Raw genomic sequence first — 140,237 nt, 5'->3', positions numbered from 1 at the left:
GTGTGTCCAGTGGGTCAGTAACTCCGTACTCCGACTCCTCGAGTCTAAAGCATTCGCGCAGCCATGGCTTCGCTCCTCAGCGGTATCACCTCTTCTCCGATCATACTTCAAAATCCAATTTCACAGCCGCATTAGCGGTGGCTCTTTTGATTTCCGCTTTTTTTCACTCTTTTGCATTTGGTGCCATCATCTCAGCCACCCTAACCACTAGTCACACTTTATTACACTGGCGCGTAAAAGAATTGCATTTCCCCTCATTGACAGATGCCGTGCCGCACCCGCACGCGGCCCTGCGCGATCGCACCGAGCGCCCCGAGCTGGTTAGCGAGCCCACGAACCGCACCTCTCCCTCCTCCGGCCGTGCGTCATGCCGAGCAGCAATTTCACACTTAGAGCTGCCCCTGTTGGTTTGTCTGTTTTAAATGTCATTTGCTCACATTTGTAAATGTGGAATGAGCTTTACTTAAATTGGATTTCTTGGTTCCAAGCCACTTCTGATTTTCCTAATGACCAGAGAACCACGGAGCAGAACAGACGGAGAAGGGAAAGGAAGTCTCGGGCACATGCGGCGTCCGAGCAGCCGGGCTGGGCTACAGCCGCCTCGTTCGGCAGGAATGGCCAATAAAGGAAACGGCTCCCCCAAAGAGTTGCCGTGGCCTTTCATTGCCCTTTTTTCTCGTGGGTCTGAGACACGGGGCTGAACAGTATGCGGTCAGTTTCTCTGCCTGGTGTCTGGCTCACGGGCTGGGCTTTACTGCGCCCCGGGCCCTGGCGGACTTAGGAGGGACCCAGCAGGCTGCCTCGGGCACAGTTAACGAGGAAGCTCGATGGAGACCAGCCTCGGCGCCGTCGTGGGAACCAAGCTCGCGTGCAGGGGCCTGGCTGTTGCGCTGGGTCCAGCAGCGGGAAGAGGGGCGACAGGGAGAGGCTGACCCAGGGCCCCCTCCACCGTCATGGCCTCTGGGACAGTGGGCGTGGAGGGCATTCACTGTGGGCTTTTCTCAGAAGAGCAGAGCGCTGGGCAGCCCTTCTCGCCCGGAGCTCATGGAGTCTCCGGACCGACTTGTGGAAACGCTGTGACGGACGCGCTGTTGGGAAGGACTGGGAGCGGCTGGGGCTGCTGCAGGGGAAGGATTTTCTCTGGCTTCTCCCTGCCCTGGAGCTGAGAATCGCTGCATCAGAGCAGACATGGGTGCTGGGGTGCTGAGTGTGTCTAACTCGGATCGTTTTTTAGAGGAAATGCCCCCTTTTCTTCTTGACTGGCCCGGGGTGGGCCACCTGTCCCCCTCCCCCTCGGCCCATCCCCCGCCATGCATCGGGCAGAAACGTGCCAGCCTGCGGGCACCATGAGCCGTTTATTTCTCCATCTGCTCAGGGCCCGTGGGTTTGTGCAGTTACCCAGACTCCGGGCCCGTTGGGTTCCCATCTTCTCTTTGTGCCCGTGACTGGCACTGGCAGCTCCCTGGGGCGTGTCCCCCCGGAGGGGCGGGGGAGGAGCCCAAGCAAATGCCGCCACTCATGGAGAGCCTTTCAGGGCCTCAGGCCTGGGAGCCCCCAGTAGGCAGGACCCTATATGTCCTCTGTCCTCGGCGGCGGGAGGCATGGAAAGTCGCATGGAAAAGGAGGGGAGTGATGGTAATCCGACGGCCCACAACACCCACACAGCCAGGGGACAGGATCCGCAGGGAAGCTCTCAGCACGGGCCCGGCGTCCCATCGGTGTGCGATAAACGGCCGGCCGCCGCTATGGCTGTTTTTATTTTTGAACAAATTCTAGTGCTTATCTTCCATTGCAGGTCTACGCGGACATGTTCCTGCCGAACGCGTAGAATTAGCTGAGTAAATAGCATGAATATTGGGTTAAATAAAAGCCTCTGCAGACCACATTCTCAGAGCTGTGATTAATTCTGCGCCCTTCTTCTAAATTGCATGTGTGCTCCAGTGGATCAAGCAGAGAGGTGATTTCAAGCTTCTGTTTCTCCTTAAGACGTCGAGGTCACAATTAAACATCCTTTCTCCCCCCTCTTCTTTGGGGAAAAAAAAAAATCGAAGTCTCTTCCAACATATTGTTGTGAAAGGACACATAAATGTCTGAATCGACGATTGAATTTTCCCAAAGCGCCATCAGGACAAAGTGTTAAATGTTCTGATTAAGTCTGTGATCGGTTAAGCTAGAAATCCATAGAGTCGCGCGCCACACAATGTTGAATAAATGGCAAGCAGCGCGTCTTAATTGTACCCATCTGTCACTTCCCTCTCTTTCTAGATGCATAAAGTTATCCGAATCTGGAGACACAAACATTTTTATTTCCACTGGCTTGGTTGGGCTTTGTCCTCTTGCTGCATTGAGTCTGGTTTTGACTTAAATATTTGTCACACAACCTTCATGACTCACTTACATTTAAATAGTCACAGGCAATTTCTCTGCCAGGAAGGCTATTGGAGTCAAATTTTACACCAGATCTTTCTTTTTCTTTTTTTTTTTTTTTTTGGTAAGAGATGTCATTACTGATTATTTTGTACATCGAAGGACTGTTTCCCCTTCTCCTTTTTGTATTACAGGCAGCGCATGAGGTTTTCCTTTTCCATCGTGGGCGCTTATTATTGCTTCTGATGCTCATAGAATTGCTGTAATGTTAAAATTGCTGTAATGTTAAAAATTAACCAGCCGGCGTGGCTCAGTGGTTGAGCATCGACCTATGAACCAGGAGGTCCTGGTTTGATTCCCGGTCAGGGCACATGTCTGGGTTGTGGGCTCCGTCCCCAGTAGGGGGCATGGGAGGCAGCCCATCCATGATTCCCTCTCATCGCTGATGTTTCTCTCTCTCCCTCTCCCTTCCTCTCTGAAATCAATAAAAATATATTTTAAAATAATAATAAACAGGAAACTTTAAAAAAAAAGTTAGAAATGGACTTCTGAGAGGGCCACTGCCTTTGCTGCTACATTGTGTTGCAGGGGTCTGAAGTGCAAGGCCTGCTCCTGGCTCGTTCCATGTGGAGTGAGACCTACTTGTAGGACGGGGAGCGTATACCTCGAGGGCAGGTGAGGAAAGCAATCAGATTCCTAATTAGCGAGCTGAGGTGTGGCCTGCAGACGGCCCGATGCTGGGAAGATGAAGTGGAACTCGGTGTGAGTTGAAGATGATCTGGAGTCCGTCCCTGGAGCTGGGAAAACAAGCTTCGTCAACAGAGGGCCAGAGGCCAAAACTTCCCAGGCGTCCGCGTGGGTTCCACCTGCCACACCGCCTCACACGCCCAGGAATTCTCCGGCGCAGGCCTGGGAATCACAGGCAGGCGTCCCCGCTCGCACACGGCCGGCGGCGGCATCGCGCGGCTAGCCGTTGTTATTCTAGAATCTGTGGGAGGAAGAACCGCTCATTGTGTGCTGGGCTTTGGGCATGATGCTTCTCAGATTGGGTAAGAAAGCAAAGCCTTGTTCAAGCATAACTTAAACTTTACGGAGTGCTTACTCCGGAGGGCGTGGGAATCATCTCATTTCCTGTGAATCCTCCCAGAAGTCTCCACAGGCGGCCGTAATATGCCCATTTTCGAAAGACACACTGAGGCCCGAGGAGACGGGTGGGCAGCGTGCCCGGTGGTGAGGCTGGGAGTCCACCTCCTTCGAACCCGCGTCTGCCCTCTGGGACCACAGAGGTCCCTGCCCTCGGGCGTGTATGGAGCCGCCCCGTGTGCTGCGCTCTGTCCTAGGAGGAGGCGCTTCTGATTAAACTGACCCCGTGGGGTTCTTGGTGAAAGGATTTTACCCAAAAGGGCCCTGACCGAGGGGCACAGAGAGAGGTCCGGAGCCCGACTAGAGTTTGGTCAGGCAAGGCTCAGTCTGGGTGGGAAGACCTGGTGATGTAGGTGGGGAGTCCAAAGGGTCCCCGTGCCTCTGCTTAAGGGAGGACTCGCATGCCTAAGTGACCCTCGTGGGAGGTGGACCTGCCCTCAGAACCCCGTGGCGTGTACCACGGCGACTCTTCCACGGCAAGTGCTTCCTGCGAGTGTTCCCCGCAGTCTGAGAGCAGAGGCGCGGCTAGGCAGCTGTGTGGTTCCCAGCTCCAGGGCCTGCTGGCAGGTGAGGGATCCAGCCTGAGACGGGGGCACCTGGGACAAGCCACTTGCGGGGGGAGTGGGGCTCTCAGTCCCCTGGAAGCATTGCAAGTTCCCATCCTGACCAACAGCGCTTGGCGACCATTCATGGCCAGCCGGGGCGGCTCTAACCACAGGAGAGCGGCAGGCACTGGTGGAGGGGAGGCCGGGGAGAGGCGGAGGAGGGTGGGAGAATGTGAGGACGGAGCTGGCAGACCCGATGACAGATTTACAGGCAGGTGAGGGCGGAGGCGGGATGACGGAGGGGCTGGTGCTGGGAGCCGGCTCCAGGTGGGTGGCTGGAGGAGGCTATTGTTCCATCGTGGGACGCGGCTGGTCCCGGCGGCACTGGGAAGCCCGCAGTGTTGGTCGCCGGTAGCCCTCACCTCCCTGTCACTGGGCCCCATTGTGAAGCGCTCCTGCCCCGTGCGCGGCCCTCACAACAGCCTCCCTGTCTGGCGTGTCCAGACGGCAGGCCTCCCGCCTTTGTTTTCCCAGAAAAGGCTCTTTGGAGTCGTCTGTGTACCAGCCTGCCTTGTGATGATGACGGCTAGAAGCCCCGTGGGACTCCAGCCCCTGTAAATGAATCTGTGGTTTTGAATACACACACACATACACACGTTTATTTTTTTAATGTATTTTAGATTTACAGACAAGGTACAAAATAACCGAGAAGGTTCTGATGTCTCTACTTTACTTGCTCTGATCATAGGCAACATGGTCTATAACCGCAGCCCAGTTGGGAGGAACAAGCCTTTGAGGAGAGACTGTAGCACATCCTATATAATAAAACCCTAATATGCAAATCAGCCGAATGGTGGAATGACCAGTCACTATGATGCACTCCCTGGTGGTCAGTGCGTTCCCACAGGGGAGCGCTGCTCACCCAGAAGCCAGGCTCACGGCTGGTGAGCGCAGCAGCAGTGCTAAGGACTGCAAGGGGGTGCAGGCTGGGCTAAGGGACACCCCCCCCCCAGCCCAGTGCACGAATACTATGCACCAGGCCTCTAGTTGCGTGTGAGAGGAGAGATGACCAAGCCCAGCGGACATCTTCCCCAGAGCCATGGGCCATAGCCGGGCAGGAGAGGCCATGCGCTGGGGACGTGGCTGCCGCATGGACGGCTGTCCCCACAGCAGAGGGCACAGCCAGCATTCCAACTGTGGTCTCCGGACGATGTGTGTGGCATGGACCCTGCCCGGTGACCTAGGGGAGGGGGCGAGAGGCGTTCCTCTCCAGCTCAGTCTCTGAAGCAACGTCGGACCGTTCGCCGCAGCTGCCCGAAGCCCTCGCTGTCCGGGGGCTGTTGAGGTTCGGGACCCAGGCTGGCTGCCTGCGCCCGGCGACAGGGACCTTCTTCCTCCTGGGCCCGGAAGGCCGTGTGGCTCTGAGCAGCCAGGACCGAGGAGCTCGGGGCCCTGCGGCTCCTCCTCTGTGAAGCACTTTCATTTTTTTAGAAAACATATATACATTTATTTTTAAATTTTATTTTATTGTTGACAGTCTTACAGATGCCCCCCAATTTCCTCTCTCCTTCCCCCCTTCCCAGCCCCTGCCCCTGCCCCACCCCAGGCCTTCCCACACTATTGTCTGTGTCCATTGGTTCTTTTCGTCTTTGGCAGCACAGAGGACACTGTCCCAAGGCAGGGAGCCAGCTGGTCCAACAGCAGTGGGGACGTGGTGGGGACACGTGGGGCTCTTCCACGCAGAGTGCCAGCCAGGACACCAGACAGAAAGATACATGAAAAGGACTTTGCTGAATAGTGAGCACTTTTTCTTTTCTCCTCACCCAAGGATATGGTTTTATTGATTTTACAGAGAGGGGGAGGGAGAGGGAGAGAGAGAGAGAAACATGGATGTGAGAAACCTCAATTGGCCTCTCAGACGTGCCCCAATCAGGGATTGAACCCACAACCTAGGGATGTGCCCTGACCAGGAATCGAACCCGCCACCTTTTGGTGCAGAGGACGATGCTCCAACCCACCGAGCCGCCCGGCCAGGGCTAAACCGTGAGCACTTCTGATGTCGGGCGATTTCTCTGGTGCTCATGCTGGCAAGGTCTGGATTGCTCAGTTTACATTGAAAGCTGCCGAAACTTTTATTTAAGAGCAACACTGGTATTCCACACCATCGGTCAGCGGCAGACCCTCCTCCTCCTGCGGACTCCGGCCTGTGACGCTCAGGCCGAGGGAGTGACCCAGAAAGCCTGGACCTGCGGTCACGGCGGGGGACACCTTTGCCGGGTCCCAGGGGCCGCGGCCGACCGGTCAGGGGCTTCTGGCCTCTCAGCTCCCGGCGGCGGTCCGGGTGAGTCGTCAGCACAGGCCGAAAGGGCCCAAGACTTGTTCTACCTGTTGTTTTTGAAATGCAGCATCGAGATGCTTGGCATCATTTGCCGAGGGGGGCTGGCAGGGCACGTCAGAGGGAGGGGCCGACAGCGGGGAGGAGAGATGCATTTCCTATGAAGGATGGCCAGTTAGGACATGTGCGCGTTGCTTATGGATGTAAATGAGAATATTTGGAGGCTCCGTGGTATTATTCCCAAACCCCTTACTTATTATTCATGGCTTCATTATGGCCCCTTTATTCCCACACACATCCAGGGCGGCGGAGGGGAGGAGCAGGTGCTGGGAGAGCCTTCGAAAGCGCACACATAAAACTCGCCATATATTTTCCTTATAGGTGCCTGCATTTTTCCTCCCATCAAATCTCGTTTCTCCATTTCAGCCACATAAATGGTTGTCATAGTGACATTTGCTCCCAGGCGCCGTCGCTTTGGCGTGAGGCTCCGTAGGACGCAATGACCATAAATCCAGCTCCACTGTCCCAGCTCCGCCACCAGTCAGAACCCAGGCCCGCCCGTCGCCACCGCCCGCTCCTGCGGCTGCAGAGCAAGTGACGATGACGCTGAAAGTGGGCCACGCCGGGCCCCGGGTCCGAGCTCCTCCAAACGCTGCTGTGCGTTTCCGGGGGAAAGTTTGCCAGTTCAGCTTTGAAAAGGTCATGTAGCCAGTCAGAGTCAGGAGTTCTGTGATTCCGCAGCCAAGTAGGAAGCTTAATTCCTTGTAGGAATGAATCCTTGCCAATCTGGAGTCTGGAGCAAGCATGTCAAACTCGCAGCCGGCGGGCCGCGGGCCTCGTTTATTAAACGGGCCGCTCCGAGGTGGAAAATGACAGCCCCTTCGTCTAGTCCCGAAGAAAGGGGAGGACGGGCCATTCCTTGAGGGAAGAGTTTTCTGGAATGAATGGGAAGTTATTCCTGGACGGAGGTGTTTATTTTCCCTCCCGCTGTCAAACGCCTCAGCGCTGCTGAGCACGGAGGGCACAGGTTCCCAGCGCCGCGTTCCTGCTGCCACCGCTCCTCACCTGCCATCGCCGAACACGCGCGGCTTTAGGAAGCTGACAGGACCCCTGCCTTTGGAGGAGCCATCTTCCATTTGAAAGTCCTTTATGGGAACTTAAAATGCGCACATTTACTTGTGACCTTTGGGCACAGGTAACCCCTACCTTCTGGGGCAGAAGCCAGACGACTGGCTGTTGCCTCTCACAGGATGTAAAGCACGCAGTAGACATCTTAGCAACTTAGCAGTTTCATGTTCAGGGCGGCTGTGAGCCGGGTCTGGAGCCGCCAGGCCGGCCTGTCGAGCGGGGAAGGTGCCAACTCGGGAAGCCTCCGGGCCCCTCTCGGCCGTGGCCTTGGAGGGCCATCCCGGGACTGTCGGTCGGTATTTATGTCGATGTTGAAACTCTTTTTGATTGAGCGGAACTGGATCTTTTGTCCATCACCAGAAGCATGTGGGCACTTAATAAGAGCCAATCAATACCTTCCCTGGTATTGGAAAGTAGCCAGGCTTCCCAGAGGGCTCCAGGGAGAGACACTCCACAGCTGTGCTTCACTCTACGGAACCAGGAGCACAGACCTCGTGGCCCACAGACCCTGGACGCTGCTGCGCCGTGGATGAAGCCGTTCTGGAATGTTGGGCCAAGTCAGTCTGTGTTCACCGAGGATCATTCCTTCCCGAGGAATCTGGTGTGTGTTGGCGGAGGGGACACCCTGCAGTTAGTACAGTTTTGTTTTGGTTTGGGTTTTTCCAGTTTTCCTATGTGTAGCCATTTCTGGGTGAACATGATCAGCCAGGATTCCTGTCAGCCACAAGTCTGCTCCGTCCGAGGTGGCTTGGCTTCTGGGTTTCCTAGCAAAGGAATTCTCCCAATTTCTGCAGAGCGTTACCAGGCGATGAATCAAAAAGGAAATGTCACAAATCCGTTCTTGAGACCCCCACTCACGGGCATTCTGCCCCTGGAGGTGGCGGCGGCGGCTGAACGGCCTGCTCTTCCCGACAGAGACTCTGTGTCTAGGGAGGAAGAGGAGACTGAGCGGTGGGAGGAAGCTGACGTTGGAATCCCTCCAGGTGGAGTCAGGACGTGGAGCTGGAAAAGCCAGAACCGGCCGTGAAAACGCGGATGTCTGGTTGAATGGTCTCATCCTGCAGCACAGTCCCCGCTGGCCTTTGTGGGGTGCTCAGCAGGCATCGATCGAGCCTCCTCTCGGCTTGAGAAAGACAACCTGCCTCATTTAGTGAAAGTCAGTCATGCAGGGGCACTGGCCGGGCTGCGGTTCAAGCCTCAGCTCCCCTCCTGACAGGGCCGGGGCCAGGTCTCTGAGTTGAGAGGTTCCTCGGTGGGCGCCCGTCACCGGCTCCCGGGTGCACCTGAGAGAGTCTCAACTGAGGTGTGTTCTGTGATAATGAAATGGAAACACGTGGAGACAGCCCACCTGCAGACGCCTGAAGGCCCTGCAGAGCCGCCTTGCGTGCAGGCTTCCTGTGCAGGGGCAGTGACCTGCGTCCCCGCGGGCCGCTCAGAGCAGGACCCACCGGCTCTGTCTGAGCCTAATGGGTTCCCGAAACGGCTTCTAGCGAGTCATCCGCAAGCACGAATGCGCCCCGCGTGGCCGCTGTGAGGCTGTATCCCCCAGGAGAGGCCGAGGCCAGCTGCCCACGTGGCCCAGAGCTCGCGGGCATTCTTCTGGCTGCCCCAGCGGCCTCCCCCGCTGCCTGGGCCTGCGAGCGGGGCGTCTGGAGAAAGCAAACGCCAGACACCGAGCCGGGCTCAGGTCCCTGTACGCTTCGCGTCCTTCGTGATGGTTAAAGTTTTTCTTGTTTTGTTTTTAAATATATTTTATTGATATTTTTACAGAGAGGAAGGGAGAGGGATAGAGAGTTAGAAACATCAATGAGAGAGAAACATCGATCAGCTGCCTCCTGCACGCCCCCTACTGGGGATGTGCCTGCAACCAAGGTACATGCCCTTGACTGGAATCAAACCTGCGACCCTTCAGTCCGCAGGCCGACGCTCTATCTACTGAGCCAAACCAGTCAGGGCTGGTTGAAGTTTTTGACACTGAACTTGGCAGTATTAGAATAGCATGTAGCAGCCCGTGATCTCGAGAGCTGGTTGGGGGTGGGGAGGACAGCACCAAAGGACACTGTGTGGGGAATGGACCTGACAGGGTTACGTGCAAAGGTGAGGACCGTAAACTACCCACTCTCCTGCAGGAAAGTTCGCTGAGACGCCCCTGGAAACATTCACATGCGGAGAAGACTTGCTAGCAAGACCAAGTGTCATCTCTCGCGGTCTTGGACGTGAAGGCAGGCATGAGACTGAAGGCAGCCAGGTCCTCCTGTTCAAAGAATTACACAATAATAAGGGACGCCGGCTTCCCAGGCACTCCGCTCGGGCCTTAGTAATTACTTTCATCCCGAAAGCATCCCAGGAAGGCTGATTTTATTGCTTGCGAAGAAGTGCCCTCCAGTTATCTGAGCAAAGCCCGTCACAGGCACGTTTATCATGGTATTGACCTTCAGACAATAAAGCGAGTGGTCCAGGCTCCGGGAAGGCATATTAGGTTTGTGCAGAGGCTGTCACTGGGGAGCAAGGGGAGGAGGAACACTGAAACCCAGAAAACAATTCACATGCATTTGGGTTCTTTTATTTTGTTCCAACTCAGAGAGGCCCGTCATCGTTACAGCACATAGGTAGCCATGCGCCCAGTGCTCATGTGGCTCTCTTTGCGGGGGGCAGAAGGAAAATAAGGGGATCCTATATAATAAAAGGCTAATATGCAAGTTGTCCCCTCGGAAGTTTGACCGCTCGCTATGATGTGCTCTGACCAGCACCAGGGGTCAGTGCGGAACAAAGAAAGACCCTGGTTGGCAACCAGAAGGCCCCGACCACCACCCAGGCCTAGGGACCCTCCCATGCATGGATTTCGTGCACCGGGCCTCTAGTTTTACATAAAATGACAAGGTACGTGCTGAAATCTTAGCTATCCAGAGGAGGCTTAGGTAATCAGAGCCTTTAAATGGAGCTCCAGCCCTTGGCCCTAAATCACAGGCTGGCTGGCAGGAAGCACTCTGACAAGGAAAGACTCCTTCCTTCTCTGAAATACATTTTGTGAAAGTCAAGCCAGCTCTGGTCCGACGTGGAGACGTGAGCCTGGGGCGTGGGATTTGGAGAGGCGAGTGGTTTCTATCTCTCTCTCCCTCTCCTTTCCTATCTGAAATCAATAAAAATACATTTTAAAAAATAACAATAAATCAAATCAAATTTCCCTGAGTTTACGGTGCAAATACACTTAGAATAGAGGAACCGCCCACCTTGCCTTTCCCACCCTCTCCGAAGGGCCCAGCAGGAGGTTAATGACTGGACCCCTGGACCTGGGATGGCCAGCTGCTGGCCCACAGCTGGCAGACAAGGGGGCAGGTGCCATCTCCCAAAGGAGGGTTAATTTTTCCTCATGTTTTAATCTGACAGAATCTGGCCACGTCGTTGGGTATTCCTTGGAGGTGGGTAGGTTGTGCTTGGTCGACATAAGGAGGGAAGGTGGAGTGTACTTTGGGGTTATTTGAACGATAAAGCAGCAAGCTGGAATTTGTAGAAAGCCTGCCTTTCTGGTGACCAGAGTAACAGTCACACAGAGAAAGAGCATTGGGCAGAGAAACAGCGATGAGGAAGGAAGGAGGGCGGCATCGTGTTTCTGGAAGATTCCGTGTGTGGTGGTCTCCGCGCGGAGTACAGAGCCGCACGCACGCGTGCTGGCGTGTGCTTCTGCCCCAGCGACTCCGCGTTTCAGACACGGCTCCCGCTGGTGTGGGGTGGCTCCTCCTGTGACAGGAACAGACCCTTCCATCCTTAACTGAAGACCAACTGTTTTCACTGAAAAAAATCGCACAAAAAATAATAGGAACTTACTGTAAGCATTAAAATAAGTGGATCAAATGGACCATTTTTTCCCCTACCTTGAATCCCGACCATAGGTTTTCCGATGTACGCGCTGTTAAGCTGCTTGGATAGGTCTTGGATTTGGGGGAAGGAGGCACCCAGTGTGTGTGTACATATTCACGGATTGTGGAGGGCCCTTAAGTTAAATTGGTACCGGGCAGACCCACCAGAGCGAGCGCCTGCTGGGGACCCGCCTGCCGGCACAGTGGGCCTCTCGCTAACACAACGCGCGCCTCATCCTTGCCCTGTTCACTGTGAACCTGAATGGACAGGGATCACCTGGCGGGGGCGGGGGGTCCTCCATGGACTCCGGAGGAAAAGCATCTCTCTCCCAGGCAAAGCAGCAGCCGCCCCAATTGCAAGCATCCCCTGGAGCAGTGGTCGGCAAACTGCGGCTCGCGAGCCACACGCGGCTCTTTGGCTCCTTGAGTGTGGCTCTTCCACAAAATACTGGCTCTTCCACAAAATACCGACTTCTGCGCATGGGCCACAAAGTTTCAATCACACTGTACGTGCGCGCCCGCATGTGGTGTTTTGTGGAAGAGCCACACTCAAGGGGCCAAAGAGCCGCATGTGGCTCGCGAGCCGCGGTTGGCCGACCACGGCCCTGGAGCACCTCTCCGTGGGATTCTGAGGCTGCCACGCTAGCCCAGGTGCTCAGCTCCCTCACCAGAGAGGTGCTTTAGGCCTCCGGTGCGTCCTGTGAGGGTGGGGTGCTGGGGAGAGGGGGGCTGTTGGCAGGGAGGGGGTGGGGCGATGCCGGGAGACACTGCACATTCAGGCAAAGCCCCACTGTTGGCGATGAGCCTTTCCCGTCTTGGTACAGGCAGGGCTTCAGAATCTCCCCAACTCCCAGGCGTGAAAGCTCAGGCGACTTCGCCGCCGCTTCCTGTAAGTTGCGTGACCGACTCCTTTGATACACGTGAGGCTGCTCTCATAGTGGACCTCACAGGCCTCCCGGACCAGAGGCAGCGATTGGCTTCCCCTCCCAGCCCCCGGGGCGCCCTCCGGGCTTGTTTCCCTGGCCTTTGCTTGTTTACCATGGCATGAAATCCCGGGCTCTGTTTACGTCTGACAAGCTGTTTATCGGGCTAATCACTTCCAATTATGAAGCACTGAGCGGGGCCTTTGAAATGGAAGCCAAGGCTTATTAAAGACTCACTCGTGGGTCTTTATGTCCTCTACACAACCTGTGATCTCTCTCTCTCTCTCTCTCTCTCTCTCTCTCTCTCTCTCTCTCTCTCTCTTCTCTCTTTCTCTCTCAGTCCCTCTTAAGCAAAGTAAGTTTGGTTCTAAATTTCAGTAAGGTCATGGAGGGAGGAGAGACGGTGGCGGGGCGGGGGGGTAATCTATGCCAACTGTACAGAAAAGGGTGTGTGTCCCTGTCCGTGCGAGCAGGGAGAAGGCTCCTTGTTACATACATGTGTGTTCATTTAACCGTGTAGAGGCCTCCTTAGTATGTCCGTCTGAAATCCCGTTGTCTTCCCAGGGACGCCCTGGCCAGGTGAGGCTCGCAAGCCAGGCTTGTCCTGCGGGTGGCCAGCTCCCTGGGAGTTCGGTGCGGGGATCTGCCTGGTTGTGTCTCTCAGTAGGATCTAGGGCCCCCCAATCCCAGCCCCAGGGGTCCCTGAGACCCATCTCTCAACGAAATCAAGAAAAAGGCCCTGAGCGAGAACACGCTCAGGTCTGCCTAAGGGCCGGAGGGTGCGGCAGAAGAAACCGGAACCGTGCGCATGGCACCCAGCTGCCCGCCGTCCTTCATCAACATGTTACCATAACATGGGTGAGAAACCAAATGGGAGGTTTTGTTCAGTTTCCTTTTCCTCTTTGGCCTGCTGTCTCCAGAAGTTTCCATCGCCCGTTTGCTGAGTCATGCCAGTTACCCCTGGGACCCTTCTCTATACTTGGCAGCTGTAGAAAAAACCAAACGGCCCTTTATCTTCATCCCATACAAAGGCTCACAGGTACCAGAGGCGTCGGGTCGGACATAAATCCCATCTTCCTAAAATGACTGCGAGCAGGGCTGGCCGCCTCGGGGGGCTAGTTCAGTAGCTCAGATTTCACTCTCCGAGATTACTTTGAGCTTCCTGATATCTGGAACGTGCTATGGGGCCTTTTCTCTTATTTTCTTTTAAAGCAAAGCGTTCAGAAGCGCTCAGTGACAGGAGAGGAGGTCCCTCGGGAAGCATGGAGGGGACCGGCATTTCAGGGGAGTTCGCACGCAGCGCCCACTCACCCGGGCCCTCTGGCCTGAAGGACTGTGTTCAGCCGAGAGGGTCTGGGGTGCTCACCCCCAAAGGGGATCAGCACAGTGCATTCGTGGCGTCATTCCCTTTCAAAGTAGGGCAGTTTTCCTTCTCGGGTGTAAGCGAAAGCATCTCTCACAAGGATTCCTTCGCCCCATCATGGTTGTCTGCACCTCCCGCGAGAGTGGAAGTGATGGGGCCCTAATCATTAAAGTGTGGAAGCTGCCCGAGTGTAAGTCATGCTCAAAAGGAAACGAATGGTTTCAAGGTCATGTCTGTCGTCGCATCCTTCTCACCTGAATCCTGGGGGTGCTCTGGAGGGGGGCCGGAAGGGGAAGTTAATTCACTGAAACGTAGGCGCAGGCTCCTGTCAGTCATGCGTGGAGCATCGTGCATGCGACCTGCCCCCCTGAAGACGGGGCTCCTGCTCCATCCTCACCTCCTGCTCCATCCTCACCTCCTGCTCCTTCCTCACCTCCTGCTCCGTCCTCACCTCCTGCTCCGTCCTCACCTCCTGCTCCATCCTCACCTCCTGCTCCGTCCTCACCTCCTGGCCCATCCTCACCTCCTGCTCCGTCCTCACCTCCTGCTCCGTCCTCACCTCCTGCTCCATCCTTACCTCCTGCTCCGTCCTCACCTCCTGCTCCATCCTCACCTCCTGCTCCGTCCTCACCTCTGGCCAAGCCCCTCCTGGGAGGGGCTCCCGGCACTGCTGGCACTTGCATCTGCGTAAGCCACACGTCTGAAAGCACAGTGCTGTTTTTACAGGCATGTTAGGTATATCGATTTCTTTTTTTAATTTTGGTAAAATACACATAAAATTGATCATGTTAGCCCTAGCTGCTTTGGCACAGTGGGTAGAGCGTCGGCCTACAGACCAAAGGGTCCGGGGTTCGATTCCAGTCAAGGGCACATACCTTGGTTGCAGGCTCCTCTCCGACCCAGGCCCTGGTCGGGGCTCGTGCAGGAGGCAACCAATTGATGTGTTTCTCTCACATCGTTGTTTCTCTCTGTCTCTTCCTCTCTCTTCCACTCTCCCTAAAAACCAATGGGAAAATATCCTCGGGTGAGGATGAATAACAACAACAAAATAAATAAATAAAATAAAGCATCATCTTTAAATAAATAAAAACTAATCATTTTAAGCATTTTGACTGCACGGTTCAGTGACATTACGTCCATTTAATGTTGCCGAAACACCTTGTTCTTAAACTGGTTTACAGTGGGTTTCTATTTTTATTTTTTATTTTACTTAACAGCATGTCTTAGAGGGTTTTTTAATGTTTTTTAGCATTTTTGTAGCTTTGCCTCATCCTCTTAACCTGGGCTTGGCATCTCGCGGTAAGCAGGTCTTCGAATCCTTTCCGTAGGTGCAGCCACGAATTCACTTCCAAGTTTTCGTTTTGCATGGAAACCGTCTCACCACATCTGCTGTCTGTCCTGCTCGGTATGAAGCACGGTCCAGAGCCCTGGTGGGTAACAGAGCCGCTTCCCCCTTTCCCTGTTGCTGGAGGCCGTGGCGCACCCGCTCAGGGTGACCCTGTGCGGCAGAGGTCATCCTCCGTGCCATCTACATGCTAAGAGATCGAGCATCAGGACGCACTTGCATCCCGTGGGCCGGTGTGCGCACCGCTGGTGCGTGCCTTCCCCTGGTCACACCGGGCGCTGGGGCCCACCAGCTCCTGCTCCAGCCCCGCCCCACCCAGCATCCCTGGGTGACAGCATCACAGCAGGCACCATGGTCACCTGTGCAGCAGGTGAGCTGTGGTCCCTGCCTCAGGCTGGCCAGCACGTGATCCTCGAGAGCCGGCTCCCAGGCTCTGCGGTGTCCCAGTCCCACCCTGGCTGAGTGAGGCAGCCTCAGTAATGCCCTCATGTACGCGGGAAGGAAGGAGATTCAGTTCCAAACCGCTGAGCTAGCGCGGGTCAGCGGGGTGCCTGCTGTCCCCGGGCGAGCGGATGGACAGACACAGAGGACTGGAGCCCTCGCCGGCGGCGGGGCCTCTCTGTCAGGTCAGGCAGGTGGGGCTCGGCCCGTCCCTCTGCCTTTGAGGGCGCTGTTTGGGGAGTGATGTCAGTGTGCCCGCTGGAGGAAATATAGGCGGTGCGTCTTGAAAGCTCTGGTGCTCACGTGCCCTCATAATAATGTTCTGAATCGTCTTCTCAGGCACTTTATGAAATCTATTTAGGCCCAGGAGTCCATGCTATTGATTTTAATGTTGCTCCCGGAGATTGTTTTATGGTGTTTGGGTTTAGAGATTGTGTAATTGCAGTTTCTAATCAAATCCAGCCTCGGATTCTACCCTCCCCTCGGCCTGAGCGCTGCCCTCCCCGGGGGGCGATGACGACAGGGGATGCAAGGCTTTGTAATCGAACACTCCGAGGTCAGTCACTGGGAAAAACGAGCCAGCATTCGCCTCAAAGGTCCCGGATGATGAGTTCGGGGTTTAAAAAAAAAATCTTGTATTTCAAATGCAGCCAGAATCAGCCTAATCGTCTGAGCTGTGGGCACCCAATGGGCATCAGCAGACTGGCAATCGGCCCAGGCCCGCCTCTGCTGTGGGCTCAGTCCCCGGCCCCAGTCGGGGCAGGTGCGGGAAGCAGCCAATCAAGGTGTCTGTCTCACATCAATGTTTCTCTCTCTCTCTCTCTCTCTCTCTCTCTCTCTCTCTCTCTCTCTCTCCCCTCCCTCCCTCCCTCCCTCTACCCCTCCCTCCCTTCCACTCTCTCTAAAATTCAATGGAAAAAAATATCCTTGGGTGAGGATTAACAAAAAGAACAGAAACACAGACACAGCACCTGATGCTTCAAAATAACATGTGAGGCCTCCAGAGACCCGTCTGTCGCTGGAAAGGTGCTGCCCTGCCCCTGAGAGGACGGACGGGGAGAAAGGACAAGAAGGGACAGAGGCCTCGCCAGCATCGCACTTCCCGCCCCGCATCACCACACATGCCTGTAACCAGCCCGCGGGTGAGAAAACAGCGCCCCCGAAGCTACTGCGGGCGCAGGGCCCGGGTCCCAGACCTCCGATCCGGCCGTCCTCGCTCTCGGCGCTCTGTTCACGGCCTCTGTGACGTGGCCCTGGTTCCCATTGTTTGGGGCAGGTGGCCTTACAAAGGAATATATTTTTTTTTATGATTAGCATATCCTGCCGTCCTGTCATGCTCAGAAAGCAGCAAACGCATGGAGGACGGAGACACCCTGGTGGTCTTGTCGCGGAGCCCGCTGTCGGTGTTAGAGGAAAACAATCCACGCTGGATTTAGAGTGAATTACCTCCCAATGGCCCCGCTTCGCGGCACCCCACTGCAATCTGGGATGTTGCGAGCTGCTTAACGCGTCGGGTGATGACACGGGGGGCCATTAGGCGGCTCTCCCTCATTGAATGCGCTGGGCGCAACCCCAGCCATAAAGCTGCCAGCAACAGAACAGCACATCTCCATGCCAGACCGGACCTCCCGCCCTGCCTCCGACACCAGGGTCGCCCGCGGGTAGTAAATTAAGATGCAGCATAGAAGGCGCCTGCGGGGGCTGACTCACGGGACCATGCCAGGACCGGAGACTGCTCTGTCGTTACCGACGCCGCTGTCTGTTGTCAGAGCTGCGTGAGCACAAACCGCAGTCACTGTGTGTGTCAGGAGAGGTGCCCTCTGTCCCTCGGACGCTCTGGCATTTTTTTGGGTGTGAAGTGTAGTCACATCCTTTCCCCAAACAGCAAGATCTCTGGTGCCAAGATCTGGGTGTGAAATAAACCGAGGAGAGCAGACAGGCGTGGACGGCCTGTCACACTAACACGTCTCCGGGTGACAAGGAATCACACATATGCTTTCATGGCATTAGCTTCCCAGGAGTGTTTACCGAACGCCTGCTCAGGTGTCGTGGAGGCACCACGTGCGCGAGGATGACAGATGATTCCACTGAGAAAGGATCGAGCGGTCAGTGCACGGAACAGAAGCCTCCGGGGGGTTTGAAGCAGGTGGGGACGAAAGGTTGGAAATCCAGGGCCGAGAACCCCCAGGAAGCCTGGAAGTGCCCAGAGCCTGGGCTCCGGATGGCCCTCTGAGCCCCTCTGAGCCTCCGTCCATCACCAGGGAGGAGGAGGAGGAGGAGGAGCCAGGAACCCCTGTCACCAGCACGACCACCTCAGCCGTCTCTCGACAGGGACGGTGGGGAACACCGTGGCCCGGCCCTGGGTGACACGGAGCAGCCATGTGGGCAGGACGGTGCCGGGGGTTCCATTTCATTGTCTTGTGATTGTCAACATCCTCAATCGGGCATTCCTACCCGCGAGGCCCCTTCAGGCCGCAGGGAATACAGCGGCCCGTGCCTCCTCGGTGCTGTTGGTGCAAGGACAGCGTGAGGCCGCGGGAACAATCGCCAGGTCCCCCGAGGCCGGGCCATCGCGGACAATGCGGCTGGGGTTCTGGGGTCTGATCAGGGCTCCCGGGAAGATCATCATGCGAAGCCGTCATCACCGAAGCCACCCACAGTTCTCGGGAGCTGATTACACGGCAGGCCCCGTGCTAAGAGCTCTACCTCCATTACCACTTTTTATTTGTTTCCTTTTCAAATTTCATCTGTGAGTGGGTAATAGAGTCACAATTCCGGAGAGCGCAGATAAATATCCCTGTCCCCTGGCCATCAGTGCCGGTAATGATGTGTGTGTGTGCCTGGGCAGAGTTATTCCACGCATAATAAGCAAATATCTCCATGTGCTATGTGCTCCTATCTTGTTTTCGTTCTTTTAACACACAAATGAGGACATGCGTGCCCCGTTCCACACTCGGCATTTCCGCTTAACCGTGTGCTGTCGTGTGCGGTTCTCTCCAGGTCAGAACAGAAAAGCACCCATTTATTTTCGTTTATTTCGGGAAAGACAGCATTATGCCCCATGCATGGCTCGGATTAACATTATTTGTTTAGCCTTCTGTTAAAAGCCATTGAAATTCGTTTCCATTTGTCGGTGAAGACAAATAGCACTGCAGGGAGAAACCTCGCGTACGGGTCATGTTCCACTGTGGGTGTACACGCCTGGGAGAGGGATGGCACGTCCGGGGCGTGTGCCCTGAGATCTGGGCGGCCGTGCCATGGCCCCCGCTCCCCCGGTCACACCTGCCCACAGGGCCGGCCGCCAGGCTCCGCTCCCAGCACGGCAGGTCACCCAACTTCTGCACTGCTGCCGGTGAGCCTGGTGAAAGCGGGCATCCTTGTACAGTCACCTCGGACATCGTCTCCTTGCAAATGAGCGTCTTTCTGTGCGTTTGGTCATTTGCACTTGCGTTTATGTTTTCTTCTATTTTGGGTCACCTCTCTGATTTCAATTTCTAAAAGTTCTTATTTCTAAAAGAGAAAGGTTGACCTTTTGTCTGCGCTGTAAGCAGCTGATATCCCCACCCCCCATAGACGTGTCTTTGCCATGCTGATTTTGAGAACTGGGTGCCACTGAGTTTTTTATCAGCCTTTTGAGTTTGGGGGCGTGTCAGAGGGTGTCTCCCATTGCGGTGCAATGAAAACGGCCCCCGTGTTTCCCCAGCACGGCTGTGGCCCTGCTGGCATGTTTCCATCTCGGGTCCATTGCTGGCGGTTCTGGTACAAGATGCAGGTCTGTGTGCTTTGTCCATTGCTGATGGCTACCCTGTTCCCCCAACACCATCTGACAGGGGCAGAAATGGAATGTTGGGGGCCAGTTAGCGTTGTAAGAAGTGTTAATCCTGCTCTGTAACAGGGATTGGGCTGTTCTGATTACAGAAGGCACATTCTAACCTGGCTGGGGGGTGTAGGTGGGACCTGGGAGCTCACCTGGAAATGCAGCCCATCCTCCCCCTCAGGGAGCTGCCTATGGCCATGGAAAGATTAACAACCTGTTAAAGAAACCAGAGCCGCCAGCCCTTTGGAGGCCCTCAGCCTTTGCAGACCCACAGGCCTGTGCAAATCTCCAGCCCCCATTCCCTGTAAACTGCCCATTCGGCCTCCCCTTTGCCTCCTTCCCCATGAAACCTCTGTCCTTCTACCCAACGTGAGCAGCCGGCGTATGGTGGGGGACAGAGCAGATTCTGTGGGTGACCTGCTGCTCGTCCAGGCTGCCGGCAGCATTGGAATAAACGCTCCTATGATCCAACCCTGTCTCTGCTGAACCGGCTCCAGGAGTGGCAGGCAGCCCGCACCCACTGACTGTCCCGCTCCACGTCCACGGAAAACCCATCCTTTCTCACTGGGTTGAGATGCTTCGTTTCTTATACACCGTGATCTCACCTACGTCTCATGACCATCCTCGAGGGCAGTGTTTGTCTCCTACCACACAGGCGAGGCTCCGAGGGGCTACACGACTCGCGTCACACAGGCAGGCGTGCGGCGGCCCAGGCCTGCGTCCAGCCTGCTCCAGCGGCCGCCGGGCTGGGCTGTCTCTCTCGGCGGCAGCCCTAGAAGTTGCTTTGTAAGGAGCTGAGCCCCCACCCGACCCAGGGCCTTCATGTCACTGTGGCTCGGCTCAGCTCCGTCTGTCTCTGTGGCTACTGCCCCCACCACCACCTACTGACATCCACTCTCCGCAGCTCCTGAGCTCTAAGGCTTTAAAAGGGAGGCTGCGGGGTCTGCCTGCAGCCGCCCAGAGGTCCTCTCAGGCAGGACTGCCTCCTGGCGACGGCCAGCGGGTGGTTGTAATCCAGGGCCCGGGCCCCTGGGAGCCACGGTCGCGGCAGCAGGTCCGGGCTGTGTGGCATCAGCCACCCACGGACGAGCATCCGCTCTGAGGCTCCGCAGAGGGGCCCTGATCGCTGCCTCGGGTGGTGATGGGAAATGCTGTCACTCCATTCGAGTCACGTCTGTGACTTCTGTGTCGATCAGGACTCTGGGCTGTGACAGAAGGTCAACTTGAACTTCAGCAAAGAAGTCCATCTTGTCTTCTCCTCGAACCAGAGGAAGCTGGGGTCAGCTTGCCCCGGGGGTGCCAGGACTCGGGAAATCAACGCCATCAAGTCTGTCTGTCCACTGGGTGATAGGGGAGGCTAGGGGACTGTCTAGGGCGGGGGGATAAAATGGATACATATGTAATACCCTTTGTAATACTTTAAGCAATAAAAAAAAATAAAAATAAAAAAAAAATAAAAATAAAAAAAAAGAAAACAGAAAAAAAAAAAAAAGTCTGTCTGTCTTCTTGGCTCTTGTCCCCCCTTCTCTTTCCATGACCCCTTCATTCTGAGGAGGCAGCCAGGAGGAGCTTAAACAGCACAGCTCACACCACCATCTCAGGGAGAGGTTCCGCGTGACCAGAGCTGTGTCCAGGGAAGGGAGGCACGCGGCTTATCACCGCCCAGCCTGGCCAGGTGACCGGCACCGCTGAGCCCAAACTGGGTGCCAAGCAGAGCGGGGGCGGGTCTGCTGTGGCCTGGAGGCGGGGGTGGATTTTGGGTTGTCAGGAGTGGGCAGGGGTTTCTCCTTGTAAAGCCACCCGTGAACCAGAAAACAGCAACAAGATAAATCCCCTGGCCCTTTGCTCCCCGGGAAAATGTCCAGTGTCCCCGACTTCAAAGTCCCCGAGTCATGTGGGCGGGTGATTGAATCGGGAGGAGCTCATCTCGTCAGCAAAGCCTGACAGCTGGGAGGTCGGGCAGTGGGGTGTCCTAGGGTTTGGGGGGCCTGCAGAGGAACTGTGCAGCGAGGGGAAGGGGCGGTGTGTGAGTGTGTGTATGAGCGTGTGAGTGTGCAAGTGTGTGTGTCTGTGAATATGTGTGCATGCATGTGTGAGTGTGTGTGTGTGTCTTTGAGGATATATGTGTGCATGTGAGTGTGTGTGTGTGTCTTTGAGGATATGTGTGTGCATGTGAGTGTGTGTGTGCATGTGAGTGTGTGTGGGTGTGTGAGTGTGTGTGGGTGTGTGAGTGTGTAAAACCAAACTCTATGCTGCTTTAGTGGAAACTGAAATAAGGCTCAGGGTCAGGAAGTGTATGTACTTTTTAACTCAATATTGCAAAGCAGCTGTTCAGCATGTTTTTTCAAGTCCAATCAGTTAAATGTCTTCTCGCTTTCTCTCCCTTCCTGGGTAAATGATGAGGTTTTAATGTTCTTGAGAATCATTTCATGATAAAGACATGGCTCCAGCCCATTTAAACTCCCTCCGACGGGCTAGAGCTGATGTTATGATTTTTTTTTTCTCCAAAAAGGAGAATTTTGTTTCATCTTATACTCGATGTAAATTCTTACCGTCAGAGCGCACACATCCGCGTCTAACCCTTACGGAAGTCCTTTGATAAATGACACCATAAACGCAGGCAATTCTCTACATCTTCTTCACAAGCTTGAAATGTATAAGGTTTCCTTTTAATACAATTGTCTACCCAGCTAACAGGCCATTTTGCAGTCCACCTGTATTTATCATTTGGATAAAAAAACACCATCACCTTAGATTCCTTATTTGCACAGGAACATAAATATCCAAGTAACTGGCAATACCTCGCCCACAATTTGATTTGGTGGCTCGGGGGGAAATAGCTCCGATTTGATAACTGCTCACCCCCTTTCCACCACATGCCTGTGACCTTTGAAAGCCTGGGCGATCCCCACATGTGTGCTGTGGATCCGACGAACGTGCACCATGGTGCTGAAATGCACTTTTGAATCAGTCATGCCATTATCGGATTTCCTCTCTGCCTTCGTCACACCTTCACTTAGGCTGCCCTGGGGGAGGGGCCGAGAAAGGTGTCAGCGTGGCTGGACTTTCCAGGTTCCGCCTGAGATCGTCACAGATCATAAATGTATAGAATTGTTGGAAACTGAGTCACTTTTCTATTATGTTGGTGCAGTCAAAAAGCCTGTTATCTTGCCCTAGCTGGTTTGGCTCACTGGATTGAGCGTCGGCCTATGGACTGAAGGGTCCCAGGTTCGATTCCGGTTGGGGGCATGTACCTTGGTTGCGGGCACATCCCCAGTGCAGGGGTGTGCAGGAGGCAGCTGATCAATCTTCTTCTCTCGTCGATGTTTCTAACTCTCTATCCCTCTCCCTTCCTCTCTGTAAAAAATCAATAAAATATATTTTTTTTAAAAAAGCCTGTTATCTTATCCTATATAATAAAAGGATAATATGCAAATTGACCCTAATGGCGGAATGACCAGGAACGACCGGTCGCTATGACGCGCACTGACCACCAGGGGGCAGATGCTCAGCACAGGAGCTGCCTCATGGGGAGTGGGCCTACGCCATCAGCCTGACATCCCCCAAGGGCTCCCAGACTGCGAGAGGGCACAGACCCAGCTGAGGGGCTGAGGGACCCCCCTGAGTGCACGAATTTTTGTGCACCAGGCCTCTAGTTAAGACAATAAGAGCGAATCCATTTTTCCCAAAAATGCTTAAATTAATCCATTTTTATAGTTTTTAGTAGTTATTTTTCAAAATAGATTTCAGCCCCTAACTGTTACAAACGTGCTATAAAACATAACAAAATAAATGCATGCATATCAGGAGATATGTCATATCTTAGGTATGTAGCAATTATATCTTTCTTCCTTTGCTACTATTTATTGCCCATGGCTCACAAGCCACTTTCCCGGGGCTGTTCAGCTGTATACTACTACAACAAGTAAAAAGAAAATTTAAGCACGATTACGTTAACTTCTCTTTCCCAGAAACTCATCAGGTGCCAGGAAGTCCTCGGGACCCCGATTGCTCCCAGCCATTTCTCCTCGTTCCTTAGAATGGGCCCCTGACTCATGGTCCAGAACAGTTGCCAGGGTGCCGGGCATCACAGCCAGGTTCCAGGCGGCAGGACAGAGGAAGGAGAGAAGTCTTAAAGGGTCCCGGGTATGCACTGCCATGCCCCTTGCAGGCGTACAGCACAGTGATTGCCATGTGCGTGCCTCTCTTTGCACTCCTTTAAGGACACTTGGTAGTAACGTCACGCATTTCTGTTTATGTCTTATCAGCCAACACCTAACTACATCGTCACATCTCCCTGCGTGGGGTGGGGGCAGCTGTGATCTTTGAGTTGGTCAGCAATGGGCGAAAGTCGGACAACACGGCCACACCCTCATTTTACGAGGGGTGAGGGGAGAGAGGGACCTGCCAGGGAGAGGTAACCGGCCCTTCCTGTTTAAAACAGCGACTTCCAGGTTAACCATCTTCTGAGCAAAGGCTGCCTCTCTCCCTCCTCCTCCTCTCCCTGTGCGTGTGGTTAAGGAGAAGGTTCGCACTTCACGGGACAGCCAGGGGCAGGGGGGCCTCTGTGCACGGACCCCCTGCACGGGCCCTGGTGGCCCCACATCAGGCCGGGACGCTGCCTGTGCCGGTGGTTGCGTCTGGGGGTTGCACCGCTGCTGCTGCTGCTGCTGCGGACGGCAGGCTGGCTGCCACCTGCTGGTCAGGGGTCTCCCAGGCCTCCCCTGACCACCTGTCCGCTCAGAACTTCCACTCGTGGGGCCCGGGGGCTTCTCGCCTGAGTGCAGGCAGAGGGCAGCCCGGGGCGGGACCTCCGGCCCGTCCTCCTCCTTGTCTTCTTCCCCCCAGACTCTGGGGGGGGGGGGTGAGGGCTCCCAGGTCTTCTAGGGGACACAGGTGCCAGCCTCGCCTTTCTGCCACCTCCTCCCTCAAGGTCCAACCTGGGGAGGAGGAGGCGTCAGGGGCGCGGGGGTCTTAGGTCTCTGTCCTGCTTTCCTCTCTCCTTTGGCGCTTTGATTTCTGAATTCACACTCCGGTGCCCAGGGCTCGGCGTCCCGTTCACCAGCACCCCTGCCCCGCCCTCCTGCTCGGCCGGCCCCCTCGGCCCATTTCTGTGCGCTGGGCCCCACGGTGAGGGCGGGGTGTTCTGCCCCCTTACCTGGTGACACGGAGGAAGGGAGACGGTCCCCGCGCTGAGGGCGAGCCACTGTTTCTCACAAGAAACTTTCTCTCTCCCGTTTTCTTCTCTCGTGTTGGTGTGAAGTTCCCCGACATCGAGAGCGGTGAAAAGGACAATGCAATTCTCCGGCGACACGTGGGGCTTCGGGCCCCCGGCATTTATTGGCTTAGATATTTATTTATTTATTACTTAGAGTGTTTTTTCTGTCCAGGTCTATCTAATAAGTCTGCTGGAGAGACCCGGCAGCCCCTTTCTTACAAGGTGACCAGATATTAATCTGAAGATGAATTCGGGTCCCGCCGCCTCCCGGGGCCGGACTAGGCGCTGTGACTGTGGGTTGGACGTGGCGTTCTTTCCCGTTGAGAGAGAAAAGGCCTGGGGATCCCAGCGCTTTATGGCAGGTGAGCGGGCGTCTGCGGCTCTGTAATTTCCTGTCTGGGAGAAGCGGCGAACTCTGCTGGGGGCTCTGTTTGTGGCAAATATTTGCGCTGCTCCCCCCGGGGGCCCCTGGAATGATTCCTCGGGGTCGGCGTGGCTCCTCTGAGGAATGTAAACCTGTCCGATCCCCCAAGTCCCCAACCTCATCCTAAAGCAAAAGCTAACGAGACATGAGCAAGGTTTTCTCAGCAGATGTGGCACAGAGGAGGGAAAGCCACCCCCGCCCCTGAAAACTAAGCGAAGTATTTATGTCTATGCTTATTTTTTTTCCTATGGCCAAAGTAGTTCAGAAATATATATAAACCAAATAAAACAGGTATATAAAACAGCAGACAGCGCAAGTCTCCGGGTAAACTGCCTGGAGAAGTCAGTGTGTCTTGGTGCAGATTGAATCGTGCGATTTTAAAAGACGTGCAAAGTTTGGGGAACCACAGGGTGGGGAATAGCGCAAAGCAGAGGACGTGGGGTCATTATGGAGGCGAGAGATGCCCAGTCGCACCCACTGCCCAACAGATGTTACCAAAGTCTGGTGAGATGCAAAAATAAGAAGCACATGAGTTCTGTCCTGACTGTTGTGGCATTAAAACCGCATCATCATTGCAATGGTCATGGGCGTTCGTTGGTATTATTTCCTTAGCCCTTTCTCGGAGTCGTAGATGCAGTTTTTGCTCAATGTATTTTGGGCCCCTCCTTAGAGGAGCAATATGTCCCCTCCCACTCAGGCCCCCAGGACACCAGGCTGGCCACGCACGTGGCTTTGGCTATTTCGCTGACCAAGCGTATCATTTCCCACCAGAATCTTTAAGAGACAGGGTATGATTCTCTCCATCGTCTCTTTTCCTCCCCCTGCCTGGGCCTCAGAGAGAAGGCGGTGGGCTAGAATCCTCCGGGCATGTGGCATGAGGAGGGAGCAGGACCTGGTGGCTGGGAGGCCCTGGGCCCTGCGGCTGCTGGGTATGGACACGTGCTCACGGGCAAAACTAAGTCACCCCTCCAGGGCCTCATCAAGTCTTTAACAGTTTATGTGTCTATGAAACGCAAGCATCCGGGACTCATTGCCGTATTTAAGAACACAGCGCCCTGGCCGGTTTGTCTCAGTGGATAGAGCGTCGGCCTGGGGACTGATTCTGGGTTTGATTCCGGTCAAGGGCACATGCCTGGTTGTGGGCTCGATTGCCAGCAGGGGGCGTGCAGGAGGCAGCCGGGCAATGATTCTCTCTCATCATTGGTGTTTCTATCTCTCCCTCTCCCTTCATCTCTGAAATCAATGAAAAGATCTTTTTTAAAAAAATAATAATGAAAAATAAAAATTACAATGGTAGGCAGTAGTTTGGGTCAAAACTCTCGGTCCACGTGGTCTGGTAAGTAGCCACTGGGCACCTGTGGCTATTGTGCGCCTGAAATGTGGTGAGACAGAGTAAGATGTGACGTGCAGCCCAGCCTTCCGAGACCTCGTACAAAGAATGGGAACTATTGACCTTGTTCAAATGATCGTGTTCTGGTTCGACTGGGTTACAAACAAGTATAACAGAAGCATTACTTTTGTCTCTTGTGTTTTTAATGTGGCTACTAGTTTTTTGTGGGGTTTTTTTGTTTGTTTTGTTTTTATTGATTTCAGAGAGGAAGGGAGAGGTAGAGAAAGATAGAAACATCAATGATGAGAGAGAATCATGGATCGGCTGCCTTCTGCACGCCCCACACTGGGGATCGAGCCTACAACCTGGGCATGTGCCCTGACCAGGAATCAAACCGTGACCTCATGGTTCATAGGTCAATGCTCAGCCACCATAGCCAGGCACTACTAGTTTTTAAAATTACACACATGGGTCATGTTGGACTCATCGGTCAGCCCTGCTCTAAGCTGTGGGGTCCAACAGACCGTGGTTTCCACCTTAGCTGGGCCAGCGTTCCCCCATGAGCGTGCAGAAGTTGCTGGTAACCCGAGTCACTACGCATCAAGATCATGGACATAGTGAGGCAGCTCACAGCAAATGCTTTCTCTCTCTGCTCTTCTCAATAATGTGATTTTTTTTGTGTGGGGGGGGGGGTGGTTCTTTTTGCTTTACAATTGCTCATATTTTCTGCCCAGGAGTGGAAGGCGGGGAGAGTTGATTCCATAACTTTCAATGGCCCCTGGAATTTGGCTCCCTGGCGTCCCCGGTGAGATGGGCTGGTTGGGCCAACGTTTGGCTCTGATCATGAGCAAGGCTTTCTCGCGCTGCCTGTGCCTGCCCTCTCCGGAGGGTGCGGTGTGGTCTCGCGTCACTGTTCGCCCTGATTCCTTACTCTCCGCTCTAGAAAATGCAGAAGGCCCTGCACCCTAATGGATTGTGTTGGGATGTTCATCTTGAAATCATTCATCTTTATTGATTCTTTTGACATACACGTTTGGGGCCCATGAAAAGCAAATTCCCCGTGGACCACAAATTAATTTCCTTCATAAATCCACTCCAAGATGCCAGGATAGTTTATTGTCCCTGGGGGTTGATCCATGAGGCAGATTGAGTCATTTGGAAAATGTGTGTCTTACCAGTTGAAAACATTTTTATGTAAAAACTTCCCTCTATTTTAGTTAGGTATTCAAATTAGTTATATATATATATATATTTCATTTACAATTTTTTGGACTCCTCTTGAGAGTCCTTTGCATGTATGTATAGTCGTCTGCAAAGATTTAAAGCGCCATTAATATCACAAACCTATTGATCTAAGAGCCTCAAACTGTGGTGGGTTGCTTGGAGTTCACAGCAGATTATGCAGCTATAAGCTTTATGCTCCATCACCGAGTGCCAGACACGGTGTCCGTGGCCCTCGTGCTACCTTCCCCAAAGGGGTTCCCCGCATGTCCCTCAGCGAGGCCTGAGAGGGCTCAAGCCCTCTCTACGTGGGAAGCGTAGGAAAGACCAGGCTTGACCACCGTGGCTGTGGCTCCCTGTTTCCCGGGCTCAGGAAGGAGCACCAGGCACCAGGCTGAGCCCTTCCCGGAGCTGCCCTCGCCCCCGACGCCTGTCAGCCTGTCTCATTCGCTCGGGACACCTTGTCCTCCAAAACACCCCCTAGGATTCTGGGCCCCTTCACCAACTTTATGAACTGAGTTCCGGTTCAGCTACAAAGGAAGGAGGACCCAAAATCACAGCGACCTACATTAGACTGGACTTTCTTCCTTTCCCAGGTGAAAGGAGACCTGAGGCGGGCACCCCGGCTGCTCGTGCGGCCTCCCAGGTCTGGGGGCTCAGCTCCCTTTTGTCCTCCACGGACTCCCGCCATCAGCTCCGCGGGCCAGCGCGCAGGGAAGAAGGTGAGGTGGGGTCTGCCATGGCTGTGACGATGGCTTCCTGGAGTCTCACAGAGCACTTCTGCTGTATGAGACAGCCAGCTCAGTCCCTGGGCTGCACTCCGGTGCCAGGGAGACTGGGGGATCCTGTCTTGGTTCTGAGAAGCCACACTTTTGCTGAAAGTCAGACTTTATATTAACAAAGAAGGGGAAAGAGGATACTGAGGTCAAGAACTAGTCTCTTCTGGTCTTAGCCAGTTTGGCTCAGTGGATAGAGCGTCATTGGCCCACAGACTGAAGAGTTCCATGTTCGATTCCGGTCAAGGGCACACAGGTACCTTGGTTGTGGGTTCCCCGGCCCTGGTCTGGGTGCATGGGGAAGGAAGCCAATCGATGTGTCTCTCTCTCATCGATGTTTCTCTCTGTCTCTCCCTCTCCCTTCCACTCTCTCTAAAAATCAATGGAAAAAATATCCTCGGGTGATGATTAATAAACAAACAAAACCACAACAAATAATAGTCATTGTCTGAATGGCTTCATAAAATCCACTCGGCGGATTTTAAGGAGGACTTCTGTGTGCCAGGCACGGCGTCAGGCTCCGGTGTGTCCAGATGGAGCAAGGCTGAGGATGGTCCCTGCCACCTTGGACCCTGTGTTAAGAGAGACACACCAACCAGCACATAATTTCCCCAACATGACGTTGCCGAGGGTCCCGCCAACCGAGGGTCTTCCGGGGGAAGCAACGCTTAACCTGCACTGGAAGGATCAGGGGGACTCGAGCCGGATGACGGGGTGACTGGGGGAGGCGGGGGTGCAAACTTAACCAGTATCTGGAGACTTTCCTCACCAGCTGGTTTCCATACCCCAGGAGACCTGATACACACAGTAGTGGACATACTATGGGGGCTCCAGCCTCACCGCATAGTAGGGATTTGGGGGCAACAAGGAAGATTGCTTTGAAGCAGTGTTTGCAGAAGTTTGTACGTAGATCTTATTCTATTTTCAGTGGAGAATTAGTTGAGGGGAAAGATCACTCTTGACCACGCGTCAGTGCCGCAGCCGTGGGTGCTTGCCTGCAGCCATGCCATGCGGGGGCCTGAGGCACAGGAAAAGGGACCTCACAGAATCGCACTCCATTGTTGGCGTCTCTCTCCTTTGATCGCTGGCACTTCCCAGCTCTCGTCCTCCTGCGAACGCATTCCTTCCCGACCTCCTCCAGCTGTGCCCGGGGCCGTACTGACCCCACTGAGCAGTTCAAGAAATTAGAAAAGAGCTCTTCGCCGTCTTGTAGAAAGTCGACAGCGAAGTGGCTGTGGTCTCATCGGTCTGAAATCCTTCCCGGGGTTGCACACGCCCACGTGCCAGGCCTCGATCGCTTTGTGAGCTCTTTGAGTACATCATCCTACTCAGTCCCGCCATCGGCTACTGGGTCTGTTCCTTTTCCTCATTTTCCAATGAGGAAACTGAGGCTGAGCCGGGCTCCGTGAGTTCCTGCGGTACCACAGCTGAGGCGGGCAGGACTGCTCTCTCTGCGCTCCGACCGCCTCCTGGAGTTACCCGGTTTGGAGACTGAGGCAGGGAGCGGGAGTGACAGGGCGGTAACGGGTTTCTCAAGCTGCAATGTGCGTGCGAAGGGCGGCCGGCCCCACACAGCCCCGCCCGGGGCTCTTCCACGCCCAGCGTGACCTTAGCCAGTGAGCCTCCTTCCCGCGCCTCTCACACGGCGTGGGGCCGGCTTCCCCACCCAGACGGACACGAGAGACTTGGGTGCTGGTCGCAGAGGCAGGTCCCCAGGCTCCCACCCCGCGTCTGCGTGGCCGCACCTGCGTCCGCAGAGCCTCGCGCGGGCCGTCTGGCCGCTGAGCAGCGCCGTCCCGTCCCGGGAGCCTGTTAAAGGGCATCCCGGGCACAGGGCACTGGGGCAGGGAGAGCCCGCTCTGCCACCCAGGCCGCCGGGAAGGGGGGGGGGGGGAGACTATGGTCACGGCTCCCGAGGCGCCACTTGCAGTGACCGTGGGGAGCCCTTCACCCGCGACCTGCCTCCCGCAAGAAAGGAGCAGGAACCGGAAGAGTAGCTGGTGGGCGTGTGGCCTTCCAGGGGCCAGCGGACACCCAGGGCCCTGGGCAGCGCCTGCAGGGGAAGCCAGAGCATCAGGGTCGTCCCAGGCCGAGGGGCCCGGGGAAGAGGTGTGTCTGCGCCACGTGTCCTTGGTCCGCGTGTCCCAGACGGGGTCTCTGTGATCCCCGCCAGCCCAGGGCAGCGGCCACTCTACGCCTGGTGTGCGGGGACGTGCTCTTAGCACGATATTTATCTTGCCGCGTAGACCAGTCTCACTGGCTAGGAAAACACGGCTTGCTGCCTCCGTGGGTCGTGCACTCAGCTGGCTGGGCTGCTGCAAAGCCATCTGTGTCTGACGGTGGAAATCACTCATCGGCACGAAGGCTGGGGAATGGATGGAGAAAGCTCCGTGTGCGCCGAGAGCGGGGGGGGCGGGCATTTAGAACCGGGAAAGAGGAGACAGAACACGGGGGGGGGGGCGGGGGGGGCAGAGCCTGCAGAGCCCACACCTGGTGTCACACCCCAGCCGCTGTGCCTCACCTGCTGTGTGTCCTGGGCCAGGTTACTTGGCTTTTCCGTGCCTCAGTGTCCACGCCAAGCAGGGAACCCCGTGGCAAATACACGCACTAACATGCCTGGAACACGCCTGCAACAGGGAGGAGCTCCGTCGTGTTCGTCATGTCAGGTTCCAACACGAGAGGGCGATGGGGGCCTTGGGGTGTGTCTCTGCAAGGCCAGGGGTGGGAGGAGGGCTCCCGTGGGGAACAGAAGTTAAGGGGGACCCCAAAGTTCAAGATAAATGCTTCGAAAACATCAAAGTCCATGGTGAACAAAACATCAAACATGTGACTAAAGCCCGGGTGCCACCGTGCAGGGTCCCCCGGCCTCGCTCGCCTTGCCCTACCCCCGCCTGTTCGGCCAGGGCACCTGCATTTACTCTGACAGCAGCCAGCACAGGGGCCGTAGGCTGCTCTGATGTTCAAACAGGATTTAAGTATTTATTCTTGCCCCAGCCGGTTTGGCTCAGTGGATAGAGCGCCGGCCGGGGGACTGAAGGGTCTCAGGTTTGACTGTGGTCAAGGGCACATGTGGGCTCAATCCCCAGTGCGGGGCGTGAGGAGGCAGCCGGTCAATGATTCTCTCTCGTCATTGATGTTTCTTTCTCTCTCTCCCGTCCTCTCTGAACCCAATAAATATATTTTTAAAGCATTTACCCTCAATCCTGGCCCTCCTGGCACCCTCTCCGGTGTGCTCCTCGCCCGCCTCGCCCGCGCCCGCCTCGGCTGCTTTCCTTCTCAGGTTCGCAGAGAAAGTCTAAGCGGTCCGCGGACTCAGAGCTCCCAGGGGCCGAGGACAGGAAGGTCATCAGTTCCCTGCGTGTGGCCCGTTGGGGCCGCGAGGCTGCAGGGCCGCTCCCAGCCAGAGAGAAAAGCAACCCACTTGGATACATTCTCTTTACCCAGAAAGCGTATTTTTGAAACTAAACTGAAGGCCGGTGAAGGGAGGGGCCAGGGTGGGCAGGGCTGGGCCAACAATCCCGGCCCAGCTGCTGCCTCCCCGGCCCCCCACCCCACCCCCCACCCCCCACCCCCGCCCTTGCTCTCACCTGCGGGGCCCTCAGGGGGGCTCTCAGGGGAGGAATCTTGGGGCCTCCGCAGCCTTAGCGCCTCTGTGTTTATGGCTCTGGATTTAATGGGAAGGACATAAACAGACACTTTCCATCCATTTCACTGCTCCTCGCTCAGGCTCAGGCTCAGGCTCAGCGCGGACAGCAGCTCCGATCACAAGCCTGCGGGCAGAGCCCCCCACACACACACAGACACCCCATTAACGCGTGCCAGTCCCTGCGGCAGCCCCACCCCCTTGGTGTGGATGGATCCCTTGTTTCAAGGCTGAAAGTCACCCGGCCTGTACCTGTCCCCTGGCGGGTTGGTCGCTAGGATGTTGGAAGCAGTAAAACGTGTAAACGCGGGCTGTGAACCGACCTCCTGGGGGCAAACGCGAGGCTGGAAATGGCTCCCAGCCCTTCCCGGGCAGAGGCACTGCCTCCTGCCTCTCAGCCCGAGCACAGCCCACTCCAGGGAGCTGGGGAGGAGGTGTGGTCCACCTGCTGGCAGGGCCACTTAACCCGCCTGGGCCCAGGGCCGGAGCGGGGTGCCAGGTCAAAGGTCACGTCCAGGCCTGAAAGGCGGGAAGTCTGGGTGACGGACGCAGTACCGGCCAGGGCAGCGGTGGGACTCCCGGGTCCCCGATCAGGAGCCTGGGGGTTGTGGCTGCAGATGTTTCAGCTTTGCAGACATATAGCAACAGAAAGTTAAAATACACACACACACACACACACGTGCACACACATGTGCACACACTAATACACACAGTCTTACACATTCACACACGCATGCACACATGCACACACTAATACACATACACTCACACAGCCTTACACTACCACACACTCACACACACAAACACGCACACACGCTCACACACACTACCACAGCCATCCAGGCATGAGGAGGACGGGCTGACTAGCAGAGTGAGGTGTGCGCTCTGGGTGCCCAGCGCCTGCCTCTGACTTGGAGTTTGATTCTTTGTGTTAATCTGAGTCTGTTACGCCCTGGAGGGCATAAAAATATTCAGTCGTTTTTTGAATAGCATTCAATTTACTGAAATTACCCTCTAGTTTTTCCTCAAACTTTCATTCAACTTTAAAATCTTATTATTTGATTCATAAATGGCACATGTAGGCAATCTCATTAGAGGAGATTTTGTTCACTATTTGAGCTCATTGTTAAACTTAGTAAATGAAGCCTTTTCAAACACATAAAACTTAATGTATTAGTTGACTATATTTAATTTCCTTTTTAAGAAATTTCGTTTATGTCAATTGTATGTTTTCAAAACTTTCCAAAAGCAATCAAGCAATCGTTGTAACTTAAAAGAATTGTAAATATGTTGAGGCGTAAGATTTCTTACTTGTTGCAATGTTTTAAATAGGTTGGAGCAGCCCTAGCTGGTTTGGCTCAGTGGATAGAGCGTCAGCCTGAGGACTGAAGGGTCCCAGGTTCAATTCCGATCAAGAGCACATGCCCGGGTTGTGGGCTCGATCCCCAGTGTGGGGCCTGCAAGAGGCAGCCAATCAATGATTCTGTCTCATCATTGATGTTTTTATCTCTCTCTCCCTCCCTCTTCCTCTCTGAAGTCAATAAAAATATATTTTTTTAAATAAATAAGTAAGTAGGTTGGAACTTAAGTATAGCGAGCCTGTTACTCACGTACACATTTCAGACGGGGGTTTGTGAGGGTGATGATTAAGTCCAGGCTAATTTTTCTTAAAAATAAAAGCATGTAAGAAAAGGAGTGAGTGTAGATTCTCTAATGGAAAATATTATATGGTTAGAGCGTCAGCCTATGGACCAAAGGGTCACGGGTTCGATTCCTAGTCAAGGGCATGTACCTTGGTTGCAGGCTCGATCCCCAACCCCGTTGGGGTGTGAACGGGAGGCAGCCAATCGATGTGTCTCTCTCTTACCCCCCATCCTCTGTCCCCTCCATCCTCTCTAAAAAAAACAATGGAAAAAATATCCTGGGGTGAGGATTTACAAAAAGAATGATGCTGCAGATCCTACTCTTTGACCTGGGCAATCTTTCTGAGGGAAAGAGGGCTACAGAAATCAGGATCCTGGGTTTGAGCCTCAACGGACAAGTGTGTACAGCTCCTGGCGACGCAGTGCCCCTCTGAGTGTTTTCTTGTGCAGGGAGCTCTGGTGCTTGCTCCCACGCAGGCACAAGCAGGACTGCCCGGGAAGGGGTCAGTGGTCAGTCGCCGAGACGTGAGGACTGAGGCTGGTGACCTCATGCCCTTGGTTTTATGACTGTCCTCCTATGAATGCTCACTTGTCCATTTAAATAGGTGCCCACAATTTCTGAGTCCTCAGCAGGCCGCCATGGGAGCGCCGGCTTTGGGGCCCTGAGGGCGCACCCAGCCCTGCCCGTCACTGGGTCACTACGTGTCTGACTTTGCAGGTCGCAGCCTTGCAGAAGCTCAGCATCCTCCCCTGCACCGATGAACGTGCTGCAGAGGGCTGTCGAAGCGCCCGCTGAGAGTGAGGCGCTCAGTTCAACACCTGGCAGGTGTTAGGTGCTCAATGAATGTGGAGAAGCTGTGCCTGCTCCCTCTGCATCTGCTTCTCCCTCTCACCTACCTGCTCCCTCTGCACCTGCTGCTCTCTCTCATCTACCTGCTCCCTCTCACCCACCTGCTCCCTCTCACCCACCTGCTCCCTCTCACCCACCTGCTCCCAGCACCTGACAGGTTCTCCTCGGCTTTTCTCAACTTGTACAGACCTCAGTGCAGAGACAAGAGCAAGAGGCCTGGCGTTTCTGCTCCTGCTTTTCCATGAACCCCTGGCTGAGCTTGGGCGCCACTTAGCCCCACTGAGCAAAGTTTCTTTCGTTTTAAAGCAGGAAAGGTGGAGCGAGACACTTCCATCGCTGTAATTCTAAGGCGGCTTGGCCTACAGACCCCATGAGCCTACTTGACTATCTGGTTGAGACCTGCGGGCAGAGCGGCCGTTATCTGTGTGCCCTGGGCTGGCAGGGACCTTTACGGGCTAATGACAAAGACTTCCGTTCTGTCTGCGTCTTGATGCCATTACACCAGCCGATAGGCCCGCATTCGGCTGTTACAGAAATGTAATGTCACCACGGTGTCTGCTCTTATCAGCAAAGCTAATCACATTGGAAGCTTTTGGAGTTTTCTGCGTCTCATGACCACTTGCTTTTACTGCCTAACGTATCTTTAAGTGATAGTTTAGCTCTCTGGTGTGTGTGTGGGGGGGGGGGGGACATTCTGCAGGCTCCAGCGACTCTGCCAGGTAGGGCCTTGCCGGGAGAAGGTGACGCTGACAAACTGTCCCCGGTGCCTCGCAGTGTCAGTGCGTAGTAGGTGCCCTGCAGGTACTTGCAGGGTGAGGGCGGGCAGGTGGGCAGATGCGAGGGAAGGCGTGGTCCAGCTGTCCTGCCCAGCTGTGCCCTTCCTTGGTGAGACTCCCGTTTCCATGAGGCCCCTGGCGGGGGGACAGGCAGAACCTGGGTCGGCCTCTATCCCAGGGAGAACCTCACGTATTCAGCCCAGTTACTGCAGTGCAAACACGGCCGGATGCCCCAAAAGTGTGCGATGATGGGGCGGGGGCGCTGTGTCACGGTGGGTGTCCCGTGGGTGGGATGGGGGTGGGAGGGAGAGTGTTGTAGTCCGGGGCCTGCGGCTCTCCTTCAAGCCAACACGAGTTCCCAGAACATGGCCGCGAGGTGCTTCCGGAGAGCGGCCTCATGCCTCCGTGGGTGAGATGAGAGTTAAGACGGACACTCCGACGCCATCTCCCCGGGAGGGCACCGAGGCCAGCCCGCAGGGCGCCCTGCGCAGGATGGCACTCCTGCGGGCAGCGTGTCTTGGTCACTCACACCCTGGCATCGCTCATGGTTTCCTAAAGTGCATTTTGGGCGCCAGCTGGCTTGGCTCAGTGGATAGAGCAGCGGCCTGCGGATTGAAGGGTCCTGGGTTCGATTCCAATCCAGGGCACATGCCCAGGTTGTGGGCTCCATCCCCAGTAGGGAGCGTGCAGAAGGCAGCTGATCAATGATCCTCTCTTCGTTGATGTTTCTATCTCTCTCTCCCTCTCCCTTCCTCTCTGAAATCTATAAAATGATGATTCCTCCAAGAGATACGCACTTCTCTAGTGGATGGTCCCGAAACAGTAGGGACGTATTTCTTACGGTTCTGAGAGCTGGAAGCCTGAGGTCAGCATGCAGCCGGGTCGGGCTCTGGGAGGGCCCTCTGGGCTGCAGAGGCGTCTACTGTTTCCTCATCAGGCAGAGGTGGGGCGGGGAGAGGGCTTGGGCACCTATGCATGGAACAAGGATGCACAAGGACTGCTGCTGAAACAGAGCGAGCAGGGTTCAACCCACAGCTGCAAGGACTATGGGATTAACCCAGGATACTGCGTGTGCTCGCTCTTCCGGCCTTGCCTCTGGACTTGGAACTGTGTTAGAATCCGTCTTCAGGTGACATACCTGACAAATGGAGTTCACAAACGTCCCTGCCTCAGCTACCAAGTGGGAGACGTCGGTAAGACGAGGCATGTGAGAGGCTGAATTGGAATTACATCAAAGTGAGCTTATACCGGGGGTCTGGATTCCCATTTTAATGCAGAGAGGCCAGGGAAATGGTATTTGCTGCCATCTCGTGGGCGTCTTGGGAATAACACCTGAGTGAAGGTTTCTGGGAAAGTTTTTCTCTGCTGCCATCTAGTGTACATCTGAAAATAACAGCTGAGAGCAGGGACCTTTGTTGGGTGTGTACTGGGTCACCTGTGAATGTTGAATCCAGTGTTATTTACAAGCATATTTCATAGCTTTTACACAGAAGGGCTTCTTAGTTCCCTTTTGGTTACTGATTTCTAGATGAACTGCATCCAGTGCCAGCAATATATGCAATTTCAATTTTTTTTTGAAGTTGGTTGAAACTTGCCTAACAGTATAATATGGTTACTTTTTTTAAAAAGGTGCCAAGTGTGTATCTCTGCTGCCATCTCCTGGGCATCTTGGGAATAACACCTCAGTGCCTGTCAGCAGGAAAGGTGTTGGGGACGGGGGATCGTCTGTGCACTTCTCTCTCAGAAAGACCCCTTCCCTTGCTCACAAGAGTTAGAGGTGAGAGGACACGACACAGGGATCTCCCAGGGAGAGACAGCGTCTCACACTCACGGGACACATAGCTGACGCGACAGGACACCCTGCTTTTAGAGGACAAGACTCACCCCCAGCCCTCACAGGACGAAGAGCTGTGGTGACAGGACCCTTTGGGATGCATGCCGACACTTTAACCACTGAGCAACACCAGCCAGGGCCTGAGCACCTGCTCTTCTCATTTTGCAAAGACGCTGTGAATCTCCAAAGCACCCCTCTCTTCCCTAGGTCAGGGGAGCCCCATATCCCAGTGTGAGGACCCAGACCTGGTGTGACCGGACTCCCTACCCTACCCTCACTCGCCAGTGTCCATGGTGATAGGACACGACCCCCAGGTCTCCCAGAGAGAGACTTCCCCACACCCTCACAGGACACACAGCCGCTACATCAGGACACCCCCCTTGTACACGGTGAGCCCCTTCCCCGCACTCACAGCACCAAGAGCTGTGTTGGACAGGGGACCCCACCCTCTCAGGTGTCACCTTCTCCACGCTCACAGGACCCAGAGAGGATGTCAGAGGGCCATATTCTCTCAAGTGGATCCACGTTTCACACGCATGGACCCGGAGAGGATGTCAGAGGGCCCCATGTTCTCTCAGGTGGATCCACGTTTCACACGCATGGACCCAGAGCTGGTGGGAGCGGACCCCAAACTCCTTCAGAAGGGAATCCATCCCACACTCAGAGCACTCACAGCAGACAGGACCAGCCTTCTACTCCCTCCGACGGGACCTCTCCTCACAACCACAGGGCCCAGGTCGGGTAGGACGGCACCCTATACAACCCCAGGTAAGACATCTCCCAGCAGGAAGAGAAGCGAGAGCCACCCTAACCGGTTTGGTTCAGTGGCTAGAGCGTCAGCCTGCAGAATGAAGGGTCCCAGGTTCAATTCCGGTCAAGGGCATGTACCTTGGTTGTCAGCACATCCCCAGTGGGGGGTGTGCAGGAGGCAGCTGATCGATGTTTCTAACTCTCTATCCCTCTCCCTTCCTCTCTGTAAAAAATCAAAAAAATATTTTAAAAGAAAGAAAGAAAGAGAGAGAGAGAGAGAGAGAGAGAGAGAGAGAGAGAGAGAAGGAAAGAAGGAAAGAAAGAAAGGAAAGGAAGGAAGGAAGGAAGGAAGGAAGGAAGGAAGGAAGGAAGGAAGGAAGGAAGGAAGGGAAAGAAAGAAAGAAAGAAAGAAAGAAAGAAAGAAAGAAAGAAAGAAGGAAGGAAGGAAGAGAAAGAAAGAAAGAAAGAAAGAAGAAAGAAAGAGAGAAAGAGAGAGAGAAAGAGAGAAAGAGAGAAAGGAAAGAAAGGGAAGAAAGGAAGAAAGAAAGAAAGAAAGAAAGAAGAAAAGCATGTGCAGGACCCCGTGTGCTCTGAGGCTGCTCTGCGCACAGCAGGACTCACGCGGCCGAAGAGGCTCCTCTCTTCTGCCATCTAGTGTCCATCTTGGGAATAGCACCTACTTACTAAGCCCGTGCCCGGCATCATTTCTCAAGGACCCAGTGAATCCTCCAGTCATCCTACAGACATACATCGCCCCTAGCCAAGGCTGCATTCTATTCCCACAGGGGTGGGACCCACTACTCCCTCTTGTGGGACTTTCCCCAAACTGGCATGACCCAGAAATGCTCAGCTGTCCCAATTCAAACAAGGGACTCCAGACAGAAGTATGGTGAAAACGAGACTTTCAATACGCCCGGAGAGCAGGTGTCCTTCCCGCACACCTGGAGTCGCACTCACACCTGGAGTAGCACTCACACCTGGAGTAGCACTCACACCTGGAGTCGCACTCACACCTGGAGTAGCACTCACACCTGGAGTAGCACTCACAGCCTATCCATTCAGTCCCTCCTCCGGTTCCTCACTGGCTGAGTACCCGTCACCGAGGTCTCGCTGTCTCCCGTTGGGCCATTCAAAAAAAAATGGGGCTGAGGCCCCTTCTAGTTGCCTCTTGGCCCCCTGTCTAGCTGAGGCAGGCCCCTCGGGGGCTTCCCCCTCAATGCGATGAGGGCCCAGGCCCACAGGCCCTTGCTCTTCCATCCTCTCCCCTCCTCCCTGCGTCCCGTTTGCCCCGGGGAAACTCAGCCACCGTTTCCATCAGAAGCCGATGGTGCCGGAGACGGATCACAGAGGCCCATTTCCTACACTCCACGCATTCACAGCGCAGAATGCATGCCTCTACGATTCATGCATTCAACAGCGCAGAATACATGCCTCTACGATTCATCTTCTAGAAAAGAAACGGCCTGCGGCCAGGCGTTTCCTGCATTTCCCCAGAGCAAACAGGGTGAGGGGTGCGGAGAGGTATGAGAGCTGTGCGTGTGGCTGAGAGCACCTGTTCCAGGAAGATTCCTGACAAAGGGAGGTGGGAGACAGCAAGGCCTGGGGGGCGTTGGGGATAGGCTGTACACTCCACAGCACTCGGCCAGTGAGGACCTGGAGGAGGGACTTGTGCAATGGGGTAAATAGTGCCTTGCTAGCAGGTCCCTGTGCCTGCACCCAGGACGCTGCCCTCTCCAGACCCTGTTATTCAAAAAGTCTCGTTTCGCCATATTTCTGTCTCAGAGTCTGTCAGTCCTTTGAGCTCAGACGGGTGAGCATTTTCTCACAACAGGACACAATGCAGATGTGACAGGACACCCCCCCCCCCAGGAGACTCCCTCTCTTCTCTGATGGGAGACGGCTCCTTACCCTCTCTGGGGGACCCCTCACACACTCCTGCGTCCCAGAGCTGATGGCACCGGGCCCACAAGTCCGTCTGGGTGAGACCCCTCCTCCCGTCAAAGGACCCCCCACGGGGCCCCGCCACTCCCCTCACCTTGGCCGCGTTTGGCGGGGCAGCCAGCCCGCGAGGACCAGAAAGGTGTGCCTGGGCTGTTTCTGGGGGGCAGGTCGCAGGTGCCCATTTAAGTGAGCGATTCCGGAGGGGCCACCTTTCCGCGAGCACATCCGCTAGTCGGGACCCGGGGTTCGGAGCGCACAGTCCTGGTCCCCGTTGGCCTGAGCATCGCGGGCCAGGAGCGGAGCCGCGTCCTCAGCCCAGGTCTGGCAACAACGACGCGGTTTGTTCCGTGTCCACAAGAACACGGCTTGGAAACGGCAGGCCCCGGCGCGGATCAGGGTCAGAGACCAAAGCCAGACTGATCAGGTGAACCAGGGCCTGGGGAACACCCAAGTGGGCAGGTGAGCGAGGGGGGTGGGGCCGGTGACCAGCTGGGCGTGGTGATGTCATCCAGGGGGCGGGGCCAGGTGGGCAGCCGCAGTGGTGACGTGACCCGGGACCCAGGGGGTGGGCTGGGCCCAGGTGACACCCGGAAGGGGCCAGGGGTCAGGTGAGAAGGGCTTGGGGCCAGGTCAACAGCTGGAAGGGGTCCGTGAGTGCGATGGAGGGTCACTAGACTGTGGTCCAGACTCTGGGTGGCAGCAAGAAGGGCCCTGTCCTCAGGGAAGGGCGATCCCCGAGAATGAGGCAGAAAGCTGGCCCTCAGGGCCCGGCCACCAGTGAGCGACTCTGGAGGGGGCAGGACAGTGCTCCCAGATGGACCGGGTTTGCAGGGGCTGAGCACAGCTCTGTCCCTGATGTCCAAGCCCACGGGCAGGGCTGTCTGGGTCGCAGGCCACTCCAGTGTGAGATGCCCCCATGGTGGGGACGATGGGGAGTCCCGAGGCGGATGGCCCCCCACGGCTGTCTTAAAGGGGGGCTGGCGGCCCCTCCCGCCCCCGCTTGCCGCCCTCCCCACGGGGTAGGAGGCATCCTGTGAGCAGAAGGTGGTCTGGGGCTGTGGGTGTTAGGCACTTAAGCCAACTGCCAGAGGTTGGTCTGTCCACCCCTCTGTGTGAGGAGCAAAGCTGCCCGGCCAGTGTGGCCCAGTGGTCAGGTGAACAAGGGGGCGGAGTCTCGGGAACCCGGGGGAGTGTTCAGGTGACCAGCCAGTAGTCGTGAAGCCAACAAGGGCCAGGTGAACAGCCAGAAGTGTTCCCAGGGACAAAGGGGTTGTTCCAGGTGAGCTGCTTAAAGTGGTCAAAAGGATTAGGTGGTGGGGTCATGTGAATGGGGAGGAGGGTCACAGGAACCACCCACCGCCCTGCGGTCCAGACCTGGATGGCCCCAAGAAGGTCCCTGTCCTCACGGAAGGTTGTTCCTTGTGAACGAGGCAGGAAGCCGGCCCTCGGGACCTGGGGACCAGCCCGTGACTCTGGTGGGGAGAGGACAGTGCGTGCAGGATGGAATGAGGTTTCAGGGGCCTTGACCCAGCTCTGTCCCTGAATTCAAAGCCCACAGGCAGGGCTGTCAGGGTTGCAGGACAGTCCAGGGTGAGGTACCTCAATGCTCGACACCCTTGTGGTCAGTGCTAGGGTCAGTCTTAATGCTTCCAGTGAGATTTACCTGTCGCCCTCCTTTGTTCAATTGGCGACTTCTTGCTGCTCACCTGGCCCCACCCCTTTGTTCATGTGAACCCTGCCAGCTTTCACCTGGCCCCACCCCCTTGTCCTCCTGACCTCTTCCAGCTGTTCACCTGGCCCCACCACCCTCTTGTTCACTTGACCACTTCCCGCTGCTCACCTGTTTCCACCCCGTTTTCACATACACACCCCCTTGTTAGCCTGGCCTCTCGCTCACAGGGTAACCCTGTATTCACTGACCACCCAGGCTGGGCCCCTGTTTCCTCAGGATTCTGCAGGAAGTCTAGCCCAGACATCTGTGCCCACCCCACTCCCCACCCCACCCCCGGAGGCATCCTCACAGGCTTTTGCTGGCTGTGTGAGGTGTGGAGACAGCCTGTGAGCAGAAGTTGTCCCTTCCTGGCCTCGGCACTCTGGGAACCTCAGTGGGGTCTCAGTGGAGAGGGCCAGTTCTTGGGTTTGGGGGAGACGGAGGAGGAGCCAGGAAGACACGTGCCTATACAATGGGGCGGGAAGAGCTGGCCCTGCCCCAGGAAGAGAGTCCAGGCTTTACTTGGGACACCCTTGGGGTCAGTGCTAGTGTCAGGCTCATGCTGGGGTTGGGGTGGACCTGGCCCCACCCCCTTGTTCCCGGGACCACACCCCCTGTTCACCTGACTACCTCACAGGTCCACCCTTCCCAGGAAATCTCTCCTGGCAGAACCACCTCTCCCAGGAAGTCACCAGCAAAGAGTAATGAGATGAGTGTGATAGTTAAGAGCGCACCGACAGGTCCCATCTCCGAGAGTCCGCTGAGACGAAGCTGAGTGTTTTTCCTTCCTTCCTCCCTCCCTCCCTCCCTCCATCCCTCCCTCCCTTCCTTCCTTCCTTCCTTCCTTCCTTCCTTCCTTCCTTCCTTCCTTCCTCCCTCCCTCCCTTCCTTCCTTTCTTCCTTTCTTTCTTCCTTTCTTTTTTTTTTTTTTTACAATCTGGCACAGGTTAAATTATGTTCCATGGCAACTTGCATCACTGGAGTTGTCATGGTTACAGGTGAACCTGGAAATGAGCTGTGGCAGCCTGGGCTCTGAGCTCCACGGCCTGCACCCCTTAAAGACACATATCCCCATTTGTCTTCTCGTCCTGGCTAGAAAGGTAATGAGAATTCATAGCATTGCCCAGCAAGGTGGAGCCTGTGCGCAGGTGTCGGCCAGGGAAGGGGAGAGCCACTGGCCTCTCCAAATACACGCCAGCCACCAGAGCAGTGTCCCAGGACATCTCGCACAATCTTCCCACGCCTCCATCTGCCATGTGCGGGGAGCAGAGGAGAGCAGCTCTCCAAATGGAGAAGCCGTGAGCCGTTCCTTAGGTAAAAGGTAAGAGATAATATCTTCCTTCCCCTTTTCGCCTGGCCTTGCCTTGCTCCTCATAGTCCACTCTGTTTCCGTGGTTACAAGCTCCTGATCGTTGGCGTAATTCTGACTTGAATAGTCACTTGACATCTCCAGTTTCACCCTCATCGCTCCCTCCTCGTCCGAGTTTTATACTCATCCTCCTTCTCCCTTTTCTATTAGCCTGACCTCACCGACCCCAGCCCAGCTCAGAGATTCTATTCTGTCATCAGCCCACATGACCAGTTCCTACTGGGGTTGTACGGGTCCCTGTGAAGGGATGGGGGACACAGCTGGGGGTGCCTTTAATTCGATGTCCACATTAGGGGGACCTACCTTGTCTCAGTGCTATACCGCTCTCAGATCTCTCTGGTTGTGCTACTTCCACAAGACAAAGTCATTTGGAAAATGAGCACATCATTCCCGGGGACTTCGGATGTGCCATTGGCCAGCTTTCTGGCCCAAGTCCAGTTCCGTCTAGCTTAGACCTCAAACTTCTGGCCCATGAAGTGAGGGGGCTGGACTAAAGCATTGCCAAAGCCTCTTCGACCCCGATAAAATAATCTCACTGTTATCTGAGCGACTGTGCGATCAGCTCGCACCCCTGGTGTGATTAGACTCACCCAGTGGAATAAAATAGATTAATCCTGAATAGAGTGAAAGCAGGCACCCATGGCGACAAGGAAAACCATGGGCTTATTAAAAACAGAGAATTGTCCTTTAAAACTGTCTGCATTCATCTCAAAGGCACTTAAAGGAAGTGGCTGTGGCCAAAGCAGGTGAGTCAGCAACCTTATTCCAATCCATTAGTGATTCTCTGAGAACGGCTGTCATTTCCCGGATATTCTTCTTCCCCAAACACTCGCAGCCTATTGGCAAGTGAAAAGGGCAGGTGACACAACAATGTTCACGGTGTGAGCTCACTTTGATGCCGCGGTTCTCAACCTGTGGGTCGCGACCCCTGTGGCGGTCGAACGACCCTTTCACAGGGGTGGCCTAAGACCATCCTGCATATCAGGTATTTACATGACCATTCATAACAGTAGCAGCATTACAGTTGTGAAGTAGCAACAAAAATCATTTTATGGTTGGGTCACCACATGAGGAACTGTATTTAAAGGGCCAGAAGGTTGAGAACCACTGCTTTGATGTAACCACGCAGAGCAGGCAGCTCGGAAGGCGATACAGCCAAACGCTCACCGTGGAGCTCTCCGGATGGTGAAATTACGGGTGATTTTAAACTGCCTTCGTTTAGCCTTTACTTCTGCCCGCGGTGAACATGTTATTACTGCTTCTGTAGAGAAAGCACAAACGCTTTCTCAAAAGACCTTTTCTTTCCAAACGTGTATCTCCCGAGCAGTAGAAGCCTGGTGGGAAGGAGCCTGTGCCACGGCGTCACTGTAGAAGCATGAGCAGGTTGGGTTCCCTGGGGGCCTGTGTCCAAGCCATGATTGCCTGCCCAGCCCTCCACCCACAGCGTCTGTCTGCCACGTCCCCGGGGAAAACAAAGGGTCATTTCCGCACGTTTTCAGGCTTCTGTGTATGTAGAAACTTTGACGAGGCCAGGGAGCTTTCCCAGCTTTGAATGCGTAAGACATCCCTTAGGTCTGATCATTACGTAGACACGAGGCAGATTAACAGGAGGAGTTGCAATAGCCCCCTCTTGTGGACATTCTGAGAACAGCACCCTAGTCATTCCGGGCGTCTCAAAAGAGAATCCAATTGATAGTCCTACTGCCGTGGTCGGCAAACTCATTAGTCAACAGAGCCAAATATCAGCAGCACAACGATTGAAATCTCTTTTGAGAGCCAAATCCTTAAACTTAAACTGTATAGGTAGTTACATTGTTATTAACTTAATTAGGGTCCTCCTAAGCTGGCCTTTGCTAAAAACATCCTCAATCTGACTGAGGTACATTCGCTGAGGTCGACCCCTTCCAACTCTCCCATCCACACTTGTTGTTTCAGATAGACAAGTGTGGATGGGAGAGTTGGAAGGGGTCGACCTCAGCGAAGGCACCTCAAAACAATGTACCTTCCCCGCGCTGCGCATCCCGCGGCCCGCCTACTCCCGTCGCCCGACCGACTGACACCCCCCACTTCTTCTAAGGCCACTTCTTCAAAATAGACTCGCCCAGGCCGAAAACTGACTTCTGCACATGGGCCACGAAGTTTCAATCACACTGTACGTGCGCGCCCGCACATGGTATTTTATGGAAGAGCCATACTCAAGGGGCCAAAGAGCCGCAGGTGGCTCGGGAGCCGCGGTGTGCGAGCACTGTCCTAGAGGGCTCTCGCCCTTGCAGGGCCGCGTTGAAATACTGCCCTCTTGTGGACATTATGAGAATAGCGCCCTAGTAATGAATTCTGCAAATCTGAAAATAAAAGCCTTGTCCCACAGCTCCCTTAAGCTGTCCTCCTGTTTTGTTTTGTTTTTGTTGTTTTTTTCCTTTTGGTTCTTGGATTGAGGGGTTTTTTTCTACCCTGTCTTCTAATCCAATGATCCTATCTTCAGTTTCCCCCAATCTGCTGAGTATTCCTTCCAGTGTGTTCTTTATTAATGCTATGTCATTCTTTATTTCCGACTGCTCTTTTTTCACAGTTGCTACATCTTTTCTCATGCGATTGAGCACCTTTACCATCATTATTCTGAACTCCATATCAGATAAATTTCTTATCTCCATTTCATTCATCTCTTCTTCTGGAGAATTCTCTTGTTTCATTTGGGGCTTATCTTTTTGCCTCCCCATTTTGGCTGCCTGTTTGGGATTGTGACTATGTATTAGGTAGATCTGCTACACCTCTCAATCTCTAGTGCAGGACAGTGTCAGACACTGTTTTTGACTAATTAGATCAGGCAAGGAAAGCCTCCAGAGACCGCCTCTGCCTGCAGACGGATTGGATTCAGTCTGGATTAGCTCTCAGGCAATCGTCCACAGGGGTGGCAAGAGGTTTTCCAACCGGGTGGGGCAATTGCTTCTGCCTGGAGGCTAATTGTTATTCTCACTCTCTCAATGGGCCCCAGAAACTCCATACCATGGAGAAAAGGGGTTTTCCAATAGGTTGGGTCAACTGTCTTCCCCCAGGCAAAAACCGCTTAGATAGCAAAGGTCGGCCTGAGAAAGATGGCCTCCCCAGCATGAGGAATGACTCAGCACAGGAAACCAGGGTACGTATCTGCCTTCTGAGCTCCAACCCTGGCTTCTGCTCACACAGCTCCAGTCCACTCTGCCCTCCCTCTGCCAGAGCAAAGGTGAGTGGCTGAGCTAGAAATGTTGTGTGTTGGCCCTTTAAGAGGGTGCCTGCATTTCTAGCCATCTCTCCCTGGCAGACAGCAACCCTGCTGCTTTTCACAGCCAGATGTTATGTGAGCACTTTTCTTAGTTCTGGTGCTCTCTGCTGGGGGGCTCAGCTTGGGGATTAGACCCCAGAATTCTCAATGGCAACCCCCCACAGCTGAGATATCTCTCCAGAACTTCAGCTGCTGTCTGTGGGCGCCCGGCCAGCCCTTTCTCGCCTCCATCCTTCCTACCAGTCTCTGTGCGGTCTCCACTTTCCGTCCTTGGTTCTCAGGCGTCTCTCCAGCTAGTCTCTCAACGTAATCTCAGTTTGCTTTTCCCTAATGGCCAGTGATGTTGGAAATCTTTTCATGTGTTTGTTTGCTCTATATCTATGCTCTTCAGTAAAATATGTATCCATGTCTTTTGCTGATTTTTAAATTTATGGCCCATGATACAGTTTATTTTAATGTAGGTACTATGGGTGCTTAAGAGAGAGTGTGTTCCATTGTTGTTTGATGGATTATTCTGTAAATGTCAATTAGATCCTGTTGCTTTGAGCTTTTCTGTATTCTTGCTGACTTTCTATCTAGTTGTCCTATCAATGGTTGAGGGGAGGAAGTTGAAGTCTCCAACTATAACTGCAGATGTGTCCATTCCTGCTTTTAGTTCTGTCACTATTTGATTGTTTTATTTTGAGGTTCTACTGTTAGGTACATTCACATTTAGGGTTATTATGTCTTCTTGGTGCATTGACTTTTTTTTATAATCATTACATACAATCCCTGTTTATCTCTGCTAATTTTAATAGATGTTGATTCTGTCTTGCCTGAAATTAATAAAGCCACTCCAGCCTTTTATTTTATTATAAAAAACACCGGCCAACCCTTGCGTTCATCCATGACTGTTAGAATTTCTCGGTTAGAGGGCTGCATGTTTTTAAAGACTTTTGACTGTATTGTCAATTGCCCTGCAAAACTTTACCAACTTACTGCCTTAATACCTGGGCATTATCATTTAAAATGATTATAAAGCAAGATAGGTTTCCCCCAACTCAATAAAGGGCACTGTTTGAGAGATCTGGTTCTCTGCATACTCACCAGCATTTGTTATTGCGGTTATTTTTTTCTCATAGCTCAATGTGGGTGAAGGTAGTCATGTCCAGTACACATTTAAATGGATGAAATTAAAATCTATCCTAGCAGAAGGTCAAGGTGCCTAAAATTCATAAATCAAGAGATGGGGCATATGTATATTTCAAGCATTGGAAATAAATGCCAGCTGCAGCAGCCAGGAGAGTTGGGATTGGTCACCCTTGAGGAGTTGGACAGACCGGGTGGGTTAGGGTGAGGCTGGCAACATTGGAGTGATGCAGAAGAGGAATGGTGCTTTTGTATTTAAGTACCCCGTCATAAGTCATAGTACATTGTGTAAAGCACGTGAACGTATTACTCACTTCGACTTTATAAGTAGCATCTGGTTGCTGGTTTAACTCGCATTTAAATTTATTATCAGGACTCCCATAATTGCCCAAACTTAACACCAGGTAAAACAACCTCTCCGGGAGCGAACTACAACTCCCAGGATCCCGCGGGTTGAAGAGGTGGTGTGTTCTCGGATTCAAACTACAATTCCCAGAATTCCGCGGGTGGTTCTGGCCGGGCTCGCTCAGTGGGGCAGTCGCGCCTCGGGCACCCGAGAGCCCGGCGGCGGCGGGCGGCGGGCGGCGGCCGCGGCGCTGCTGCGCTCCCTGCCTAGGCCTCCCCGGCTCGGGGCTGGCACCGGATTCAGCCAAGGCTGTCGCCGCAGAAAGCCTCCTGGACGCGAGGGCGGAAGTGGTTCAGCCCCGCGGAGCCCCCGCCGCAGGTGAGACGCGCGCACGGGGCTGGCGAGGGCTCCGTGACCCGCCTGGGTTTGGAGTGGAAGGATGCGTCCGGACCTCCCCGGAGAGTGCACCACGGGGCCGCCGGGTCCTGGGGTTGAGGGGAGCCCAGGGAGTTTGCAGAACGGAGGAGGGACGTGTGATGCAGGCTAATGGGGGCGCGGGAGGGGGAAGGGGTCGGGGGACGTGGACCTGCAGCGTCCCGGTGCCGCCGCCCGCCCGTGCCCGCTGATACCCTTAGCTCGGGCGGGACCCGGCGTTGGTCCCCAGGCCTGGGAGATGATGGCGCGATGGGGCGCGGGTGGCAGGGAGCCGGGTGAGGTGTGCGAAGAGGCCTGGCCTCCCGAGCTCCCTTGGAAGGCCTGCAGCCCGTCCCTGTGCTACTCGGGGTTCAGCTGGGCCCCTGCTGTGTGTCGGTGATAGCCCATCGCGCCCGCCTGTCCGCGCCTGGGTAGCCTCCGGGGATGGGAGTGCTTTGCCAGGGGCCGAGGTCCGCAGGCCAGAGCCCTGCACTTGGGGGTGGGCACCCAGGGTCTGTTTATGCCAACCGACTCCCAAACCTCCTCTTGGGGGAAGCAAGCCGGGCCTGGGTAGGGTTACCCGGTGCGCTTGGCAGGACTGAGTGGCTAAGAACACGGAACAGGCTTCCGGCACCAAATGTTTACTGTTGCAGGTGCAGGCCGTTCAGATCCTGATTGCGATTAGCTGTGTGCCCGTCAGCAAGTCACTTGCCCTCTCTGAGCCTGCCCCTGCCCCTGCCACATGGGAATAAAAGTCCCGCACACTGTGGCCACGTGGGCACCCTGCTGGCCTCTCGGTGTGGTGGGCTGGTGGGCTGTCCTGTCCGAGCAGCTGCGCTTTTCTCCGGCCGGCCTTCTGGTTGGCAACCCCTACTCTAAGCCAGTGGTTCTCAACCTTGGCTGCACATTAGAATCACCTGGGAATCTTTTAAAAATCCTGATCTCTGGGCCTCATCCTCCGGAAATTCTGTTTCTTTGTTATGGGGTGGGGCCACGGGGTGAAGTGATGAATGTGAAAGGGGGAACCTACAAATGACATCATACGCTTTGGAGCCAGACCCGGGCTCAGAGGCCAGCTCCACCACTTCATAGCTGTGCGGCCGTGGGCAGTTCCCTTAACGACTGGGCGAGCTTCCTCAGATGTGAAATGACATTGCTCACGCCTGTTTTAGGTTTGTAGGAAAGAATAAATGAGATGATTCACGTAAAGGACTTAACCTTGAGAGCCGGTGGATGGGAGCTGTTAACAGCGTTGCTGTTACCAAGAATAATCGTATGAGGACACTTGTCGGGCAGTGTGCTTTGCCTGTGTTGTCTCTTTGAATTCATGAAACCACCCTGAGAAGTAGGTGCAATTGTGTCTTTTTCAGACCAGGGGATGGCGGCCTGCAGGGGTCACGAATTGGCCGAGGCCCAGTTTGTTCTGCGTGGAAGAACAGGTCCTACGTGACACCACTTAGATGATGAATCTAAAACCGTCAGGCTCAGAAGCAGAGAACGGGATGGTGGTTGCCAGGGGTTGGAGGAGGGGAAACGGGAAGGCATTAGTCAAAGGCTGCGACGTCTCAGCTACACAAATAACCGCGTCCTAGAGGTTGCTGTACCGCATGGGGCCGGTAGGTAGCAACGCGTATAGATTATCATATGCTTAACGTTTTCTCAGAGGATAGATCGTAAGTGTTTTATCACAAAAAGTAACCGTAATAATAGGGCAGGAGGAAGCTTTTGGAGGTGATGGATAGATAGGTTTCTGGCATATCGATTATGCTGATGGCTTCATGGGTGTGCACTTCTCTCCAAACTCTGCCGCCTGTAGGTATTAATTATGCACAGCCCTCTGTATATCAGAAGGAAGAAGGGGAAACGGCCTAGGCCCAGCGTCATGCCGCTGCTCAGCGACAGGCCGGGAGCTCACATCCTGGCATCTCGGCTCCAGAACAGGTGCCCTGAACTCGGCGGCTCCCGGTCTTTGCAGCTGTTGAAGCACAGATGTGCCTGGGCAGCCTCCCGTGTTAGGACCCGGGTGTTCTCGTACCACTTGGGGAAGAGGCGGGACCCTGCAGCCTGACTCCCGGGCTCTGCCTGTCTTGTAATGCAGGGCCCACTCCGCTGCACATGGCTTTGGGTCTGGCCGTCACTGCCCTAGGACGGGTGAAGAGCCTACGGCTTAGTGGTTTCAGCACTTGCTTGGTGGGCAGATGTGATAACGGCACAGTGATGCCTGCGGTGGACAGAGATTGTAGTGGTCACTGCTACAAATGGGGACATGTGAGCACACAACAGAGCTGTTCATCTTATCCCCCATGGCCAGAAAAATGCCTCCAAAACCCTGCTCAAAGCCCCCACCCCTACCCCCCACCTCCGCCCTCCAGGTCACCTCTCTGGCTGCTGCAGCCCCAGCCAGTACTTTCCTGGGATGCGCCTGTGTGCTGCTGCACGCACCTCCCACTTCTTTGTGAATGTTTTATGCTTCCTACAATGAACGAGCTGTCTTCTGATCCCCTTGATGCTCCAGCCCTCTCAAACCGGACCCAGGGCCCCTTGGACGTGTGTCCACATTGGGATCTGAGCATTCCCTGTAAGAATTGCTTTTATTTGAATTTGCAGTTTCACCTAGAAAAACGGATGTCGGCATGTTCTGTCACCTGTTGGAGCATCTCAGCAGAGGCTCACAGGATTGTTCCCTGCTTGCAACCCCGTTCCTGGCCACACGGGTGCGCAGTCGTGCTGCTCGCCGATGCCAGAGAGGACCACACAGGCCCACCTAACTTGCAAGCGATCACGGTGCCGAGCAAAAGCCAGATGATGGTGGAGCAGGCTGTGTGATGGAAGGTTTCTGCGTTGGGGGCTGGTGAGAGGGATGCAGACGAGCCAGGGCGAGGCCGGGCCCCCCTCGGCCTGCTCCACAGTCTCGCCTGTGCTGAGAACCTCGGAGTCTTGGCTGTCCTGCGCCGAGCCTGATAGCACCCAACTCGCCAGCGCCACACAAACGAGTTCTCTGGGGGCCCCCTCTTTGAACGTGTTGCATACCCGGGTATTGATAAGGAAGTCGAGTCACAGTCACCGGCTGTTAATGTAGGATGACTGTCTCCAGCTTTGCCCTTTGTCCTGGAGCTAGGAGGACTCTTAGCTGAGTGTTAACTACGCCTGCCCCATGAAATGTGAAGTTTTACAAGGAGCACTCGGAGGCTGCCGACGTCTTGGCAGAGGGTAAATACTCCGCTCGAAACACCTGGCGCCCTGTAAATGTCTGTCTAACTTGGGGGCACCTTTAAGCAATATGGTACCAGTCTCATTTTATATGCTGCCCCCAGCAACAAACGCGGGTTGGGGATGGATCATTCTGAGGACGGCTGAGTTGTCAGAACTTGTTTGCTCTTTACTAACAGTGTGTGAGACACAGCAGTGCAGGTGGAAAGCCTCCGTAATTCAGCACTAGCAATTCAGTCCGTATCTAGGGTAAAAACACTTTTCAATGGCAAAAGCCTGTACTTTTCAACGAGAATTAGGCACAGTCCTTGGAAGTAAAAGGGTTAGAAAATTATGTAAGACCTCGTGTGGGCACCGTCTTGGCCTGGGCCCTGCTGGGTCTTCTGCAGCCTGAGGCTGGCGGGTGCCTCCATACCCGCTTCTGGAGGGGTGACCAGTGGCCCACCGCTGGTCTGGCTGTCCTGCAGGTGGGGACTCGGTGAGGCCAGCAGCCCAGCCCTCGGGCCTACATATCATCTTCATTCAACTTTAATAGTTGCCATAAGTTATAAGTGAGCACATTTGACATTTTTTTAAAAATATATTTTTATTGATTTTAGAGAGAAAGGGAAAAGGAGATAGAAACATCAACGATGAGAGAGAATCATCCACCAGCTGCCTCCTGCACGCCCCTTACTGGAGATCAAGCCTGCAACCCAGGCATGTGCCCTGACCAGGAATCAAACCGTGACCTCCTAGATCACAGGTTGACGCTCAACCACTGAGCCACACCGTCTGGGCACATTTGACATTTTACTAGTAAGTGGATTTCTGGCTTCCTGGAAAGACCAGCAGAGTAGTGTTATGGACTGAATTGTGTTCCCACAGATTCATATGATGAACCCCGAACTCCCAAGGTGACTGATTTGGAGATAGGGCCTCATATGGGTGGGCCCTGATCGGATAGGGCCAGTGTCCTCATGAGAAGAGGGAGAGATACCAGAGATCTCATCTTCTGTGCACGCAGAGAAGGTGTATGTGAGCACAGTGAGAAGGTGTCCATCTCAAGCCAAGGACAGACACCTCAGGAGAAACCAAACCTGCTAGCACCTTGATCTTAGACTTGCAGCCTCCGGAACTGAGAAAAGACATGTCTGTGGGTCAAGCCGCCCAGGCAGTGGCACTTTGCTATGGCCGCCCGAGCAGACGAATGCCAGGCCCTCGTGCCCCCGGGTCACGCAGCCCACCCTGGCTTCACTCTCCCCTTTGGCTCTTGGTTCCAGTAAGCACGTGAGTCTGTACCTTCTGTTCTCGGCCTAGACTTCTTGCAGCTTTTACTCCTTATCAGACCCCAAGGCCCCTGTGGATGACCTGAGCCTGTGCCTGGAGCTGGCCAGCACGCACCCCACCCCGTTGCAGGGCCTGCACCCCGTGCCAGATGCCCAGCCTCAGATGGTGAGCCCCCTGGCAGGTGGCACCCCCACCCCAGTTGCCCAGCTCTTACTGTGTCTGCAGGTGTGGCAGTATCATGGACTCCTGCCTCCAGTGCCTCTTGGAACAGGTGGGACCCTGGAAGGGGGATTCCCCGAATCCGTGGCGGTCGGTGGTATTTAGCTGCTCCAGGAGCTGAGCGAAGCAGTTTGGGGGAATGAATTGGCAACTTCCTCCTGTCTGCCTGGCAGAGCTTTCTTGGGCATATTTTTAGTCCTTTATTTTTTTCCCCTTTCCTTTGAAAAATAGTCTTACTCTGTCATGCTTTGTCCTGAAAGGATTCGGGCGTGAAACTTGCACTGGTTTCCAATAAACATGAACGGGGGCGTGGAGGAGTGAGACGGGGAAGGGGACAGGGGTGTGCGCCAGGCCTGTTGCCACTGTGGGCAGCTTAGTCCTGAGAGGACTCTGGGATCCAAGCTTTGCCACCCGGAGAGGATGGTGTCTGCATTTGTTCCCATTGACATTGGTGCAGGCGGCCTGGCTTAGTGGTCAAGTTAGAAACCCAGGCACTTTAACACCACAGTTTCTAGCAGAATGTGCTGCCCATCCCCAGCAAACCTCCCTTTCCAAGCTTCGCTTCAAAGGGTAACAGAACCTGAAGTGCCCGGAGAAGGTCGCAGTGGGCCACTCGGTATTCATCCTGCCTGTTTCAACACCATTCCAGCATGGCTTAGGGGTGGGTGGGGGAGGACTTAGCATCTAATTATAAACGGTCCTCTCCTCCCCCACCCCCACCCCACAAGGTCTCCACCCCCCTTTTGCCTGGTTCCTATAAGCTTTGCCCCAGGGCCTGAGCTCAGTGGATTGGCTACTGCTCACACGGCCTCCAGGCCTAAGAGAAAACCGCCACCCCTCCCACATCCCCACTGGCCAAGCTTGCCTTCGCCACAGGGACACCTGGGAGAGGGCAGGTAGCAGAATGCTCACTAGGGATGTGAGTACCGGGGCTGAGATGCCCATCAGGTTGGAGGTGGGCCTTCCCTCTCCCCTCTCCTCATTTCCTGGGTGTCTCGCTCTCTGACATTCCCTGGGTGAGCTCGTTTTCGCTTTAGTTTCTGCTGGAAGCCGTTCTTGTCTGTGATCAGAGCAAAACATGCATCGGCTTACGCACACAGGTCCGCCTCTCCCCCCTCAGGGAGGGCTTTCTTTATGTTGTTTTTTCTGAATATCAATTTATGACTCAGCCACTCTCCCAAATTCCGTCATTCGTAGTAGTGATTTATTTGATTCTTTATTGTTTCCTTTTTGGTCAAAGCAAGTTATGTGGCCAAGCCCAAAGTCAAGGTATAGACATGTGTACTGCACCCTGGAAGCAACAAGGGTGGGGAGGAGTACTTGTTTTTTAAATTACTGATTTCAGAGAGGAAGAGAGAGGGAGAGAGAGAAAATCATCGATCGGCTGCCTCCTGCACGCCCCACACTGGGGATCGGCCCGTAACCTGGGTACATGCCCTGACCGGGAATCGAATCGTGACCTCCTGGTTCACAGGTGGATGCTCAACCACTGAGCCACGCTGGCCGGGCGGGAGTAAGTACTTTTGAATAACAGTCTAACCTACTGTACTGCCATTGTGCCTAATGGTGCACGGACCCCCTGCCGAGGCGGGGACAGTAGTGGGGGCACAGCCGAGCCCAGTGCCCGGCGCACAGCAGGAGCTTGAGGCGACAGCAGACAGACTGTGCCAACAGCTGTGTCTTTTCCTTCTTCCTGCAGGCCATTGCCAGCCGGTGCTCAGGGTGCCCGCAGGGATGGGGTAAGCCCGTCAGGCCTGCGGCACTGACCAGGGGCCATCCTCTCACCAGGGCCCCAGGTGGCAGCGAGAGGATGCAGCTCTCGGCCGTGCTCAACGCCCTGCTGGTGTCCGTGCTGGCGGCGGTGCTGTGGAAGCACGTGCGTCTGCGGGAGCGCGCAGCGGCTTTGGAGGAGGAGCTGGCCCTCGGCCGCCAGGCCCCCGAGGCGGCCGCGGCCCTGAGGATCGACTACCCGAAGGCCCTGCAGAGCCTGGTGGAGGGCGGCACGCACATGGTGTGCACGGGGCGCACGCACACCGACCGCATCTGCCGCTTCAAGTGGCTCTGCTACTCCAGCGAGGCCGAGGAGTTCATCTTCTTCCACGGCAACGCGTCCGTCATGCTGCCCAACCTGGGCTCCCGCCGCTTCCAGCCCGCCCTGCTCGACCTGTCCACCGTGGATGACCACAACACCCAGTACTTCAACTTCCTGGAGCTGCCGGCCGCCGCCCTGCGCTTCCTGCCCAAGCCCGTGTTCGTGCCGGACGTGGCCCTCATCGCCAACCGCTTCAACCCCGACAACCTCATGCACGTCTTCCACGACGACCTGCTGCCCCTCTTCTACACGCTGCGCCAGTTCCCCGGCCTGGCCCGCGACGCCCGCCTCTTCTTCATGGAGGGCTGGGGCGAGGGCGTGCACTTCGACCTCTACAAGCTCCTCAGCCCCAGGCAGCCGCTCCTGCGGGCCCAGCTGAAGACCCTGGGCCGGCTGCTGTGCTTCTCCCAGGCGTTTGTGGGCCTCTCCAAGATCACCACCTGGTACCAGTACGGCTTCGTCCAGCCCCAGGGCCCCAAAGCCAACATCCTGGTCTCGGGCCACGAGATCCGGCAGTTTGCACGGTTCATGACGGAAAAGCTAAACGTGAGCCACGCGGGGGGCCCGCTGGGCGAGGAGTACATCCTGGTCTTCAGCCGCACCCAGAACAGGCTCATCCTGAACGAGGCAGAGCTGCTGCTGGCGCTGGCCCAGGAGTTCCAGATGAAGACGGTGACGGTGTCCCTGGAGGACCACGCCTTTGCAGACGTCGTGCGGCTGGTCAGCAACGCCTCCATGCTGGTCAGCATGCACGGGGCCCAGCTGGTCACGGCCCTCTTCCTGCCCCGGGGGGCCACCGTGGTCGAGCTCTTCCCTTACGCCGTCAATCCTGACCACTACACCCCCTATAAAACGCTGGCCACACTGCCTGGCATGGACCTCCACTATGTCGCCTGGCGGAACATGGTGCCAGAGAACACGGTCACGCACCCTGAGCGGCCCTGGGACGAGGGGGGCATCGCCCACCTGGACCAGGCAGAGCAGGCCCGTATCCGGCAGAGCCAGGAGGTCCCACGGCATCTCTGCTGCCGGAACCCTGAGTGGCTGTTCCGAATCTACCAGGACACCACGGTGGACATCCCATCCCTCATTCAAACCATCCGGCGCGTGGTGAAGGGCCGGCCAGGGCCGCGGAAGCAGAAGTGGACAGTGGGCCTCTACCCAGGCAAGGTGCGGGAGGCGCGGTGCCAGGCGTCGGTGCAGGGCGCCTCCGAGGCCCACCTCACTGTCTCCTGGCAGATCCCGTGGAACCTCAAGTACCTGAAGGTGCGGGAGGTGAGGTACGAGGTGTGGCTCCAGGAGCAGGGGGAGAACACCTACGTGCCTTACATCCTGGCCCTGCAGAACCACACCTTCACTGAGAACATCAAGCCCTTCACTACCTACCTGGTGTGGGTCCGCTGCATCTTCAACAAGCTCCTGCTGGGACCCTTTGCAGACGTGCTGGTGTGCAACACGTAGCGAGTGGGCCGAGGCCGGGCCTCGGAGGGTGGCCCCTGCAGCTCAGTGTCCCTGGGCCTGCTAACCCCCGTGGTGGCTTCTGGGAATCGTGTGTTTATTTATTGAGCAGGCCTGCCCTGGGCCTGTGCCCCCGTGACTTCTTACTGCATCCGGGGCATGGGGTTCGTAGCACTCTGTGCCCTGTTATGGTGGGACACCCCCTCCCCCACCCTTCTCCCTCCCGAGCATCCATACCCCTGGACAAGGTCCTTCGGGAGGAGGAGCAGGACGTAAGGATCCCGGGAACCTCTTTGGCCGAGTGATCGTGCTGTTCCTTACCGAGTCCTTCTGGTTGGTGCCCAGGTTTCCGGAAACGGCGAGTAATCACGGTGGTTTGGGCAAGTGACTCATCAGCTTCCATCACCGTAAAATTCACCTGCAGCCCAATAAGGTGTGTTTGGGACAGTCATTAAATGATCATAAACATCTCGGCCAAGTCTCTTTATTAGACGGTAGGAAGTGGGGCTGGGAGATGCCCTCCCTTTTTTTTTTTTTTTTTTAAATCCTCACCCAAGGATATGCTTTCGTTGATTTTGAGAGAGAAGAAGGAAGAGAGAGAAACATCAGTGTGAAAGAAACATATATCAGTTGCCTCCCATTTGTGCCCCATCTGGGGGGTTGAACCCACGACCTAGGTATGTGCCCTAATCGGGAATGGAACCCACAACCTCTTGGTGAATGGGATGATGCTCCAACCGAGCCACCTGGCCAGGGCAGTTCTGATCTTAATTGTTCCAGCAAAACTGGGTTTAATCAACAGGAGATTTGGACCCTTACACCGTGGGAGGCACCTGACTGCCTCATGGCCTCACTGGCTGGCCAGCAGAGTCCGCTGCAGTGAGTGCTCAGAGATGCACTGTCATCTCCGGTGGAACTGGAGCGCGGGTGTTCTCCTCTGAAGAGAGATGCCCTTTTTAAAAAATATATATTATTGATTCCAGAGAGGAAAGGAGAGGGAGAGAGAGAGAAACATCAATGATGAGAGAGAATCACTGATCGGCTGCCTCTGCATACCCCCAGTGGAATCAAGCCTGCAACCCGGGCATGTGCCCTGACTGGGAATCGAACCATGACCTCCTGGTTCATAGGTTGACACCCACCACTGCGCCACACCGGCTTGGCTGGGAGATGCCCTTTAATCTTGATTGTCAACCAAGGGGATGTGGCAGAGGGCAGCGTCGAGGCCTGGGAAGTGAGGCCGCTGCCTGCTGGATAAAGGCCACAGTTCCGTCTCAGTGGGCTAAAGCTGGGAGTGGGAGGGGAAGGGCTGTGGTGAGGAAGAGCAGTGTTCACCGGGTCTTAGTTCCACTGGACACTCAGACTCAGGACCACGAGAGGCCACAGTGGCACGGGGTCCACTCCGAAGGATGTAGGACAGGACAAGGCAGGGTGGCTGGGCAGCGCCGGGCTCTGCTCTTCCACAGGAGGCGCCCTCACCCCGGTCCAGGGGCCATACCCTTGCCCTCGTCCCCGAGTGACTGCGCAAGGGTGAGATGAGACCCACAGTGGTAGTTGTGGGGGGCACTTCGGCTTGGAGACCCCACAGAAGCCCTTATCTTTTAAAAAGCCACAGCCACAGTTTCCAGGGCCGCTCAAAGGACTTGTGCGGTTATAAGGGTTGTCGCCCTCAGGGGAGCTGTGCTGTGGTGTCCTGCCAGGTGCTGAAGTCCATTCACAGTCCCTCCATCCAGATGTGGTTTGTCTAGCAGAGGTCAATTTTACCGTCAGCAGTTTTGCGGAATAAAACACCTGACATTCCACCTTTATCTGGCTTCCATGGAAACAGCTAGAAAGTGAACCCCAGATCAAATTTGTCCCTAGAGAAGGAGAAAGAGTTTTAGCCTTTTCTTCAACGGGCGACTCTGATACAGGTCTGACGGCTGCGAAGGAGAGAGGGAAAAAGTGTCAAAAGCCTTAGGGTCTCGGGCTGTAGCTCATTCTGAGAGATTGGCACCAGGACAATCAGGAGTTTCTGGAGCTGGAGGTGTCTATCAGACGAGTCTCCTGGTCACTGGCTGAGCCACTGTGGGAAGAGTGGTCTTAGTGCCAGTCGGATTGATGGGAGGAGATCTGAGGGGCACATTTTCGTGGTCAGCATGTGCCTCCATGACATTCCTTCTACCCAGAGTATCTTTCTCCCTAACTGTACCTTCCACCTGCCACCGTCTGACTGCCACATGGATCCACATGAAAAAGTTCAGTTCAATCAGAAGTCTCAGACACTGCTGGGGGTGAGCGGGGGGGTAAAAATGGTGCAATCACATGGCAAACCATTTGGCAGTTCCTACTAAAGATGAACACATATCTCAGCTACCGCATATCTCAGCAATCCCCACTGCTAGATGTACTAGTGTACCCATAAATGAATGCCAGCCTCATCAAGAAGACATGTATAAAATATTCCCAGCTCTGACCAGACCAAAACTAAACCACCCCAGTGGCCATCGGCAGGTAAATTCACGCAGAGGACACAGCAGTTAAAGAAAAATGAACTATGGGTATGTGCAACAATATCAATCTCACAGACATAGATGCCGGACCCAAAAGAATATATGCCATATGATTCCAGTTAAATGACATCCTAGGACAGGAAAACAAATCTGGCAGCAGGTCAGAGCCGTGGTACTGGGAAGGGGTCAAGACTGGATGAACAGGGGAACTTGGCAATGTTGATCAGGGCGGTGGTTCCACAGCAGCTGTCCACGCAGGCAATCATCAGCTTATACCTGAGACTAGTGCACTTGACACACTTTCTACATGCACATTACACCTCAGTGGAAAAGGAAAAACTCGGCTCAAGTGCTGGAAAACCCATGTGTGTCTCCTCCAGCTCCCTGGCAATTAGGCTGCCACATCCATCCCCCAAACCCCAGCTCAGCTCCCACAAGGAGGTGCCCACAGGCTAGAAGCTCAGGGTGGCAGAAGGAGCTCCATGAATGACCAATTGGTTCAGTGAGCCAGTGGGTTTCTGCCTGTGTCCAATTCACCTTTTCCAAATTTGAAGTCCTGCCTTATGTGAAACTGTCCTGGTATTTTTTCTCTTAACATTATAGCATGAATGCTTCCCCATGTCACTAAGCATTATTCTTTGAGAAGAAGATTCGGGTGGCTTTCCATTGTGTGGACTCACAAAGGAATTGGTAGCACCGCATTTGGTACCCCCAGCCCAGCCACCCTTGGATAGCACTGAGTGTCACCGGCTTTCCTTCTTTTGCTTCTGTTTGTTTTTAACATTTTTTTTAAATCGATGTTTAGTTAATTTATGGTGAAACACATAGCTCTTTAGTGTAGAGTCCCATGAGTTTGACAGGTACATCCATCCATGTACACACATCCTGCATGGTGAGGATTAGTCCACCACCCCCATATTCGTACTTTTTACACTTCAGAAATTTAGTAGGCAAGAATTATTTCTTTGTTATTATATAGGAACTATTTGGGGTTTTTTTTGTTTTGTTTTGTTTTGCTTTGCTTTGTTTTTGTTACTCCTCACCCAAGGGTATTTTTCATTGATACTTAGAGAGCGTGGAAGGGAGGCAGAGAGACAGAGAAACATCAGTGTGTGAGAGACACATCGATTGGTTGCCTCCCACATGTGGCCCTACCAGGGCCAGGGATCAAGCCTGCAACCAAGGTATGTGCCCTTGACGGGACTCAAACCAGGACCCTTCAGGCCATGGGCCAATGCTCTATCCATTGAACCAAACTGGCCAGGGCTACAGGAATTATTAAAGTGCATTTAACATTAAGCATATTATTTCTCAATGCTAGTTTGTTTTAAATTTATGTCTTAGGAGGTAAAAAATGGCAGTAAATAATTGGAAACTCACAGACATGCTCCCAGGACCAAACTGGAATTATAACTAAAATACAAAAAAAGACACAAAAAACCCCACCCTGAATAATCAGCTGAAGACTAGCTGGAGAGAACCCTGATAACCAAGGACGGAAAGTGGAGACCACAGAGACTGATGGAAAGGGTGGAGGCGAGAAAGGGCTGGCCGGGCTCCCACAGACAGCAGCTGAAGCTCTGGAGAGATATCTCAGCTCTGGGGGGTTGCCATTCTGGGGTCTGATCCCCAAGCTGGGCCCCCCCCCCCCAGCAGAGAGCACCAAAACTGAGAAAGGTGCCCACATAACATCTGGCTGTGAAAAGCAGCAGGGTTGCTGTCTGCCAGGGAGAGATGGCTGGAAATGCAGGCATCCTCTTAAAGGGCCAACACACAACATTTCAAACTCAGCCACTCACCTTGTGCTCTGGCAGAGGGAGGGCAGAGTGGACTGGAGCTGTGTGAGCAGAAGCCAGGATTGGAGGATCTGGGGTTAGAGCTCAGAAAGCATACGCCCCGGTTCCCTGTACTGAGTCATTCACTCAAGCTGCAGAGGTCATCTTTCTTAGGCAAACCTTTGCTATCCAGATGGTTTTTTTAAAATGTATTTCTATTGATTTCAGAGAGGAAGGGAGAGGGAAAGATAGAAACATCAATGATGAGAGAGAACCATTAATCAGCTGCCTCCTGCATGAACGCTACTGGGGATTGAGCCCACAACCTGAGCATGTGCCCTTGACCAGAATCGAACCCGGGACCCTTCAGTCCGCAGGCCAACATCCTTGCCTCCTCCCCATGGAAGAAGCTGGGGGCCAGAGTAGGGGAAGGTTCAGGAGCAGAAAGACCAGCGTCCATGGAAACGCCCAGAACCAGAGAGACAGCCCTTGCCTGCAGGTTGTTCAGCAGTGGGCCTGCAGGAAGTGCCTTACCTGGGCTGGCAGGTGAGCCTCAGGGATTGGGGCGGGGGGGGGGGGGGGGCGTCCGAAAGCCCAGGCCAAGGGGAAATACCTCACGGAGGTCTCCGCTCCCATACTCTCTGTGCCCCCCCCCCGCCCCCCCCCCCCCCGCTCTCCCCCAGGCAGAGCTGTTCCTCTGCCCTCTGGTCCACAGCTGTAGCCTCAGTTACAGGGACCTCACTTTCCAAACCAAATGCCAAGACACATGCTCTGACAACCAGACGGCGTATGGAAAACCCGGCCTGTCTCCAAACATCTGGAACATGTGGCCACCACAGCACACGGCCTGTAATTCCTTCCAAATTGTGCATTCTCTGGGGAAATTTGCTCAAAAAGATATACTGAATGAATGAGAGAAGGAAGGGAGGGAGGGAGGGAGGGAGGGAGGGAGGGAGGGAGGGAGGGAGGGAGGGAGGGAGGGAGGGAGGGAAGGAAGGAGAGGTCCACCAGTTACCTGCTCTGCGACCTTGAGCAAGTGACACCCTGTCTGAGCCTCAGTTTCCTTTACTGTCAGACGGGAGCAGTGAAGCCTGCTTCTCGGGGCTGTGCTGGAAGTTTGCGATGAGGAGCATGGGTAGAGCTCTTGGCACAGTGCAGGCCCCTGTCCCTGCTCCGTTCATGCCAGGCGGTGCTCCCCAGGTTCACGGGGAGACTGCCAGCTCCATCTCTGCAGCCTCGGGGACTCACTCCCCGCCCAGCGGAACTTCGTCCGCAGCGGGAGGCTGCGCAGCTGGGGTTGCTGCAGGGGTTCAGGAAGCCGCCTGAGTCAAGCTGTCAGCGTGCACCTGGCTGGTGATAAACCAGTTGTGATGGCTCCGGAATTCCATACCAGCACCCCGGGGCAGCTGTGATCCAGAAGCCTGAGTTTTCCAGGTAGAAAGGCACCAGATCCCCGCAGCAGGGCCTGAGGCTACACCGGTGACTGAAGTCTCTGAGGCGGAAGGAGAACACCCACGCAGCGTGGGACGTGAGCGGCACCGGCCACGGCCACGTGGAAAAGTTTGGATGTGCAGAGCGCAGGGACTGTTGGAGTCGCACCTAGAGACGGGTTGTGATCATCAGCCTCTCCCGCTGGGAAGCGCCACCCTTTCCCTGGAATCGCCTTTTTGGGGTGAGGCGCCGAGGAACTGGGTCGGGCCTGCCGTGCGGCCAGCGGGCAGCGCAGTGGCCAGTGGTGGCGATGCCTCACCGGAGACCTTTGGCGGCCTCTTTCCGAAGGCCCATGAGCCTGTGACTGCGGACACCCTCCCGCCCTCACCCTCACCCTGTTCTCGAAGCCTCTGGGTCGACGGGGATGTCCTGATTCGCCCTCCCTGGCAGTTGGCTCCTCTTGGCACATCATTCTCATTCCGGAGGGAGCGGCTGGGAGGCAGAGGGCTTTTTAAAAAGGATAAAAAGCAGATGAAGTTTCAAGTTTGCAGGAAAGACGCTGATCATAGACAAGCAGACGTTAACAAGCAAAGAGCAATGGCGGGGCGCCAACTGCCTGTGAATGTTCCGGCCAGCGTCTGTGTGCAGCTCCCCATTCCAGGATCCGGGCCCTGCCTCGTCATCAGCCCTGGATCCAAAGGGGTTAGAGGAAGAGGAGCTGCCAGGGCGGCCGGAGAGGGCGGTGGGCGCGTCTGTTAGGGGTGGTCCTGGGCTCCAGACTAGTCAGCACAGCGCCTGCCCGGGTTTGAATTCTGGCCCTTCCGTCTACCAGCCGGGTGACCTTGAACAAGTTCCTTAACCCCTCTCTGCCTCATCTGTAGGATGGAGATCACCATAATCACAGCTACCCACCAGGCTGTGGGAAGGTGAAAGGCTTTCCACCATGGAAACCACTGTCCCAGTGCGGGTACACAGTCACCACTCATTAAATGTCAGTGGTTCTCATAGCCGGTGCTCAGTAAATACTTGTCGAGTGCTGACCTCAGATCTGAACCCACAGCCCCTGCATTCAAATCCAGTCCTCTGAAAGGCAAAACTAAAAACCATTTAAAGGGTAGATATAGATGATAGAGATAGAGATGACATAGATATAGAGACATATATTTAAAGACTTTCTGAAGCAGGTGGGGACTGATGGGACACCTGCTGAGGAGCAGCACACAGGAAGCCTGTGCCCCAAATCTGAGCCATGGTCAGCTGAGGAGCAGCCAAGGTAGGGGCTGAGCTCAACCCTGGATTCTGTGGACTCGGGCAGGGCCCCCTGCCCCCTCTCTCCACCCTCTCCCCAGTGTTGAGGGGCGTGCCCGGAGGTGGTGTCTTAGCAGGGTGGGCTAAGCTGGGAGCGCTGGGCCCTGCCCCACAGTGCCACGGGCAGCTGGCATGCACTGGGCAGGCAGGGTGGGGCCGTAGAGTATCTGCCCATGGCCCCTCTTTCTGAGCTGAGCAGACCTGCTCCCATCAGGACATAAACGTGCTTGCTGGAAGCCTGGGGCCTTGCTCACTGACAGGAAGATTCTGGCTCGGTATCTTCAGAGGGGAACTCCACACACACACACCTCACACACACACACACACACACACACACCTCACACACACACACACCTCACACACCTCACACACACACACACACACACACACACACCTCACACAGACACACACACACCTCACACACACACACACACCTCACACACACACACTCACACCTCACACACACACACACACACCTCACACACACACACTCACACACCTCACACACACACACACACACACCTCACACACACACACACACACACACACACCTCACACACACCTCACACACACACACACCTCACACACACACACACACACACACACCTCACACACACACGCAGACCAGCCAGCCCACCCACCTGCTGGGCGGATTTCCCCTCCTTCCCCAGGCAGCCACCCAGACCTAGTTCCATCAAAGGAAACCTGCTCGGGGATGGGGTTCAGTCTGCCTCCCCCTGGATGACCCTCTAACTTTGAGCCTCTTGGTCAAGTGCTTACAGAAAGCCCGCCCAATAGAAATGAGTGCCCTAACTCTGCTTTGGCAATGAAATGTTCCTCACATCCTCTGTCCTTAACACTTTCTAGGGTGACAAGAGCCTTGCTCCCACCTCTGGCTGAATGTAGGTCCACCGGGCAGGAGGGAGGGAACGGGGGCAGTTAAATGGGACCTGTGCAGTCCGGGAGGGGCACACGCCTGGATAAGGGCATCCTAGGCAAGAACTGAGAAGGAAAGGAGAGGAGAAAATGCAAGACGTCAACAGAACACAAACGTATTGGTGATTGTAAGAGAAATACCTGAACCTTCAGAAGCCAAACTCCCCTTCCAAGGGCGTAAATCTTGTTCATAGCTGTTCAAGCGCCCCCACCCCCACCCCCACGGCCCTCTCCCACATCGGAAGCTCCTTGAGACGGTGGTAAAAGAGCTAGAGAAAGGCACAGGGCCCACCCAGATGGTTTTATGGGGAGTGCTAGCCAACCTTCGAGAAATACATAATTCCTACTTAAAGTGTTCCAGGACACTAAAAAGATGAAACCGTCTGAATCCATTTCGTGAGATCTGCTTAATTTAAAAAATAAGACGGCCTGGGAGTGCACAGAAAAGGGAAACCTTAGGCCACATGTGACTGTATCTGCAACGATTCTAAATAAAATGTTAGCAAATTAAATCCTGTAGTTCCTGAAAGACTAACATACCGCAGCCAAATGGGTTTATCCTGGGAACGTGACTACGGTTCAGAGAGAGACAACCAAGATGACGACGCAGGTAAACACCGGACTCGCCGCCTCCCACAACCACATCAAACCTACAACTAAAATACAGAACAGTCGGCACCCAAACGGCCTGAAAGCTGGGCGGATAGAAGTCCTACTAGAGACGCAAAGAAAAAAAGCACATGGCGACGGTGCGAGGAGCGGAGGCCTGGAGGCCGGAGCGGCGGGTCCGACACCCACGTGTGCTGTGTGTGTAACCAGGAGGGAGATGGTCTCTGCAGAGGCCGCCGGGAGGAGCAGGGGGTCCCAGCCCCACACCAGACCCCCAGCCCAGGGTCCCAGAGCTGGGAAGAGAATTCCCCGTAACGTCAGGCCATAGAAACCATCGGGGGTTGTGGCTGAGTGACAAAGAGGCTGCTGGAATCCCAGGGCCCACGCACAAACTTACACGGTCCCGCGTCTTCTGAGCTCCAGCGCTGGGGGAGACACGTACAGGCAGGGATTGGAGCGCCTGGCATCGAGGCAGGAACTCAGGGGTGGCTTTCTCCCAGACCGGGGTGCTCGCAGGGGTCGTTGTTCTGGTGCTGGGACCTCCCCTGTCGTAGGCCCGAGCGGCAGCCATGTCTGTTTCCATCAGTGTGTCCCAGGCTGTTTGCTCCGCCCTGGTGATTCCCTGAGACCCCGCCCCGTCCAATTTGCAGCCCCACCGGGGATATTTGCAGCAGCTTTTCCATAGGAATGGCCTGTCCTGGATCAGGCTTCAACCTTGGCCAAAATCTCTCTAACAAGCTGCAGCTGGTGACAACGTGCCCCAAACCGATCAACAAAAGGCCCGAGACCTGGCTGTAGCACCAGCTGGCCTTGCTTCACAGCTGGTCCTCACAGCCAATTGGCCTGGAGGTCAACTCCTCCCAGAGACGCCAACAGCAATCAAGGATCAGCTACAAGACTGCACACAGCCCACAGAGGGGCGCAGCTAGAGGGCCCAGCTCAGGTGACTGGGGAGGCTGAGCCACTGGGCCCTACAGGACACCTACTATACAAGGCCACTCTACCAATTCCAGGAGACATAGCTGCTCTACCTAATACATAGAAACAGACACAGGGAGGCCGCCAAAATGCCAAGACAAGGACACATGTCACAAATGAAAGAAATGGAAGCAAGCAAACTACTGGGCACAGAATTCAAAACCACAGTTAAAAGGTTACTCAAGCTTCTTCCTGAGAGCTTCAAGGGACTTAGTGAGACTTTCAAGGATCTTAGTGGTTTGAGAGTGAATGTAAATACTAAAATAAAGCATAGATTACTTCAATAATCTTGCAGTAGTGACAGCCTTTCTCAGAAGGCATGAAACTCAAGAGTACTCGAAGCGAAAGGAAAATAGATTTGACTCCGTGGAAATTAATATGTTCTACTTGGCAAAAGACACCATAAACAAAGTCAAGAGACAAGTGACAAGCTAGAACAAAATATTTACAACATAACTAAAGGGGAAAAGATTGATTATGCTAACTGGATTCAAATATCTAACACATTAACAAGGAAAGAACGAACATCTCAAGAGAAAAAGGCAGCTCACAAAAAAATCAAATACAAATAACTACTAAATAATTGGAAAGATAACCTCATTAGTGATTAAGGAAATGCAGTTTTAAAAGTAGGTTTCCCTGCCTGGCTAGTGTGGCTCAATGGTTGAGCATTGATCTATGAACCACGGTTTGAGTCTTAGCCAGGGCACATGCCCAGATGGTGGGGCTCGATCCCCAGTATGGGCATGCAGGAGACGGCCAATCAATGATTTTCTCATTGATGTTTCTATCTCTCTCTCCCTTTCCCTTCCTCTCTGAAATCAATAAAAATACATATATTTTTTAAAATTATAAAATAAAAGATAAAAGTAGGTTTCCCTATCAGTTGAATAAAAACAAAATTTGAGCATAGCAAGTGTTGGTGAGGTGGCGGGAAGACATTCAGTCTCCCCCCGTGGTTGGAGTATAACTTGACACCCCCATTTTGGAAGGAAATTTGGCAGTTTCCCTCAAAATAATAAATGCTCATACATGCCCTTTGATGCAGAAATCCACTTACGCAAATACAGCTGGCAGAAATAATTGCACACCATGCAAAGATGTTCATGACAGCACTGTTTATGATTGCTGAAAAGTTGGAGCCACCTAGTGTTCATCCTAATGAGAACAGCTAAGTAAAACATGGCACATCCCTGCCTTGGAATTCCATACAGTCATCAGTAAGACCTGGGTCAACCCAGGTGGCTAGTACGAAATGTAGAAAACAGAGTCAAGTAAAAGCAGTGAGCTGACAAACATAGATGATCCTATCCTATATAATAAAAGCCTAATATGCTAAGTGTCCCTAACTGTCTGGTCGTCTGGTTGGCCATTCAACCAATCAAAGTGTAATATGCTAATGATATGCTAACACCACTCAACTGCTTACTATGATGTGCACTGACCACCAGGGGGCAGATGCTCCAACCGGTAGGTTAGCTTGCTGCTGGGGTCTGGCTGATCGGGACTGAGCGAGATGAGCCAGACACTCCCTGGAGCCCTCCGTGGTCCCTCCCTGGATGACCAAACTCCTGTGTCCCTCCTCAACTCCAATCATGCACCGGTGGGGTCCCTCGGCTGGCCTGCGCCCTCTCGCAATCCGGGACCCCCCAGGGGGTGTTGGAGAGCCAGTTTTGGCCTGACAGTAGAATGACTGGTCGCTATGATGTGCACTGACCACATCTGGTCATTACAGCATGACGGCGTTAGGGCCAAGGGGTTTTTATAATAGAGATTTGTATGCAGTGTGAGTGTAAATAAAAATACAAACATACACATCTCTAGGAAATTTCATGTATTATCTTATGTGCTTCTATTAGTTATGAATTTGGTTTTGGTGAGCATGTATTACTTTTATAATCCTTAAACCAAAAACATAACTGAGTAAGAATTGAACATCTAATGCCTATAAAGATAAAATGCTTAGTGTTTCATTTTTTTTTAATGTTTTTATTTTATTTTTTTTATAGGAGTAGCTATCTTTTTTAAAAAAATACATTTGTATTGATTTCAGAGAGGAAGAGAGAGGGAGAGAGAGATAGAAACGTCAATGATGAGAATCATTGATTGGCTGCCTCCAGCACGCAACACTGGGCATGCGCCCCTGGGGGATGGAACCCACAACCTGGGCATGCGCCCCCTGGCTGGAATCGAACCCAAGACCCTTCAGTCCACAGGCTGACACTCTATCCACTGAGCCAAACCAGCCAGGGCCTAGTGTTTCATTTCTTAGACCTGAGTTGACTTTCAGCCCAAGCAGTTCCAAGCAATGAGTATAATTCCATGAAGAACCTTTATCTCATATATGTGTGCAGGCATGTACACATGCCACATACACTTACACACATCTACACACACTCATACATTCATACAGACACACACTTGTCCAGCTCTACATATGCATGTGGGATGTATCATTTGACAGCATATGGAACAGTTCATAGAACATTCTTGAATGTCTTTATTGGTGCAAGGAAGTACATAGCCATTGCTGAGCAGGCAGAAGAGAATGCAGTGAGATTGAAAACCCAACACCCCTACTACTTCCAATCAGGTGGCATGGCCCGAGGCATCCGTGCTGCCCTTCTGGCTCTGGCTCTTTCCATTTGTCTTCAAGATGGGCGGGCCCAAGGACGTGTGGCCATCAGCACGGGTGCTCGTCCAATCAAGTCGTGCTGTGAGCCCCCCACCAGCGAGGCGAGAGCCGCCCTGGGCAGTGTGGGGTTCACGGGTCCTCGTCCCTGAAGACTGTCAGGTTGTGCTCCCGGATGTGTCCCAGAAGGACCTGTCCTCGCCGCTCCAGGGTCTGGAGAACCTGCCTCAGGCCCCGTCGCCCGCCGTGGCTTTCCCAGAACACCGGGTCCACCTGCAGGGACTTGAGCAGCATAGTCTGTAGACACCCTGACTGGAGAACCTTCACGACAGACTCAGGGAACCTGGACGAAAGTGCCCGAAGGTCAGAAGAGAAAGGAAAAGCAAACGTGATCTCGGAGTTTCCAGCAAGGTGAAGCCCGGAAGGCCAGAACTTGCACCACCCGGAACCCCGGTCCCAAGGGCCGCCCCTGGATGCTTGTTACCAGGGACTCTTCCACCGCTGAGCTGTGCGAGCAGGCAGGGACGAAGCTTTCAGATGGCCCCATCCCACAGAGGAGCCAGGCCAGTCAGCACTGTCCTTCCGGGGACCATGCCCGCTGCTCTGCTTGGCAAATGCCAGAGCCCTAGGAAGGCTGAGCAGGGAGACAGGCTGCCAGGCTGCCAGGCTACCCCCACCCATCTAGGGCAAGGAAGGGCTAGCCTGCCTCTACCCCAGCAGGGCAGCTGATGTCCTGTGGGCTAGGAGGCTCTCTGGATCCTGGGGGCAGGCACTCCATCCAGGAGTGGAAGGGCCTGCTGGCTGTATACCTCTCAGCCTTCCCAGGTCCCCACACCCCTCCCAAGGCTCAGATCTAACAGCTTTTATCTGATGGCAGACTGTGGACTTCTCCAGAGCCCCGACGGAAGGTCCCCTGGTCTCCAGCAGGGCCATCAAGCCTCAGTCCCTGAACCTCCACCCAACCCCTTTGACCCTCACCCGTCTATGCCCTCCAGCAGCCGAAAGTTCAGCCTCTCCTCAGGGTGCTGAAGGTGGGCGGCGTTATCGATGTAGACCAGACGAGATGGCTCGCTGCTCCGGACCTCAGGGAGAAGATGGGCAGAGACAGAGGTGGGGGAGGTGCAGCCTAGCTGGCGCCCAGGGACTGTGTTAGGGTGAAGCGGCTTGGGGGCCTTGAGCTGTCAGTCCCACCATCCACCTGCTACTTGCCAGATGGTCTCCAGGTGCTGAGCGGTCAGCTGACCATGCTGACACTGCTCGATGCTTCCAGGCATCATCTCAGTGAGCCCTCCCAGCAACCTGAGAAGAGGGCCACTAGTGTGAGAACCAGGCACAGAGAAGTTGTAATTTGCACAAGGTCCCACTGCTAACAAACAGCTGGCTGGTTCAAACCTGGGCCAGGCCACAGCGCCATCCTCTGGAACTGAGTCCTGCTCTGGTGGCCAGAGGGGTGAGGAGCATGGGGGAGAATGGGGCGGGTGCAGAGGTAAGCTGCCCGGCAGGACTGCAGGTTGTATGGCACAGGTATAGGCTCACACACACGGCTCACCACCACCCCCAACACCGGTGCCCAGTTTTACGTATTATTCAAAGGGTTCTGCTACTAAAAGGAACAGGATCGGGAACCCCTGGACCACACGATCCCAGAACCTCACTAACAGCATCTTCGGAAGGAGACAGGAAGACCGGAGTCCGGGTGATGAGGGACATACCAGGATGTGGACCAGTCGCAGCTCGCCCGGGTTTGTGCATTTCTCCCGGAGCCCCTCTTCCACACAGGGCTCTGAGGGCGCAGGTTCAAAGCCACAGCAGTAGCGATCCAGGCGGTCATGGACCTGTGGGGACACCCATCCTGAGGGCGGGTGGCACAGCACCCAGGCCTGGTCCCCGAGCCACATGCTGGGGGCAGTCCTCAGTGGCTCTGTAGCTGGCCTCCGGCTCCTCACGGGGCTTCTGCTCTGCCCCTCTGCCCCTCTGGCCGGTGGCCCGCCCTGCACACTAAGCTCAGGCCAGTGGGGATTCCAGCCGCACCCACCGCTTCCTACAGCTGCTCCTGCGCTCCGGCCTGAGGTCTGATGCTGAACGCATCCCCTTGGGAGGCCACACATGGCTCCAGGCCATTCTGTGCAGATTTCAGCATGCGGCAGTGTTTACTTCCCGAGAAAGCTACAAGGAATCCTGGCCTGTGTGACACGCGTATCGCTGGTTTCCCCAAATCTTCGCCCATTTAGTGTCTAACAGGAAGGGTCTGGCCGGGCCCAGTCACCAGTTTGATTACTGAGCCCCACCATCTGGTTATTTTATTCACTTAAGAGAAATTCCGTTAAACAACAGCAGACGAGCAGCCAACAAAACCAAGTTCAAATTTTATGTCCACAGCCCTTCAGGACTTGATTCTTTCCCCCCCTTTTTAAAAAATGAGGTGCTACCAAAAAAACAAAAAGAAAAGCCTTCGCTGTTCTGATTTTCTGACCAACCTACCAATGTGGCACAATCATGATGGGAACTGAAGTTTTTGTTTAATTGAACTTAAGCTGTTGTAAAGCCCTTACTCTGTGCCACGTCCCACTCTGAGTGCTTTGCACACCATTAACCCCTCCCAGCAGCCAGGAGGTCGATCTGTTATTATCCCCATTTCAAGGATGGGGAAACTGAGTCACAGGGGTTGGGTGATGTGGGATGGTCTCACAGTGTGCAAGTGGTGGAGTCCAGACCATGGCTAAGTTAGAATGTGGCAGGCACCTGTTTTCTGGCATCAGTTGATGGCAAAAGTGTAGGTGTGGTTCAAGCTGATCCCAGCACCCAGCACTCATGCAGCCCAGCCAGGGACTTAGCCAAAGTTTTGGGGTGAAAGAATGAATGGATGAAGTACATGGCTAGCTGGCAGCAGGAAAGATCTAGAGGGGGCTTCACATGAGGACTGTGATCACAGAAAGCCTGCCCATCACGCCACCTCCCTGCCCAGGGTACCATCACCAGAAGGCTTCGGGGGGAGGCCTGGCTCTGTGGTCTCCGAACAGGACATCTGGACAGGATAACACACTGCAGTCTTCCAGGAGGGATAGTAGGCCCAGCTGTGGAGGAGGCACGGTCTGGAGGGAGCCCAGCACAGGGCACGAGGGGTGGCCACGTCCTCTAACTGACCCACCAGGTTCCTAGGCCGGGACTGGTTCCTCAGCCAGGGCCTGACCTGGGTCTGGTGGATTCCAGAAGAACCGCTGGCTGTCCCTGGTGCCCCACCGCCACCCCGCCCCCCCCCCCCCACCATCCCCAACTCGCATCCATTATAAAATGAATCTGCCACAGCAAAAACTGTAGAGCTGTCCCAAGTCTGCAGAAACAGGCCACAGTCATCATGCCATTAATATTTGCCATCGCTCTGGAGGCACCAGCAACGGCATGAGGTAGGAGAAAGAAAGGTGATTATAAGCTATTCATTACAGATGAAATGATGGTGAACTTGGAAAGCCCAGGACAAAGCAAATGAAGTTAGCAAGTGGCCAGTAACCAAACTAATACACAGAAATAACAGCCTCCACACAGACCAAGAGCTACAGGCGAGATCCTATAAAAAGGAGAAAGGTCCCATTTTCAATGGCCACAGAGGACAAAATACCCAGGAATAACTGAACATGAAAGCAAGGACCCAGCTGAAGGAAACTGATGCTTTCGGGAGCGTGAAGAAAGGGAGAGACATATCCTACTCTAGGCTGGAAGACTCTACATTTTAGGGTGTAAATTATTTCTGTCTTAGTTCACACAAACTTAATTTGATTCCAATAAAATCCCAAAAGGACTTGGGGAGGAGAAGGAAGTAACAAGCTGACTCATAAATTTCATGAGAATAGTATGCAAGAATATGGGGGAAATTCTAAGAAAGAGCAATGAGAAAGACCACACCCTGCTAGTTAGCAACATAAATTACGAAGCACAGTAATTAAAACAGTGTGATTCTGGCATATAAATAGACCCTTTACTGGAACAGAAGAGTCCAGAAATAGACCTACATACATATGGAAACTGGCAGCATTGCAGACTGGGGGAAAGATGGATTATTCAGCAAATGGTGCTGGGACATTTGGGTTGCCATTTGGCGGGGGGGGGGGGGGGGGCGGGAGAAATCACTGTTTTGTACCTTATCTCTTGCTCCAAATAACTTCCAGATGGATCAAAGATATATGAAAACACATGGGAGAACTTTCAAAAGAGCCTGGAAATGAGGATGGCCATCTATACTAATAAAAGAGTAATATGCTAATTAGACGAGGAGACTTTCTAGACGTCCTTCCAGACAAAGCTGGGGGCTTGGCCAGCCTGCAAACCGCCCCCAAATGGCCCTCAGCCCCTCACCCAGGCCAGCCATGTCCCCCAGCGGGAACGCTCACCCTGATGGGGTGTGGCCATCCAGCAGTCATCAGCCCCTTGCCCAGGCCCACCCTGCCCCCAGCGGGGACCCTCACCCCAATGGGGGCATGGCCAGCCTGAAAACCGCCAGTGGCACCTCACCCAGGCCAGCCCTGCCCCCCAAGGGGACCCCAACCCTGATCCAGGACCCTCTGCAGGGCAGACCAGCTGGCCCCTATCCGTGCCCCAGGCCTCTATCTATACTAATAAAAGGGTAATATGCTAATTAGACCAGACGTCCTTCCAGACAAAGCCATGGTGGTGGGGGCCAAGGCAATGGCAGTTAGGGGTGATCAGGCTGGCAGAGGAGAGCAGTTAGGGCAATCAGGCTGGCAGGGGAGAGCAGTTAGGGGGATCAGGCTGGCAGGCAGGTGAGCGGTTAGGAGCCAGCAGTCCCAGATTGTGAGAGGGATGTCCGACTGCCAGTTTAGGCCCAATCCCGCAGGGATGGCAGTCAGACATCCCCTGAGGGGTCCTGGATTAGAGAGGGTGCAGGCTGGGTAGGGACACACTCCCATTGCACAAATTTTGTGCACCAGGCCTCTAGTCTATAATAATAAAAGCGTTAATATGCTAATTAGACCAGATGTCCTTCCAGACGTCCTTCCTTCTGGACAAAACCACAGTAGGCGGGGGCTGAGGCCCCCAGCTGCAGCGATGGCCGGCGGGGGCCGGGGCCAAGGCCCTTGCATGAATTTCGTGCATCGGGCCTCTAGTTTGAAATATAATATATGAACCTAGAAGTCATAAAAGAACAGCTCAATAATAGACAAATTTTAAAAATTTCTGCACAGCAGCGTCTGGCACCCTATGGATTGTATGTGTGGGTGTGTGGCGATAGCACATGTGAGCTTATAAGGTGCATGGATAAGTGTGCATTTGTTTGAGATGTTGTGACTGATTTGGTGATTGTCCAACAAATATTTTCTCCTCTCCACCTTCAGCTCTGGGCAGAGTGTGCTTCCCTTCCCTGACAGTGGGCTTGGCCATTCACTCGCTTTGGCCAAAGGAGTCTGAGCAGAGGCCTTAATTGTGCTCTGCAGTTTGGTTGAGCTCTTGGGCTTGTTCCCTTCCCCATGAGAGGGTCGCCCAGGTGGTACTGCTCCTGCAGCCTGGGCTCCAGAATGAGAAGTCAAGAGCAGTCCCGAGCCCACCCACAGTTGGAGCCAAGTTCAACTGAGCCCCACTGACCCACAGACCCTGGAGCAAGACACGGAGAGCTGGTGTGTTAAGCTGTTGAGTGTGGGCGAGTTTTGTTACGCAGCATTATCTCTACAGTCACTGATTCAGAACGCTATGTGGGATGTGAAAAGCATAGGACTTGTGGGGGGATAAGGAATGTGTATGTGTGCAGTTCTTGTGTATTGTGTCCAGGTAAACGGTATGCTGCGATACACACACACAGAAAAATAAGGGTTTATACTGGATCAAACAAGACAAAGGAGCAAGCACACCACAACATGGGCTGGATGTGGAGTCCGTTCCCAACTCCCAGTCAGAAGGTGCCTCCAGTTCCTGTGCTGGGAAACCCACAGCCCCGCCTCCCTCCACGTGCCAGTGGTTTCTAGGAAGGGGGCATCAGCCAGAGAGGAGGATTGGACCGGCCCAGTCTTCAGCAGACCAGGGAAAAGGTGGCCTGAGGCCAGCCGAGTCGCTCCTGACCACACACCCGGCCTGTGTGTGCTTTGGCGGCTGGGACTTGCATCCCCACAGCAGCTGAGGGAGGTCCCGCACCGCAACCCCAGGGCACAGACAGAGGGCCTCTGTGTGGAGCAGAAAGCTGCCGTGTGCGCATCAGCTGGACCGGGGCTTTGCGCGGAGGTGCCCCGAGCTCCAGGGCATCCCTGCAAAGGTCCCCTCTTCCTGCCCTCAGTCACGGCCAGGTGACTAGTGATGCTGATTGAGAGGTGAGCTCTAGAGTCAGACCATCCAGGCTGCGTCTCTGCTCCTCCGGCCGTGACCTTGGGCCAGTAACTGCACTGCTCCGGGCCTCGATTTCTCCACTTTAACAGAGTAGTATCTCACTCATAAGCTTGTCATACAGAGTAGATGAATTAATTCCTGACCAGTGTCAGGGGCAGTGCCTGCTCATTCTTGAGCGTGTGCCTCCACCAGGCACCGTCTTAAGTACATTTCACAAAGGATCTCCTGTGCGGAAACCTCACAGGTCAGTGTCGTCATCTGGGATAGACCGAGACGAGGATTCAAGTGAAAGCAGTTTATCTGTGAGCCAATCCCAAAACCCAAGCAGGGGACGAGACACAGCAACGACCACTGCAGGTACCCGGGGCGCAATCCCGGTAGGCAGCCCTGAGAAACACACGGAATATGCACCACAGAGCGACCCCAGACCAGACAGGAAATAGCTGATGCCTGCAGTCCCTCAGTTACCCCTGTGCTCTGACTGGGGGTCCCCAGAAACTCCAGCCTGTTCCCCAGAAACTCCAGGTTACCTGCTGGCACAACAGGGACCTCAGCTGCCCTGTGGCTTCCTTCTCTCTTCAGTGCCCAGGCTTGACCTGTATCATCCATTTCTCTCTCTTCTCTCTCCTCTCTCTCTCTCTCTCTCTCTCTCTCTCTCTCTCTCTCTCTCTCCCTCTCTCCCCTCCCTTTCTCTCTCACTCTCTCTCTCATTTTTTAAATTACACAGCCATGTTGATCCTTGCCAAGTCAAGGATATAATGCTATAAACAGTCGTGTGCTGGTAAATGTTTAACTCCCCGGGAGGAGGGGGCCCATATGCAGCACGTGCTGACTCTCATGGTGACAACAGCCCCACCCTGGCCAATCCGAGCTGCCAACACGACGGACAGGGGAGCTGACAGGAGACGAGCCACCGCTACAGTATTTCCCAGACGCAAACAGCCCCAAGAGCACAGGTAACAGGGAAGATGTGGTGAAAGAATTAGGAAGTAATGGGTTGCTGATTATTGTTAGTTTATATAATTTAATTTTCTTCCCTTTTTTGTTTTGTTTTCTTCTTTATAATTAAAAATTTTTAAATGCCTGTGTTTCACAACCAGCTCACAAAACTAAAAATGTGGACCATCAGCTCTCCTGAGCTGGCACTCGCTACCCCAGCACTCGGAACTGCATGAATAAGCCCAGAGGCTGGAAAATAACGAGAACGGTGCCTGGTGCTCAAAAGACAAGACTCGGGGGAGAGTCACCATCCATCCCCACGTCTGCTGCCCTCCGGGACTCAGCCCGGCCCCACATACCTGGAGCAGGAAGTCGAAGAGAGCCAGGCGTGCCCACTCAGCATGGCGGATGCCCAGGCAGGGCGCCTGGCCTGGCTCGCTGCAGCCACGGGCCAGCAGGGCCTGGTACTGCAGCCAGCCCAGGGCCAGAGAGTTCTGGTCATTGTCAGGGTCACCCAGGTGCTGCACGTCAGGTGCCCACCAGATGACGGGCCTGGCGCCACCGTCCGTGTAGCGGTAGGGCAGCAGGGGGCTGTGGAAGCGCCGGGCCACAGCCGGCAGGCTCCGGCGCAGCCCCAGCACACGGTCCACGTGGAAGGACAGGACCTCGGACAGGTCCCCGGGCCTCTTGATGAGGCCGCAGAGTCCCTGGGAGCAGAGTCCGCTGAGCCCAGGAGACGCGTCCGGAAGGGCACCCTCAGCGGAGAAGCCGACCTGCAGCACCTGCCCATGGCCGGGGACCCTGGCTTTGCCCACTACCTCCCCCTGGGCCAACAGCCGGAGGGTCTGCACATCATGTTCTGTGAACCATGGGGGCACCAGGCCGTCGGTCCCCAAGCCGGTCAACAGCCCAGGGGTCTCGGGGGCACACCACATGGATCCCTGCAGCTCCCCGACGGAGCCAGGCCACCGACGAGTCCCCGTGGCCGGGCTGGGATCCCCTGCTTGCTGCCCACCAGTCAAGGCTCTGCTCCCAGCTTCTGGCAGATCCCTGCCTCTTCCTGGATGGGGCCGCAGGGTCGGTCCAGCAGCCGCTCTCTGGTGCCCTGTGACGGGGCTGACCAGGGCGCCTGTGTCACTCTGTGCCTCCCGGATGGGACCATCCTCCCAAGGGGGTCGCAGGTCTTTGGCTCCTGGACTTCTGACCTCATCCTCCCTCAGGGGCACAAGACGCGGGGTCCTGAGTCTCAAATCTCCGAGAGATGCCAACGCAATGTCCCTCTTGACCCTCCGGACATGCCCGCTGTCCCCTCCCGGGGACCTGCTGCTGTCCACTCGCCCTCGGTGGCCTCGCCCCTCAGCACACACCGGATCGGGGCTCGTGGGCAGGGCCCAGCCTCTCCAGAATCGCAGGTTCCTTGTCCACTGCCTCCAGCGAGAGCTCAGCGCCTGCGGGGCGTGGGGGCCAGGGGTGCCGGTGACGCCCTGGGGCTCCATGGCGGCCTGAGGCTGGGCGGGGAAACGGGTGACAGCCAGCACAGACAGCGTCATCAGGAGGCAGGAGGCCATGACCAGCCGCCTCTTGCCACACAGCTTCCTCCGGACCCAAGGTGCCTGGGGGACGGGGTAGAAAAAGAAAGTTTGAGACCTGGGATAACATCAGCCCAGCCCACAATGCAATGGGGCTGCCAAAGGGAGGCCCATCCTGGATCCCTGAGAGGGGAAGGCACGGAGCCCAGGTGAGTGGCACCCAACCGCCTTCCAGAGGGGTGGGCACCTCGGCCAGCTCTCCTGCTTCAAAGCTTGGCTTGCCTGTGTCCAGGGCAGCCTTGGCAATGCCTGCAGGCAGACATGGGCTTCCCCCTTGAATAAACCTCCATATGACACTGGTCACCAGGCACATAAGGGTCTCTTCCACATCTGTCCCCACCACTGAGTGCCGGCCCTCTCTTGATCTCCATGGGGGTCCCTGGGCCACTCTGCAGGCTTCTGGTTCCCACAAACACATTCTTCCCTCTCCCAGGGGCACAGATCTGCTCAGCTACAGATGACTCCACCCAGCCTCCCTGCAGCGAGGGGTGGCCACGTGACTAAGTCCTTGCCCATGGCAGGAGTCCTTGCCTGCCCCTCTTGCTCAAAAGGACGTTGGCTGCCAGCCACCAGCTCTGCACCTGTTGGCAAGGACACACCCTGGGGCAGTGATTTTCAACACGTGGTCCCGGGGCCATCAGCATCAGCGTCACCTGGGAACTTGTCAGAAAGGCAAATTCGCAGGCCGCAACCCAGAACTACTCGATCAAAGCTGGGGCCCAGAAATCTGCGTTTTTACAAGCTCTCCAGGTGACGCTAATGCTTAGGCACCGTGGAGTCACCAGAAGGAAGGAGCTGGGGAGCCTGCAGGACCCATGGGAGCAGGGCTGCCAAGAGCAGTTTGAGCCACTGTGTTGAAGTCAGAATTTATTTATCTTATTAGCTATTCAACTTAAGACAGAAGGCAGTTCTATTTTTAATACGTTGAGAAACCTCCATACTGTCTCCCATAGTGGCTGTACCAATTTCTCAGTCTACTACAGGTGGTAATTACTTTTAGCATAAAGGGGGTGACTAGCCCAGCCGGTGTGGCTCAGCGGTTGAGTGTCAACCTAGGAGCCAGGATTCCCAGTCAGGGGACTTGCCCTGGTTGCAGGTTCGATCCCTAGTAGGGAGTGTGCAGGAGGCAGCCGATCAATGATTCTCCCTTATCATTGGTGTTTCTGTCTCTCTCCCTCTCCCATCCTCTCTGAAATCAATTAAAAATAAATAAATGAAGGAGGCAGTTACTTCACAACTTGCTTTGGTTGACATGGCAACACATCCTGAGGCGGTTTCCATCTCTACCTTTTTCAATGTAAAGTTACTTAACTGCTACACAATGGTTCCCAGGGCGGACTGTGCCACAGTCCTTTACCCATTCCTCTACAGCAGCGGTTCTCAACCTTCCTAATGCCACGACCCTTTAATACAGCTCCTCAGGTTGTGGTGACCCCCAACCATAAAATTATTTTCGTTGCTACTTCATAACTGTAATATTGCTACGTTATGAATCGTCATGTAAATATCTGATATGCAGGATGTATTTTCATTGTTACAAATTGAACATAATTAAAGCATAGTGATTCATCACAAAAACAATATGTAATTATATAGGTGTTTTCCGATGGTCTTAGGCAACTCCTGTGAAAGGGTCGTTCGACCCCCAAAGGAGTCGTGACCCACAGGTTGAGAACCGCTGCCCTACAGGAAGGGTCTTTAGATGGTTTCCCTTTTTTTTTTTTAAGTTTTTTTAAAAATATATTTTATTGATTTTTTACAGAGAGGAAGGGAGAGAGATAGAGAGTTAGAAACATCGATGAGAGAGAAACATCGATCAGCTGCCTCCTGCACACTCCCCACTGGGGATATGCCCGCAACCCAGGTACATGCCCTTGACCGGAATCGAACCTGGGACCCTTCAGTCCGCAGGCCAACACTCTATCCACTGAGCCATACCAGTTAGGGCTTGTTTCCCATTTTTATTACAGCCAAGAACTCGGCACTGAAGGTCCTGTCCACACAGCTCCGGGGGGAAAGGTGAGGGTTTCTGCAGAGGAGACCCCGAAGGGTGAAGTGACGGGCCCCACTCCTTCTCATTGACGTTAACTTCTCACGGCGTGTTGGAGAGCGTCTCCTTTCGCCCCCACAAGGACATACGGAAGTGGGCCCACGGCTTTCCTCTCACAGACGGGAGAACGCCAGCCCAGAGCGCTGAGATTTGCCCGGCTCACCCAGCTGGCAGGAATGCCAACGCCGTACATTAAAACTCAACGGAGAAACGGCCACCAACAGACTGTGGGTGTTGTCTTCTTCCTTCTCAGGAGGAAAATATGTTTTCAAGTGGGATTCGCCAGCTGTATTCTCAAAGTTTTGGATACCACTGGGGGCAAAGAATTCATCTTTTTAAAATGTCCCAAGGGGACAGAATGTTCTGATCCCTCCCTCCCTAGGCCTTCCTTGGCTCAGACAACCTGGGGGAGTTGGCAGGTGCACAGTTGTGCCGAGAGAGAGGTTCAGACGGCCCTGAGCAGCTGTCCCCGCAGGGCCACCCAAGGAAAGCTTTGGGCAAAGAAAGGCGGCTTTGATCAAACTGGGGGTGGGGGTGGGGGTGGGGGTCGGGAGGAGGATCCTCTGAAGAGACTATTCAGCTGAATAATAAAGAGGACAGGAGGGGAAGGAGAAAGGAGATGACGCACAGTAGACTAGACAGTTTGGGGGTGGGACCCAGTGGGACCCGCCCGCCTCAGTGCTTGCCCTGGTCAAACAATAGGGCGGTTTAATGGTTGGGGAGGGATGGTAACTGGATTTAGAGTCATGAACACTAGGTAGTGTAGACAAGTACTGAATTACAATGGCACCTGAAAAAATACATAACAATAAGGCAAAGTAGTAATAGAGAGCAGTGTCCTCCCCTGGCTAACAAGGGTGTGAGTCTGTTGCTACGGATGGGGCTCAGGTGGTGGGGACAGGGATGGGGCAACCTGGTCACAGATAAACCCATGAACCAGGGTCCCCATAAGATGGGCAGATGGCACGTGGAGAGGACGCGAGAGAGGTCTTCGGAGAAGGACTTGAAGAAAAATCCCAACACGCGCCGGCGGCCTATGCACAGGGACCGTTTGAGAGACGAGGGCACATGAAGGAAGGGACTTGAGTACCGCTTGCTCTGGACCTGCCAGCAGGAGACCGTCTCACTTCTGGAGGGTCACAGGGGAGATCCCAGCCAGGGCCGTGCCTCCCTTTGGGCCACGGGCCCTCCTTCCCCGGGCCACGTCCCAGAACGCCCTGCTCTAAACCCTGGCACCACCGGCTGCTGCAGAGGAACCGGCGGCAGGGACAGGGGCACAGCGGCTTTTCTCAACTCCCAGATGTCAAGAAAGATGACAAAACCTGGGCCTCCACTAATCGGCCAGGAAGGACGGGATAGCACGCTGGGCAGCGAAGGGGGTTCTTAAGGACAGAAAACGTCCTTCTTAAAAGTGAAAATCTCTTCTCATCTCCTCCTCACCCTTCCTGAGCTGCCCCTGCCAATGCTGTCCTTGGCACAGCTGAGGAAAAGCATTGTGAACAGGCAGAGACACCCCAGATATTTGGCCTTGGGGGCTTCTGGCAGAGGCCAGGGCAGGGGTAACCGGCAGTTCCGCTAGGTTCTGCTCCCCATCTTCTCCCAAGCAATGCGACCCGGGCTGTCTGGCCGGGTTCTAGCATCACTTGAGGGACGCGGTCACCTTGTGACAGGATGGGAACTTCCTTGTTGCACAAATGGCAACGGCCGGTGTAGGGGATGTTAACGAAGACCACATGCCATCTTAGAAAGCGAGGGCTCTCGGTCGGGGGGGGGGGGGCGGGGGGGGGGCTGGGGGTGGGGAGGCGGGCGGGGAGAAAAGAAACAGGGAGAAGAGCCCCAGGGAATACCAGCTATGACAACAATAAAGAGAAGAATGTTACATTAGCGATAGCGGAAATCGGATCCAAAGCGAATGCTCCACACCCTCCAGAGAATAAGAAAAGCAATTCGAGAAATCATTTCGGCAAAGGCTCGGCCCCAGGAAAAACGACTTTTTCAAAGACAGCAATAGAAATGGAAACGTTAACTCTCTCAGCGCACGCTGCTGCCTTTTACTTGGAACATGACCTGCTCCAAGGTGCTTTCCCACTTGGGGATGAGGACACAGGGCTCCTTCCAGCGAGAAGCCGGGGCTGGAGGGGCTGAGGGAGGGACTGGGCAGAAGAACCCACGAGCCCAGCTCTGGAAGACTCATTTCGGACCTCTGGCTCCCAGAACTATAAGAGAGCACATTCCTGTTGTTTTGAGCCACCAAGTTCGTAGCCATTTGTTAGATCAGCAATAGGAGACTACTGGCCACATAAATACAAAAAGAATTGGTGACCCAGAGTCCCCCGACGCTAGGGCTGTAGTGACCTGTCCCCTTATTGTCTTCTCCTCTAATTTCTCATGGAGGCTCCTGGCAAAATGAGGCATTCCTGGAAGTCAGCAGCTGCAGCGTACCCTCTTCCCCCCACTCCCACTCATACACCTCGAATCTCAGCTCTCCTCTTTCCAAAGCGGCGAAGGCAGCCCATCGCGTTTCCCGTCTCCGCTCTGTGTCTTGAGTAAATAAGCAAGGACTGTCTCCCAGTCCACACACTTGGCAAGGGCTGCGCGAGCACGGAGACAGACCGATATTTCACAGCTCTGGCTCCGTCTCCTCTGTCTGGCCTCCGGCCCTGGTCCAGCTGGATGTGGCCACGCGCTGATCGGATGAAGTTGCATCAGTGTTAGAAGGAACGGTCCCTGACCCCGGACCGCACAGCACCACGTTCCACCGAGGAAAGGAGCTGGGAGGGCAGCGCTCGGCTCCTCTGTGTCATGAAGCGAAGCTGGTCCAGCACTTGGCCCTCCCCCTCCTGTGACAGGCGTCTCCTGGGTCCTCATCAGGGCCCGGCGGTGCCACGGGGTCCAGAAGAATGAGCTTTTCCTTCCCCGTCTTCAAGAAAATGTTCATCTGAGCTCAGGAAATGGGCCCAGGCAAGCCTGGCAAGGAGGAGCAATTATTCTCCGGTGTCTTCCAGACCGCATCCTGCCCCCACACACAACGAAAGCCAAATTGTCCTGAGCTTCAGCCATGCGCTGGGTGACCTGACAGTGGGTCTCCGGGGCGCAGCACTCTAAACCCGCAAGTGCAAGACGGAACGGATTTAAAGGACCATCGTGCTTTTCCCGTTGGCATTCCTGAGGCCCTCAGCTCCCCAGACGTGGTACAGGGAGCCTTAGACCGAGGAAACGAGGAAACGTCTGCCTCCTGACAGCCTGGGGCCTGCGGGAGGGGAGGGGGCTAGCCTGTGGGGAGGCACCCGTGTGCCCCAGGTTGGTCCAGAACACAGAGTGCATGTTGGCAGGGAGGTGTGCTGATCTCAAAATGCAGCAACAGCCCTGGCCGGTTTGGCTCAGTGGATAGAGCGTTGGCCTGCAGAGTAAAGGGTCCCGGGTTCGATTCCGGCCAAGAGCACATGCCTAGGTTTCGGGCTCGATCCGCAGTGTGGGGCGTGCAGGAGGCAGCCGATCAATGATTCTCTCTCATCATTGATGTTTCTCTCTCTCTCTCCCTTCTCCCTTCCTCTCTGAAATCAATAAAAATATTTTTTTTAAAAAATGCAGCAACAGGCACACTGCCTTCCAAACCGGCCTCACCCCCAACACCTTCACCCCATCCCACCCTTCGGTGACATCTTCCAAGTAAACCCCCTGCACAGGGATCCTCGTCTGAAGGTCGGCTTCAGGGGAAGCCAGCCTAAGATCCCACCGTACAGGGCAGTTATGCGAACTAAATGAGATAATACGTCTAGTGCTGACAGTTATTCCAGACTCAGAGTAGATGCTCAATAAATGTCATTTAGAAGGAGGTGGCGGCAGAGGAGGGGGACAGCTGGGAGATGAATCTGCATCGTGAGGCTCAGAGCTGCCCCTGGCTGAGAACCCCGGGACGTGCATTTTTGGAAAAGAATGTGCTGTGTCCCATCTGAAGGCTCTCCCCATCTCTGCAAACCCCAGATCTCTCTCTCCCGCTCTCCCCCACTCTCTCAAGCAAACAGCAGCCTGCACATGCAATACCTGCCACTTCAAAAAACACAAATAGTCAGGCCAGGAGGGAGCCCTGCTGAGCAGGGAGCAGGGGCCAGCAGGGGACCAACAGGATCTGCTGAGGGCCTGCCCACCCTCCGACCCGGCAATTTGATCCCAGACCCCTTCGCCCATCCCCAGACCCATCACACAAAACTATCTTCCTGTGACTCTGCTAAAGGGAGTGGCGGGGGGGTCACCCAAGGTGTGGGCCTCAGAGGGTGGAGAGTGGGCAGGAAGAAAAACTTCTGCATCACCGACACCCAGCAAAGCGCCGTGGCTGGTGGGGTTGCCCATCACAGGGCCGCCAGCCCCACCACGGAGTGGACAGTGTCCAGCCCACGTCCAGCCTCAGCGCCGACTCACTGCTCGGCACACGAAGGGAGTGTGGAGCGTGCACTTCTGCACAAGGTCCTGGGCGCGTGCAGCGGCCAGGTCTCTGCTCCAGGGACAGAGTCACCTACTTGTCACCAGAAAGACAGACAGCCTCTTGGGTTTGTGCGCATTCTCCGGCGAGGCCGCAAGTCCTCAGGCCCAGTGTGGATGGCCCACAGCCCACAGACACAGGCTCAGCAAGGGACTGGGCGCCCCACATCCAAACAGTCCCAGAGGGCCCCACCCAGACCCCAACGGAAAGACGAGCCCCGGCACAAATCTGCTCACCACAACCTTTCTCCAGACCCTGAGCTGCTGCCAGCGGAGGCGGAGACAGGGCCAGCGGAGGCGGGGCCAGAGGAGGGGCAGCTCAGCAGGCTTTCCTACTGCCACCAGCCCATAAGCGCTGAGCTCCCAGCCAGGCTGTCTGAATGCTGATTCCAGCTCCACAGCGTCCTTGCTGTGTGACTTTGGGCCTCGGTCTCCTCATCTGTACAATGGTGATAAGAACAGTACCTCCCTCCCAGCTGCACGGAGCAGCTATTCCTGAGCCAAGCACTGCTCCAGGCAGAAGAGGTAAGTCAAACACAAAAGAGACAGAAGTCACTCCCCTTATGAAGGTGACAGTCTGGTGGGAAAAGTCACGCATAAAACAAATCACCCCACTAAGGGAGCCTTATGAGCTGTTGTAGGGAAAACATTCAAAACAGAGAGAGCCTGGCATAGAGTTGGGTTCCATTAGCGTTGCCGTTACTACTACAATGGTGGTCATTTTCTGACAACGCCCACGGGGTTACCTCCGTCCCCGTGGTAGGGCTCTTGGGACCCTAGAGATGGGCCTGGGAATCCTCTGCTCCCTAGACGGGAGGGAGTTAACCGTGGGTTCTTTGTTTCTCCCCCTACCCCCCGCATTTACTGGTTCTGGGGCTCCAGTCTCCACGCTGATTATACGTTGGGGCAGCCCTGCTGGCCCCAAGAGCCCTCTGCGTACCCATGACTGAATCACCATCTTGTTCCGGCGCACAGAGCACCAGTGTGGGAACACCGCAGAGAGAAGGCATTCTGGAGACCCTGTCATTTGTTGGAAATTTTCTCTGGTTGCCTTTTATGAACAGCCTTACATTTTGGTCTCGGGCCTGGGGAGGGAGGGAGTGGAAACTGCTGCAGAAAAAAAAGTTAAGCACGCTCTCTCTGGGCTGTTCCAGAGCTTGCTACTCTCTGGCCAGTCAGGTCCTGCTAACGCTCCTGTGGCTCGCGCCTACAGTCATCATCGAGGAAATGCCGCGTTTCCGTCAGAGATCCGGGCCCACAAGGTGGGACTCCCCTTCAACCAAGTTTTGGGCTCCCCCACATCTTAAGGTGAAGAGCCCTTCAGTACCAGACATATGGGGTGACCACTCTGTAAGGCATGTACGTGTCTAAGCGCCTTGTTGTACGCCTGAAACTACTATCATGTTGTATCTCAACTGGAAAATAAATAATTTTTTTTAAGAAGGAACCCTTGAACTTGGCACACGTTTACATCTATCATTCGATTACATCTTTCTCTAGCTCACCATTACAGGGATGGTCCGCATGGTGGATATAAAGGCAGTCCGTTTATAGCACACATCCCCCAATCCAGAACCCCTTTTCCTGGGAGCTACCCCCCAACTCATGCTCCCCCTGATGCTCCCCTGCAGGATCCTACTAACTGCCCTAGAGGCCCTGTTGAACTTCAGCCCTCTCTGTTGTCCAGGGACCATGTAATCCCAGCTCCCATTAATTGAACACTTACTACGTGCCGATGACTATTGGACGAGGCGCTTTATGCTCACTGCAGCACAGAACTCACAAACCCACGAGGGGGCAGTGTTATCTTCATGGGGGACCTGCGGCTGCCAGGTTAAAGGCTCACTGACTTGCCCGAGGTAGGAAGCAGTTTGAATCCAGTTCTGATTACCACTCACCCTCTGAAGTCTTCCATGCTTTAAAACTGTCCCGAGTCAGGTGCCGTGACAATTACAGTTTAAACCCAGTCACCCTGGGCCACCCCCAGGGAGATGCGTGAGTGTGAACGAGGAGCCGGGAACCTTTCCTGACAGCCACCGAAGTGACTGAACAGGGTGGCATTGCCCAGTCAGCCACCCGCACCCCCTCACCCCCTCCAAATGAGAAGATTTTAACTCAAGTTGCAAGAGAAAATGTTCTGAAAGAGAGAAATACAATAGCACCTTTGTAGTTGCCATGGGATCTCTAGGGCACCGGGAGAAGGGGGGTGTGGTCGGGGCTGGGATAGAGAGAACTGGCTGGGTGAGCTAACTCAGACCAGAACCTGCAGACAGTGGCTGGGCATGTGGGGCGCGGGGGTTGGGAGTGAGGGGGAGAATGTGGGGGGGATGCGAGTGCTGTCCAGGAGGCCACCCACTGCCAACGGCCAGTTCCTGAGCCGGGGTCCAGGTCCCCCAGGAGGTGGGACAGACACTGAGCGTCTGTGAGGACAGACAACAGAGCCACGCTGTCCAGGAGAAAGAGGCCTGTGTGTCCCGCCCACCCACCTCCAGCGCAGGGACGGCCATCCAAATGGCCCATTCACGGGCCACCCCAGCCTCCAGTCCTCCCACCAGCTGCAGTTTTCCCCTCTACTGGACCCGGCAGTGCGACCCAGAGTCCCACCCACCAAACACTCCTGCTTCGGGGCAGGGTGCTGGGACCCCCCACCACGCAGCTGCGCTGTGGGTCATCCGACTACCCCTGACGCTGGACTTCATTCATCTCCTTTGGGGAAATGGATGAAACGGATGAAGGCAGCTGTGGATCCTGCACTTTTTGAAATCGTGACCCTTTGGTCAAGTTACAGGTTTGGATCTTCCCTTTCCACTCAAACGTGTCACCAAGCATTTAAAAGCACGAAAGCCGCTTTTTAAGCCCTTGACAGAATGTCTTCAGAATTCCCCAGTGCCGGGTGCACTGAAGTCACCTCGCAGCACTGGTGCAAAGCCAGTCTGGACAGGGGCAAGGCCAGCGCCAGACAAGCCCAGTCTGCCCTGCTGATGTGCTCCCCTGGCAGGAGCGCAGGGCCCACCGTCGGCCTCCACAGCCAGGCCAGCTGAAAACGTCCCTGCTCTGCGGAGCCCCCCTCAGAGCCCCTGCCCAGTGCAGCCGGCTCAGGCCCCGCGGTGGCCCCTCTCAGGCTGGGAGGACACCTGTCTGCCCAGTGCAGCCGGCCCAGGCCCCGCGGTGGCCCCTCTCAGGCTGGGAGGACACCTGTCTGCCCAGTGCAGCCGGCCCAGGCCCCGCGGTGGCCCCTCTCAGGCTGGGAGGACACCTGTCTGCCCAGTGCAGGTGCCCACAGGCGGGGCCGGTCCTTTCTGCCTAAGCCTCACTCTCCTCACCTCCCACCACACAGTTCCGGCTCTGACTTGTCGCTTTTTTCTCTCCCATCCTCTCTTTTAGCTGATCCCGCTGCTGTCTTTGACCAGTTTTTTGGCTGATGGTGTTTCTGGAAAAATCCCTACCCGACTTGGCTCCTAAACATGGAGCTGAGAACCTGCTGCACAGCCAAGATGGAAGGATCTGAATTCTCCAGATGGTTCTGAAGAGACTGTTTGCTCATTGCAAGCAAACACCCTCGAAAGCCAAACAAAAACTGCCCACAAGTAAACAGCATGTGACACAGCCCCTTCCCACCGCCACTTAGCAGAAACCCAAGCCCACGGCCGTTGGGGAAGCTGGGCTAGGTGAGGTGGGGCTGCTACAGCCCCTAACCACCCTCCCGCAGGGGCGGGCAGCTGGGCCTGTGGCCAGGACGGAACCGGTGTGGCTGCGCTGGCTGGCAGAGGGCACCAGGGACCACGGGCAAGGTGCTAGGGCAATGTAACACTGGTCATTTAGTATTGCAGCTACATCTACCCATCTTACAATTATAAAGGCAGAACCAATTCAGAGGATGAAGGGAGAAATGCCAAAACGTCACCACTGCTCTTAAGAATATCACATATTTATCTGTTTTATAGAATTAAAATGATTGGTATCCTTTTTAAATAAGTTGCTTCTATATCATGATTACTTATAAGTGTGACTAAAGGACACACAGGATAAATGAAAGTGAAGATGAAGAGAGAGGAGGAAGGCAGGTACACAAGGAGAGGCCCGTAGACCCAGATGCCTGAACAAGAAACTGAAGTCACTCCTGAGCTGCCCTCAGGCCCCCATCTGAGGTAGCCAAGGGCTGGAAGTTGTGCCCCCAGAGCCCTCCCAGCTTCTCCCTCTCACAATGCAGGGCCCGTTCCTCCATGCTGTCCACCAGGATCACAACTGATTGATCGTTCCCGACATTCCCCTCCCCTCCACTCCCTGCACCACCCCCACCTGCTGTCTAAAAAGCAAACACAACTCCACCTCTCCAGGCTCAAAAGCCCTTCCCTGGCTCGCTCTCTCTCTCTCTCTCTCTCTCTTTCTCTCTCAGCACAAATTCCTGGCTGGGTCGGGAGACTATTAGTGCCCAAGAGCCAGGCTCTGCCTCCAGCCCCATTTCTAGGAGGTTTTCCCCAACTCCCTCCCAGCCAACTTTTGACAGCTCACTTTTGCCTCTAGGGCTTTGCACATGCTGTTCCTTCTGCTAGGTTGCCTTTCCCTCTTTTTGTTGTTTTATTATTTTTTAACTTACATACAGTAAAAGTAGACATTTTAATGTGCAGTTCTATGAGTTTTAACACACGTATAGATTGAACGCTGCCACCAATCAGCATGTAACAGTTCCATCACCCCAAAAGGCTCCCTTGAACAGCCCGTGTAGTCCCAGCCCCTCCATCCCTGGCCCCTGGCGATGACCGCCTGCTCTCCATGCCTACACTTTCCCTTTTCCAGATGTCACATGAGCAGAATCACACTGTACGGAGCCCCTGAGATTGAGTTCTTCCCCTCAGCATGATGCTCTGAGAGTCATCCCTGCTGTGGCACGCATAGCACCTTTTCTCTTTCCTGCTGAGCCGCGGTAGAGATGGGTCACAGTGTGTTTACCCAGTCCACGGCCGAGGGACATCTGGGTTGTTTCCAGCTTGGGGAACTATAAATAAAGTGACGACAAACATCTGGATCCAGGTTCTTGTGTAGACATGTCTTCATTCTTCCTGGGTAAGTACATGGGATGCTGGGTACACAGTGTGTGTGTTCACCGTCAGAAGAAGCCGACGGACGGCTTTCCCTGTGGCTGCGCGGCTGTGCGCTGCCCCTGAGCGTTCCTGTCGCTCCGAATCCCGGGCAGCACTTGATACTCTCAGGGTGTTCCGTGTTTGTAGCTATTCCAGTGCATATGTCATGGCTGTTCTTTTCTTCACTTGACAAAATCCCTGTCCCCGGTCCTGGAGCCTCTCGGGCCCCTCACTCCTCAGGCTGGGGGCATCCAGCACGAGGATCCCTCTTCTCATCAGAGCACACAGCTCACGGGAAAGAAACACTTCTTTGAGCTTCCCTCTCCTCTGAACCTACTACCTGCTCCGCCCCACATACACGCCCACAGAGGCGCACACACAGAGGCATGCACACACAGGCACACACAGGCACACACAGGCGCACACAGGCGCACACAGGCACACACAAGCAGCATCACTAGGCTGCATTCTCCCCGGGGGGCAGGGTCTGTGTTATTTTGGGTTGTACCTTTGGCCGGAGCACAATGTCTGGCTTAAAGCAGGCATTTTCTGATAGATGGACGGACGGATGGATGGATGGATGGATGGATGGATGGATGGATGGATGAGAAGGCAGCAGGGAGCGAGAGGGAGCACCATATGCACTCATCATAGATTGTGCATTCCCCTTTCGTGGCCTTCTAGATGTGCCACTCAAGAATTCCAAAGCCACGGGCAGTAAGACTCATGCCCTGCCCAAAAGAGGCACATGTTCATCAAAACCAGGCAAGGCTTGGAGACCAGCACGAGGCCCCCACTGTTTCGTCATCTCCCTGCACCCCACATCCCCTCGCCCTTCCTTCCATTCTCATCCCTTCACCCTGAAGTCACCAGCTGCTACTTAAAGCACCTCCTAGCTTCCTCTCAGTCAGCACTTCTGGAGCCAACAGGCCAGGCCCTCGGGAATATGGCCAGACCCAGGCCACTTCCAGGACCAGGTGTCTGTGCTTGTGCAGGACATAGAGGTCCACACAGAGAAAGGCAGCCCCAGATGGAAACACATTAGCAGTCACATCACAAGCCATCCCGGCAAAGGCAGCTCAGGTGGCGCAGCACCGGGGCCTCCAGGAGACCTGTTTCCACGTTGGTACTGTGCATGGAGAGGGAGGGCTGGAGCTCCCGGCCTCCTCCGAGGGGGTTGTCAGCATCTCTGTGGCCCGCCTGAAGCACGGTTCTCCCCGACCCCTGAAACAGCCAGGGCCCTCATTTCTTTGTGAGGCCAATCCACCCTCCACCCCCAGTCCTAAAATACACTGCTTTAGGACCAACTCCTGCTTGGTGTGGTTGGGCCAGCGGATTGTTTAAAACCCTCTGCTCCCAGCCAGCCCTGTGCTCACCTGGCTCATGAATGCAGCAGGAGCTGCAGGTGAAGTGGGTGACCACACAGAGGGTATCCGATTCCTTCAGGCTCAGCCTAGATTGCCAGTTCTGATTCCAAAACCGGTTTAACTTCATGAGGGACTCCAATGCCAGCGTTAGACCCCAGGGGCTGCAGCTGAGAGGGGGCTGCCTTCCCCCCAGCACGGAGGCCCAGGGAACAAAGCCTGGACCAACCTCTCTGGGCTTTGGGCATTTCCTGCCTGGTGAAGAGAGAGATTTAAAGGAGCAAGAACACTGTTCTAGAAGAGGAACTGTCTGCACCGGATCCACACATACAGAAGAGCCCGAGAGCACCCCCTCGTCTGGTACTGAATGGAATGCGTGGTGACTTCCGTAGGGTCTGCTTGACTGTTTGCTTTTGGTCCTGACCAAAGGAAAACCTATTTTTTTTTAAATATATTTTATTGATTTTTCACAGAGAGGAAGGGAGAGAGATAGAGTTAGAAACATCGATGAGAGAGAAACATCGATCAGCTGCCTCTCGCACATCCCTCACCGGGGATGTGCCCGCAACCCAAGTACATGCCCTTGACCGGAATCGAACCCGGGACCTCTCAGTCCGCAGGCCGACGCTCTATCCACTGAGCCAAACCGGTTTCGGCGGAAAACCTATTTTTGTGGGCCCTCAGTAACACCTGCATTCTTCTTCTAGCACCTTTGGGGGCACCGAGTGTTTTCACCTCTGTGATTCCATTTGCTCCCTGAAACAACCAATTTTATAGACGAGAAGTCTGAGATTCAGAACAGAAGAGGGCTTGCTCCGAGCCACACAGCAGCCTAGTCCGGCACAAACCTCATTCGGACTCAGGCCCCTGCCTTTTCCCATCACTCCACGCTGCACCCAATGCCTCAGGCATGTGAAGAGGCCGCTGTGTCTGTGAGACCTGCACACAGACGGAGCGGGGAGAGAAAGAACTGAGAGACCCAGGCCCCAGGCCAGAGTGACCTTCAGGTCACCTTCTTTCACCTGGACTCTTCGCCTGGAGACTGACTCCCCTCTGAGCTTAACCTCCAGCCATTTTAGCTCTTGGTTCTTTCGAGGAGAACTGACCCATGTGTGGGCTCTCCTGGGACCCCCTTTTCCCCTCATGGTGCCTGCCTGATGACATGCTGACAGCACAGAACGCAGACAGACCGGGGACGTGCCTCCCACACCCATGCTCCGGCCCTCGCGGGTGGCTAGCTGCGGGAAAATCTTTGATGAAGAGGCTGAAGCAATTAGTTCCCGTGAGCTTGTCTGACTTCCACTTAGCCGGGCGCTCAGAACCCCATTTCCACGGAGAGTCAGAAGCTGGCCATGTGCACTGGAAACAGCCCCAAGTGGGAAGTCCACAGCAGGGAGACGATTATAAAAATCCTGGTACTGATTAGAAGTATGGTTATTAGAAATGTGGGCATGGAAACTCGCTTTGATAAAAGGTGAAGTAAAACAAATCAGGTTGTGAAACTGCATGTTCGGAATGATTTCAATTCGTTAAAATACTACATCACAGCGATAGCCATGGTTACCTGGAGAAAGAAGTTGGCCACAAGGCTGTCATTTATACATCCCTCAACAATCAGGAAGAAAACTTTTTTTTTAATTTGTCAGGGAAAGTCTTAATTTATCAATATTTTTAATCCAAGCTCGGAGTCTTTGGGACACATCAAGTCTCCCTCCATTACTGTAAGGAGCGATGGTGAGTGCCCCAACCTTAGCTCTAGAAATATACACACTAAGCCTTGGCACAGACGCATAATCCCTTCAGCAGAATAAAAAATGCCCTCAGGCCCTAACCGGCGTGGCTCAGTTGGTTGAGTGTCATCCCATGCACCGAGAGGTCACCAATTCAATTCCCTGTCAGGGCACATGGCCGGGTTGTGGGGCTTGATTCCCAGTAGGAGGCATGCAGGAGGCAGCAGATCAAGGTCTCTCTCTCTCTCTTGTTGATTTCTCTCTTCTCTCTCTCTCTCTCTCTCTCCCATTCCTCTCTCTAAAATCAGCATAAACATTTTTTTAAATGCCCTCAGGTCTTGCAGCTCAGTGTTTATCTTTGCAAAAAGACATTTAAGGATTCCAGACTTTTAGCTTTACATTTCCAACTGAGGCTTTCCCATCTTACGTACCTTGGATCCATAAAATGATGGTGTGAGCCCTAACTGGTTTGGCTCAGTGGATAGAGCGTTGACCTGCGGACTGAAGGGTCCCAGGTTTGATTCCGGTCAAGGGCATGTACCTTGGTTGCGGGCACATCCCCAGTGGGGCATGTGCAGGAGGCAGCTAATCGATGTTTCTCTCTCATCGATGTTTCTAACTCTCTATCCCTCTCCCTTCCTCTCTGTAAAAAATCAATAAAAATATATATTTTTTAAAAAATGATGGTGTGAAGGAATTACTGAATAAAGGCTTCCATATTCAAACAAGTTGGGGACGTTTTAATGAGCTTAAGGAGTTTTCTCTATGGAAGGACTCCCCAAGAGGGGATGTAGTATACATTATTTCCCAGATGAATTTCCCCCCAAACCTTCCATTTCAGAACTTGTGATCACAGAGTGGCAGCTCTACTGGTGCAGGGATTACCGGGGAGATGCGTTTTGAACCCCAGCCTTCTAGCCCTGTGGCTCTCAGTCCTGGCTGCATCCTGGGATCACCTGGGAGCCTTAGAAAAATACCATGATCCGGGCCCCCCCTGGATTTGGTCTGGGGAACAGACAGAATCATGGCTGGAACCCTCTCTTCCCCACACCATCTAAGCTGTCCATGCTAAGGAGAGCCACCACCAGGGTTGGAGAGTTGACTTCCACATTATTCACACATCATCCATTTTTGGAGTGCAATGGAGTCTCCATGAACATCTGGTCCAATCTCTCATGTTACAGAGGAGGATTCCCAGCCCCCCGCCTCTTCCTTTGCTGGGTCCAGCCAGTGCCTGGCTGTGCCCCTGGGGCCCCAGGCTTCTGGACCACAGGACCCCCCCTTCCTGCAGAGGGAGAAGCAAAGGAAGCCTTCAGATCTCAAGGCCATTTTGCTGCCAGAGGTTGCTCATTGGGCCCCTACCTCTGGCAAGTGACCCTGACGCAGTGACATCCTGACCAGTCCTCCTCCTAACACAACCCCAGAACTGAGGCTGAGAAGCCAGGAGCGCTGGCTCAGGGGAACAGGAAGCCACACTGGCAGCGGAGCAAATCCATGCCCCTTCGGCTGCCAGAGCAGAAGGCAGGCACCTTCTCCCCTCCCTGCACTCTACCCCCACCGCAGGGCGCCTGACAGGCTCTGCCATAGACTCCTTAGGAGCTCAGAGACTCCTGCACACCAGCAATGGCCCTCTGAGTGACAGCCTTGGACTCCACTCTCTTCTGGCAACTCTCTTGCCCCTGAACAGGGACTTTTGTAGGAAAAATCTCTACACTTGTGTCACGTTCTGTTTCTTCAATCGCTCCCTCTTTTCAACCTTAATTTCTCTTTATCTGCTGTGAGAAGAAAACTTAGGTGGATTGGGGACAAGGTGCTCCTCAGAGGCGGGCAAGGGGGAGATGGAACACACACACACACACACACACACACACACGCAGCCTCATAAGCACCCTTCCTGAGCCCCCAGCTCCTGTTGACCAGCTCTGGGCCTCTGGTGCCAACACTGCCAGGACACTCCCCTTGCACAGGGGAGCTGTTCTCCCAGAGACCCTCCATCCCACATGGAATCCCTAAAGCCCTTCTAAAACCCAGGCCCACAGCGACACTCCCTGAGAAGTATCTCCCGAGCTCCAGTTTGCCCTCTGAGCATGGGCGTGGGGAGGGCCATAGATGCAGCCAGGAGAGCCATCCCAGGAACTGAAATCCCACAGGGCAGGGCGGTGGACTGTGGGAGCCGGTGGGGTGGGGCCTGCAGATAGCTTCTACCTGGAACAGAGCTCATCAGCAGCCGCCCCAGGGGAAGCCCCTTTCCCAAAGCTGCAGGGGGGCTGCAGCTAAGCTGCCTGGGTCCTGTTCTCAGAGGGTCTGACCATCTTTTCTGCTTGCTGGTGTCTGTGAGCTCTGTCAATGGAAGAGCGGCTTTCACACGGTCCCCAGCCTCATGAATGACAGCCCAGACTGGCCAGCGCTCCCACACCTGTTCTGTGGTCCTGGGAGGTGGAGAGGGGTGGGAGCCAGGCATTGGAACCTTACCAGGGCCAATGTGATTCTATGGTAATAAACGTAAGGCGGCACTTTTTAATATTCAAACGTGGCTAAGCTGTAGAATATAAAATTCACATGCATTTGCCAGGGGAATAAAGCGACGTTAAGAGGGCTCACACATCTGAGGCCACCTTGGGTGCCTGCCAGAATCCTCTCCTCTCCCGGCCTGTGGATCGGATGGAGTTTGTGCAGAGACGAGAGGAGGTTATGGAATGTGCAGGTCCACAATGAAAGCCCGGAATTGGGGTCCTCCCCACCAAGGGAAGCAGCAAAGCCGAGTGCCCCTGTCCTCGGTGCAGAAATGAAAGGCGCCACTGCCCCCCGGAATCTTCGGGGAACAATTCAAGCCTGGAGGTCGCAGGTTCCCCATGCCCACAGGGGTGCATGCTGTATGTGGCCACCTGTGTGGGAGTCCACCCCACCCTTCCACCGCGCTGCCCCTCCTGTGATTCCTACCATGTCCCCCACGATGGCTGGACCCACTCCTCGGTGCTCAGTCGGCTCACCAGGTGCTCAGTTGGCTCACCAGCTCATCCTGCCACCCCGGCCGGCCCTGGCACAGTGGCGTGCCAGGACCAAAGGTCCACAGCTTCCCAGCAGCCAAGTGGCCCCTGGACAACTCCGGGGTGTGCGATATGCACTGGGATGCTTGCGGGTGGAGTTGATAGAGGAGGTCTGGGCAAATGCACGTGGGACCCGCGGGAGCCCCCCGCAGCCTCGAGCCTCCGCGATCAGCTAGGAACGTTTGCAGAGTTTGCAAAGTCCCTGCGGCAAGTCCTGGCCCAGCCTCTCCACTTCCCCGAAAGCGCGGAAGGGGGAGCTCCTTTCACAATAAAAGCCCTGCCTGGGGCAGCTGCAGCCGCCTAAAGCGGGGCCCAGCTGCTAGGAAGGCACTGTCCTGCCCTCCGAGGGCTGATAAACCAGGGCTGGAGGCAGGGGGCACAGCTCAGGGCCTGAGCGCATCCCCAGATCCCGCCTCCCAGGTGTGCAGATGTGCTGCAAGCCGGCAATCTGGAGGGAACTGCTGGGAGTCGCCAAAACCATGGTTTTCCTCTCCCCTGGGGACCCTGAGACTCTGAATCAACATGTCTACACGCGGACCTCTGTTGTGCACTTTCTCATTCCCTGTACCCCTGCTTCCTTCTCTCCATGTATGCAATCCAGGGAACATCTGCCAATAATGCTATTTGAATGTCAATAACAAGCAAGAGGTACCACCGTGTTGAAAACACTCTGGCTATGTCCTCAAGTCAAATATCCACGTGCTGTGACCCAGCAAACCAGACCTGTCCCCAACAGAATTGCCTACGGATGTGCACCAAAAGCCAGGTAACGAGAATGCTCATAGCAGCATTATTCTCAGTGATCCCCAACTGGAAACAATCCAAATATTCAAGAGACATGAGCGAATACATCAACCAAAAGACATGTAAAAGGGTATTCATAGTAACTTTTTTCACAATAGCCCCAAATCTGAAATCACCCAAATGTCCATCAGCCAGTGGTATATCCAGTCCATGGAATAGCAATCAGCAATTTGAACAGGTCACTGTTACATGCAACAACATGAATAAATCTCACAGACAAAATGTGGGGAACGCAACTAAACATACAAGTATACACATTGCCCTAACCAGTTTGGCTCCGTAGATAGAGATTTGGCCTGCGGACTGAAGGGTCCCAGGTTCGATTCTGGTCAAGGGCATATACCTTGGTTGCGGGCACATCCCCATTAGGAGGTGTGCAGGAGGCAGCTGATCGATGTTTCTCTCTTATTAATGTTTCTAACTCTCTAACTCTCTATTCCTCTCCCTTCCTCTCTGTAAAAAATCAATAAAATATATATATATTATTGTTTTATTTTTATTTTTTAAATATATTTTATTGGTTTTTTACAGAAAGGAAGGGAGAGAGATAGAGAGTTAGAAACATCGATGAGAGAGAAACATCGATGAACTGCCTCCTGCACACTCCCCACTGGGTATATGCCAACAACTAAGTTACATGCCCTTGACCGGAATCGAACCTGGGACCTTTCAGTCCACAGGCCGATGCTCTATCCATTGAGCCAAACCAGCCAGGGCAAATATATATTTTTAAAAAAGTATACATACTACCCTGGCCGACATGGCTTGGTGGTTAGAGTGTTGCAGGTTTGATTCCCAGTCAAGGACACATACCTGGGTTGCAGATTCGATCCCCACCCCTGGTCTGGGCATGTGCAGGAGGCAACCAATCCATGTGTCTCTCTCACATGATGTTTCTCGCTCTTTCTCTCCCTCCTTCCCTTCCACTCTCTCTAAAAATCAATGGGAAATATCCTTGGGTTAGAGGATTAACAACAAAAAGTATAGATACTAGATTATTTCCTTTGTATGCAGAACAGATAACCATAACCTATAGTATGGAGTAGAAATGGTTAACCCTAAGAAGAGGTTGGCTGGTAGGAAGCAGTGGGAAGCCTCCTGGTGCTGTCTAGATCCGGGCACAATACCTCCCACTGTTGGCCTCCACTGAAGACTAACTTGCTATTCACAAGCTTGCTTATTCTCACTTAGCAATATATGGCGACCATTTCCATGTCAACAGAAGTAACTCTCTTTCATGAATTTTAAGTTGCTGTTGCCTTATTTTATTAAACATACTTGTAGGAATCTTGTCTCCCTAAGTTAGTTATAGATGCTGCAAGGGCGCAGCTCCACCTTCCAGAGCACATGGAGAAAGAGAACTGGGGATCCGTGGAAATAGTCAAACCTGGGTTTAAAACAGAATCTCGCCTCTTTGGGCTGTATAACCTGGGACCAAAAGCTGTACTCATCCAGCCTGTTTCCTCATCGACAAAATGGGAATAATGCCTACCTCGTGAAATGTGTTAGAGATTTTTAAATAGACAGTGAATGTAAGGAGCTTAACACCTACCTCACAGGTGCTCATCAGATGGCAGCTCTTCTCTTCCACCCTCACCAAGGGCTTGCTCACAGAGCCCTCGAAAAAGCTCTGTGCTGGGGGTGGGAGCGGCTGGGGAGAGGTCAATGAGGGAAAAAGGAGACATATGTAATACTTTAAACAATAAAGAATTTCAATTAAAAAATAATAATGAAAAAAGGGGAAAAAAAGAAAAAGCTATGATGATCCCTTACCTTGTTCCTGTACCCAAGCAGCAGTCTAGAGCAGGGGTCCGCAAACTACGGCCCGCAGGCCACTTGCGGCCCGCCAAAAACACTTATCCGGCCCGCCGGGTGTTTTTGCCGCCGCTGGCTGCTGCTGAATTTGTTCATAGTTGTTTTTTAAACTATAGTCCGGCCCTCCAACGGTCTGAGGGACAGTGAACTGGCCCCGTTTAAAAAGTTGGAGGACCCCTGGTCTAGAGGATGACTGAAGTGCTGCTTCAATGCAACATGCTTCCCAATGCCAATCACTTCTTCTCCAGGTCAGCCGACACTCTTCAGCTGACGACATCATTTAAGATCTGAAGATGAATTCTGAGCACTCGGGTGATGTGTATCTTGAATGGCTCTCAGTCACAGACAGCGATCTCCTTGGAGGAAATGCACTGAGCTTCAAGGCTGGCAGGCAGGATCTGCCCCATCCAGGCTGGTCCCAGAATAAAGGGTATGCAAGAGAAATGTTTTAAATAATGTGGATTTAAAGAAGAAAACAGCACCACCGTGTGGTCAACATTCCATGTGGAAGCTGTGCTAGGCCTTGATTCGGTCTTGAGTTCTTCCTACTTACTAAGAACCCGGCGTCACAGGGGTGGAGACAGAACTCAGAATTATCCTATGACCCAGCGAGTACAGGGTGGGGAAAAAGTAGGTTTACAGTTGCTCATATGGAAAATAATACAGTAATTAATTACTAACACAAAAAATAAACTGGCGTACTCACAACTACAAACCTACTTTATCCTACCCTGTATATTTCTAGAGTATGTACCCACAAAAAATGAAAACATAAGTCTGCATTAAAACCTGTACACTAATGATCATAGCAGCATTATTCATAACTAGAGGCCCGATGCACAAAGTTCGTGCAAGAGTAGGCCTTTGCAGCCATGGCGGCTGCAGCCCCGGCTTCATCCCAGAAGGACATCTGTCTAATTAGCATATTATGCTTTTATTATTATAGATGCCCAAACTGTGGAAACAACCCAAATGTGCATCAACTAATGAATGGATAAGCAAAATGTGGTATTATCCATCTAATGGGTATTGTCTATATATATAAAAAGCTAGCGATTGCAACGCCATCACGTCCAGAATGACCAGAGACCAGAACACCGCGGCCCCTTGCCCAGGCTGGCCCTGCCCCCAGCAGGGACCCCCACCCCGATTGGTGGCATGGCCGGCCTGCAAACTACCCACAGCCCCTCACCCAGGCTTGCCCTGCCCCCTCATGAGGACCCCCACCCCAATCGGGGGCATGGACAGCCTACAAACCCCTGGTGGCCCCTCCCCAGGCCAGCCCTGCCCCCCAGCCGGGACCCCCCCCAACCCCAATCGGGGCAAGGCCAGGCTGCAAACCACCCTCAAACCCTCACCCAGGCCGGTCCTGCCACATAGTGGGGACCCCCCACCCAGATCTGGGACCCCCATCAGGGCAGGCCAGCTGGTCCCCACACATGCACCAGGTCTCTATTCCTATATAATAAAAGGGTAATATACGAATTGACCCTAAAGGCAGAACGACCAGAACTACCACTGGACCAGTCACTGTAAGGCGCACTCCGTCCCTTTCCCCAGGCAGCAGGCTCCGATCACCTGATGGCGAACAGGGAACTGGGGGTGGGTGGTGGGGGATGTGGGCGGTGCCAGGCCAAGGCCCCTGCCCTGCCTATTGCCCCACACACAGAGGGCGACCAGCGGTGGCAGGAAGGGCCAGCGAGCAGGTGGGAATAGCCGACCTCTCAGTCCCTTCCCCCGGCTGTCAGGCTCCGATCACCCGATGGCAAAAGGGGGACCGGGGGTGGGTGATGGGGGAGGGGGGCGGCTGTGAGCAGCCAGTGAAGATGGCCCTGACCGCAGGCCAGGCCTAGGGACTGTTCCTGCACACGAATTTCATGCGCCTGGCCTCTAGTTCACACATAAAAGGAACGGAGCACTGGCATGTTACAAAATGAAAGAAACTTGAAAGTGAAAGCCAGCTGAACATGGCCAGCTGAGTATGATTCTATTAATATCAAATATCCACAACAGGCAAATCGGTAGAAACAGAAAGTAAGTAAGTGGCTGCCTAAAATGAACATGGGGGGAAAGAGGGATGGTCAGTGACTGCTAATGGATACAGGGTTTCTTTTTTGATAACAAAAATGTTCTAAAAGTAGACTATAGAAATGCTTAAACGAATCTGAATATACTAAATACCACTGAGCTGTACATCTTAAATGGATGAACTGCAGAGTTTGTGAGTTATACCTCAATAAAGCTGTTTTAAAAAGGACAGGAAAGCAAGCTTTGTATATCAACATGAACAATTTTAATGAATGAAAAACATTAAATCTAGGAAATGCATGTGTCAGCAGAAGAAAATGCATACTTGACATCATTTAAGATGGCTCTTAAATCAACTGCTTACTCTGAAAAGTGGTATTTAAACGTAAGGAATTAAGCCTTTGTTCTGTCTTCCCACAAGAGATGATTCTGAAGAAGTTTTAATTTTATGGCATCTGACATCATTTTAGCTAAACGGATACATCTTCTTAATTTTGCGCTGTATCCTAAAGGGAAGGAAAAATCAAAGTATCTGTAAGCTACCTTAAAGTATTTCAATATAAAAAATAGAATTTTAATATATTAATTATCATGAAAAGCAAAAATAAATTTTTCTATCTGTTCTGTTGGTTAGTGGACAAGATAATAACACTACAGTTTTACCAATTTTGTAAAACTGGGGGAAACTGGAAAAAGGTGATCACACATAACCAGACAAGTATTCATTATTTTTTAAAAAATTTTATTGTTGAAAGTATTACATATGTCCCTTTTACCCCCCATTGGCTCCCACAGCCTGCCCCCGCCCCTGCCCCAATCCTTCACCACCCTATTGTCTGTATCCATGGGTTATGCATGTATGCATACAAGCAGACAAGTATTTAGAAAAACGTCTCCACACATCCCCAGGGATAAAAGCATCCCAGGGGGTGAAATGCTCAAGCAGGGTGTTTACTACAGTGTAAAGCAAGCATGTCAAACTCGTAGCCGGCAGGCCTCATGCCTCGTTAAATGAGTTTGACATGCTTGGTGTAAACGGATAGGAAGCAATGAATCACACACCAGTCAGTGTGAGCAAGGATCCCAATGTACTCCGTGATGCTTTTCACAACACACATCTCTCATGTTGATGAAATAAAAGCAAAGGAAGAGACACCGCTGGCAAGGGCACCCCTCACTCAACTCACCTGCAAGGTCTGCTTTCCAACTCTGACCTTGTGGCTCGATGAAACACGGCTCTTTCCCTTGTTCCAGCTGAGAGATCAGAGCTGGTTTGAAACTGGGTGATGCTACTTGAAGGAAAGAAGACACAACACAAAGATTAGAGGTCAATAGGTCAACCTCAGCCTATGGCTACAACTGAGTTGTAGCCAGAGGTGAGGAGAGTAATTCCTGGGTGGACTGAGCTAGAGGTACCCTAAATAGGGGTCCTGGGAAGAAGCCTCAGGATCATGCTCCCAAGGAAGTCTGCAATACCCTGGGAGGCAAATTTCTATTTAAGGGGAAACAAAATTTCTTACCTTCTTTGCTAGGGGATGGAAAATTCTCATTGGGGGAAAACAGATACATGGCTCCTAGGAGCAACTCCCACAGGGAGAATAGGGGGCTGAGTTCTCTCAAGATAATCTGGAGGCTCAATGCTAGGGTGAGGGTACCCCTCTAAGGCGGGGAGGGAGGGTAGCTTTTATGGTGGAAGAAGGAGGAAAGCCTTCCTGTACATCAGACACCGGGGCTGTCTGTACCTGGCAACTCTTGACATTGGCATTTGGGGTCAGCTACTAAGTGTAAGAGAGCCCTTTAACTTCTGAGGGCCCAGGCAGAGACCCACGGCAGAGGCCTTACCTAGGAAGGCCACAGCCGCATAGTTCTCTAGCATCACATCCCTGTACAGGGCCCTCTGAGCGGGTCCCAGGCTGGCCCATTCCTCCGCAGTGAAGTACACGGCCACATCCTCAAAAGTCACCAGTTCCTGAAACAACAAGCTACTGCTCTTCCAGGCCTCAGGACTTTGGTGATGGTCAACACTGTCAATGAAAGGCCTGGGAAGGGCACCTACAATGGCATGTATTTAGTACTGGGTCCCTCATGTGCCTGGTGAGTTTTTGTGTAAAATTTGGAAGATGTGGGGAAAGAGGATGCCAATTAAAGGCAGCCAGAGTTCAGCATACTTTCCCAGTTAGAATCAAATACATGAGCTTCCAATATAAGTGACCTCCAAATAGACCACTATATAGGAGCTGGGCTTGAGCCTGAGCGTGAAATTACGTATATATAAAAGCAGAACTGCCGGGGTCCAGCCCCAGCGGTCCAGGGGTTCCCAAAGGTGTGGACGGCGTCGGCGAAGAATGAAGGACACGGAGACAGCGTTCAGATGATCAGCATAGTCAGGTTCTTCTTCATTGTCCTGTTACCGCTGTATTTATACTATTTGATTCTGTAAGCATGCCTCTATAGCTACATCATGGTATGTTTTGGGTCCTCCTTTGACCTTTTACAGTTCCTTGTTTTCTTATCTGACCTTTGCTAAAAATCTTATCTCTATCTAGCTCTGTTGATTTTAATCGTATCTATTGTCTATGTTTCTACATTCTATTACAAAGGTCAGTCTCTGTGTTTCATTGTAAGGGCTAATTTGTTATTTCTATTCCAAGGTCACTATTCTACTGCTCTACTGTTAAGCTATAAGGAAGTAACTGAAGAAGATCTTCCTATTCTATGGCCCAAGTAAAGGTTATGTCCTTTTAGCCTTGCTGGTGGTCTTCCCTGGGACTGCCCTGCGTCGGCGGGTTTTTAGGGGTATAGGCTTTGGTACTTTCTCTAGTGGGTACACCCCTGGGGATGTGGGCCTAGCAAGTCCTAAATTTATTGCTAACAGTCTTAGTCTAAGTTCCTCATAAGTAGTACACGGTATTTCTGTAACACTAGGGGGTTTTACTGATTTATTCCCTTCCCTAGTCCCATTAATCCCTAACTCCAGGGAAACATTCCCACCTAGGGAAACAACCTTTCTCAGGGAGGTGGCCCTGGTTAGAACACATAGCGCTAAGAAGGGGAGCAAACATATTAAGAACAGTATGCCATATACGCCAGGTCCCTTGGAACATATGCTGTGCAGATGTTTCTTCCCTGCAGCGACTGTGTCAAGCAGCAAGGATGGAATGGCTTCCGGCAGAGAACTAATATGGAACTGAATATGGCTGACACCTTAGCTCTCAGCCCCTCCCCACTTTGTAATAGTTGGTGATTATTTGGGGTGCTCATTTTACTGTCATTTCCCAATTCTGCTTTCATCCCAGTTCTTCCCTCATTCTTGTCTCCTTGTCCACTACCCCAGGCACAGAGCTCTCCGATTTGTCAATGACTCCCCACCCCCACGCAAAGGTAGTGAGGTTGGAGATCCAATAGGAAAACATTGCTTACTTGGAACAGGCTAGAGAAAAATCTGCTTATCAAAGGACACCACTAAGGGAGTGAAAAAGCAAGCCAAAGGCTGGGAAAAGATATTTCATAACACATATAGCTGACAAAGAACTCATATCCATAATACAGAACTACAACTAGGAGGAAAAAAATGACATACGATGTATTAAAAAATTGGGAAAATAACTGAACAGGGACTTCACATAAGAGGAGATCCATGTAGCGAATAAACATATGAAATAGTGCTCCATATCACTGGTTGTGCAGAAAAGGAAATCTAAAAACAAGTTAGCAATAATGAATGACAAGTGTTGCTAAGAATGTGAAACAACTGGAACTCTCATGTACTGCTGGTAAAAATATAAATTGGAACAACCATTTCAGAAAATTGTTGGGCAGCATCTACTAAAACTAATCAAATGTATACCCTATGACCTAGCAATTTGACTTCTAAAGACGCACCCAAGAGAAATGAGCGCTGTGTCCACCAAAGGGCATATACAAGAATTTTCACTGCATTCCTATTCACTGCATTCTGAAAACAATAAAAATATCTATCCACAGAAGAAGAAGAATGAATAAATAAAATGTAATATAATCATATAATGGAAAACTATTCAGCAATTAAAAAGGACTGTTATGTATAAAGTTCATAAACACATTGGTGAACAGAATAAGGCAGATACAAAAGAATACATGTTGAATGATTCCATTTACATGAAGTTCAGGAACAAATAAAATTAAACTACGGTGACAGAGGTCAGAATGAATAACAGTCAACTTTGGGGTCGACTGCTTGGGATGGCAAATGATAGAGCTTGTTGTGGTAGTGATTGTGTTCTGTGTCTTAATATGAGTGATGATCATACAAGTGTGTATATATATTTTTAAATATGTTTTCTTTTAACTGATTTTAGAGAGGGAGGAAGGGAAAGGGGGAGAAAGAGAAAGAAATATCGATTGGCTGCCTCCTGCACACTCCCTACTAGGGATGGAGCCTGCAACCCACCCTGACAGGGAATCAAACTGGCGATATTTTGGTGCATGGGACGACAGTCAACCGAGTCACACTGGACAGGGCATGTGTGTATATTTTTTAAAAGTGAGCTATACAGTTTAGATTTATATTGTAGATAAATAATACCTCACTGAGAAATTTACATATTTTATATATATAAATGTTACATGTGTATATACATGCATGTATACTTATGTATATACAAGTTATATGAATGTCTATGTGCATATATATATATATAAGCATACATGCATATATAAATATATGTGTATATACATATATGTATTCACGTAGAAACAGAGGAAACTCAGCTCACCTGGGGCCCAGCTGTTAAGGACATTGCTGTCATTATCTGACCTCTTTTATTCGGGTCTTGAGGAACAGTTAAGACTCAGGAGCTGAAGGTAAAGAAACAAGCATTAGTAGCAGTAACTCTGCTGACCATAACTCCTGCACCCATCTGATCCACCCTGTTTTGAGGCTATATCAACTGTTACTCATCAGTTATTGCCTTGTGTCAGTGACAATACACATCTCACAGTGGCCAGACAGCAGACATGCTGCTAAACTCACGGAGGCTTTAAGTCCAAGGGTAACCAAAGCAGTGATTCAGATTGAGTAAATGGGTACCCCTTGTAGTAGCTGTGTCCTCCAATTCTCTGAAATGATGATATTGTCTTCATATCTTTGTAATAAATGTCCCTTGCAGTGGATACTTAATAATATTGACATAGTAAACAGAATAATTTAAGCAAAAAGGTCTGGTCCATATTGTTGACCTAAAAGTAGAATGGCAGCATTGGCCACCCTATAGCGGTTCTCAAGCTGTGGGTCGCAACCATCGGAAAACACATATAGCATATCAGATATTTCCATTACGATTCATAACAGTAGCAACATTACAGTTATGAAGTAGCAACGAAAATAATTTTATGGTTGGCGGTCACAACATGAGGAGCCGTATTACAGGGTCGCGGCATTGGGAAGGTTGAGAACCACTGCTACAGATCATTCCCTTCCACTTCTTCCTACGGGAAAAGCACAGCTAGGGAGCTGAAGCACAAACAAAAACCCAATGGGGAGCGAGTCACAACCCAATACACGGCACTAACAGGACCCACGGCTTAATCCCATTGATCACCAACCTCAACAGTTAGGTTAAGTCGATGAGGAAACGTTAAGTGGATGTTATTTCTTGGTCCAGAAATCTTTCCCTATCTCCAATACTGTACAAAGGTAATTCCATGCCAAACACTGGACACACTGGACATTAGGTGCTTGATGGATATGACTCGTCATGAGATTTTGGGGTGTTTTTTTTGGGGGGGGGATTAAACATTCAAATGAGCCAATCCAAATCCAGGACTCCACATTCTCCAATTTGTGAACTAAGTAGCCTCCATTACGGAAGGGGGAAGGGAGGGAGATGGAGGGGAGAGGGGAGGAGAGAGGGAGGGAGGGAGGGGAGGGACCATTTCAGCACTGCCAAGACTTTGCCTGCTCTAGGGACACTAATAAGCTTCCTGATGGGGTTGACACCAGGCCAGGTGAGTAGATAAAAGTGATCACAGACCGGCCTCCTGGGACCACCTGGAGCGGGAGGGAGCCGTTAAGGTGGACACGGGCTGGGGGTGCGGCTGGGCCTCCGCAGCCGGGACGAGAGGGGCTGAAACGGCCGAGGGGCCTAGTCTCTGTGGATAGCGTGTCCTGGAGCTCAATCAAGACTTTTTACGAACCTCGGTGTCAACGCCCCTCAAATTCTATCAGTTCCCAAAAAGAATAAACAGGCCGCTGGCTGTGCTGGGGACGAGAAACCAAGGGGTCGGAGCCGAAGGCTGGCGCCCCCTCGCGACAAGATGGACCCGGGGGTGGGGTGAGGACCCGGGGGTGGGGTGAGGACCCGGTGGCAGCAGCCGCCGCTCTCGTCTCCCCGCAGGGCCTCCCCTTCCTGCTCGGGCCGGGTCAGACCCGCTCACCCTGGGCTCTGAGCGGCCTACGCAGCCTCCCAACGATCAGAGGTTTTGCACGCGGCTCGCAAACCAAACTCTCTGCGCGAACAGTAGCTGCGACCCGGAAGTACTTCCTCACATTGACCCGCCGACCAAACCGTCCCTGAGAGTCCCTCTAGTAACTGGAGGACCCCGCATCTCGGTGGTTCCTCCTAGTTCCCGCGAGACAAGCCTAGGAGATGGGAGGACGGGCGAGATAAATCCCGTCTTCTTCCCAGCCTCCGGCCCGAGCCCAGGTCCTGCAGCCGCACCACCCACCTCCTCCGGAAGGAGGCGGAGTCTGAGCGGGAGCCGGAAGCCGAGCTTTGGTTCGTAGCTGCGGAGCCCGCCTCAGTAGTCCCGCCCCTTGGAGGCGGAAGCCACTTCCGGAAACAGACTGGCCCAGCCCCTGCTGGACGTGTTTTTCTCCCGCGGGTGGGCCCTTCCCTTCAGGGCCTGGAAGAGCGATCTGGAGCCTGGAGGGGGATCTGAACGGGGCTGCGGGGCGACCCTGGACGGGGTGGAGGCCGCAGCACAGAGGAGCCTCCGAAATGTTTGCTGAATAAATGGAAGTCGAGGAACGGAGTGGCGATCTTATTCTATATCCAGAAGGAACCCCCCCCCCCCCCAGAATGTCAAAAAGGCAGTGCTGTTTGGTCCTCCGTAGAGAGCCACCACCAACGAGGGGAGATCGGGAGCAGGGAGAAGGGAGCCCAGTCCCCAACCAGAAGCCCACCACGCCGCCCTGCGCCTCTCTCCTAGACTGTCCTGACCGGTCCGCGAACTGCACTTGTCCGCCACTGGTGATGTCATTTGTTTAGTTCCTACCAGGCTACTGTGAGGCCCCACATGGAGCGCAGAGTTACAGCTTTTTACCTCACATTCATGCTCAACCATTGTGTCCCACAAAACCACCACTCTACCAAGAAGGCTGGGCCCAGGGACCGACACTTCCCCGGGATCCACAAGGTCCCTGTGTGGAACTTAGGTCACATCTTTTCAAGGTTATTTTATCTCAAGTTCTGGGTGGTATGCATGACCTGGGACCTTTATAGGAGCTCCTCTGATCACTCCCCAAAGACTTAAATACGGAAGAGCAGGAGTTAGGACCTCATTTTACGGGCGGGAAACTGCATCATCATAAGATACATTGTTGGTGGGGTAGGTATGCTAAGGCAAAATCAAAAGAAGCTATACCAGAGTGGTTTGCACAAGTAATATTCATTTTAGAACAATGTAGTTTCAGGGGGGGAAAAAATCACTGTCCTTAACATAAAATAATGCAATTTTAATACTGTCATTAGTGATACAGCTTCATTTCTCTCGTTTTCTTGACTGCTCTCTTCCTGCCCTCACAGGCTAAGCAACCTTAAATGAGTTTTATAACCTTTCAACCTCAGATTTCTCACTTATAAAATGGGGATGAATATCTACCTTAATCAGATTGAGAAAAATTAGAGGATGTATGTATGGTGGTTCGCACAGAGTAAGTGCTCAACTAAATGTTGCCTAATATGAACATGGGGGACCAATCTTGCTAGAGTACAGGGTATCTGTTCAGGAGGAGAAACAGATTAGAGCCGTAGCAAATGTGGATGGTCATCTCATTTTGTCTCTGGGGTTCCTGTATCATGAATATCATAAACAAGTATCACCACTATGTATTCTCTAATGTTCCAGAAGGTGGGAGATCTGACAGGTATAGGTTTTTTTCTCTAGCATGGCACCTCTGGTGCTTAATCAAAACACATTTCTGACTGAAGGCCTTCCCACAGTCATTACATTTATAGGGTCTTTCCCCAGTATGGATTCTCTGATGTCGGATAAGGTTTCCCTTGCAAATGAAGCTTTTCCCACAGTCAGTACATTCATGAGGCTTCTCTCCAGTGTGGATCTTCTGGTGCTGAACACGATCTGAGTTCCACGTGAAGCCTTTCCCACAGTCCTTACATTCATAAGGCTTCTCCCCAGTGTGGATTCGCTGATGTTGAAGAAGGGCTGGGTTCCGAATAAAGCTTTTCCCACACTCCTTACATGTATATGGTTTCTCCCTGGTGTGGATTTGCCGATGCTGTAGAAGGTTTGCATTCTGATTAAAACCCTTCCCACATTCCTTACATTCAAAGGGTTTCTCTCCTGTGTGTATTAACTGATGCCGAATCAGTTTTGACTTCCAAATGAAGGTTTTAGCACATTCTTGACATACATGGGGTTTTACACCTGTATGACTTATCTGATGTGCAATGCCATGTGATCTAAAACTGGAAGTCTTCCCACATTCCTTACATTCATAGACCTCTCCATCATGAATTCTCTGATGCTGATACAAGTCTTCAGTTTGATCAAAACACTTGCCACATTCTTCACAGACACAGAATACCTGCTCACTTAGAATTTTCCGGTGTATAGCCAGGTGGGCATTAACATCAGTATTTTCTGAACTCTCTTCTACTGAGATCATTTCACCTTTGGCAATCACTTCCATAATATCATTTGTAGTGTTCTCTACACTTCTCCCATTGGGGTAGTCACACCATCTTCCTAACCTGCATTTCTCCTCTTCATGGGTTTTTCCAAACCAGAATCTCCCGGACCCACACCACGGGGGTCCTCTTGATGGTACCATGTGGTCCTGCGGCTCCTCAAAAATTTCCTCCTTCAGAATAAAATCTTCTTTCTCATCACTCTTCAACACACCCTCTGGAAGAAGAAATCAGAGCTGCAAATGTCATGATTACCCATGAAAGAGTGACTACAGTCACCAATATATCCATTTCTCTCCAAGTGCCAGAGGCCTGACCTAGCTGAAATGACAAAGCAGAACTAACACACAGAAAGCCACCAAAAGCAAAAGGCAACAACTAGACAGAGAGTTCCTAAGGGCTGTGAATCTCAGCACCAGACCCAAGCATGGGGGCAGTGGTGCTCTTGGGAAATAGTCCAATTGAATCTAAGGGGGACAAGTCAGAATTACTTACAGGTGGTCTAGTTTATAACATAAGAAGAACAAGCCAGGGTTCTGGGCAAAAGACCTGGTCAGAAATCAACAATCATTGTGGTATACCTGCGGAACCTGAGCTCATCACATAGAGGGGAGCAGCAAGAAGAACCTCCCTCATACTTGTTAACATAAAAAGGAAGTGCAGTCTTCTCATTCAATCCAATCACCAGGGCTGCCATGAAAAGTACTTCCCCAAACTACTTGAGGCAGAGCTGGGAAAAGACTGCCTCCTCTTTTTTCTCATAGGGTGCTATTCACACCTCTTTCACAGTATCATATTTTGCTATAATTATACATTTCCATATAATGTCCTATTATTAGATTGTGAGCCCTTCTGGAATAGGCACCAAATATTACTTGTTTTTTAATCCTTGGCGACTAACACAATGAGTAAAATGTAAGTGTTTACTTTTAAAATGTTGGTTGACTACAGGCCATCTATTCAGTTTGAGTCTATGACCCAAAATGCACCCAATTTCATTAATTGTGCCTGTTCAATTGAAGTTGGAAGCTTGGAGTTTGTTTTCTCTTGATTGATTTGGAGATTTTTAGAGGATCTTTTATTTAGAACATAAATGGCAAAATGGACTTTTAACATTTTACAATGGGAAATACAGAGGAAAATATGTGACTAGGAGAAAAGTGCTCATTTCCTTTTCACCAGTAAGTGGGTTCAGGTTCAATGGCTCTTCCTCCTGATCAAGATGGGAGATCCAAGCAGGGACACCATGGCAGGAGGGAGCACTGTGTACAGTGTGAGGGCCCCGGGTATACGGAAACACCGTGTATGGTGTGAGCCTTCTGATTCTGTGCCAGGCCCCACTGCATTAGGGAAACACTATGCCCCAGCTGAGCCTTCTGGTGCAGGGAAGGGTAGTATACAACAAAAAAAGGAAAAGTAATGGATAGCCTGCTAAGATATATATATAGAAGGCTGGCTCCATGGGAGGAGTGGAGCCCATTAGGAAAGAAGCAGAGATGAAACGTGTAAGAAGAGAATGAAGTTGGGTGGAAAGACTGGCAACACATATTACTTGAAATTTAAGGGGCATAAGAATATAAATAATAAGCCCTGGCTGGATAGCCAGTTGGTTAGAGCATCATTCTGATATGCCAAAGTTGCTGGTTCAATCCCCAGTCAGGGCAAATTCAAGAATCAACCAATGAATGCATAAATAAGTGGAACAACAAATTGATGTTTCTTTCTTTCTTTCTTTCTTTCTTTCTTTCTTTCTTTCTTCCTCTCTCTCTCTCTCTCTCTCTCTCTCTCTCTCTCTCTCTCTAAAATAATATGTGTGTGTGTGTGTGTGTGTGTGTGTGTGTGTGTAAAGGATAGAAAATAGAGGTACAGGAAATTGTTATTCCATCAGTTCCCCAAAATATGAAAACATATCACTCATTTTAAAATGTCAAGAAGAAATAGGAAAGGCTATGGTTTCTTCTGTCTTTCACTTAAGAAAAAATCAGGATAGTATGGACTTGCAAGGAGCTATACCAGAGGCTATGTCAGGAAACCATGATCTCGGAGTTTCCTTCCTTCCTATCCATCTTTCTATTGCCATCTCTTCCACAAAGAATCGACAATGGGTCTCTCTATAGCAGTGGTTCTCAACCTTCCTAATGCTGCAACCCTTTAATACAGTTCCCCATGTTGTGGTGACCCCCAACCATAAAATTATTTTTGTTGCTACTTCATAACTGTAATTTTGCTAGTTATGAATCGTAATGTAAATATCTGATATGCAGGATGTATTTAGGTGACCCCTGTGAAAGGGTTGTTCGACCCCCAAAGGGGTCACGACCCACAGGTTGAGAACCGCTGTTCTATAGCATCCCTAAGAACTGGCCCCTCAGCCTCACTCAGCTATTTCCAGAGTCACTTTTTACTCTAAAGATAGACACCTCTACACAACAGTCCATTCTAATACACAATTCTTTGGGCTTAGCTAAGATCTGCCCCTTTGGAATGCCCATCTGAACCCTCCAAAGAAACAAATCACCTCTACGCCTTCCAAATGACAACCTTTTAATGCTAAAGCCAGGGACTGTGTGTTCCCTGAGTAGTCTCTTCTCTTCTCTGAGACAAAAGTGGACTTTGAGTAGGAGCAGGAGCTCCAGGGAGATCTGCTGCAGTTCAGGGAACTAGGGTATGGCTTAAGGAATAACTTAGCTGTTGGCTTTCTGCCTACATTCCCTTGGGTGACAGCGGGAGTAAGCATCGAGATCCTGAGAATATAGAGGACCCTGTAGTTATCTCCCTACATCCATTCTCTCTCTCCCCCATTACGGAGTAGCCAGGCCCTTTGGGTGGAAGTGATCCCAGCTCCAGCTCCTAGTGTAGGCCTCTCTCTGGTCTAAGCTAAGCAGGTTGTCCCACCTGACTAACTACATGAGAGATCAATTCAGGGACCACAGTCCAAGCCAAGTCCATTGTTGCACAGTACTTCCCTGGACACAGTCATTGATTTAGAGCTGGCATAAGACTTAAGCTGGTTCATTGGAACAATACTCAGACTCCGATCAGCAATGGTTCAAGTCTGCAGAAGGCCTGCTTCACTTTCCTATCAGGTATGAGTCACAACTACCAATCACCTTTACAATCATGAGAGGAGCCAGACTGTAGACAAGGCCAACATACCAGGAGATGGAAATGAGCAGAGCTTGAAATTCTGATCAAATTACTTGCAGCCTACTCTATCTATGGACTTCCCAGTTACACGAAATAATAAATTCCTCTTTACTGTTTAAGCCAATTTGAACTGGGTTGTTACTTGTAATCAGGAGTTTCTAAGCATGGAAAGACTGATAGATGCAGCAAGGAACTGTGAGAACGGAGAAATTGAGGGTAGAGTTTGAGTCCCACTGTGCCCACAAAAATGCCCCTGAGGAGAGAAGATAGAATGGAGCCAATGAGGCAATAAGGGGACAGAGTTCTCACTGAGAAGTTAGGAGCAGGAAAGCCCTGTGTTGGGCCTAAAGGAGTCCCACGGCTTTCTCCACCAGAAATCCCTGAGGAATAGAAACTGTTTGGTTCAGGGTTATTGAAACTTCTTGATTTATCGTGATAAAGATGGCTGTGATGCCCCAAAGGGCAGCCAGAATCTTCTGTTGGAGATTACAAGCAGGCCAGGAGGGTGGAAAGGCCTCCTCGATCAGAGAGTAAACAGAAAAGTCAGGGAGTAAAAGTGAGTGGCGGCCATGTAAGAACATCAAAGATGGGGAAGAGAAAAAACGTGCGAATGAAGATGGCACCCAGAGGAGCCAGGATGAATAAAACAAGCCGGGGACGCAGAGAACAACAAGGAAGCCCCCTGCTGTTCACAACACGAGGTTAAGAGAACACACAACTATTACAAGGTAAAGATCGAGACAAGGGGACCGGTCAGGTGACTGACACGTGTGTCTCCACTCACCTGAGGACACGCCCTTCCAGCCCTCTCCATCCAGAGCTCCCTGAGGGGCCGAGCACCAGGGGGCTTCCCCTCGCTCCAGCCGGGAAATCAGAGCCGGTTTGGGAAATAGAAACGCTGCTTGAGGGGAAGGAAATGGGACAGACAGGTGAGTGGGGCCACACAGGGTAATCCCAGGCTCCTCCCTCAGGCCTGTGTCTCCAGGGGAAGGAGGGGAAAGAAGGGAAATTACCCGGGAGAACAAGAAAAGGACATCCAGGGAAAGGTGAAGAGACCCAGGGAAGCGGGGCCAGCAGCCTCCAGAGGTCAGCAAGGAGAGCAGGAGGTGCTCCTCACAGTTTGAGCGAGCCAACAGGCGCTTTCCTCGCGGAGGAATGGAGCTTTCTGGTTCTCTCCCTCTTAGAGCTCTCAGGTTCAGACAGCTGCATGGCCATGTGGTATTAGGCTGCGTCTCCCAAATTTAGGGGAATGAGGGCTTTGTGGGGCAGCAGGAATCTGCTCCCTTCCCACTGTACCCACAGCACAAGGGTTGGGAGGCGGGCAGCTCTGACCCTGGGGCAAGGAGGTCCTATGTGGGGCCCGAAATGACCTATGAGGGTGTTAGATCCCTTTTATGGAAAAGGAAACTGAGGATCAGAGATCACCTTCCCCCAAGGATACAGACTGAGACACACCACCAGCCTGCCTACTGCCCAGGAACCACTGAGGTTGGGTCATGAAGAATCCATGAGCCTGAAGGTGCTGCTCGGCCGAGGGCTCTGGAAGATTCCAGAGTCTCTGAGGAAGAAGGAACCAGGAAACTCTGAAGGACAGAGCCGGAGTCCTCGGGGAAAGACCCTTACCCAGGGAAGCCACGGCCCCGTAATTCTCCAGCATCACATCCCTGTACAGGGCCCTCTGAGGGCAGGTCAGGCAAGTCCATTCGTTCTCAGAGAAGTACACAGCCACGTCTTCGAAGGTCACTGAGCCCTGAAACAACACGTGTTTAAATGCCCTATCCCAGGACCGAGGCTTGGAGAAAGGGGGACACCAGGCACGAAGAGGCACTGGAGGGGTTGAGTTTCTGGATTCTGAATGTCTGAAGGAACTGTCAGCAGATCTTGCCCCCCGCTTACAAAGAGGAAAGCGATCGGCCGCCAGTAGTCTGTCTCTTCGTCTTTACTTCCGCAAACCTCCTCTCATCTTCATGAGTCTGTGCGGGTTTCCTCTTCCCATCCCTGATGCCAGAAACAACTGTCTGTGCTCTAGGTGTGATCCTTTCCCATGAGTCCTCCATCAGAGGTCACCAATGGTGGGAACAAAAACAACCACCATTCAGTGAGCCTGCGCCAAACACTTCCACATACATCACTTTGTGTAGGTCTCATGACCTATGAGGGTGTTAGATCCGTTTTATGGAAAAGGAAACTGAGGATCAGAGATCACCTTCCCCCAAGGATACAGAGAGACACACCACCCGCCTGCCTCTCTGGCTCTTACCTGCTATGCCACACGGCCTTGTCTTCCTCCCCCCCCCCCCACCCCTGCCCTATGTAGGACCCTTTCTCTCCTCTCCCTCCATGTCACTGCCACCAGCCAAAGAGGCAGCTAAGGGCTCCCAGAACACCCAAGTTGCTCTGGAAACTGTACTCAACAGGACAGACTCAAACTCTGACTTGACTCTCTGCTCTCCCCCACCCCAACATACTAACACACCCCACCCTGCTTTTTCTTTCCCAGGCCCCAGTCTCAATGTCCCCTTTTTCCAGTATCTCTGGGAGCCAGAACTCCTGCACCTTTTCTTTCCTTTCTCTCTCGCCCTCTTAAGAAACAAAGAGCACTTAGCGCCATCAAGACTTCTAATTCCCAACCATCGCCTCAATCAGGATGGAAATCTCCATTCTATGGGGGCACCAGTCTGGTCCATTTCCTGCCAATTCTTGCCCAATAAAGTCCCCACAGCGACTTACCCTGCACTCCCAGGCTCAAAGGCTGGCTCACCTACGCCTACCTAAAGAAGTCCCAATCCACAGCACCCTAACCAACCCCATTCATTATTCAGGGGCCCAATTTACCTGCCAAGGGTCATCCTGAGCCACCACCCTTAATTATCTTTTATCTTGTCACCATCCTGTTATGAACTCAAAACCTTTCTTTGCCCAGATCTGAGCCCTGGCACCGGCAGCTCCCCCTGCCTGAAGATCCAGGCCCCCCCCCTCCTAAGCCTGCAAACTCATGTTCATCTCAAGACCTGGCTTAAATATAACCAGTTCTGTACAACAGGTATCATGGAAATTCTGGGCACCTGTCACTGCGCACAGCGCTGTGAACACCTCTGCCCCATCACCCGGCTCGTGTGTATGCGGCTAGCCATAGGCAGTGTGCTTCTCCTGATGGTGTCTCTGAGGAGTGTCAAAGCCACTCTGCTCCCAGCCTCTTCCTCCAGGTCCTCCACTCTGGGATGTACCCCAATTTCCCGGGGGCCTCACTACCCCCTTTCCGCCCTTTATCTGGGCCTAGAGCTAGGGCACAACTGAGTCAGCTCTGTGGTGCCAGTACTGCACTCACCAGGTGCATCCAGGGCCAGCGCCGGCTGTCCCGGCAGCAGCTCGAGTGGCCTGGCCATGACCTGGGCCGCCCACGGGGAAGTGAGTGTGCCCTGAGCCCACCCGGGGGCTGTCCGTTGTGGGGAAGGGATGCTCCAGACAGGGGAGGGCCTGACATAGCGGTCCCGCCAGCCATGCTAGCCCCACACCCAGCAGCCCACGCTCTGCACGGGCCAGGGCTCTGCAAGGGAGAGGTGAAGGCTGCAAGATTCGTGCCACTCTGGCTTCTCCAGGAAGATGGAGGGCACCTTATCTCTGTGGTCCTTCTTTCTTCCCTCCAAAGATCTCCCTGAAACATCCACTGCCAGGGGCACCGCAGGCTTCCTCTGGGAACCCTTTCCAGGCCCTCTCCCCAGGGACCACACGTCTCCATTTCTCTGCACCCTTGGAGGGTGGATGCTGACATAAGCTACTATATACTTCACTTGACTATGTGCCTTAGATCTGCCTTCCTTTACTGTTTTACATTCCTAGAGAACAGATGACTTCCTGGATATGTTCATCTTTGTGCCTCTAACCTCCACCCAGTGTCCAGCACCTCTTAGGGCCCAGAATCTTAAAGTGCCAAGGAGTATTTGTTGAATAAAATAAATGTTGAACATTTGAAGAAATGTTGAACAGTTGAAGAAAAGAAGGTCCAAAGAGAGGAAATGGCTTACCGAGCATCACACAGCATGTCAGGAAGTTAAACTTAAACGGAGTTGTGGAAATAAATGAAGACCACCCAAACGGGAACAAGCAAACGATATTTATTCAGAGTTTATAACAGCAAGGGAGCTGGCCATAGTCACTTGCATTTGGCAGAAACTCAAAGTACGCAGAGAAGTGGGAAAGTTTTATAGTAGGAAAAAAGGAGGCTTTGGGTGTGCTCTGAGAGATTTGTTGCCAAGAGGGTTGCCTAGGAGCAAAACATTGTATGTAATTGGCCAGGGGAGCATTTTAATCAAACTCTGGCTGTTTGGGGATACGAGGGTTATTGTGGCTTCCCGGACTCGTTGACACAGATAGTAGTCTGACTTGGACTGGTTAGTGCAGATAATGCATTACCTTCCTGGGCTGATTGCTTGAGGTTGCAGGTCAGAGTTCTATTTTTCTATATGGTCTGGCCATTATCCATATGTATATTCAGTCTCTTCTATGCACATAATTATTCCCCTTCCCTTCACCCCATAATCAGAACACTCTTTGGGTTTCTGCCTGAATCAGTGCTTCCTGAATAGCTATTCTTTGATCTTAAGTAAACACCGGCTGCCTGGAACTTCGGCTTTTTATTTTCAGGTTAACACCGATATATGCGTGGGCTGGGTTGTCAAGAGCCCAGCGGCCATAAAGGAGTTCCCTTGAATTCTTGGAAAAAAGAAGAAATCTTGAATGCTAGGACGGCAAAGGAACCATAAGTAAGCCCATCCCTAACTTAAGTGAAACTATTACCCAATCTAAAGGCAGAGTGAAATAATTTCTCCCCTGCACCTCCAATCCAACGGGACTGCTGTTGCATTCTGGGGTGAGGCTGTGGGCAGGAAGTGGCAGGCATTGGGGGGAGCAGTCAGTGTTGTCTAGAAGAGGAACAAAGGGCAAAAAGACTGGGACGTTGGCGGTGCAAACGGACTAGAGACCGCACAAAGAACCCCAATATAGTAACCACAACAGATAAATGGAACCTTCTGGTCGGTGCCCAGTTGCTCAACATCCTGGGCCATATATGGATGAAGGCGGAAGGACATCTAAACAATGCTCTCGGGGGGGCTTCTGAGAACCCCCGCGAATCCGGGCCAAGTGATGGCTTCGCTCAACGTGCAAGTTAGGATCAGCGGTGATGGGAGGGAAGGAGGCCCCCCTCCGCTAGTCCTTCTCCGAACCCAGAGAAGAGAGAGAAGAGGCCTAGGCAGGCAGGGGGGACGGGATCCCAGGCGCGTGTGGAGGGTGGAACACTGCAGACCTGGGCGGAATGCAGCTTGCTGACCATGCCCGGTCCCGACAAAACGGGCAACCCAACCGGGCGGGAAAAAAGGGTGCGGGGAGACGTGAGCTTTAAAAGGTTCTACGGCAGAATTCTTTGAACGAACCAAGCAGAAGCCAGCAGAGCATATGTCTACCCCTAGACGAGGAAACTTAACTGGCCACGCGGTTGGGCCCGCTCCCTGCTGCTCCCCATGGCAGGGAGTCTGTCTATGTCTCTATGACCGCTTACCGTCTTTGTCCGGGAACTCATTCTTCAAGTTTGCAAGACAACGAACTCGGACCCGAACAGAAATTTTGACATCACCAGTCCCACTGCCTTACTGACCGCTCTGCAGACGAACTGGCAGGCACACAGCGCCTTGGCGCAAACGCTCCACGAAGGACCCCTAAACCAGAGCTCAGGCTCCATGGCCGGAAGTGCGTCACCGCCTTTCCGGCCGTGGCCCCTCCCCCCACGCCGCCGCAGCCGCTCTAGCACGCCCGGAGGCCGCCGCTGCGTGTCGTTGGTCCTTTCAGGCCGTCCCGCCCGCCGCGGTCACCCCGCCCCTGCGTTCGGCGGCGCTGCCGCTGAGAGTGGGAGGGAGGCGGAGGCCCGTCTCGGGGTCGCCCTGCTCCGTCGAGATCGCTGGCCCCGGTCCACTCGGAGGAGTTGGGAGGCCTCCGCCGGCGGAAGAGCCAGGAGTCCCTGCCGGTCCCTCTGGCCGCCCCGAAGTCTGGATCTGTTGGCGGCAGCGGGAAGGGCACCTGTGGGGCCAGTCTGGGACCCGGGTTCAGCAATCTCAGTACTTGAGTTCAGAGCCAAGACTCGAACTATAAGAGAACATTTATTTATAAGATCACAGAGTTAGAAGAAGTAATTGGTAGAAGACATGGGCTTATGAAACAAGTTATAGAGGCAGAGGAAGGGCTCTTGGAGCTTAGAAGTGAGGGAGGTAAAGGTGACAGGCCTGGAGAGGAAGGGGGGGGGGGGCGGTGCAGGCGTGCTCCCAGGAGGGAGAGATTGGATCCTCCCTCCTAAGGGTTTTAGGGGTGGAGATTTTAGGGGAGGTCCCAGGGCAAGATCTCAATAGATAATTCAGCAGCTTTCCAGGCGTGTCCTTTCAGGGCTGTGGTCTCCACTGATGGATTGGCCGGCACCAGGGCAGGGGGTCATTATTCAACGCAGCTGGTCCTGAGGTCAGTCTTGGGGTCTGGTTTTGCTGCTTTCCTGAGCCTGGAGCTGAAACACAACTGAGGCCTAGATGTTATCTGTAGGGAGGAAAGGCCAAGGAGGTCCGAACCACAAGACCAGCCAGTGATATGCTAGGGAAGGAGAGGTCACCCTGGGGATGAGGTCCCAACCTACAACTGTCTGTTGCTAGGCACCTGGTGACCTTGGCCCATGGTCCTTGCTCTGCTCTTGTCTGTCTAACTGCCGACCACAGATCCAGACACCCCGTGGCTGGGGAGAAAGGGGTCAATACAGTGGGTCAAAGCAGGAATCCAAAGTGAGCCTGGGGAGCCACACCCTGCTGGAGGCTTTTCCCCTCAGCTCTGCAGCCACACTGGCCCAGAGTGGGTGTGCACCCTGTGCCGTAGGACAACCCTGCCATATGCTTTGAGCAGCACACCCCACACACCTTTATCTCCATCTCTAGCACCACCACCGCCCAACACACCTGGCCATGGCATCCTCCAGGCCTTCATTTAATTACCACCTGATTAGCCTTCCCGACTCCCCACTCCCCTTCCCACTCTGCTCTTCTCTGGTGCAGCACGTAACACAATTGTAACGATATACTTCTGTGGGCAGTGACTGAATGTATTTTCCCTTAGACCAGTGATGGCGAACCTATGACACCTCTGACACGCGAACTCATTTTTTTGGTTGATTTTTCTTTGTTAAATGGCATTTAAATATATAAAATAAATATCAAAAATATAAGTCTTTGTTTCACTATGGTTGCAAATATCAAAAAATTTCTATATGTGACATGGCACCAAAGTTAGGGTTTTTCAAAATGCTGACACACCGAGCTCCAAAGGTTCGCCATCACTGCTTTAGACCATAAACTCCATGAGGGCAGGGACTATGTCTGTCTCATTCAGGTTGTGGCAACATTTCTGGCAGTAAATGACCGGTAAATATCTGTTGAAAGGATAGATGGGGCTGTTCCAAGGAAGGGGGGAATGAATGGATGAGTGGGTGTGAGTGAATGAATGAATGAATGAATGAAGGTGAGAATGAATGTAAGGTGGTACTGCCACCCATTAAAAACTGGAGGACTAAGTTCAGCTCATTGGAGTTGGCCCACAATTTGCCAAATGGATTCTAAGGCTGGAGAGAGTTAATGGTGCTGAGTTCCTGCTGTGCCCTAGGCAGTCAGAGAGGACTTCATGGAGGAAGAGTGGAGATGTTCCCAGCTCCTGAGGGCATGTGGAAATCCTGTGGTTATCTGAGGAGACAGAGTCCCTGTTTGCAGGTCATTAAGAAATTAGAGTCATTCGGGGTGATCAGAAGTGGTTGGATTGAGTCTGAACTTCACCTTTCGCAACAATGGGCTGAGCTCTTTGACTGGTATGGACACCAGTCCATACCAGGCGACCACCAGATGAATGGCACAGCCTTTACCTTCTGGGGCCTGCTGGCAGGGACCTGACCTGACACTTCACAGAGGCCCTATCATCTCTGACATTTCATAATTTCTCAAGATTTCCAGTGTATCCTTGCTAGACAGGTATGCAAACCAGTTGGGCCAGGGCCAGGCCCCCAGGCCAGAGGCTCAGAGACGGAAGACAAATAAGGAAGGGGTGGATGTGAAACTTAGTTATTGCTTAGTATGTTTCTGATGAATGAGATAGCAAATGAATGAATTACTTCACGCGAGTAAATAAAGGGGTGAGTGGTCAGTAGATCATGGAGGTGAGAGCAGAGGCAGGAAGGCTTTGTAGAGGAGGTGCTGGAGCTGGTAAGGGGCTGTGACCCTAAGTTACAGGCTTCCTCCTGGTCCCACCTCCTCCTCCCCCCACATGACCAGGCCCTAGCAAGTGCTAATTTCACTTCCACATACTGTCTCACCAGGGTTATTTATTATAACTTGCAGCTGGTAGGGCAAGGTCCGTGTGGGCAGACCTTTTCACCCCCAGCTTGTCAAGGCCTCCCAACAGCTCTCTGGACAGTCTGTCCAGAGTTTAACCTGCAAGAGCACAGCCATGGTGCCCTGGGGTCCGGTGCTGGGAGCCCTGTTGGTGGTCGTCGTCGGGTACCTGTGCCTGGTGGGGCTTCTCCGGCAGCGCAGGCCCCAGGAGCCCCCTCTGGACAAGGGCTCTGTGCCCTGGCTGGGCCATGCCATGGCTTTCCGGAAGAATATGCCTGAATTCCTGAAGCAGATGCGGGCCAAGCACGGGGATGTGTTCACCGTGCAGCTGGGGGGCCAGTACTTCACCTTTGTCATGGACCCCCTCTCCTTCGGCCCCATCCTCAAGGATGTGAAGAGAAAACTAGACTTCGTGGAGTATGCGGAAAAACTGGTGCTCAAGGTGTTCGGGTACCAGTCCGTGCCGGGCGACCATCGGATGATCCACTCAGCCAGCACCAAGCACCTCATGGGCCACGGCTTGGAGGATCTCAACAAGACCATGCGGGACAGCCTGTCCTTGGTTATCCTGGGCCCCGCGGGCCCGCGCCCGGAGGCCAGCCGCTGGCGCGAGGATGGCCTCTTTCACTTCTGCTACAACGTCTTGTTCAAGGCTGGGTACCTGAGCTTGTTCGGCTACACCAAGGACACGGAGCAGGACCTGCTCCAGGCGGAGGAGTTGTTCACGCAGTTCCGTAAGTTCGATCGCCTGTTCCCCAGGTTTGTCTACTCCTTGCTGGGGCCCCGGGAGTGGCTGGAAGTGGGCCGGCTCCAGCGCCTCTTCCACAAGACCCTCTCTGTGAAAGAAAACCTCGAGAAGGATGGCGTCAGCAACTGGATAGCCTACATGCTGCAGTTCCTGAGGGAGCAGGGGGTAGCCCCGGCCATGCAGGACAAGTTCAACTTCATGATGCTGTGGGCCTCCCAGGGGAACACGGGGCCCACCTCTTTCTGGGCCCTCCTGTTCCTCCTGAAGCACCCAGAAGCCATGCAGGCTCTGAGAAAGGAGGCTGCCCAGGTCCTGGGGGAGGCCGGGCAGTCTTTCACCTTCGACGTCAGTGCCCTGCAACGCACCCCCGTGCTGGACAGCGTGATGGAGGAGACCCTGCGGCTGGGGGCAGCGCCCACCCTGCTCAGGGTGGTGCACGATGACCACGTCCTGACGATGGCCAGTGGGGAGGAGTACCGGCTCCGCAGCGGAGACATAGTGGCCCTCTTTCCTTACCTCTCCGTGCACATGGACCCTGACATCCACCCCGAGCCCGCCGCCTTCAAGTACGACCGCTTCCTCAACCCCGACGGCAGCCGCAAGGTGGACTTCTACAAAGCAGGCAAGAAGATCCACCACTACACCATGCCCTGGGGCTCGGGCGTCTCCATGTGTCCCGGCAGGTTCTTGGCCCTGAGCGAGATGAAGCTCTTTGTCCTGCTCATGATCACACACTTCGACCTGGAGCTGGTGGACCCCGACGCGCCTGTGCCGCCCGTGGACCCCCAGCGCTGGGGCTTCGGCACCACGCAGCCCAGCCACGACGTGCGCTTCCGGTACCGCCTGCGGTCCCCTGAGTGAGCTCTGCCAAGGGGGCCGCCAGCCTGGCCAGAGGGGTTCCCTGGGGGGGGTCTTCGCCTCCTCTCGCCCCTCTGCAGCCAAGACCCCCCGCCGACGACTGCTCCCTGCGGCTCTGTGGCACCCCTACCTCTGTCCTGGTGGTCCTCCTTGCTCTCTTGTCTCCTTCTAGTCACCTCACAGGCTTACCACTCTCTCTAAAGCCCCTTCAGTGGGTTCTGCAGGCCCCCCTGTCACAGGAAGTCCAGAGGAAGGGATTGGGAGATAACACAGGCCTCCACCAGTCCTGCGGGATAGAAGCTGGTCCCCACGAGGAGCTCAGCATCTTGCCAATGTGACCTCCACTCCCCCCTCCTTAATTTTCCCCCTCAATACTATTCCATGTCTTCTGGAAGTCGTATTCTAGAACCGTGTTGTCCAATACCAATACGAGGCAAGCCACATGTGTAATTTTTAATTTCCTAGTTGACATATATATTTTATAAAGAAAAGAAGCAGGGGGTGAGGGGGTGAGAGATCAACCAATGGACTTGTATGTATGCATCTGAGCATAACCAATGGACACAGACAGTAGGGGGGTGAGGGCATGTGCTGGGGGTGGGAGCGGCCGGGAAGAGGTCAATGGGGGAAAAAGGAGACGCATGTAATACTTTAAACAATAAAGAATTTAAATAAATAAAAAATAAAGGCAAGTAAAATTTGTTTTTATAATATATTGAACTTACCCCCATATATCCAAAATATTAGCATTTCAACATGTAATCAATATAAAGAATACTTTTAGATTTCTTTTTTGGTATTGTCTTCCATATCTGGTATGTACTTTTTTTTCTGGTATGTGCTTTTTTTAAAAAATGAATTTATTGGGGTGACATTGGTTAATAAAATATATAGGTTTCAGGGGTACAATGCTATAAAACAGAGGTTCTCAAACTTTTTAAACAGGGGGCCAGTTCACTGTCCCTCAGACATTCCACACATGCGCACTGCGGGCCCGGGACGAGTCTGCTAAGCAGGACAGGCAGCGGTGGCAAAAACACTGGGTGGGCCGGATAAATGTTTTCGGCGGGCCGCATGTGGCCCGCGGGCCGTAGTTCGAGGACCCCTGCTATAAAACATCATCGGTATATTGTATGTTCAAAAATCTGGTGTGCACTTTTCACCCTTCCAGCACGTCTCAGTTCAAGCCGGCCCCATTCCAAGTGCTCCACAGCCTCGCGTGGGTAGTGGCCACCAGACAGGGCACAGCCTGTAGAGAAATGCTGCCTCCGTGTAGGAGTGATTCAAGCATTTCTCTCCACGCCCGGCCTGCCGGGCCCTCTGCTCACTCTGCTGCCAGAGACCTTTTTCTAAAAGCATCTCTAGTTGTCACTATTTTATTTTCTGGTGCCCCATTCCCGTCACACACCTGATATTTAAGTTTTGCCCCAGTTGGTCCCCAAATTGTCCATCCAGTGCAATTCAACTTCGCCAGCTTTCCCTGGTAGAACTCTCTCGGTCTAGAAAGCACAGCTGCTTGCTTGTCCTGCCAACCCCAGAGCCGGCTGCTCCTGGAAGCCTTCTTAGGTCTGGCCCCATCCCATCCTCAGGCCTCCAGCTACTGGGGCTCCCCAAGTACTGTTTGCATCGCAGCACATCTGTTATGTGTCCTTGCTGTCTGTCCGGGATTCTTCCTCCTGTCCCCTCCCCACACTGGAGCCCATGGGGCTTGGTATCATGTTCCTCATTTCTGACCCCCCAATTCCCCAGCTGTGGATTAAATTATAGACACCTGACTTCCAGTCTCGGCTAATGTACTTCACTTCCTCAAATCACTTCCTTCCCTCTGTGCCCTCACTCAGCCTTCTGGCATATGAACTAGAGACAGTTCCTGTTGCCATGCTTACCAGGGCTGGGAGACGGGGAGGGGATGCTGCCAGAGCTGCAGCTGGCTGATGGCAGGGCCTGGCTGGGGCTGTGATTGTGGAAACTGGTGTAGGGTCCTGGAGGAAGGAGGCCCCAGCAGCATGGACCCCCTGCAAGGACTGCCCAGTGGGGCTTCTCTCTGCTACTCCTCCCCCTCACCCGACTGGCCTCTTCCTTCCTGTTGAGGGTGCCTGTTCTGCCCTGAGTTTTGCCCAGACACTAGACTAACAGGAGTCTGTCCCCACCAGCTCTGGGTCAGGGCTGGCATTCTCTGGGTCTAGCTGCCCCAAATGATGACCTACCTGGAGCCTGACCGAGCTTTGACTGGTTCCATCCTGTTCCATGAGGGGCCAGCAGCATACAGTGTTAGTAGGGAGCACAGGAGAGGGTGGACGGGGCTGGGAGGCTGGGGGCTGACCATGGGGAGGGAGCTCCCCAACAACCTGCCCACATAGCCAGGCCTGGTGCCAGAGCAGGTGCGGAATGGAGCAAAGTGGCAGGGCCTTCACATACCTCCTTGTCCCTGCCCAGACCTGGATGCTGCATCCCATCTTCTGCCCGCCCCTCCCCAAAGGACCACAGGCCAGGAGCCTGGCCTGTGGACAGGCTGGGGAAGGGCTGAGGCTACAGTCCACTGAGTCAGGGCCAAGAGTCTCAATTGAGAGCGAACTTCATGGATCCTGTGACCTGTCTGAGGGTAGGCTGGGACCGAGGGAAGCCTCGGTGGTCAGGTATGAAGTAAATACAAGACTCCCATCCCCCAGCAAAGGATGTCCATGTAACAACAGGCCTCCCAGGAAGCCGTGAGTTCCCAGAATTAGAGAGTGCACTTACAGGCCAATGCCCACTGCTGGCTGCCCCCCCCCACCCCCCCCATGGGGACTGCTGGAGACACCCTCTCCAAGGGCCACCCCCCCCCCCACTTGCCTTGCAGAGGCTTGAGGCAGTAGGAAGACTGAGACCTGTCCTGACCCAGCAGCTCTCATTTCTGCACCAGTTTTTCTCTCCCTCAGAGAAAAGCCCGCGATGTGTATTCTGTGAGGAAAGCTTATAACAAAGCCAGTGGGGGATGATGTGCCACTGGTGGAATTCCAGGCACCCCGGGAAGAAAAGAGGTGTTTTCCTAGGTAGTAACTGCCGTGAATGCCCTCGCCACACTTCCCAGGGTGGGGGGGGGGCAGCCTTGCTCCTGGATTGAGCGGCGCCTGCCTTTCCCTGTAGGCAGGTCCCCAGGTGCTGCATCTCCGGATTGCCAGGCTCCGGAGCCACCACCAAGGCTGCAGCATTAAACAAAACACCACCGGGATTTCCCCAGCTGAATGAGAGGGCCAGGAGCGGCCTGGTGAGTGGGAGGCCGCAGGCTTCTGGGAGGGAGATGGCAGTGAAGGCCGAAGGTGTTGCAATCACTCTGGCTGCCGGGTGCAGACCGAGGTCAGTTGGGCAACCACTGCAGCAGATCAGGGAGTATGATGTCCTGGAAGGAGTGAGCGGGTGCTGCTGAGGGTTGAGAACTGAGCTCTGGGCTGAGCAGCGTGGTCACGGGGGCCCTTGGAGAGAAGACGCTGGGTGGATGCCCAGCTGAGCTGGGTCCCCTCCGCTCTCACCGGACTGTGGCGTGGCCGCTGAGGCTTTATTTCCCCCGACAGCCCCCTTGTTGGGGGAGTCCTCAGCCTGCCCCTCCTCAAGGTCATTCATGCTGGTCATTTCTTCTTGGACAGTGAGGCCGCTACTCTCACAACAGCTGGACAGTGGGGCCTGGGCAGGGCATGGTCCCTGGCGCCGTCCAAACAACTCGGCCAAGAAAGCCTTTAGGTACTGGCAGAAGCAGCGGATGGAGAAGGCGTAGAGGATGGGTGTGAAGCAGCAGTGAAGGAAGGCGATGCTCTCTGTGACCTGCAGCGCATAATCCAGGTAGTTGCTGGTTTCGCAGTCCCCAAAGACTCTCAGGTCCATGAGCGAGTGCAGGAACAGGATGAGGTTGTACGGGAACCACAGCACAAAGAAGGCCACCACGAGGGAGACGGTTACCTTTAGAGCCCGGCCCTGGCCTGGGGGCCTCAGCCTGACCAGGGCGGAGCCGATTCGGGAGTAGAAGAAGATCATGGCGAAGAGTGGAAGGATAAACCCCAGGATGTTCTGCTGGAAGCGGAGTACGAGCTTCCAGACGGTCCCATGCCCCCCGAAATCCGCATGGCAGTTCCACACACCCTCGTGGTTTTCATGGATCCGCACAAAGACCATGTCAGGGATGGAGACAGCCAAGGCCACCGCCCACACGATGACAGCCAGGAGCCAGCGCTTGGCCCGGGTCCTCAGCCCGTGGTGGGGCTGAGCGTGGACGATCTGCAGGTACTTGTCCAGGCTCATGCAGCTAATGAAGAAGATGCCACTGTAGAGGTTGATGGTATAGAGAGCGCTCACCATCTTGCACAAGAAATTCCCGAAGACCCAATGCCAGGCCACGGTGGTGATCCAGAAGGGCAGGGTCACCACAAACAGGAGGTTGGAGATGGCCAGGTTCAGCAGGTAGACCTCAGTCATCCTCCGGCGAGGCACGTACCGGAGCAAGACCACTAGGAGCAGGAGGTTCCCGCTCAGGCCCAGCACAAAGACCAGGCTGTAGAAGACCGGCAGGAAGACTTTGGCAAAGGCCAGCACCTCGTCCTTCATGCAGGGCATGAAGGCCGCTTGGTCCAAGTAGTACTCGTAGTCGTAGAAGGCGCTGCTGTTCTCGGAACTGGCGACCTTGGTGGTGAGTGGCTGAGGGGAGGTGGCCATGTTGGGAGGAGACATCCCCTCCTGGAGCGCTGCAGACCAGAGAGCAGTGCGGGAGAAATAAGATGAAGCTAGGCAATCCCTCCCTCACTTCAAACCCAGTTTCTACTGCTCTGGGATACCCAATGGACCCTTCATGTCTACATCAGTGCCTGCAGCCGAGCAAGTATGAGCCTAAGGGTGGGAGCCCGATTCTACCCTCAATAGTGATGTCACCTTGCGTAGGAATTCACTTCTTATGGTCCTCTTCTTTATTTTCTCCCTTGTCATTTAAAAAGACTGGTACTGTCTTTCTGATTTTTCTTTCTTATTTAGGGGCTACCAATTCATCTACTGATTCTGTCTCCGTACTCTTCCTCGTGTGTGGCTTATCATTATTCTTCTTCGTGGGGCTAGTATATATTTTTTGAATGAGAGCTTCTCTTCAGTGGGCTTGTTTTATCTATAAAAGTCTAGTGTGCCCACTCTGGCTTTGAGCCTTCTTTACTTCCATCGCCTGAGAGTGTCCCTTTGCTTTTATTTACAGCATTTTATTTATAAGTATAGCTTTATATCAATATTTTCTTTTATATTTAATATTTTAATATATTTTATCCAGTATTTTCAGGTTGGTAGCAGAAAGGAGTGATCCATCATGTTGATAGAAACTACTAAACTTTTCCATCCCTCAATCTCCTCATCTTTAAAATGATCATAATGAATAGTGCCTACTTATGGGGTTCTTTTGAGGCTTAAATATGATAATTCGTGTGAAGCACTTCAAGCCCTACGAAGAGTACTAATATTTACTCAGTAAATATTAGTTTAAATCATTGCTTCACCCAGAACTGAGTCCATCACCTTCCCACCAGCTTCTTCTCCTCTCCTGTGTCTACCTAACTGAATGGCACAACCAACCACTCAGCCACCTAAGACTGAAACGTGGGAGATATCCAGATTCCTTCCTCACACCCTCACCACCACTCTGCTGCCTTTGGAATATGTCCTCTACCTCCAAGTCCCATACAAATATATGTGATAGTCTTTTAATAAAATTAATACAAATGCACTATACACATATGAGTTCAAAGAGATGAAAGGGAAAGTCAGAGAATGACTGGCAGCTGCCTGGGCAGAGGAAGCCAGAGGCATGGTCAAGTTCTCTCTGGGGATGGCGGTTCCCCAAGTTTAATGGTGTTATTAAAAGAGAGACTCACACGAAGCAGTGATGCCAGTCTGTCATGAAGCAAGACTAGGTTCCATCTTGTTGTGTGCTCCAGAGCAGAAACATCATGTCCAATGCGCTGGGCTGTTCACCGTGGGGAGAGGGTTTGGGAGGGAGAGAGGAAGGAGTTAAGGAGGGGGATGGGGCCCAAACAGGCAACTCGGCACAGCCACCAGAGTGGGGCCTGGAGGCTGCCCATCACCACGGGCCACAAGGAGAGGAACAGCAGCCACCCCTACCTGTTCCTCTGCATATGAGTGTTTACTCTTTGATTCAAAGGAGATTGGACTTTTTCATGTGTTCAATGCCAGCTTTACTTCTTCGGTGAATGAGTTATTGTTTTAATGGGTGGGGTTCTCATTTATAAAAGGTTTTATGTTGTAAGAATTTTAGCTTTTCACACAGATGTTGTAAACATTTCCCCCAGTCCTTTCTAATATAAGTTTTGTCTATTTTATTTTTCCAGGTAGAATCTTGAAACAGATGTTTCTCTCCCTTCCCTGGGCAGCAGCAAGCACCACCCCCCCCCAGCACGTGGCTGGCGTGGGGAGTCTGTGAGCTGTGGGGTTGGGAGGAGGAGGTGCTCTTCTACACTGTGGCCTGATTGGAATTCGTCAGTCAGGAGGTGTCACTAACTAAACACCAGCAGTTCTGCTCTATCATCACTGGACTTGAGCCTGTCATGGTTTCTCCGAGTCCTTGACTTTTGCTTTAACAAACAACCAAATCTGACGACGGCTTTAATCAAAGCCAGATGTCAGGATGAGCAGGCCCTCGGCTGGCCCACACCACTTAGAACACCCTGTTCCCTTTCCTCTCGGCCTCCTCATCGTTCACTCTGGGAGTCTTTCCAGGTCCTTTTGATCCCTGAGGCCACCAGCCAGCCCCTCCCACCACTTTCATCAACAGCAGCAACCACCCGCCCCAGGTGCACATGGGAAACGGCCAGGCACCTCCACACCCACTGGGGCAGCCCTGTAAGGCCCTCCTAGAAGGAACTGTCAGCACCATTTACCCCAGAAGCAAAGCATCCTTCTCACAACCTCGAAGGAAGGCCCTGGCTGAGCTGCATCCCTGGTCCCAACCACCTGACCTGCCCAGCTTACCGAACGGAGCCACCTGAGAGAGGTGGGGTCTGGGCTCAGGAGGGCTCGGTTGCCCAGAACATTGCCCTTTATTGGCTGGTCTGGCCTCTGTAGACTCCACCATTCCTGTCCCCAAGGCTTCACTGAGCCTCCTTGCAAAACACAGCCTCCCTATGGTCAGCATGTAACGGCCTCCCAACGATACCCACCTCCTGACCCCTGCAACCTGCCGGAGTCCATTCATTGCCTTCACTATCTGATAAGCGTAGACAGAGAACCACCCCTCCCCCCCCCCCCAAGGCTGGGTGCCTTTGAAGCCCTAGCAAAGGGCGGAGCAAACCTCTGTTTGTCCAGACAGTGGTAGCTGAAACTACCCCCCCATTTATTATTATGTAAATCCTTGCTGATGGGCTAGTCTGCCTGTTGCAGGGGGTCACCTGCCTAGGGCTATGCTATGGGTGCACTCCAGATCAATAAAAGATTGGAGCAGCCTGAGCATGGGAGGATGTCCTTCGGGACTTGCCGCCTGGTCCCCCAATATTGCAAAATTATCTCGTGTCTTTTTCTCTCATTTGTTGTGCGGCTCCTCTTTCAGATACCGAACCCTACTCCACACAGAACGTGGAGGGAGTCTTACACGACAGCAACCTGTGACTATGTCACCTTCTACAGCAAAAGGGGTTTCCCAGAGGTGATTAAGTTAAGGACCTTGAGATGGGGAGAGGGTCCTCGGTTATCCAGGGTAATCACAGGGTCCGCATCAGGAGGCAGGAGCGCTGAGTCAGAGAAGAGGTGACAAGGGAAACAGAAGTGAGAGGGATGCAGTTAGAATGAGGGCAGGCGCTCCCTGGAAGCTGGAAGAGGCAGCGCACAGTCTGTCCCCGGGGCCTCCGAGGAACATGGCCCTGTTGACCCATTTTATTATTATTTTTTCTTTTTTCTTTCTCTTTGTTGCCCCATTTTAGACTTTTGACCTCCAGAACATGAGAATGATAATTTTGTGCTGTTTCAAGCCACTGATTTTGTGGGTTTTGGTGCAGTGGCAGTAGGTGATATACTTCCTGTGACCTTTGGTGCCCTCCGAATCTCAGCCTGAGGGAGTAAGAGTGCACCCTGTCCACCTCCTTCAACTTATAGGTGGGGAAACTGAGGCTCAAAGGAAGGGAGCAACTTGTGCAAAGCATACAATGAGCAGTCAGGGGCTGGACTGAGCCATGAACCCCAGGCTCCTGGCTGCTCTTCGGGTCTCTGTTGCCCCACCCCTAACTGTCCCTCTAGCCCTGTTCTGGTTCTCCCCCTTTTGCGTTCACGTTTCCTTGTTGCCTGAATTCATTCCGTTTATCCAGCAGCACCTGAAGAGGAACGAATGGGGGCGTCAGTTATTCACATCCTCGTATGACTTAGCGGGTAGGAAGGCAATCCCGAATGAAGCTCTGTCGTGGGACTTGAGGGGAATCCAGAGAACTCTACACAGCGAGAGGGGGAGGCTTTTAAAGAGAGGAGAGCGCCCGGACTGGTTTGGCTCAGTGCATCCAGCATCGAGCATTGGCCTGCGGACTGAAAGGTCCCAGGTTCGATTCCGGTCAAGGGCATGTACCTTGGTTGAGGGCACATCCCCAGTAGGGGGTGTGCAGGAGGTGACTGATCGATGTTTCTGCCTCTCTGCCTCTCCCTTCCTCTCTGTAAAAAATCAATGAAATATATTAAAAAAAAAAAGAGGATAGCAAGGACAAGGTCAGCCGAGCTTCCCCTGCAGTGAAGCCAAGGGCACAGAGGCAAACCATAGCTTATCTCCGGGGCAATTATGTCATCCTCTTGGTGACCTCCTGAGGCTGCGGCTGGGCTGGCTCCAGCTCTGACGTAGCAAGGATCCCTGGCTGGAGAGCAGGTCTCCTGAGGACCTCAAGGCCTCTCAGAGGAGCCTCAGGTGAGGCGATGAGCGAGAGGACGGTGCTCCATCCACGTGGACAGGAAGGCGGCCGTGCTAGCTGAGCTCCTCCCCTGCAGCTCCTCAGGTAATCCTCACCAGAGTTCTGGGAAGCGGTACTATTATGCCCCCCATTTTCCAGATGAGGAAGCTTGAGGCTTGGAGAGGTGAAGCCCAGTTGTCCACGGCTTTGCATCAGTAGATGACGGAGCCAGGATTGGATGACCCGAAGGACACAAGTAGATCCTGTGGCTCTTTCTCCCCAGCTCCCCTTTCCACACGGACCAAACTTGGATTTGAGGGATGAGCCTCTGGCCGTGGGACTTCTGGCCTCAGCAATGAGTGGCAGAGAAGATTCATAGTCAGTCGCGACCTGGAGCCAGCTCGGTGGCGTCCGGGAGGCATTCCACACACAGTCACGGAGTTAACCCATCTGCACTCACTGAAGCTGGTAGCTGGAAATTGGTCCTGGTGGGAATGTCTACATCATGGCAAGTAGACAAGAGGAGCTGCCCACTCTCTTGCATGTGCCCCCTACCCCACCACCACAAGGGAGCTGATCGTTAAACCTTTACTGGCACAACCCTTCTCAGGACCCCGTGGAGCCTGACCAAACCCTGACTGTCTCGCTGTCTGCCTCCCTGCCTGTGTCTCCCACCTCTTCCCTCTTCCACCTTCCACATCTGTGCCACAGCTGCCACTGCCTGAGTCAAGAGCTCTTGAGGACAGGGTCACGTATAGGTCTCCTCTCCGTCACAGACACCCACGCTGAGCGTGCTGGCCACAGTGCATGAGACCAGTGAACAAATAAACAGCATCGGACGTAACCCCAAGAGGCCATGCCAGCTTTCAAAATATAAAACCAAGAAAAACACTGGAGATCACTTCAGTGGACAGTCATTTTTGCTGGCTTCCTTACAATTTAAAACTCTTATCCTTTCAAATGTAACCTAAACCCTCCCTTCCCAGAAGCCTGTGGGGACCACTGACCCAGTGCAAGCCCTGCCCCAGCCTCCTCCCCCTCCCCCCGTCCCCGCCAGACCCCCCCCCCGCCCCCACCACTCTCCCCAGCCCAGCACTCACAGGTCACCTGTCAGCCTCAAAATCCACCTCCTGGAAGCAGGATCCCCTGCCTCCTGTGACAGACTGGCATTTGCCCAGGGGCTGGCATTAATGAGCACCATCACCTAACTCCCACCCTTCTCTTGCCTCATTTTCCCTTACCTGGCTCTCTGCCTCCCCCACTCACACCCTGGACACAGCTGAGCCAAAAACCTTCTGAAAGCTGTTCTCTCGGCCCGAGCCAACTCTGCCCTCACAGCTTGGGAGCCCGTGACCATGTAGCGTGACCCGCCCACAGGCCCCACTATTTCCACTTGAGTCATGTTCAGCCGCCTGCCCGGACCAGTGTCACGGAATGTGCCCGGTGGCCATCCCAACACCCCTGAGGCTCCCCTCGCTGCTTCAGAAGGACTGGGGTAGAATGGAGGTCCAACTAGACACCTCCTGGCTACGCTTGGCATGGGCACCCCCTGCCCGTAACCCTGGCATTGCCACCCTGCATGCCCCGCCCCGCTGCGGCTAACCAAGGTGAGTCAGGAGTTGAGAAGTAACTCACACCCTGACCACCGGTTCTGGCTGCGGAAAGCGCTCTGGGGTTGGGGCACGTGGCAGAACACCTGCCTCTGGGGGAACTGGGATCTCCTTCTGGGATTGGGAAAACAGCAGCTATTAAATTCTACTGTGTCCACAGCAACAACAACAAACAACAACGGTAATACCCACCACTTTCACGGCACTTCCTGTGGGCCAGGCTGTGTTCTCAGAACCTGACCACGTGCACCACTTCATTTCACCCTGGCAAAACCACTTGGAGGCAGGTACTGCTATCACCTCTACTTTACATGGGAGGAAACTGGGTTGCAGAGAGGCTAAGGAACTTCCCCAAGGCCACACAGCTAGTAAGTAGCAGAGCTGGGATTTGAAATCAGGCCCGGAGTCTGGGATGCTCATTCAAAAATAGGGGTGAAGGATGGGGACTAGAGATGGAGAAGTGATCGGAGACCAGGATGCTATCGCTCAGGCTGATGGTATGGGAATAGAAAAACAGGAAAGAGGACACAACAGCCACAGGAGGAAGACATGAAGGAAGGAGTCCAGAGCCCGGGAATGACCCGCAGGGAGAGAGCTCATGAATGGCCGCCTGGGGGCAGAGCTGAGTACCCCCCCCCCCTCCAACCCCCAACTCTGTTAACCCTGCTGCCCTGAGACAAAGTCAGACTTCCACCCTGGAGCCCTTGACTTCCAGGAGCCTGTTTTCTCATCCATAAAATAAACACGGCTGGGGATTTCATGAGGATTAAGTCTGATACAATTATTATAACAGCTAACACCATGGAATCCTGTGTGGGACGCTGGATATTGACTCACCTAGCCTCTCACTTACCTTTTGGAAGTTAAGTACTATTATTAGCTCAGTTTTACAGCTGAGCACACAGGCACAGAGAGGGTAGGGAACTGGCCCAATGTCACAGAGCAAGTGAGTAGCAGAGCCAGGAACTGGAAGGCAGAGTCCATGCTCTTACACTCAAGTTACATTACCTCGCAAAGAAGATAGCAGGCCGGCCATGGTCCCCTCAGCCAGGCTCTCTCTATATTAACGCACTTACTGCTCCCAACAACCTTATGGGACAAGCATGGCTATTATTATTCCTATTTTGCAAATGAAGAAATGAGGCTCAGAGAGGGGGAGTAATTTGCCCAAGACACACAGCAAGTGGACGTCAAGACTAGCTAGCAAGTCCCTGCCATCGGCTCCAGAGTCGGAGTCCTGACCCACACCCTGGGAGCTGAGCTCTCTCTCGTCAGACTCTCAGGAGGCCAGCGGCCCTCTGCATGGTCCACCATGGGAATTGCTGCATTTGGATTCAATACGATGTAAAAAACACAATGAAAACAGCAGTACCCAGTCCTGGCATTTACCTGGGGCTCAGTACCTCCTGAGGCTCTTATATTCCAATCCTCGAAAGTCTTCCTGCTCCTTTGTGAAGAGGCTGCACGGGGTCACCTCCCTGGTTTCACAAGAAGCAGGGGTGAGGAGGGGGGGTACGCTGCAAGCTAGCAGAGCTGACTCTAACCCTGACCACTGACTGAGTCCTGGACCACTGACCCCACACTCTCTTTCTCTCTTTCCTTTTTACCATGTATCTTTCCTGATTACAATAGTAATATAGGCTCATTATAAAATATGCAAATACAAGAAAAAAATATGCCCCATAATCTTACACTCCCTCTCCCCCCATTCCGGAATAACCTTGGGAACGTTTCGGTATATCTCATCGGTTTTCTGCTGCACCAACCTCCCCAGATTTGTAGAATCACAGAGTCTAGCTGGAAGACAGTGGCCTTGTCCGGTCTCCAGCAGGGTGGCCCTGCCCCAACTCCTCCTGATTGACATGGCGTCTCCCGCTCCCTGGGAGATGTGAGCCCCGCCTGTTCCCCGTGCTCCCTGGGACCCCACATTGCTCCCTGTTTTCCTGGTTCCTATCAGGAAATGTTTGTGACGTTGATAAATCACAGGCAACCCCTCCTCCCAAAGCTTATTTCAGTTAATGAAACCTAAGCAGTTTTAGAGCCCGACTGTTCAGGGAGCTGCTGCAGTAGAAGAAACATTTTCTTATCTTTCCCCAACTGTTTTTGCTTTTTTTTCTTTTCTTTTCTTTTTTTTTTTTTTTTTTTTTTTGCTGTCACTATTGCCTGAAATTCTACCACTAGAGCTCCTTGGATGTGTATTTCAGCATTATGCTGGTTCAAAATGAAACACAACCAAAAAAAAAAACAAAAAACAAAATGAAACACAACCAACACCCCCAGGGAGGGTGGTCCACTCAGCATGGGACAGCATGGAAGGACAGATTGGTCCACGTCTTAAATGGCTGAGTAACCCTGGGAAAATTACTTAGCCTCTCTGAGCCTTAGTTTTCTCACCTATAAAATGCCTCCTTTGGTGAGCCTTTATAATTAAATGAGTGCATGGGCCATAACTATTGGTTCTCTCCAGGCCCTAAAATGACACTTGGCTCTGTACGGGATGGATAAGGGGGAATCCTGGGACTGTTTGGGGCAAAAGGAAGGGCTGAGAACTTGGAGGGGACGGTCATGAGAGGATGGGGAGCACAAGGAGCGAGTGTGGACGTGTGTAAAAGAAAACAGAGCTGGGGAACCTCCGCCCTGGGAGGGAGGGACCCTTCAAGACCATCATCCGCCCCCATCATAGTACAGCTGGGGAAACTGAGGCCCAGAGAGGAAGGGAAGTGCCTGAAGCCCCCTAGCCAACTATCAGGGATTTTCAGAATCTACAAAGTGGATTCTCAGAACTGGAGCCAACCAAGGAAGGGGCCAGCAGACGACACTCCCCAGACGACACTCTAAAGAGAAAGCTCCACAGTGACCCATCAGCACCTCCCTCCCCCACACATTCCCCCAAGCACCAGGCCACTGGATCCAGTCCCTCTCTGATTCCTGGGCAGGGCCCACCCCGCTCTGAAAGGGGCCATAGCGTACCAGAGCCAGACCCACCTGCCTGGGGATGCACACGCAGTGCACAGGAGAGCCGCAGTGCCGTGTCCTTCCTCAGGGAAGCGCAGAGGGAGTGTTCCTCTTCCCAAGCTCTTCCCCTCTCTGGGCAACATCCTTTATACGTCCTCCTTTACACATCCTGAGCCCCACCTCACCACACAGCCTGAACTGTTCTCACTGAAAACAAGTCAAGCTCAGATGACGGGCCACCACCCTGCCCCAGGAAGGAGTATCCACCCCTGCTGCCCGCCCCGTGTCGCTCCTCCCTACCTCCCCCCCCCCCCCCCGCAAAAACAGTCTAATTATTTTGGGAAAAAATGTGACTCCAACCACACCTCTTTGGAAGATCCCCAGCAGTTTCCAAACTGGGCACAAGGGATGGAGGAGCCATGGCCTGTGAGAGGGATCTCTGGGTTAAACAGGCCCCGAGTGACCTGTCTGCTCAACTCAAGGCTCATCCCAGTGCCGGCTTAGCAGTGGGTTTTGGGGGACCAAGAGGCTGGAGTGAGCGGTGCCTTCTCCCTGTATGCTGATCTTCAGGGCTTTGGTCTCAGCTGCAACTGTGCAGCTGTCCACTAGCTGATGTCTAACAGGATGTCTGATCCTAGAGGCCCTGGTGCTGTGTGGGCCTGACCAGTGTGAGCTCATGTGTTTGTCCTTACCCTCCTCCTGTGTGTGTGCACGTATACACACACACACACACACACACACACACACACACACACACACACACACACACACACACACACAGAGTTTGTATTCCTGGGAGTGCCTCCTGCCACCACAGGGGGCTTGTCTGTGGTGCATTGTCACAGAAGAACAGATGCAGAGGGTCCGGTCAGGGCTTCCTCCAGAACTATCCTTCCTCCCAGGGCAGGATGCCCTACAAGGTGTAGCTCTTCCCTCAGCCACATGGCAAGCGTCACTGTGCTTGAGAAACCGTGGACACCAACTGGATATTGTGTAGAATTGTCATAGCTGGCATCCTTCCCCCTCCGGGATTGCTGTTTTATCCACTAGGCTCGCCCTTTCTGCAGAGTTACTTCCTGCCCAGATTCTATCTGTCCTTCAAAGTCTTGGATAGAACTAGCAGCTCGATAAGCGATTCCTGAATAAAAACCGTGGCTTGGGCCCTAACCGGTTTGGCTCAGTGGATAGAGCGTCAGCCTGCGGACTCAAGGGTCCCAGGTTCAATTCCAGTCAAGGGCATGTACCTTGGTTGCGGGCACATCCCCAGTAGGGAGTGTGCAGGAGGCAGCTGATCGATGTTTTTAACTCTCTATCCCTCTCCCTTCTTCTCTGTAGAAAAATCAATAAAATATATTTTTAAAAAAACACACACAAAACCCTGGCTTGGTGTCCTGTATCATATGGAAAGGAGATTCAAATATGGCAGCACCTTCCCCCGTCTCTCCCTTGCTGGCATCTTTGTCTTTAGGGAAGCTGACACCCTGGTCCATCTTGCTCATGAGACTCCCCACCAGAGTTTGAATTTGAGTGGCAGGTTCCAGTCAGAGGAAGTCAGTCAAGGCTCCAGGGTTAGGGTTAGGGTTAGAGTTAGGATTAGGGCATTCCAAAAGCAGGGAGTTCCAGGAATGAGCCTGGCCAGGTAGGCCCAGGGCACCCCACTGCTCTCCAGTCAGTCATCCTGCCCTTCACAGATCCACCCCAATCCTGACCGGCCCCGCTGCACACCAGCCAACCTCACACACTGAGTGTTTCCTTCTTGACTCCCTTTCTCTGCCTTCCTCAGACAGGCATGATGAAAGTGCCTGTTCCCAGAGAGGTGCACAAGGACCTAGACCAGCCGTGGGCAAACTACGGCCCGCGAGCAGGATCCGGCCCGTTTGAAATGAATAAAACTAAAAAAAAAAAAAAAAAAAGACCATACCCTTTTATGTAATGATGTTTACTTTGAATTTGTATTAGTTCACACAAACACTCCATCCATGCTTTTGTTCCGGCCCTCCGGTCCAGTTTAAGAACCCATTGTGGCCCTCGAGTCAAAAAGTTTGCCCACCCCTGACCTAGACCCACAGGCCACATAGAGTGGAGGCCAAACCTGGGATGGTGAGGAGGGACCTTCCAAGTGGGAGGGCCTCTCAGTCTCCAGTCCAAACGCCAGATACCAATAGGAAGAATAAGGTCCAGGGAGCTGCCCAACAAAAGTCACAGAGTCCTGGTTCCACCATGGGAAACGGCCAAGTTCTAGAACCTGGGCTCTTTCCTCATATCCTTACCCCCCTTTTTAACTTTTTTATTTCAACACTAGTGGCCCGGTGCATGAATTCATGCACATGGAAAGGAAATTAATTAGAAGAAATATTTTAATATTGCTTTTCGCCCTTTCTCTATAATAGAAGTGTCAACCAAATTCACAATCGACAATGACAGATCAAAACACGCCTGTGACTGGCACCAGCAAGAGCTTTATATGTATAGATAAACTTGCTTAATTAGACCTGCTTTCTGATTTAGCTAAACTTTTTCCAATCCAGTGAAGCACACCAACTTCTCTTTTAGATAATTGTTAGCAACACAGCAGTAAATATCAACATGAAGCAGATTATTATTGTAGATCACGCAGGGAGAACAAAAGGTAAAATATTTAACTGGGGCTTGAAATTTTTAACTGTCCTACTTATGTCCTTTCTTTGGTCCAGGGTCTAAAGCAGAATCTCACATTGCATTTGGTGGCTACATCTCCTTAATCTCTCCATTCCATGACAGTTCCTCAGTCTTGCTTCGTCTCTCATCACCCAGACAGTTTCGAAGAGAGCTGTAGAGTGACCCTGAATTTTGGTCTGATGCCTCTTCATAATTAGATGGAGGACATGCACTCAGGCAGGCCCACCATGGAAGTGACATTGTGTCCTTCTCAGGGGGTCATATGAAGGTACACGATTTCAGTGTCTCAGGAGTGACGATGTTAACTTTGACCACTTGGTAAAGTGGTGCATGCCAGGATTTTCCACAGTGAAATTACTATTTATTCATTTGTAATTACTAAGCATCTTGTGGGGAGGTAATTGGAAACTACACAAATATCCTGCTCCTTAACATACTTTCGCCCACTAACTTTAGCATCTGTTGATGACACTTTCTGACAATTAGTACTGCAGTATTTGCCAAATGGTGATTCTCTATTTCCTTCATTCTTTCTATATTTATTAATTACTAGAGGCCCAGTGCACAAAAATTTGTGCACTTGGGGGGGTCCCTCAGCCCAGTCTGTGCCCTCTCACAGTCTGGGACTCCTCGGGGGATATCCACCTGCTGGCTTAGGCCCGCTCCCTGGGAGATCAGACCTAAGCTGGCGGTCAGACATTCCTCTGGCAGCCTGGCAGCCCTCGGGGGATGTCCACTTGCCAGCGGGGAGCAGGCCTAAGCTGCAGTCGGACATCCTTAGCACTGCTGAGGAGGTGGTAGAGTCTCCCGCCACCACCGCTGTGCTGGCAGCTGTCGGCCTGGCTTGTGGCTAAGCAGAGCTCTCCCTGTGGGAGCGCACTGACCACCAGGGGGCATCGCCTGCATTGAGCGTCTGCCCCCTGGTGATCAGTGTGTGTCATAGTGACCAGTCATTCCCAGTCATTCTGCTGTTAGGGTCAATTTGCATATTATCCTTTTATTATATAGGATAATTTTACTCTAAGAAAAGGGTGACCTTTCTCCCTATTTATTTCTTCATTCATTTCTATCAGTATGGACTCATGGGTATCAATTTTATTCCATGAACGTCATTATTTATTTTTCTGTTCCACTGGTCTCATCCTCTTTTGAAATGTCAACCCATCTGTTTCCTGTGGAACTGAATTCGCAGCCAGGGCTCATCAAACACACCTACTCCTCGGTAGACAGGGCAGGTTGTTGGGGGGAGTGCAGAGCCTTTGCAACCACGTTTCCCTGAAACTCACTGAGGCATCTTCCCAGCAAGGGCTGGGCCTTTTTCCTAAAACTGGGCAGGTTCCAGTCAGGGGAAGTCAGTCAAGGTTTCAGGGTTAGTATTAGGGGCAGGGAGTTCCAGGAAGGGCTGAGCCTGGCCAGGTAGGCCCAGGTCACCCCCCTGCTCTCTAGTCAGTCATCCTGCCCTCCACAGATCCACCCCAATCCTGACCAGCCCATTAGCAGCACCGGCCAACCGCACACCCCGAGATTTTCCTTCATGACTCCCCTTCTCTGCCCTGCTGTGGAGATAACTGCATAGGAGCCCAAGTGGCAGACAGCTGGGCAGCACGTGTGCAAATTCTTTCATGCAGAGGAAGTGAGCTCCACCCAGGGGCAGTGCCAGCTGCTCTCTGCCAGCTCCAAGGGCAGCATCTGTCAATGACACTTTCTGACAGTAAGTACTATGGTGTTTGCCAAATGGTGATTATCTATTTCCATCATTCTTTCTATATTCACTAGTGTGGGGAGCCGATATAGGGTTAAGCCTCGGACTGACCTGTTAGCAAAATCACAAACAAGTCTTCTTCCTTTTCTTAAACAACCCAATCCGAGAGGTGGCCACTGATTTACACCGCTGTCATTTAAAAAATAAAAATGGGGGAATTTGCTGGAAGCCGGTCCACTCTTGCTGCTTGACACAGTCGCTGCAGGGAAGAAACATTTGCACAGCTTATGTTTCAAGGGACCTGGCGTATATGACATAAGTTTGCTCCCCCTCTTAGCGCTATGTGTTTTAAACAGCACCACTTCCCCGAGAAAGGTTGTGTCCCCAGGTTAGGGATTAACAGGGCTAAGAGAATAAATCAGTAAATCCCCCTAGTGTTACAGAAATACCATGTACTACTTATGAAGAACTTGGACTAAGACTGTTGGCAATAAATTTGGGACTTGTCGGGCCCACATCCCCAGGGGTCTGCCCACCAGGGAAAGCACCAAAGCCTATACCCCTGGAGATCCACCGACACAGGGCAGTCCCAGGGAAGGCAAGCAGCGAGGCTGGGAGGACATAACCTTTACTGGGTAGGATAATCTCCTTCAGTCACTTCCTTGTAGCCTATCAGTAGAGCAGTAACCTTGAAATAGCCCTTGTAATGGAACACAGAGATTAACCTAGACAACATTAAAATCAATAGAACTAGATAGAGACAGGATTTTTGGCAAAGGTCAGATAAGAAACAAGGAAGTGTAGACC

The 140,237-nt window shown here is 53.2% G+C and overlaps 6 protein-coding genes across 14 annotated transcripts; 2 read left to right on the top strand and 4 right to left on the bottom strand.

Moving 5' to 3' along the window:
• The first annotated feature begins 47,643 nt into the window (after positions 1-47,643).
• On the top strand, positions 47,644-56,616 carry POMGNT2 (protein O-linked mannose N-acetylglucosaminyltransferase 2 (beta 1,4-)). 4 transcript variants are annotated; one of them, XM_059664539.1, is made up of 3 exons: positions 47,644-47,861; positions 51,707-51,905; positions 54,295-56,616. In XM_059664539.1, the coding sequence occupies exon 3, from the start codon at positions 54,406-54,408 to the stop codon at positions 56,146-56,148; it is 1,743 nt and encodes a 580-aa protein (XP_059520522.1). In that variant the 5' UTR covers positions 47,644-47,861; positions 51,707-51,905; positions 54,295-54,405; the 3' UTR covers positions 56,149-56,616. The 4 variants fall into 4 exon arrangements, with proteins under 4 accessions (XP_059520522.1, XP_059520521.1, XP_059520524.1 ...); XM_059664538.1 differs by lacking the exon at positions 51,707-51,905; XM_059664541.1 differs by lacking the exons at positions 47,644-47,861; positions 51,707-51,905 and adding an exon at positions 50,744-51,107.
• Positions 56,617-68,129: 11,513 nt separating this feature from the next.
• On the bottom strand, positions 68,130-94,852 carry GASK1A (golgi associated kinase 1A). The gene is made up of 5 exons (XM_059664537.1): positions 94,806-94,852; positions 75,932-77,185; positions 70,019-70,141; positions 69,285-69,388; positions 68,130-68,649 (listed from the first exon to the last, which is right to left on the bottom strand). The coding sequence occupies exons 1-5, from the start codon at positions 94,806-94,808 to the stop codon at positions 68,439-68,441; spliced, it is 1,695 nt and encodes a 564-aa protein (XP_059520520.1). The 5' UTR covers positions 94,809-94,852; the 3' UTR covers positions 68,130-68,438.
• A 4,949-nt stretch (positions 94,853-99,801) lies between these two features.
• On the bottom strand, positions 99,802-106,342 carry KRBOX1 (KRAB box domain containing 1). 5 transcript variants are annotated; one of them, XM_059664534.1, is made up of 5 exons: positions 106,092-106,342; positions 104,314-104,395; positions 101,402-101,528; positions 100,747-100,851; positions 99,802-100,065 (listed from the first exon to the last, which is right to left on the bottom strand). In XM_059664534.1, exons 2-5 carry the CDS (start codon positions 104,344-104,346, stop codon positions 99,953-99,955), a joined length of 378 nt encoding a protein of 125 aa, XP_059520517.1. In that variant the 5' UTR covers positions 104,347-104,395; positions 106,092-106,342; the 3' UTR covers positions 99,802-99,952. The 5 variants fall into 5 exon arrangements, with proteins under 5 accessions (XP_059520517.1, XP_059520515.1, XP_059520519.1 ...); XM_059664532.1 differs by lacking the exon at positions 106,092-106,342 and adding an exon at positions 105,974-106,085; XM_059664536.1 differs by lacking the exon at positions 106,092-106,342 and adding an exon at positions 105,974-106,085 and having other exon boundaries at positions 100,747-100,848.
• An 845-nt stretch (positions 106,343-107,187) lies between these two features.
• ZNF662 (zinc finger protein 662) lies at positions 107,188-117,369 on the bottom strand. Its single transcript, XM_059664529.1, is given in 5 exon segments — positions 107,188-107,695; positions 107,697-108,685; positions 112,400-112,516; positions 113,239-113,365; positions 117,173-117,369. Coding segments are annotated over 5 exon segments (1,296 nt in total). The 5' UTR covers positions 117,194-117,369; the 3' UTR covers positions 107,188-107,653.
• Positions 117,370-119,929: 2,560 nt separating this feature from the next.
• Positions 119,930-122,455, top strand: LOC132215759 (5-beta-cholestane-3-alpha,7-alpha-diol 12-alpha-hydroxylase). The gene has a single exon (XM_059664528.1). The coding sequence runs from the start codon at positions 120,136-120,138 to the stop codon at positions 121,627-121,629; it is 1,494 nt and encodes a 497-aa protein (XP_059520511.1). The 5' UTR covers positions 119,930-120,135; the 3' UTR covers positions 121,630-122,455.
• Positions 122,066-134,227, bottom strand: ACKR2 (atypical chemokine receptor 2). 2 transcript variants are annotated; one of them, XM_059664531.1, is made up of 4 exons: positions 133,505-134,227; positions 127,503-127,589; positions 122,730-126,338; positions 122,066-122,537 (listed from the first exon to the last, which is right to left on the bottom strand). In XM_059664531.1, the coding sequence occupies exon 3, from the start codon at positions 126,322-126,324 to the stop codon at positions 125,068-125,070; it is 1,257 nt and encodes a 418-aa protein (XP_059520514.1). In that variant the 5' UTR covers positions 126,325-126,338; positions 127,503-127,589; positions 133,505-134,227; the 3' UTR covers positions 122,066-122,537; positions 122,730-125,067. The 2 variants fall into 2 exon arrangements, with proteins under 2 accessions (XP_059520514.1, XP_059520513.1); XM_059664530.1 differs by lacking the exon at positions 127,503-127,589.
• Between the last annotated feature and the right edge of the window lie 6,010 nt (positions 134,228-140,237).

The sequence above is a fragment of the Myotis daubentonii genome, chromosome 14 (assembly GCF_963259705.1).
Source record: "Myotis daubentonii chromosome 14, mMyoDau2.1, whole genome shotgun sequence".
Lineage (NCBI taxonomy): Eukaryota > Metazoa > Chordata > Mammalia > Chiroptera > Vespertilionidae > Myotis > Myotis daubentonii.
The sequence above is the reverse complement of the archived record's forward strand: the minus strand, read 5'-3'. Positions and strand labels throughout refer to the sequence as shown.

What these genes read in the sequence shown, in the direction of transcription:
- GASK1A (XM_059664537.1), bottom strand. An exon ending in TGCGACTGGTCCACATCCTG is followed by an intron (nt 69,389 to 70,018) that starts GTATGTCCCTCA and finishes CTTCTCCCTGAG; the next exon opens with GTCCGGAGCAGCGAGCCATC. An exon ending in CTGCTGGAGGGCATAGACGG is followed by an intron (nt 68,650 to 69,284) that starts GTGAGGGTCAAA and finishes ACTTTCGTCCAG; the next exon opens with GTTCCCTGAGTCTGTCGTGA.
- POMGNT2 (XM_059664538.1), top strand. Translation starts at nt 54,406, where the DNA reads ATGCAGCTCTCGGCCGTGCTCAACGCCCTGCTGGTGTCCGTGCTGGCG.
- ACKR2 (XM_059664531.1), bottom strand. Translation starts at nt 126,324, where the DNA reads ATGTCTCCTCCCAACATGGCCACCTCCCCTCAGCCACTCACCACCAAG.
- KRBOX1 (XM_059664534.1), bottom strand. Translation starts at nt 104,346, where the DNA reads ATGACAGCAATGTCCTTAACAGCTGGGCCCCAG. An exon ending in TGCGGCTGTGGCCTTCCTAG is followed by an intron (nt 100,852 to 101,401) that starts GTAAGGCCTCTG and finishes CTTTCCTTCAAG; the next exon opens with TAGCATCACCCAGTTTCAAA. An exon ending in TTGGAAAGCAGACCTTGCAG is followed by an intron (nt 100,066 to 100,746) that starts GTGAGTTGAGTG and finishes CCTTCCCTTTAG; the next exon opens with GATACAGCGCAAAATTAAGA.
- LOC132215759 (XM_059664528.1), top strand. Translation starts at nt 120,136, where the DNA reads ATGGTGCCCTGGGGTCCGGTGCTGGGAGCCCTGTTGGTGGTCGTCGTC.